A 144,179-nucleotide genomic window follows, 5' to 3' on the forward strand; every position below is an offset into this window, starting at 1 on the left:
ATGTTTGCAACTAAAGAGATATATTTGGAAGGCGTTTAAATATTCTATCGCATAAGTTATAGTTTTCTTTAACTCTAATGACTAAAAGTAATCCACTTCTAGTAGGTTTGAGGTGTTAAATGTTCATAACAAGTTCTTTGGGGTTTTTTGTCCTTTTTTTGCTGTCTCTTAAATATTATAAATTAATAATATTTAATGTAACACAGTTGTTATATAATTGTCACACAAAACAGTTGTAGTAGTTACCTGTTTAACAAATTATACACCTTCCAATTGACCATGCCATTGCTTTTCAGATATAACAGCATGTATAAGTAAGAATATGCTATTCCAAAAGTTAAAATCCTACATGATGTACAAAACTAACACATTATTCAGTGCCATTTGATACACTTAATTGTCAAGGGACATAACTCAGTCCTACTGAATTGAGATGCATGATAACTCAGTCCTCAGCCACTCTGAATAAAACAGGTCTTGATGTTACACGTCGACTAACTACTTTTTATTGTAATGTAATGAGACCAAACCTGAATCTTTGTTTTGTTATGATTTATAAATTAGGTCGTTAGTTTATCTCAATTGAATTGTGGCATGGCTACTCTATTGATACTCTTATTTGCATGTCTTTATGTTGCTAATATTTGAGGGTTTTTATCTGTTTTATTAATTTTCTTTCAGTCTTGGTATACTTTTCATAAGTCTATACATGTATGTGTACATGTCCATCATATCTGGCTAAAAGGTAAGTCTGTATGCGTACATGTTCATTGCATTGTATGGTTTAGATGTAAGTTGATACATGTATTCGTACGGGTCCTAAAAATTGTACAGATAATATATACCAAGTGACAACCAGTGCACAAAGTGTGCTCTTATTCACAGGAGGGTCTTACCTAAATGTTTTTATTTTACAGAAATATGCCATGAGCAGATTATACAGAATAACAGCTAGTTCATGGACATGTGTCACATTAAATGAAAGTCATTATGGAAACAAGTGTTATATTGTACCCGACGAAGGCCCTTTGAAGAAGACTGGTCTGTCATAGTCATAATTGGCAAAAAGATTGGACAACTACATATATCCACAAGAGACCTAATGACACATCATAGGTCGGCGCAAGGCCTTTACCAATGATATATACCTATACCACAGTCAGCTATTCAACGCCCTGAACTGACAAATGTTAAATAATTTAAACGAAAATAGTATGCAAGTCACAATATATAAACAGTAACAATTGTAGGTCAAAGTACGACCTTCAGCACGGAACCTGGACTCATATCGAACATTAAAGGCTATAAATCATCCCAAAGTTATAATTGTAATTCATTTCAACAGTGACATCAGTGACATAAATGACATCAATGAACAGACATTTATTGTCGAAATCCGGACCAATGACATCAATGACATCAATGAAGAGACATTTATTGTCGAAATCCGGAACTGGTGTACTAAAAAATATTGACACCGTATACTTGTGGCATAACATCGTGGCCACAAGTTAAAAGGTTTTTTTCTGTTTAGTGTTAAATTTATATTAAGATCCATTTTGTTACATCTTGTGATCATTTTTATTTGGCAATCGCCAATGGCAGTCAGCAGGGTTGAAGAACATTAGTTGTTCAACCTGTTAGTCAAATGTGTTTTGTTTCAATATACTTCTTCACTTTTTTGGTCTTTTGGAAAATGTTGTCGTGTACGAGTTGCAATTTTGTACAGGTTATAACATGTACAAAAATATTGTACATGTTATAACTTTTATAATGCAAAAATACAAGTTATAACATGTACAAAATTACCTCGTAAATGTTATAACATGTACAAAATAATGCTTAAAAATGGGTTTAACTTGTACAAAATCGAAAAATAAGGATATTTTTCTATTATCGCAACAGATGTTATTAACCTCAATAATATTTTCATAACGTTTTTATTATTCCTTCATGTTAGTATGTTTTGTCCTTTTTTGATACAGATAATGTCCAGGGGTCGATATTACGAAGCATTCCTAAGACCTGTCATACGATATTTCTTAAGGACATGTCTTATGATCCTCTTAACACAATCTATGGACATATTTTATTTGATGAATTATAATTGTGAGTGTCCAATTTGAAGGCAATAGTAAAATACCTTCATTCTAGACAATAAAAGACATAAGAGAATGGCCAAGATAGACGTTTCTACAAATACAATGGGGAATGGAAATGGGTTAAGTGTCTACAAGAAAACCCACCCATGGAGCTGACAACATCAAAAGGCCACAAATACATGCTTTTAGTGTAGAGGATATATATTTAAAACATCAAAATGAAATTCACCTCATGCAATGATCTTATAGGACCTTATAGTTTATAAAAAAAATGAGTTTTAAATTTACATACATGTGTAAGTCATGCATGCTGAAGGCCAAAAATATTGAAGAGTAGATCCAAAGATATTGATAATGAAGAAGCCTGGTCCGATGAAAACTATTTCAGCTCTCTCTTGCTTTTACAGAGTATAGGCATATAACACATCGTTTTAGTCTTTGCATGCTATAAAACGAGAGGGAGGAGTATTATACCCAAAATAATTAGTAGATATAGGAAGATGTGGTGTGAGTGCCAATTAGACAACTCTCCATCCAAATAACAATTTAAAAAGTAAACCATTATAGGTTAAAGTACGGCCTTCAACACGGAGCCTTGGCTCACACCGAACAACAAGCTATAAAGGGCCCCAACATTACTAGTGTAAAACCATTCAAACGGGAACACCAACGGTCTAATATATATAAACAAAACGAGAAACACGTATATATTACATAAACAAACGACAACTACTGTACATCAGATTCCTGACTTAGGACAGGTGCAAACATTTGCAGCGGGATTAAACGTTTTAATGGATCCAAACCTTCTCCCTTTTTCTGATCCAATAGCATAACATCACAACATAGAAAAACATACGATAACATATCAATTGGCAGACTTAACTCAATCAAAAAATGTATGAGTTACTTTTGTGCATGTTATAACTTGTATTTATGCATTATACAAGTTATAACATGTACAACATTTTTGTACATGTTATAACCTTTTGTTTTTGTTTTTGAATCCATGTCAAATTACTTTTTAACTGCGTTTGGACATATCATTGTCTTATAGAAAATCTAAACTAAATTTATGGGTGGGGTTCGTGTTGTTTATTCATTAGTTTTTCATGTTAATATAATGTATTGTGTACTATTGTCTGTCTGTTTGTCTTTTTCATTTTTAGCCATGGCGTTGTCAGTTTATTTTGAATTTATGAGTTTGACTGTCCTTTGGTATCTTTCGTCCCTCTTTTATTTTGTCTGATTGAAGATCTGATGTTCAGCGCATTGTTGATATAACAAAAAGGTCAAATGGACATGTCGAATACTGTAATTACAATGTATAGAGAAAAAAACCAAAGTTTTGAATAAGATTAATTCAATGATCTAATATGACGTTCTTTTTACGGTTTTTATACAAAGCCGTGTTCTAATGAGCACAAAATATATTTGACATATGCACACAAATTTATGTTTATATTAAAGTTATTTCCATTGTTATCCTATAAAATATATGCATTCAAGTAGCTTACATAAGCTTTTACAATATATGTTATATCGAACAACATATATATTACCCTGTTCTTTTTTTTTTTTTAAACTTAATCAAATATGAAATGTAATGTAATAGAATATAATGTACAGGCATTATATTTGACCACATTTTACACCTCGCTAACGCTCAGTGTAAAATACAGACAAATATAATGCCTATACCCATGTTAAAATGAGTATATATAGAGCATGATATGAAGGAATTATTTCTTAATCTTAAAAATTACAAAACATATATGTCCGTAAAATAATATAACCTTGTTTTGGTTGAATATATCCAAATAAAATACCATTACACTTCATTGTATTATTTTATTAGTGCACTAAACAAACGTCATACATTTCCGTCTACAAGCTTGACAATGATTTTCTTTTAAAAAGACATTTTATAACGTTTAAATCTTAATTTCAATCCAAGTTTTAGTGGAGTTCGTGTTGTTTCTTAATCATTATTTATAACGGTTGATGTAAATGTCCTTTGGTTTTCGTGAGTCTTTGACAAATTGTTCACTCCTTGGTTTTGATTGTTATTGTCGTCATTACAAATCCTTGGTCTGGTTTTTTTGACATTTTAATTATACAAAATTTGTGTCAAATTGGCCCTTTACCACCGTCCGATGTTTTCTTTTCTATTTTTTTTCTTTTAATTTTAAATTTAACTTAACTTCGTTTTATTTAATGATTGAACGATAATTATTTTCATGTATTTAAATGTCAAGAATGATTAATCTCGACAAGGACGAAGTAAACACAGACTGACAGATATTAAAATCTATACAACGCATATCCTTGATTGGTATACTTTTTTAAAGCTTAAGAAATCAAGTACGTAGAAAGAAAAATTAAATTGAAATGTTTATTCGTTTTAGAATAATACTGAGACTAATATGAATATAAGATAACAAAACCTCATTTAAAAAAAGTACAATAATCTTAAGTAACGGTATTTTTTTTTGTCTGTTTGTCTTTTTCATTTTTAGCCATGGCATTGTCAGTTTGTTTTAGATTTATGAGTTTGACTGTCCCTTTGGTATCTTTCGTCCCTCTTTTATAAGGTTTGCGTGTTGTAAATTTCCTCTAATTTTTATTAACTATCTACTAAGAGAAATTAAAGCCTTACAATACATAGATCAGGTTTCTGCGTATTTATTCCGCATCAAAAAGTTTTTTACGAGCAAACCTGTTATAGGATTTGTTAACTTTGGGTCAAACTTTTTTTTAAGTATGACCAAAGCAGAAGGACGGTATTGATATTAGTACTGGTAAAATGTGTCAAGAATGTGTCTAGCCAGAAAAAGCATGAGTGACGTTACAAAGCCTTGATATACAATAATGTTCTATTTAGATGGACTGTTATCTCTTTTCTACTCATAGACATATATTTCTCGCGCACTCTGGATGAAGATTGTATTAAAAAACTAATAAGAGCAGTGCGTTAATGTGGTGGGTATGTCCACAAGCTATTTGTTAGGGAATGTTGAATACGTTTGAAAGGTCGCATGTTCACCTTTGTCAGCAGTGATTTGTGACTTCGTCAATGATACATATATACCATTTCACCAACACAAATTATATAAAAATCATACAAGACTAACGAAGGCTAGAGGCTCTTGACATAGGATAGGCGGAAAATGTTACTTTGATTCCATTCGGATGTGTTCAAAAAGCTTGAAAACTTCTCGTGTAAAAAGTTCATCAGATGCACCAAATAAACTTGACAACGATGCTTTTAGTACATTTTTTTCAAGAATGAAAATATAGTACACAATTACCTTTTTGACGCACAAATCTTTTTTTGTAAATACATTCCAAAGTAGTAAAAAAAAGAGCTTGTACACTAAGACTATTTCAGATTAGTCGAGCAATAGTTCCAGCTATTTCAATGGCAGGGCTAAGGGTCAAGCACAAATCTATACAATCGAGTATGGTTTATACTGGGGTAATGTCGAGGAAAATTCAGACCATCTCAGGCCATTTCAGACTTTTACTGGTTTATTATGTTTTTAAATCATAGTCATTTTTCCTGGCTTCTGTTGTTGCTTGTTCTGACATCAGATTGTAAGTTCTTTTAAAAGGAATTGTACTGTGTTTATTGCTGTACGTTTCTCCTTTTTTAAATTGGCTTTGTGTATACAGTCGGGTTGAGATCTCACAAGACATGTTTTATCCACCTAATGTTTGCGTCTGTACTAAGCCAGGAGCACCTGGCCTTTGTTAGTCTTGTATGTTTTAAATTTTAGTTCATTAACATGTTTTGGAGTTTAGTAAGACGTCCCTATTCACTGAACCACTACTCATTTCTATATAGGGACAAGTTCAGGCCCGACTCCGGGTGCGTAATTTTCGCGCTGCAATGAGGACTCGTGTTTTGCCTTCGGCTGTTTTCTACTTTTTGAACGGGTTGATAAAATCGAGAAAGGAAATGGGGAATATATTTAAGCGACAACAACCCGACCATAGAGCAGACAACAGCTGTGGCCCCTAATGGATCTTCGAGAATTCCCGCACCCGTAGGTGTCCTTCATCTGGCCCCTCAAAATATGCATACTAGTAAAGTGGTATGAAACTTTATTAAAATATATTTATAAAAACTGTTGGAACAGGGTAGCACTTATAAGGTATTTAGAGCAAACACTCACTGCAATAGTGAGAGATGTGGAACGCAAAACCTTAGCACTATCCCTGTTTATACAACTTCTACGGAACCGAAACTATTTATATTTTCTCAACAGGTTTCAAACACTCCACTTTGTATGACTAATCCTGCTACTCGTCTTTAAATATAAACAGTCCAACCTTTTTGTAGTCTTCTTCTATCAACGTCTCCGATACGAATGACAATTTACACTGAATAGCTGCCCACTATTTATACTTCTAACGCGGACCTCGAAGAGAGCACCCTAGCAAAAACTGTACAGGTAAAGCATCTGATAGCAACCAAGGATAAAGGGATGATTTAAGATACAGTTTTCAACGATAAAAATTATTCATGTGTATCATTTATCATCCCCCAGTACATTTCATGTTGTTTGAGCTTGTCCATTATTAGCCTTATATTTTTGTCGACTGTTGTTGGTTTTTTTTTTCATTTTGAGTGTGAATATATGTTGATTTCTTTCGAACCTCTAAGTTCACCTGATTGTTGTATCTAAGATTCGATTGGCTTGAATGAAATATGAAACTTCGAACGCGTCAGGAATTTATTTACGAGCATCACTGAAGAGACAAGTATTGTCGAAATGCGGATCTGGTGCAAGAAAATGGGTACCGTTAATTTTATTACTTCTACTGGGTCGATGCCTCTGCTGGTCGACTATTAGTCCCCGAGGGTATCGCCAGCCCAGTAGCCAGTACTTCGGTACTGGCATGAAAATATAGATTTTTTGTGCTTTTAAAATTTGCCGTTAAAAAATGATAGAAATTATTATAAATTAAGGAATGTATCTCCCTCATTCAACATGTTCAAAGCTCTGATTCCTTTCACGGACTTGGCTATACTTTTTGAACCTTTTGAATAATAGCTCCTCGTCTTTTATATAAGCTTTGGATTTCAAATATTTTGGCCACTAGCATCACTGAAGAGACATGTATTGTCGAAATGCGCATCTAGTGCAAGAACATTGGTACCGTTAATTTTATCATAAACACCTTAGGTCATCCAAATTGTGCAAGGCATGTTCTAAATCGCTCACAGATACTTATAAATACAGGAAAACTGGTTATTATAGATATGCTATGAGATCAGACAACTTTAAAGTTTGTCGTATACCGGCAAAAAGTTTCCAATTATGCGAACATTTATGACAGCATTTGATAGATAGAGAGGATCGTCTATATCCCTGCACTTCTAACGTTCACGCAACGCCTTATCAATCCTCATTGTGTAGGATAAACCAAATCATTGTATTCCGTAGGTACTGAATCACAAGATGAAAGCAAGGATAGTTGTAAATCATGAGAATTCAATTTACCAAAATATTTCGTGAAATATAACATCAAATCTTTCCAACCACTTGCTCAACCACAAATTATTTTTTTTCTCCTACATGTATTATGTTCTGGTAAATTTGAACTTTTCAAAAAAGGTGTACAGAAACATCTTTGTTTTAAATGAAGAAACACTTGGCATGACTACAGTTTTATACTGTCCAGTACTTAAGGCTAAAATTCACAATTGTATTGCATATAAGAAAATAACCATCACGGGAAGTCAACTATTCAAAATTATAATCCCTGTTTGCCTGTGAAGTTAGAACTATGTAAAACACAAGATTGATATATGATGATGACTTATTGTTTTAACTGCTATGCAATGAAATGTAGGATTTATTTCCTACAACTATAAAATGCAAAGGAATATTGTTTTGTTAACCCCTTTTCGTATTCAGCCATATGTGAAGTACTATCATTTGGTGGAATTACACCTAAAGACAACTATGCAAATTCCCTTTAAAATAAAATGTTACTGCATACAATTTAAAATTAAAATAATCTAAACCGAATAATAAAGCATACATTGTAATTTAATGTTGCATTAAAAATGAAATATGATACATCTCTGCAAAACCGGAGCATTTAAATTTTTTTTAAATCGTATTGACAAATCATGTCCTTGATCTATTTTCCGAAATGCAACCTTATGTCAAATTGACTTGCAACTTTTATAATTAGACGTTTGCATATTTCGTGAGACACATTGTAATTTGATTTTTATTTTTTTGTTGAAGATCTGTTTTTATTGTTATGAAAAAACTTGCTACTATATCATTGTGTATATATAATGTTAACATTGAAAATAATAAAATATGGTCTTGTTATAAACTTGTAAAACCAATATATGTCAATTCATGCAATGCTGATTATTGATTATTTTCTGATCGTTACTGTATAGCCAAATTATGTAGATAGCATTTCAATTTAAAACAAGAACGAAGGTCTTTCTCTAAATGTACAATTTTCAAAAAATAATAATTACTGAGAACAATTTCAAGTTTAATCATGAAAATCCTGTACATTTAAATAGCACAATATGCAATAGAACGGAATGCAAAGTAAGCATTATTATAAATGCTTTGCGTCAGGGAAACTCTTCTTATATCTACTGATGATCTGGTAAGAGTAATGATTTAATTGAATATTTAAAAGTAAGACCTTTTTTTAGTTTGAATTTGAGACGGTCAAATATAAATAAACATAGAATGATTAAAGTTTTAATGGTTAGTGATAGAACAATGATCAAGTTTCACTGATAGCAAAACATGATACACTGTGAATAGTTCCTTAGTTAGTTGATCAGTTATAAGTACCGAATTTCCGTTTTTGTTTTTGCATATTTATACTCAATCATAATTGAAAAACTGACTATGATAATATAAAATGTACGATGATCAGTATGCCGTGTATACCGTCTATTTTTTGTGTGCTAAGAAAAAAAAAGGCTTGTTAGTTCACGATCAGAAACTGATAAAAATAAGTGATACGAATAGTGCATTGATTTCGCATGTCTGTCTAAGAAATGGGACGTTGGCTTACTTTTGAATGATCACATTTCTCCTTTTGATCTAGACCTTAAATGAAATGTGCCAATTTTGAAAATTCAGGTAGGAGACTTTTAATAAACATTTTGTAAGTTATTTGTTATGTAATATTCATAATATTTTTTATATAAAAACGCAATATTTATGTTTAAGTTGTATACTCTGCCAAATAAGTGAAGAAATTTTAGATCGTGTGGGAGATTACCAGATAAAGTAGTTACTATACTATATATAAAAATATTAATTTTCGCGAACCATTTAGGTCACGGAAATTCCAAAATATGGCATCAGTAAGGAGAGTTGTGCAAATAATGTGAATACACAGAACCCCCATCCAAATTATCTCTAGCCAAAAGTATTTATCTTTTTCTATTTTATATGTACTAACAATATTCAATTTTTCTATAATTTCGATTAAAATATTACAAAATCTGAGTAAAAATAGATCGAATGCCCCAAATAAACATTGTTTGATTGGTTGAAGTACTGTGGCGTCGATGCTTAGCATAATAAGCCTCGATGTAAAGCACACGCTTCACAGGAATAAGGAGAGTTTTACAAATAATGTGAATACACAGATCCTCCATCCTATTTATATTTTGCTGGAAATGTTGCAGTGTTCATCATTTCTGTTTTGATTCTGCTCACAACATTCCATTTTTTCTATAATTCCGATTTAAATATGTGGAACCCGCAATAAAAATAGATGGCCTCAATCACGTAGCCTCAATGGTTTAATAGCAACGCAAAAAAATCCATTAATCATGTTGTACTTTGTTACCAGTCGGAACTACTCGGCCTTTCTGTTTGTACGAAGTGAATAGCCGAGTAGTTCCGACTGACGATGTTACATAAGCCAAATCACACATACAGATCTTAGCGCTCAAATGTAATTCTTGGTGAGAAGTATACAGGTAACTTCGTTTACGAAAATTTATACACACTTTTTCATTAACATATTACCAGACTTTTGCATATATCAAAGATCTGTATATCCCATTTATCTCAATACTATCTCCGATGACAGAAATGTCAACTCGACCTATTCGTGTCGAAAGTGAAAATCGCATCTATTTGATGAAATAATTTCTTCTTCAACGGTTCATGCATTATTTTTGTATTATTTGATAACCAATCACATTCACGTTGCATGTTTCAGTTGCATGAAAATGGTTATGTATTAGTGAATTGTAAGGGCGATGCAACATGCGAGGTCAGTGCGCGATCACGTGACATTATTATTTGTAAACAAACATGCTCCCCGTGTAACACGTGTCTGAATTATCCTTTCAAAGTGTTATGAATCTTTCAATCACTATTTTATGATATATTTCTTTTTGTTTTTAGGTCTGCATATCAGTATAGTCCAAGTGAATTAGTAATAGTTCTGAGTTGTTTTTTTTTCTTCATAGAATTAGAAGGTAAGTCTACATAAGTTATATTTAACTCAAGTCTAAAAAGATAACTCCACTTTCCCTCTGTATTTAAAACCGCATACTAATTTAAACAGCATTTGCTCCCCTTGAACACTAATTTGCCCCTTCCCCGTCATTTCCCTTTAAATTTGCGCAAAAGTCATACTTTTAGTCCATTTACATTAATGGCCTATTTGTGATTTTACCATCTTAACTGCAATTTTCATATTGAACACATTTGACCATTCAGTATGAGTTCCCACGTTTTTTGTCTTATATGAAGGATGTTAACTTTTTAGGTCATGTTTTCCTAAACACCTTATTGCTATTTGGTTTGAGAACACAATTAATTTGTAGTGCATTTCTTTTAGAACATATATGAAAATTAAAAAAATCCCACCCGCGCTTCCTCAATGAAACTTTTACAGTGTGTTGTACTACTTTTGGGACAAATTATATCAAAATTTAAGAAAACTTCATTGTCTCTAACTCAAAATATGAACAATTTTCTCTTTAGGGCGTCTTGAAATCTTTTGACAGCTTCCAAAGTCCTATATTTCAACCTTTTTCACCTGGACTAAATCACTACTTTACTTTTAAATTCGGGACCCAAATTTCTTTACAGTGTAATTTCACCCCCCTACTTACAATTTGAGGCATTAAACATGGATAAATTAATTTGGAAGGGGTATTAAAATTAATGGCAAGTAACCCACTATTAACACTAGGGACTTTATTCGTGAACAACGAAAATCAAGGGACGACAATTGTGGTCTCGAACCATTTGTCTGTCTGGATTGTTAAAACCACAAAATCAGATAGTGATGAATATGCAAGTTTTCAACAATCCCGAAAAATACGAAAAATACACCTTATCGCTATTTAATCCAATCTGGGAAAGACATTCAAATGTACAACTCCCTGTTTGGGTCATGTGGCTAAAAATAGAGGTTTTTTAGTAGAGAGCTGAGGGAGTAAAAACTTAAGAAAGCGATCATCAAGAAACTTTAAGGGGGTGGCGGGTCTAAATCATTTATATAGGATTTCTCTATATTTATCTATAAATGAACTTTATATTATAGTTAATAGAAAAATAAAATAAAAAAAGTGGGGTCACCCTTCATTTGCGCTCATAATCAGTCTTCCAAAGAAGCATACATTTATGTAAAAGTGTTTTTTTTTTCTGTTGAAGTAATAGGAGAAATAAAGTTAATATCGAAATACATTGAAATAAAAAAAGAAATTTATTACAGAAATCGCTCAAATTTTCACAATAATTCAGTTTAAGTACAGCTTACATATGGAAATGATAACCAAACATGACATATAACCGACAAATCTGACAGGAAGTGCAAAAAAGCAGGAAACAGACATATATTTTTTTTGGCCTAAAAGTCATCTGGGGCCAACACAAATTTATTGTTTTGAATGATTTTTGTACCATATGATAAAGTAACAACTACAAAAGGTAACAAATAAAATTTGTAATGAAAAACAAATGTTTATTTTTTTTCTGAAAATTTTGTACCCTCGAGGCTCCTTAATATAGTATGATCCACTTTTTTCGAAATTAAAATTGAAGTTTAAAGTTTTTACGGTAAGGGACGACATCAAAAGATCAATGTAAGATAAAAAAAACTTAATTCAAATAGTTTGGGGGTTGAACTGCTGCAAAATTTGGTTATCTGACATTGATTTTTATACATATCCATATGGGTCAATCAGTTTTTCCCAAATTAAGTTAAGAAGGGGTAGGGGGGTCAGTGAAAAAACTATGTGAATTAAGTTTTTTATCCTTCATTGAACTTTTGGTGTCGTCCTTAAGTTAAAACAGGTCTCATAAAAAAGTATTGTGCATCAGTGTAAATTTCATGAATTCTTAAATCACATGTATATAAATCATGGACTATAATTCTTTATAGCAATATCTGTTAGCCATTTAGGGGTCTTTTGCATTTAAAGTTCAGATTAAGTGGGTTCATTTTGCGAAAAATGACCTCAATAAAAAGGACAATATATATATAGACAATATATAGACTCAAAAAATGGTATATCAAACAGAAGACAAAAAAGGAAAAATATAGTGAATTTTGGAGAATTTATATTATTAAATGTACATGCATTTGAAATATTTAAGATCCATGGTGACCTAGCTACCAGTTTAGAAAACAGTGATTTAAATGCTAGTCTATTAGAGGGATATTTCATTTTCATTAGAAGTAGATATAGAATCTTATTTTATCATGAAGTCCAATTTGAAATCCCGCTAACATGTTTAACCCCGCCACATTATTTATGTATGTGCCTGTCCCAGGTCAGAAGCCTGTCATTCAGTGGTTGTCGTTTGTTTATGTGTTACATATTTTTTTTTACATATATAAGGCTGTTAGTTTTCTAGCTTGAATTGTTTTACATTGTCTTATCGGGGCCTTTTATAGCTGACTATACATGTATATGTGGTATGGGTTTTGCTCATTGTTGAAGGCCGTAGGGTGACCTATAATTGTTAATGTTTGTGTCATTTTGGTCTTTTGTGGATAGTTGTCTCATTGGCAATCATACCACATCTTCTTTTTTATATTTGGGAATGAAGATGTAGTAAAGGCTGAATGCCAGTTTTAGTCTTATATATGTTCTTTAGTCTTACATGTATATAATTACATATATGTATGTGTACATATATCACTGATATACATGTAGTGGCAATGATAAATAGACACTGACAAGTCTTCAATGGTGGATCCAGAACTTTTCAGGGGGGGGGGGGGGGGGGGCAGTCATGCTTCAGTGATTGATTCCCTATATAATCAACCAAATTTTTCCCATAAAAAAGGGGGGGCCTGGATCCACCTATGGTCTTACAGTAGATAACATTTTATAGTTATGAATATTTTGTCAGTTGACTAAAACTAGATGGAGGTGTGTGTTCTTATTTCCAACAGAAGGACACTTAACCTATATCAATATGTGCATGAAGCAAATTGATAGTTGCTAGATACTGAATGATTATACCACAAGAAAGTTTTAACCTGTGCATATATATACTTAAAATACGATAAAAAAATCATGTCTTTTTCAGGACTTCTGAATCCAACCATGTAGTATGGAATGTTCTTGAGATATGGTTTTGGTCGATGGATGATCACGAAGGACCTGTAGTGCAAAGTATATCACTGGATTTAGCTCTTTGTCTAAGTGTATTATTAAATTACTTTGCTTTGAGCTCAGTTCATTGTTATGCAATTCTTTCTTTGTAAAATAAAGATTTGACAGACAACTCTAATGTACAAGGATTTGTCAAAGTGGTATCACCTCTTATGTACAATGTAAGTATTAGGGAGATAAAAGCATTCTATTTTAATTTGAACCAAACATATTATGTTTGTTCAATTATGTTAAAAAAATGATAAGCTCTATCTAGGCTTATCGATTTCTTAAACTATATTTCATTGTTCATGCTTGAAATTTTTATACAACCACAGAAATTTTGGCGGTCCTAAATAGGTATCCTGTCTTCGTCGTCTGAAGACAGATGGTTTCCATATAATAACTTAACTATAAGCAAAAAGAAATAAATAGAATTATAACACAATGTTTTTAACCACAAAAGGAAGCTTGGGATTGATTTTGGGGGTTATAGTCCATAAGGTTTAGGTTCCAAAGGTGCCCAAAACAAGCATTAATTTAGTGTCAGTACAAAAAGTTGTGTACAACATGTACAAGTATTTCAATTGCTCTGAAATTGTACCATAATGTTTAATACCATAAGTAGAAGGTTGGGATATATTTTAAGGGTTATTGGGGCAAACAGTCGAGGAATTGAGGGCCAAAAACAAGCATGTTTGTAGAGTCGAGACCACAAATTGTCCAGAATGGTTGTTGAATTACCTAAAACCAATGCTTTATGAAATCTATTTTGAAAATTTGAGTTGTCTTTCTCTGTCCAGAATAGTAGTTTAATCAACTTAAATTAATGCTTTATACAATATACAATCCAAAATTCACTTTACTACCAACTGATAAATTAAAGCAGTCTTTAATAACCATTCAGTGATTACAAGCACTTTGATTATCATTCTAGGGTTATGCCCTTTTACAAATGGATACATTGAAGAATTATTTAGTCTTAACTTAAGTTTGTTTTAACTAAATCTAGTGAACCATACCAATAGTAAGCAAATACATATGAAAAAGATGTGGTATGCTTTCCAATGAGACAGTTCTCCACAAGAGACCAAATGACACAGAAGTTAACAACTATAGGACATAAACAATAAGCAAAGCCAATACCGCATAATCAGCTATAAAAGGCACCGAAATGACAATATAAAACAATTCAAACGAGAAAACTAATGGACTTATTTATGTTAAAAAAAAAATAAACAAAAAACTTATATGTAACACATAAATAAACGACAATCACCGAGTTACAGGCTCCTTATATCATGTTTTCAAATCTAGATATCATCTCCCATATAGAAAAAAAACGTGTGAAAAAAATAATCTATTATGTGTTGCTCTCCTAGATACAAAATGTATCCAAAATCAAAGATGTAGAACATATTCTATCATAATCATTTGGTAACTAGTGTTATTACTGTCTCCTCTATGCCTGTCTTGAACATAAAAAAAAATATTAAATAAATAACAGTTCTTAGACTAATGCTCAGGTTGGTTGTCACCGTGCAACACAGTTAATAATATAAAAAAGATGGTGTGGTATGATTGCAAATGAGACAACTATCCACAAAAGACCAAAATGACACAAACATTAACAATTATAGGTCACCGTACGGCCTTCAACAATGAGCAAAGCCCATACCGCATATATAGTCAACTATAAAAGGCCCCGATAAGACAATGTAAAACAATTCAAGCGAGAAAACTAATGGCCTCATTTATGTAAAAAAAATGAACGAAAAACAAATATGTAACACATAAACAAACGACAACCACTGAATTACAGGCTCCTGACTTGGGACAGGCACATACAAAAATAATGTGGCAGGGTTAAACATGTTAGTGGGATCCCAATCCTCCCCCTAACCTGGGGCAGTGGTATAACAGTACAACATAAGAACAAACTATAAAAATCAGTTAAAAAAGGCTTAACTCATCAGATAGACAAAAAAAATAACACCATAAAGGAAAAACATAGTAGAACTCCTTTTGTCATAAGACACTGTCAAACATCCAAACATACTATCCACACTCATCTGTGTCCACACTTGTAATACAATGTAATTAGATTTTAAAAATCAGTTCACAGAACCGCGATGTCGCGGGTGTTTTCTAATTCAATAGAAGCAGCAAAAACTATGTTTTGTTGTTTTTATCACAAACGGTACAGAATTATAACGAATTCTTGAAACGAACGTACAGAAAACAAATTCAACGAACGTTACACAACGCAAAGTTCGGATTCAACCTTACATTGGTTATACCCGTGTATACTCAAGTAAGCATCTACGACTTGCTTTCATTTCAAATTGCTAATATGATCAATATTTAAGTCATTAAAAGACTGTTTCCAGTTGTTGCATGTCAAATTATCATGTAAAGCAACAATGACAATTCATCGAACATCCAAATATCTCACATCGGAAATGATCGCACTTATAGTTATAATTCATCGCATCTACAGTTAAAATGAATCGCATTCAGTAATCAATATTAAGGATTTTGCTGCTTTAATAACACGTTTTTTACTTTAATCATAATATCATACATTAAAAATGTACATTCTAATGAAATTGTGTTAAAAAATACTATTAGATCAAATACTTTGTATTTTCAAAATGTAAATAAAGTTGACGCATTTTCCTCCAGTCATCCTATATTTTGCAATAGACATTCTCGTAAACGACAGTGGAAATTAACTAACTGGATTCTCACTTTTTATACACATGTAATTAAAGTATTTTTTTTTTCGTCAATTGCAGATGTTATTGATTATGCCGTCTGTGTTTTTATTATTTGCACGTCGTTTCAGCACCGGTTGTAGAGTTTTTTCATTGGCAATCTTCATTTTTTGGTTATTGTTATAATGGAACTCGTTAGACAATTTCGGCTAAGATGTATCTACTCACAAAACATCAGCACAGATTTTGAACGTATGTAGTAAACGAACCGATTCGTTAAATATTAGAGCTTTCTTACAAATTGACGAAAGTATGCTTGACGAATCATACGTAAGACTCGTTTTAGGGATCCTTTATTTTGACATATTTAAATAATAGTCATGGAACTTTGGACCATTACCCTACATGCAACGACATTTATTAAATTAGATTGTTCGAGATCTAAGATCGGGACGTTCGATAGGTAAAAATATAAGACCGCCAGGTGGAAAGAGATAACTCTACAAATATCCTAAATACAGGGTAGTCGGTAGAAAAAATGCCACTAAAAACTAAAAAAAAGTGCTCCAACCCCCTCCCCCACTCTTCAAAATTACAATGTGGCATTGTTTCACCAAAGAAAATATCAAAGCAAATACATTGTCATTGTCTTCTTTCCTTACTTTCCTTACAGAAAATAAGGGGAAAAAAACAAAAAACAAATGCTTCCTCGATTCAATATTTGCAACGCCAAAAATAATAAAATGAAGAAAAAAGGATGATCTTCATACTATGTCATATGCTGGTGCTAGTTTACTAATTGTGAATTATCTGCCTGGGCAATATTCATCGAAGCCCCCAACCCCCTCTTAATGTGTCTTTGTGATACACCGGAGTTAGACTCTCCTATGGAACTGTTATTTTAGCGTATAATTGTGTTTTGCCTACTTTGCCTACAGTCCTGAATATTCATGAAATATAAGCCACTGGACGTAGAGTGACAACTTCACGTCTATCTTCCAATCATGCGTATTGTAAAATAGTCATTATAAAATCCACAATATATATGATGCAAAATTGTAGATTTATGTTCTTGATATTAATTTAAGTGTTTAAATGTGTATGTAAAATGAACAAAACAATCTACATGAATAACTTAACCCAATTAAATTGCGTAATATTTAATAACAATGACCGGTCCCCATTATAATAAGTAATAGGGGTAAACTGGGTAGGGAGAAAATGTTAGATATTCAAAATTTATTTTTTTGCAATAACGAATAAAAATTTGTCAACCAAAAGTTTTGCTATAATTTCATTAAACATATCGTTCTGTATTGGTACAGTTTGTTTTATCTTTCATTTATGTATTTAAGGCCATACAAAGTTTGGGCTTCAAAAGTCCACATAATTATTGACTTTATACAGAACATTTACCCTTTTAAAACATAAAATGTTTCCAAAACAATACGTTTCTACAAAGTAAAATCATTTCTCAAAACACTGCAAAAATTTTCATTTCGATTGGTACAGAAGTACTTTTTTGTCATAAAGTGCGTTGAAATAAACAGTGGTATAGCAAACATCGAATTCCCTCACAAAATATTGTTAGGCACTATAATGATATTTTACTGTTAATTTTAATATACAATATGTTTTATATATGTTATTCAATAATATTTCATGTTATACACAATGTTTTATATGTATATTGGAATGTATAATGTTATTCAAGTGGTGAGACTTTAATAAACTATTGAATCTGAATCTGTATGTAATTACTGCTGATCTATAATTAAAGCTCAATGGCAGATTATGAAGGGATTCGCACAAAACTACCCTTACTCTATAGACACATTTCTAGCCTCCAATTGTAGACATTTGTCTTAATCTATTATATACAATTAAGTCAGATAGAGAGAGAGACATGGTTTAATTTTCCAGAACACACCAAGTTTTTCGTGTTCGCTTTGAGTGTAAGGGAACAAGCAATTCACTTCAAGAGAGTTATGCTTTTTTTCCTTTAAAAGATATACTGATTCCAAATTTGGCAAAAAAAAAAGAGGATTGTGGTCAAGCAGATTACAAACAAAAATTCTGAATCAAAATTTTACCTTTATCTTATAGTGTTAACATTTTGAAAAAAAATATAATTGATTGATAACGCCGAAAAACTAATACCGCAGTCCCACTAGGCCACGATCGCGCTACGATCTGTTTAAAAAATGCAAATGTTGATGATCGTAGTACGATCGTATAGATCACAGTAAGGTCGTATCACGGTCGTGGCGAGTTCTTCAAGATCGTGATGAGCGTGGCCAACTTTGAACATATTCGGTGAGACTGCGCTACGATCTCACAGCGACGTTTTTACGACCTCACTACGACCATCACGTTCTCACTGCGACCCAACTACGCTTCTACTACGACTATACCACGCTGTTCACGACCATATTACGATTCTAGAGCGCCCTTGCCGTCACCACGCTTTTCTTACGACCTGACTACGACCATCAGTCTCATTGTCATTTTCACACAAAATAAATTAAATTTCTCCAGGTGTTGTTCGTTTGTATGTAATTAAGACTTCTTGTCCATTTTCTTTAACGGCTCAACCAAGCTTCTCGTTTATATATATATGGTTCGAATCCCGGCGAGGGAAGAACCAAAAATTTGCGAAAGCAAATTTACAGATCTAACATTGTTGGGTTGATGTTTAGACGAGTTGTATATACATTATGTACACAGCCATGTTTCACCATTTTTGATGGCGATCCGATGGATACCTCTGTTGTAGGGTTGTCACTGACTCAGACGTACTTATGAATATAATTATTTTCTGTGACTGTATCTTACATTAATTTGTAAGATCCTTTACTATAGATAATTTAGCTGATCTGTAAACAATAACATCTTCATGCCTTGTACTGTAGTACGCCGCTAGATTAAAACTGACGTGGAAAGGTAACACATGCCCACCAAAAGCTCTTTTATTTGAGAGCCCAGGTGGTCGTGTGGTCTAGCGGGACGGCTGCAGTGCAGGCGATTTGGTGTCACGATATCACAGTAGCATGGGTTCGAATCCCGGCGAGGGAAGAACCAAAAATTTGCGAAAGCAAATTTACAGATCTAACATTGTTTGGTTGATGTTTAGACGAGTTGTATATATATATACCGTTGGTTTTCCCGTTTGAATGGTTAAACCCTAATGATTGTTGGGGTCCTTTATAGCTTGCTCTTCAGTGTGAGCCAATGCTCCGTCTTGAAGGTCGTACCTTGGTCTATAAGGTTTACTTTTATAAATTGTTACTTGGGTGGAGAGTTGTCTCATTGGCACTCGTACCACATGTTCCTATATCTATTGACACATTTGTGTCATCTCTCAGTCTGGTATCGTTCACGGAAATATCGTCATTTGAGCTTCATGGACCAGCAATATGTTGTAATTTTGGTTGGATTGGTCGGTCTGACGTCTCTGCTTGATCAGGATTCGTTACTATCAGAGCTCCCTCTGCCTCTACAGCAACCCCTACCACCACGCAGTTAGAACGTGATGAGCGTATAAAGATATTGATAAGCGTAGTGTGGTCGCAGAATAAGCGCGGTGAGAACGTGATATAATCGTAGCGGGATCGTTGAAGAAGCGTAATGAGGACGTAGTAGCATCGTGAAAGCAACGAAAATTTACATTTTCATGTCACTCTTACTGCGACCGCACCACGATATGAATTTATTTTAGATCGTGGTGAGCGTGGTGCGATCGTGGTCTAGTGGAACTGGGGCTTAAGAAAAAGAAAAAAACAACAAAAAACCCTCCCATTTTGAAGTTCAATGGTTGCGCCCATAATGTGTTTGTATTTATATAGATTCCACAACTGCAACAAGTGTATTACGATATTTCTCCACTCAAGACAGTTAAATTTTAATATCTAAAGCGCGAGGCTTGTCGAGCTTTTTAAATAATTAAAATTTAACTGTTGAGAGTGGAGAAATGTCGTAATATAAGAGTTACAGTGGTGGAATCTGTTTCTTTTATGATTTTTATAGTTCCTTTACAAAGATTTGAGGAAAGTTGTGTACTTTTGATGTCACAATTAAATTTCAACCAATCATTTGCTGAGAAAAAAAAATTCACTAGAGATTAGAAATATTTTTCTCACACCGGTCAGGGAATGCTGTTTTTTCCGGATAAAACAAAGATCTCTAAATTGTAATTGCAGAAATGAAATACGTATTTCTTTACGTTCGTTCGTGCCTTTCGTTAATTTGTAAGGAAGCTCTAATAAAAAACAATATTTCTACAGCAAGGTTACATTTTGTTTCGAAAGAAACTTGAAATTTATACAAACTCCGATCGGGATCCCAACCCTCTCCCTTATGTGGCATAAGTGCCAATGAGAACTCTCCACAAAAGACCAGATGGCACAAACACTAACAACTATAGGTCATATACAGCTTTCAACAATGAGCAAAGTCAATACCGCATATAGTCAGCAATAAAAGGCACTGAAATGACATTGTAAAACAATATTCAAACGAGAAAATAAATTAACAAATTTATGTACAAAAAATGAACGAAAAACAAGTATGTAACACATAAAAAACGACATTCATTGAATTACAGGCTCCTGACTTACCGCAGGCACATACATACCGAATAAGGTGGGGTTGAACATGTAAGCGGGATCCCCCACCTCAACACAAAATCAAATTTGAAATTTTTAAGTGTCACTTTTACCGTTCAAGAGTTATCATGTCCCTTTAAAAACATAAGAAGTGCTGACTCTTTCGTTTCTTTTCTCTTAAATAAGTCTGACTTAATCAAATGTTAGGAACCTTATACGCAATTCGCATAACCCCATAACACAGATCTATTAAGTTTGATATTGGGTCCCGATGGCGTCACTGTTCATGAGATTTTAGATGTAAAAAGTTGTGGTACAAGTACCAATGATACAAATGTCAAGCCGGAGCCTTGAGATAGGAAAACTGCTAAATCTATTGTTTCCGTTCTTTAACTTTAATTTGCCTCAACCAAATGTTTTGAAACTTATTCACAATGCTTATGGTCACAAAACGGTCAACATTACGCGAATCCTGCATCTATATGTGGAATTTTACTCATTTTTTCACAGGCAGGGGCATCTGTGGTCAATAGACATATTCTACATTAATTTCAGTAATCCGCTTATTTACTTCCATTGAATTCTTCTTTAATTAAATAGACTTAAATTGCACATTTTTTGTCAGGATCTCGGTGCAGTTTGGTAACAGACAATGATATTTCAAGTTAAATGTGATCAACTTAACAAAGTGTTTCACTGGATTGAGCTCTCTGTCTAAGTGTACTTTAAAAGTTCTTAGCATTGAGTTCAGTTTATTGATATGCGTATACCTTCTGTGTGAATTTTTATGATGTAAAAGCAGACTATCCATACCTACATGTCTATGAAATGAAATCTAAGGTAAAATGATTGAAACATTTTGCATTATCTATCACATCTGGCAGCACACGGTGCTACTGAAGCAGTACATTTTCTTACTTGATATTCACGGAAATTAAAGGATTTAGTTTCATCTGAACCAAACATTCTTAAAAATTGAGAATGGAAATGTGGAATGTGTAAAAGAGACAGTAACCATGTCAAAAGAGCAGAAAGCAGTCAAAGGCTACTAATGGATCCTCATAGCTGACTATGCGGTATAGACTTTGCTCATTGTTGAAGGCCGTACGGTGACCTACAGTTGTTAATGTCTGTGTCATTTTGGTTTTTTGTGGATAGTTGTCTCATTGGCAATCATACCACATCTTCTTTTTTATATCTTTAACAAAGCGAGAAAATCCTACGCCCAGAGGCGGGCTTCAGATGGCCCTTAACAAAATGTGTACCAGTGTAAACTCCAAATCATAAAATAAACTTACAATTAAAAACATACAAGACTAACAAAAACCAGAGACTCCTGACTTGACGACAAGTTATCATACTAAGAGACACATCAAATATTCAAAGGTCAAGAGTCAAAAAGTCATAGTCTGGTCAAGAAATCATTGTAAAAAAAACACAAAGCGGATTTTGAGAAAAGGGTCATCGTGGTACACAAAACTAACAATATATCTATATATCTAATATAGATATAAGAAGATGTGGTACGAGTGCCAATCATACAGTTAATTCTCCATTTAATTCAAACAAAATATGATACAAGTTTTACAGAGGGCAAAGGAAGTTTTTCGTGCCAATAGACTCATCATCTTATGACAATACATCTACATGCCACATATTCAGAAGCAAGGTCAATTGAAAATTATATTTTGAGGTCAAGGTAATATACCGAGGAACACACTGCAACATGATGACACATCCTACGTGCATACATGTAGGTCAGGAGTCAAAAAGTCAAAGTCTGGTCAAATGTTCCATGTAAAAAATTACACACAGCAGTCTTGCACGAAAGCTCATCATGGTACACGTAACAATGTCTTATGTCATGATGCACTACACATGCAAAATATAGAAAACCTAGGGCAGAGACAGAAACACAAGACATATAACTAAACTCAATTGAATGGTACTTGTATTGTAGGTCACTACAATTGCCTTCAACAAAGAATATAAACACTCGCAACAATGCAAAGTTAAACCCGTCTTTCACTAAAGTTTGAGCAGGATTCTTTGTAACGATTATCTTACCACATATAATTGAGAATCGAGTCGTGCAGTTATATCAATAAATTAAAACGGTAAGATTAGACATTAAAACACTAAAAACTAGGGTTTACCATTGATTTTAAACCCAATCATATATGATAGTCCTATGGTAAACTTATGGAAACACATGATACAGTCATGAAATTGAATATTTGAAAAAGTACGACCAGAACAATACAAGACAGAGTTGTAAACAAAAGAAACTAATGATACATATCGAATTTTTAATCCCAATGCACAAATTAGGAACCGTAGTTTTCATTCAATTTATTTATCTAAAATGTACGCTTGGGTTAAACAATGGAAATTAACACTGTATATTTATATAAACGATCAATCTTGTAACAAAAGATTTAAATAACCAGTTCATTAAAATCATGAATTATAAATACACACATACACCTACAAAAAGTGACACAAGAGCTCAGTAGATATATTTTTTTAGTTACTAATGTAAACAATAACTGTCAATAATCGGAATATAATGGCAACACAGGAAAATGATTCAACAGATATCGAAGTCGTTCTTAAAGATCTCAAAAAGGTAAGATTTCGTAAAAAGACATATTGAATTTCTTTAAAATTAGATTTTAAGTTTATTCCTTGCTTTAAGTCTTTCGTACGGAAACAATCAATAAATCATCTTCAGTTACACTGACATCGTATCAAATGGTTAATTTTCTCGTTTGAATTGTTTGACATTTGTCATTTCGGGGCCTTTTATAGCTGACTATGCGGTAAAGGCTTTTCTTTCTTAAAGGCCGTATGTTGACCTAGAGCTGTGTAAATTTAAATTTCTGTGTCAGTTGGTCTCTTTTGGAAAGTTGTCGCGTTGACAATCATACTACATCTTCTTTTTATAGTTACTCTTAAATTTGATTGGGGGTATTAAAATAATGAAGTAAATTGATCGTGATTGAGATGGAACATCACTAAACATTTCCTCATATACAATTTTCTAATAAATTTACCAATTTTGCATTATAGATAGAAAAACACATTTGGGTGAAAATAAAAAAATATATCAGATAGAATTTTGAAATGATGTATTAAAAAAACACAACATATTTTAAACCTACCTCTTCTTAACTGTTAAGGCCAACTTCATACAGGAACTTCTTAGGAAGAAAGATAAGAAGTTAGCAATATCCAACTCTACTTTCCGTTATAAAGATGATGTTCTTTCACTAAATAATTCAAAATTTTGTGACTATGTATTTCTAATCTGTATTAGCTTCCTGCAATAAGAGCACCTCCATACGGGGTATTCAATATAGATTCAAAACATGATGACAATAAAGATATATTTTACACTGATCGCTAACTCACTTATTTGCTATATACTGATAAAATAAACAGTTGAAAATCTATATATAGAAAATAAAACACGAAATAGCTATCCATACGTATAATTTTAACTGCATTTAATTATTAGCAAGAAACAATGAATTTGGGTTTTTAAAAGGGGGCTCGCGGGTCTAAATCATTTTTTTTTAATTTAATATAGGAGTTCGCTATATTTTTCTATAAATAAACTCTATCTTATACTAAATAGAAAATCTGTGCTTGAAAATATTGAAATATTTACTACTTTGGATATAATTTGGATATTTATTTATTGTGAGAATGATTCCTATGGTATTTATCTACTAAATGTCGCATAATCTGGAGAACAAAGGTGAAAAAAGACCAAGATTATCAGACGGCGAAACTCCAAAACCAGAAGGTAAACTATACAAAATGTCTTCCGACGATGATGATATAAAAACTCAGTTCAAAACTATTATAGAATCTATGAATGATATAAAGAAAGGCCAATCGTCTATGCAAAAGATGTTTGAAAGTAAACTTGATAAAATGAAAACAGAACTTATGTCTAGTATAGATGATAAAGTCAAAGTTTTGAAATCTGATATTGATTTACAATGGGGACAACAAAAAACTAAGATTGAACAGTTGTCAAACAGTGTCGAAAGTGTTATGAATAGATTAACGGTAGTAGAAGGAGTTGTTGCCGAAGGCAGCAATTAGTGGTGCAACGAACGTGATCCAAACAAATCAGTCATACCAAAACAATCAAGTTAATCCGCTGAACAATGATGAAGTTACGGTTATTGCGTCTGGTGTTCCGTTTGAAGAAGGTGAAGATATCTTGATTAAGGCCAAGCAAATTGTTGCCGAAATTAACACTGAAATTTCCGAAAATTATATTATGGCAGCATTTAGATTGAAAAGTCGAAGACAAGACCGACCTGGATTTGTTAAAATTATTGCTACGAATGTTGATACAAAAAGACGTATTTTAAGGGAAAAACATAAACTCCGCAACTCGACAAATTTCAAAAACATCTATTTACGCAGCAGCAAATCTCATGTTGAACGTATGTTTGAAATTAATACAAGAACTCTGTTGAAGGAATTACCGCATGGTTCATCGTACCGATTGACTGCTAACGGAAGGATAATAAAGAAAACAACGGAAGCAGCTAGTGAGAATGAACAAACTGATGGTAACAAATAGGATTTAAACCGGTCTGTTGAACATTCATTAAAATTTTGTCAAATCAATGTTGGTGGTTGGACTGTAAATAACAATAATTTGAGAAGAGCCTTAATCTGTAATATAAATGCAGATATTGTTAGTGTTTGCGAAACTCATTTGTCGGGAACAAATGAACTAGATTTAGCAGCAGATGGATATAAATGGTATGGATCTAATAGAACTTTTATTCACAGAAATGCCCCGAAAGCTTCCGGGGGTGTAGGATTTCTTGTAAAGCATTCTATTTTGAAAAGTTTTGATGTACGTATTATAGATAAAAGTGTCGATGGTATCTTAGGGTTACTATTTAGAAACAAAGAAACAGATTTCACTTGTGTTGCATTTTCATGTTATCTTCCGCCGGAAAATTCACCTTGGGGGCGCGACGCCCAAACGTTCTATTCACATGTTCTTTCTCAAATTTAATTGAACTATGATGTTGATGCTATATTTCTATTAGGAGACTTTAACTCGAGATTAGGAAACCTTAAAGATGTCTCTTCCGAATTCGATAATGTCACTACGAGAGAAACTATTGACAAGACTCATAATCAACACGGACAGTCTTTTTCTGAATTTCTAAATGATAGTAAATTTTGTGTTCTAAATGGCCGATCCGGAGAACAGTCGAACAAATTCACATCAATATCATTAAAAGGAAAAGCAGTTGTTGACTACGTATGTGTTCTGCATGATATAGTTGAAAATTGTAAAAATTTCGAAATCATCACCAGCAATGAAATTATCGAATCCGAAAGAATCCAGCATCTTATTGGAACAAGAAGTAGAATTCCAGACCATGCGTTTTTAATATTTGATTATGTTGAAAACTTTATAATTAAATCTGAAAATGAGAAACATAACGTTTTGTCGACAAGGAAAAGATTCAGATTTAAAGAAATACCGTCAAACTTTATGTGCTCGGACATCACGAAAGATGCTATACATATGGTTATTCGTCAAATTGAACTATGCAGAGAACAGCAAGAAGACATTGATACGGTCTACGAAGAATTATGCAAACTTGTATTATAATAAAAAAATATCTAATATCTAACTCTATGGTGTAATTTTTTAATATCAATCAAAATTAAATTTTCTATGCATACTCTATTCAAAATCTGACATTTTCCCACTACCTAAAGCATAAAGATAGTCTAATAACGCATTGTTTTTTAATGTTTACAAAAAAAGCATGAAATAAACTTCAACTTGACAAATTGTAAAAAAATCTGTGGATTTTAATAAAACGCCTCACCAGCCTTAACTGTTTTCTTTTGATGAATAAGCACACTAATTTGACAAGAAAATCTCTTTATAAGATAATGGTTCATGAATATACAAAAAATATGTTGCATTTTAACTGATCAAGTAATAATATTTCAATGATCATTTGAAACATGTAAATATTTACGATTTTTTTCTAGACAAAACATCATTAATGCCAATTACCAAGTCATATTGGTAGTCATTCTGCATGCCCACCTTCCCATTTTATAGGTGTGCAATTTTACGTATCGGGTTAATCTACATTTTTCATTTTCAAATTAAGTTTTTGCGACACTTGAACAGTAACATTATATCGCGCCGTTGTACTGAAAACTAAACTGTGATAAAAAAAAATGCCAAAAGAATACACACTATCATTGAAACTCCATAAACCATGAACGAATTTTCTGAACGATCCCACATCAAAACGTTTATTAAAGCCGAATAGCAATTACCTATTTATGATTCATGATTCAATTCCTGATGAACATGAGCCTCCCTAAAAATAATTTGATATCATGAAATATTACATTTGATTGAACTATCACTTGTTTAACCATTGTCACGAATCACAAAGGTTACCATTGCTGGCATTACTATATGAGGAATAACAAAAACCAAAACACTTTGTTCTGGTATAATATGTTTGCCCAGTTATACTGATCCGACGTTGGAAAAGCAAACAACAATTAGTCATTGCTCTTCGATTTTGTATTTATTAAGCTTTTTTTGGTATTATTCATGCGTCACTGATGAGTCTTTTGTAGACGAACGCACGTTAGTTGCAAATACAAATTTTCCATCCGGGTATCAATGATGAGTTCATTCATAACTTTTAGTTTCTAAAACCCCAGCACTGATTCCTTGCTGTATATAACCTTAAGGAGGCTCGCGGGTATAAGATTTTTCAAAAAAATAAACTTTAATTTTCATTACATTTAATTGAGTGATATATGTTAATTTTGATATTTCATAGCTGACATCTTGACAAAAGCCGCTCTATTATTTTTCAATGTGGGTCCATAACTTATATAATTTGAAGCACCAAGATGATATACTACTTTGTCCAGTCTGTTTTTCTTTAATCCGGTCAACAATTTGGTAACAGATCTACCAGACTATCGGTTAAGAAGATTTCAGACATGTAAAATACTAGTTCAGACTGTTAAAATTGACAACGATAAGGTTTAAGTACAAATCAGTACATCCGAGTGTGGTAAAAATTAGGTTCACACGGCACGACAAAGGTCAATTACGAATCGGGAGACTGGTTTGGCTCGTTCCACAAGAATGATCGGGGTGGTAGATCTTGCTCTTCATCTCTCTGACTTTCTACCCGACCAAAAAAGAGCAAAATCTTCCACCCCGAACATTTTGTCGAAGGAGGTGTCAAAATATGTTGAGTAGGGCTTTGGAAGTCAAGCATTCAAGATGAGATCGGAATAAGTCGAGTCACGGATCCAATCATTTTAACATGTTTAAGGTCAATCGTATCATGTTTCATCTGTGATACACATTAATTAATCAATTTCCCGAAACAACATACTTTGAATTTTTCGAAAAAAGTAAGGATTGTCTTATCCCAGCAATAAATTACGTTGGCTATATTTGGCACAACTTGATGGAATTTGTGCTCTTCAACTTTGTACTTGTAGGCTTTAAAACTGTTTTGATCTGATGTAAACGAAACGCGCGTCTGGCGTAATAAACTATAATCCTTTTTTTCCCAACGTAACAATATCTTTATTGGATATTTGCTGTAACAATTTACTAAGTTTACAGCTTTAACTTAGTATCCCTCATGTTAGCATACCTAATAGTCAAGGGAAGCACTATTTGGCAAGGTATTATTTATTCATAATATTAGTATTCATAACATAAAATATTTCACAAAAAATATTCGATAAATTATTGTAATTATAATCCTGGTACATTTGATAACTATTTACACTAGCAATCAATGAAACCGTTCAAATCTTGCTGTTCAGTGTGAATAATGTGCCGTGTTCATGACCTTACTTTGACCTATTATGGTTTACATTTACAAATTGTGACATGGATGGTGAGTTGTCTCGTTGGCAATCACACCGCATAGTTTAATGTCTATGCAACTACAAGTAACTGTTGAACTACACTGATTGAGAACCTGCTGTTGAATTGAGCATAATATGAGCTTTCAGAGTCACCCCAAGGGATTTCATAGCATTCTTATAATGTCTATGATCAGCATCGTCCATCTGTCTATTTTAACGCCAATTATCAGTCTGTAGCAGATAGTGATAATCATCTTTGGCGATTGACTTGTTTGCGATAAAAGGATTTCAATTGGTGAGTACTAGAAAATATAATGGATCAATAATATTTTTAGATTGATTCAATCAGACTATCAGGCATTGAAACCGCAAATCCAGCATACTAAAAGTGCTTAAAACCATTTGCTGTATATGAGAAAGTCTGCAAAGATAAACATAAACAATGTGTAAGCACTTTCTCATCTAGATTTCTCTGCGTCGCTTTTTGTCCACGCCTTCTTATTATTTCTGTCATTGCTAGAGATAGTTCTCTGTAAGCTCTAACAAACTTGTTGACAAATGCAGCTGCTCTATCGCCATGCAGATTTTGTAAATGAATGGCTTCTATCGTCTACAGAATAATAGCCCAAATATATGGACAATTTGTCCGTCTATCAGAGATGGGTCCGATTACTTTCAATGTAATTGATTAAATTACAATTACTTTGTCATATGTACGATTAAATTAAATTAATGATTACATCATTTCAGAAAGTGTCTGATTAAATTAATGATTACATTGGCAAAATAATCTTGATTACATCTGATTACAATGAATAACAAAACAACATTTTGCATTATGTGAATGTATAAACCTTTAATATATAACTTTAGCGTTTTTTAGAAAGTATTGTGTTTGCCATATTATAAAATGATAACTTCAAACTTCATCTATTGAATAAACCTCAAAAGTTCACTTCATGCATACATGAACATTGTGTTACTGGTTATGTCGACCCATTGAACTTTATCATCATTAATTTCTGAACTTTTTTATTTCAATAAAATATAGCTTTTTAAAAAGCGTTTGCTGTTTGCCTTCTGACATATTCTATACTGTAATTTATATTTGTTTCAAGGTGCAGTTTATGGGAGTTAAAATATGGATGAAATAAAGTTACCAGTTTAATCAAATAGTAAACAATATACAAGTGCTTAACATCATTGCATTTAACATGTCCAGTCTAAATACATACAAAAATTTGCTTATTTAAACAAGTTATTTGTCCATCTTTTAATAAATCTTGTGCTGATTAGTATAATTATGATCACAAGTCTGATTTTTACAGTGTCTCATAAGTCAATTTGTTTGGCTGGGTGTTGATTATTTTAAATATTGTATATGTTATACTGTATATTGTTCAGATGTTAATCAATACGTGACACTTTAATAAAATATATTTTTTTTTTTTTTTTTTTTTATCTTTTACCATACAAATTGTCATACAGCTATACTCAGTTGGTAATTGCAATAAAAACAAACCTTAATTGATTTCCTACCTGTCAATGCAAAGTTGACAAAAATCACAACATTAAAAAAAGATTATAATTAAGGGTTAAAAGAAAAGTATTACTTGAATATAACAGTTATTATCAAATTTATTAATACATCTTTAAATTGTGAATATATGTACAATATCATTCAGGGTTTGACACTAACATTAGTGGTGATGTAGTCCACAGGACTACCAAGAATTTTTTTTGAGTAGTCCTGGTAGTCCACCTCTATCACTGGTGAGGGCCGAACTAGCTAGGGGGTTTGGAACATGCCCCCAAGATTTTTTTTTGAAATAAGATGCAATTTATTGCCATCTGAGCACCTCAAAAACACACAAATGTTCATTTGAGTTTTGAATTTTTTTTTTTTTTTTCAGATAAATTAAAGTTGACATTGATTGAATAAATTTTATTACTCCTGAACTTTTCCTATCAGAAAATGTAGAAAAATAAAATGCAAAATCTGCAATCTGAGACAATTTCTAAGGCCTTGTTAGGTAGAGTTATTTGACCTTTTATTCTAGACTCATTTAGAAAAAAAAGGATAAAAATAAGTCAATGTTTTAAGTTTTCATTGTTCTTCAAACAGTTTATAAGATTTTGTTGTAGTGATACAATGTCTTTATTTGTTAACTTCATCATCACTGTTGAAAGCACTTCAGTGGATATGTTGCTGAAACAAAATGCCTTTAATAATACCATTTTGAATGACATGCATATGTTTTTTTTCTAATAAGAAAGCCACCAAAAAATATTGTTGCCTTTTTTTCAAACTACCTCTTCCTGTTTCTTTTTTGGGGGGTAATAATTTTGTTATCCAAATTTGGGAAGTATTTTTTTAACTCATCTGCGTAATTATTGCTGACCTTTGCTGTCTATTCTGCAGTTTCTTCACATTTTGGTTATCATACATTTTCATTTTACATTGAAAATCCCATGTGTTACAAACGCTGTGATGATTCTGATCAGAAATCTGGATCTCAAAGGTGCTTTCATAATATTGATATATAAAAATACGTTTTTCCAAATGCAATCACTGATTTTGAAAGTAAATATTATTGGGAGGACTTTTATGCAAATTTTTATCATTGAAATAGCCAGACTATATACAAACAGAGACATAGACATATGATACAATATATAATTGTATTATATGTCTCTGATACAAATTAGATTTTAGGGGGGCACCGGACTACCGTTAGTGTCGAACCCTGTCTTTTACTAAGACCAGAAACATATAATTGTATTATATGTCTCTTTTTAGGCTATTGCTGACTTTTCAATACTGTAACAGTTTATGTTTTACTCAAGTATACAAATTTATCAACATGCTTTATAAAAAAAAAAGTAAACCAAACTATCTTTCACATGTTCAATATAAATTGAATAAGAATAACAAAAAGTTTCCTTAATTGAACATAAACACAGTTTAAGATTTTTTTCATTGTAATCAGAATGTAATCATAAAGTAATCAGGATTACAGGGTATTTTGAAAAGTAATTGATTAATTTACATTACATGTAATCAGATTTTTGGCTGATTAATGAGCACAATGATTACTTGAAAAATTGTAATCAAATACAGCTGATTAACGATTACAATTACAATTACCCCAACTCTGCCGTCTATGGGATACATTTATATCCCTGCTAGTACAAAATGTATATGTCGTTATAAAGGTGACGACACTCAGATTCAACCTTGATCTTAGCTTGGTGATATTAAGTGTTTAGGTCTCATTGCATCTTGTTATGGTCAACTTATTTGAGAGTACGGAATAATGTTTTCAGTTTGTCCACTTGTAAAGAAGCATAACTTTAGAACTGTAACAGTAACAGCGCCGCCCCCAATTTTTTAAACGTTCAGATGCACAAGGGTTAGAATCACTATCCTCTCGGTTGTGGATGTTACATACATATCAGACGTTTATACAATAAAATCGTTCATACCCAACCGATTATCCATTAGACCCCTATACGATCAGGTTGATCTGGTATCGTCAAGTCTGAGATGAGATAAGGTATACTTGAATTAGTCTAACTGGTCGAGTAAAAAATGTAAAAAAGATAGTGACATGGTCAGGATCGTCGAATATGCATTTTATATATGGTTAAGCTGAAGTGAAGAAATTGTTGGGAAGTCATAAATTGTCGTCTATAGTCTTATTGCGGTCTGATAGATGTCATAAATTTCTAATCGACGGTTTATGCTTATTCGTGAAAATTTAGGCAATCGGAATCAGCGACTTGATTTCACAGGCACTATGTTACCTGCTATAACATATATGGGTCGAGCAAAAGCAAGTATAATTGATACCAGCTATAAAACAATTTAGACTTTTCCGCTTTGTAGTGTATGAAAATGTATTTCAACTGCAATTGGAACGCTTCATATTTTTGAGAGGTTAAACAGAGTAGGGGCCTTTTATAGCTGACTATGCAGTATAGGCTTTGCTCATTGTTGAAGGCCGTACGGTGACCTATAGATGTTGATGTTTGTGTCATTTTGGTCTTTTGTGGATAGTTGTCTCATTGGCAATCATATCACATCTTCTTTTTTATATATGGTGTAATGGTTCTGGTCTGGCGTGAGTACAACATAATTATGATACTTATGTCCAACTATGACAATGCTAATACTAGCAGTTTTATTTTAAAAGAAATTGCATATACAATTCATATTCTTAGTTCATTTTCTGAATGTTTACTGTATAGAACCCGTGTCAAAATGCGTTTTAACCGTTTTAAACTGAAGTTGGTAACGTTTCTGTTAAAGGTTGTTTAACAGATCAACGCTAATATAACAGATAAAATAAACATGTGTACTGTATATTCAATGTAACGTTGACACAAATAAATATGATCCATCTGAATAAGATCATCAAGTTCATCAATTAAATTATAAAACACACATTTAAAAATCTATAAACAATATATATTTGGTTTTGACAGTTGTCCAATCTTACTAACAATGCATATCATTGCTCTAGTTTTTAAATTGTTTCTGTAGGGCAAACATTATGTAGACAGCATTTAAATTATAAACCAAACTGTTCATTTTATTTAGTTATAAGTATTAATATCTTACAACAATTTAGCCATGCATGCTCAGTAATATAAATGCACTGCTGAAGGAAATTTATGCTTTTTACATAATATTTGGTAAGAAAATACCTTGGTATTAACGAGTAGAACGTTTATTCACTTTGAATGTGTTGACGGTAAAATATGAATACGCATAATCTACCAATTAACACACAAGGAAATGTTTCAGGATCATGACATTTAATTGCTGTTAGTTAATAAAATTGAGAAAAGAAATGGTGAATGTGTCAAAGCGACAACAACCCGACCACAGAGCAGACAACAGCCGAAGGCCACAAATGGGTCTTCAATGAAGCGAAAATTCCGGCACCCTTAGGTGTCCTTCAGCAGTCCCCTAAAACATATGTGTACTAGTACAGTGATAATCGACGTCATACTAAACTCCGAAGAATATACAGGAAAATGAAATTAAAAATCAAACTAGACTAACAAAGGCCAGAGGCTCCTGATTTGGGACAGGCGCAAAATAGCGGCGGGGTTCAACATGTTTATGAGATCTTAACCCTCCTCCTAAACTTCTAGCCAATGTAGAAAAGTAAACGCATAACAATACGCACATTAAAATTCATTTTAAGAGAAGTCCGAGTCCGATGTCAAAAGATGTAACAAAAGAATATAAATAAAAATGACTATAAAACATAGTTAATAACAGACTACTAGCAGTTAACTGACATGCCAGCTTCAGACCTCAATTAAACTGATTGAAATATTATGTATTCATCGTATCAATATCAGACACAATCTCTGTCGTCATGGATTAAGTCTCATACTATCATAAAATATATGAGAAGAGCAGAACCTGTGTCATGCCAACAACTGTTAAAAAAATGTGTTTAGTTCCGATGCAAATATCATATTAGTGAATTAATATTAAATTCAAAATATGCAATCTTAAATGACCTGACAACAGTATTGTACAATGTAACTATATACCTTCTTAATAAGTGTGTTTAAATGTTTTGTAAGCTTTTGAGGTGAATACTGACATTTTTGTGCTTTGTAAAGAATATTACCATAAACAAATTGGGTGTGAAATACCTGAACGTATAAGATGTCTGCATGTCTTAAATAGGTTTAGAATTTGCCATTTGAGATGTTTGATAAGGGACGTTTTAATTTGAATTATCCTTGGAAAAAAGAGAACAACAAAATGTTTTGGACATAAATTGTTCTGGTTTAATCGATTGAGGTTTAAGATTGACAACAGAAACAACAGTATAAATTTTTTTTCTGTTGCCTTGTGTGCAAAATATTTACCCATGTTGAGTAGACAAGTACCTATTATTATGTTTTTGTACATTTTTTGTGCATAATTGTTTGAAGCTTTTTTAAAAAAAAGTATATGATAAAAACCTAATAATCGGTATACTAGTAAACCTGGAGTAGTTCTTGTAAACTTTTGGTCATACCTATCCACGTATGCTCAGCTTTTTGGAAATCAGTGATAAAAGCATAGGTCAAAATCTTTAACCCAGGCAGGGTATTTTTTAATGATTATACATTCCCCACACAACGATATCTTTCTCGTTCACCATTCAAATTAAAAAAAATCGTAATGACTTTTGACCTAAAAAGATTGAAAGATCGGACATATTTTTATTTTATTACGTATTTGAAAAAGTCAATACGATATTCAAATGAGACTTACAAATTGTGTTATGTTTGGTGAAGATAAAAAATAATTTTACCTGGAGAAGCCACGAGTAAAATGTATTTTGGCATTGCACTTTGAAAATGACTTAATCAATGGAATAAAACATCTTAAACATTTACTTTCTCTATTTTTCTCCACAATAGGTTATAAAAAAAATTTATCTTCTGTGTATCAGGAAAATTGTGTGCAAATATAACAAGTGGCAATGCCAACCTTTCAGACCTTTAGTTTCATTGATGAATAATAATATGGACTCGTACAGTGTCCAATGTGAAGTTCAATCAAGTTAATGTATCAATTTATACACGGTCTTATCAAATCAATATACCCGAATGAATAGCATTGGTAGTCTAGAAATAAAGTTATAGTAACTTAATCCAATCAAATTGCGTAAGGTTCCATTACAATGCAAGGTCCACATCATAATGCGTAATGGGGGTAAATTTTGGTAGGAAGAAAATTACAATTAATATTCATGTAATAACGATTAGAAATGTGTCAAACAAAAAGTTAACTTTAGTTTCAAAAACTTGTCGTTCTGTAATTGTATAGTTTGCAGATATATCAATTGTGTATTACGACGATGAAAACTTACATTATTATTGCCTTCTACAAAAACATCCTATTCAAGCATGCAATATTTAACAAATAATACGAGATACCGAGTAAAATCATTTCTAATAACGCTGCATTTAAATTTATTCTGATGCATACAGTGGTATTGTCATGAAGTGCGTTGAAAAGAACAATGGTATAGGAAACATCTAATTACCTCACAAAATGTTATCGCGCACTAAAGGCTCGTTATAAAACATATAGTTATAAAGAACAGTGAAGAGTTTAGCAAACATAGGAAACACAAACACTAATTTACTAATGATATGGAAATTACGGTGTAGCAGTATAATAAAGAATTTCATTTAAAAAGAAATATGGTTGTCGTTCATTTCAGTCTTGTAAAAGTCTAGACGATGCTCTTCTTGAACACTCATTAAGAAACATTTTCAATTTGAACAGTTGTTAACTATATTTGAATTAATACAGCTTATAATCCGTGTCAAATTACTTATTTTACTGCAACACAATATTTCCTTATTGAAAGCTAAGGTATAATGTCTACGTAAAGGTCTATGTTACAGTGCAACATTAACAAATATATATGCTATATGATATACTCATATCTTTAATGGGATATACTAATGTATATTGTGTACATCGTGTTACTCCACAGAAATATTATGACAATAACTATTATTATTTAAAACAAGGCTGAACGCGTTATAAAAAGTAGGACAATTCATATGTTTGACTATATATCTGGCAAGAGAAACTATTTAGTATTTGAGAGTAAAATAATTTTGAAAATGTTCAAGGACAAATGAATTATTAATTTATTTTACTTTAGTAAGGACGAAAAAGAGTTTACAACGACATTTATAGGAATCGAAAACTAGTATATTTCAATCGATGTAAATGTTAGCTTGATAGCACATATACCTATCTATATTTTCTGTAGTTGAATAGTTTCTTTTATATTTCAAACCATGTTTACTGGAAATAATGTCAGGGTTTTCTGCATATATGTATACTGCATCATGCAATGAAGTTTTTTTTTTTTTATCTAAACATAGTTTTATCTTGTATGTTTCAAGCAAAGCAGGGAAAGGACGTCTTACCTTTGAATCGAATTCACAAACGCACGGTCATGCATACAAATGTCAACGATATAAATTCAGGTCAAATTTATAAACATGTTTGACGTTACAGAGTCTTGATAAGCAAACTAATGACTATTGCCTGATATTTGTAAGCAAATTCACATTTTTTATTTTGTTTTATGCTTATTTGATTCCTTTTTTTAAAGTGTACAGCAAGCTTGAAAATGTCTTAAATGGTTAAAGTGTCTGACATAATTCATAAAATTGAGAATGGAAATGGGAAATGTGTCAAAGAGACAACAAACCGACCAAATACAATAACAACAGCAGAAGGTCACCAACAGATTATCAATGTAGCGAGAAATTCCCGCACCCGTAGGCGTCCTTCAGCTGGCCCCTAAAAATATATATACTAGTGCAGTGATGTAAACATGAGCACGAAAAAGTATAAATATCAATATATAAAATGATAATGCTTACAATAAAGAAATTTGGAAATAGGTCTTATAACTCAGTAGAAATAGATATCTGTCGAATTGAACCATTTTTTTTTAATTTCAACATAAATAACAATAGGAATAAAATCACTAAAATATTGTTCGTTATCATAACGACGAAAAATAAGAGCAAATGATTTAATGATTCCTACTCGCTATGAAACCTATACAAATGAAGAAATTACTAGAAAGGAAAATCACAAAAATGCTGGTTGGTAATGAAAATTCAAAACAGAAAATCCCTAATCTAATAGCATACCAAAGCACAAACGAAAGGACTGTCATATTCTGGACATGGTACATGCATGTTCTAAAGTAGAAAATGGTGGTTAAAACCTGGTTTTATAGCTAGTTAAACCTGTCACTTTTATTACAGTCAATACAACTTCAATAAATTGACAACGATTTCAGTAGAATGTAACAGACACAGGACATATCACATTTACCTGCACGTGTTATCGACATAGTTAACTGAATGTTTGTTTTCCAGATAATACATGCATTTCACTTAGAAAACTTTAATAATTCACCGTTGGAGGTTTCACATTTTATGGTTAAACGATATCTACATAAATCATTCTAAAAACGACAAATAGTATATATAACTGCTTTCATTTGATATAGTAGTATTGTCAATATAAAAAGAAGATGTGGTATGATTGACAATAAAACAACTCTTCACAAGAGACCAAAATTGGACAGGTATTAACAACTATACGGCCTTCAACAATGAGCAAAGCCTATACCGCATAGTCAAGTTGTAAAGTTCAGTCGAAACGGTTTTTCGGATAATCTTTGATCGATTCCTCGGTTTACCAGTAAAGTAGCTGATGTTCAAATGTCTTTTCTACATAACTCTATAAACTCATCTATAAGGAGTTTATTCTAGGATTAATAACAACAACAAAAAGCACAAGACAAAATGTAATACATGTATTCAAGTTTAAAAATGTTCGATTGTCAAAATATCAAAATATGTCCATACTGATTTATAACAATTCTATTTGATATTTAGATTATGAATTCGGACTGTAGTGTACTAAAGACTCTCTTGCTCATTTTATCAGGTAAGATTTTAGATTGATATGTCATCAACAAAAGCAACAATATTTTTATCTCCGGAAACTATGTTGCTCTTTAGACAACCCACTTTGGCCAACAAATCTGAACGAGTTTATTGGACAAATAATACACCATATACAGAACTTTTTTTTTTTTATCAAAACGAAGAACGAACCAGGTGTAGAACAAATTTAGGATAAGTTTACATACAGATGAACGTTTTTTTCCCTATCACTGGATAATAATATGCCGTGAAGTTTATGGGGGTTCGTGTTGCTTATTCTTTAGTTTTCTATGGTGTGTCATATGTTCTATTGATTGTCTGTTTGTCTTCCTCATTTCGCGCCATGGCGTTATCATTTTTTTTTTTTATGATTTTGACTGTCCCTTTGGGATTTTCCGTTCTTCTTTCAGAACAACAATTAGCTTTAGTTTTTCAGAGATTGTAGAAATCGAAGACTGCGGTCATGCGTATTTGCTTATATTCAGAATATCATGATAAACGTACGTCAGTAAACAGTGTAGTGATAGTTCAAGGTCAATGTAAGAATTGTAAAACGTCTCAGGATAGTATAATCCTTATGGCCCATAAAATGCTGTCGTTCCACCTTTAACATACACTATGTTTTAACCTGTAATCCTTAAAATACCGTATTGAGCTATAACGGACATGACCAAATGCAAAACACTTCATCAAGACAATGCATAGCAAACTAGTTAGACAGACATTAACCGATGAACACCATTAAGTAACAGGTTACTTACTAACTGTGGACAGGTACATTCAGATTATGTTTTAATAACTAGTGTTTGTGAACACTTCATACGCTGTATCAACCGGCACAGTGGTATTCTGTAATGCCCATTTCGTCGATAATAATTGGTTATCAAAGAAAGGTTGATTAAGATTTAATCGTCATGCTGTTATGCCTCGCGTTATTCTTTTAACTAGAAAACACCCGCGAAATCGCGGGCATATACAGCTTGTGAACTGTTGTAGGATGATTTTTTGTAAAAGATATCATGTATTGAAAATAACATAAACGGTATCTCCCTTTTTCCTAGGTCCGATATTTGTTTCCTTTCTGTTAAATTCAATTATATTCGTGTTTCTGGTTTACGACCATAATTATTCTTCTCTTTTGCTACAATGCTTCTTTTGATAAAGTCAAATCAAATTAAAAATTTGCACCGTTTCAAACATGAAACAAATATCACTGCTTATATATAGACCATTATTAGTCTAAAAAATATGCTTCAATGACAATCCATCAGTGCTTTTTTTAAGAGCCTTATTAATATGCCAATGGTAGGATCTGAATCATGTATATGTTCCGGACCATATGAGTATTTGGACCATACGCGTATGGTCATGACCATATGCGTATACTCATATGGTCCGACCATACGCGTATGGTCGGACCATATGAGTATAATACTCGTTTGGTTATTAACGGGCCGGACCATATGAGTATTTGGACCATATAGGTATATATATTTTTTTCAAATTACATTATAAACGTTTCAATAATACAAAAACTTTATCTAAAAAAACAGTGATGGTTTAAAACATGACATTTTTTTTAATTTTATAATAAAAAAACTACGTAAAAATTTAATATTGATGCCATAGTTAGTTTTCATCGCTAGTTACATTCCTGCATTTAGGTTTGGATGACATTCACTTCCACACGGTATCATAGCTTTTTTGCATTTGCAAGAAATTTGTGCACGATCTTTTTCATTTACACATTTTGTTTGCGAGTGAAAAACAAGCCTTTTTTGCAGCTGCGTTCAGTGATACCGAGGTCTTTGGCAATTCTGATGTCTACGGTGTTTTTAAGAAGCTCTATATCTCAAATATCGTAAAACGACTGCAATACACCATCTTCACAACACAACTTAAATAAATTAATAATATGCTACTTTCCAGTGACTTCTTATGTAACAGTTCATTAAGAAATTTTTGGAATTTAAATTTTTAGTCGACATATTGCCATTACTCGTAATAACAAATCGGTAATGACCATCGGTATAAAATGTGTTTACTTTAAATTTGACAACTAAGTAAAATTAAGTAACTATGTGAAACTTCTTATTATTATTTAGCTTATCTTTTTATTATAATATATGATAAAATTACCTATATGATAGCGTATTTTGAATGAACGGTCATACCATATGAAGTTTAGAAGTATGAAAAGTAAACTGTAACAGAGTGTTAATTACCCCGACCATACGCGTATGGTCGGACCATATGAGTATATACCCATATGGTCATGACCATACGCGTATGGTCCAAATACTCATATGGTCCGGAACATATACATGACTAATACCGACTTAGGCTAATTTGAAGGGTTGTCGATCGAAGGGGTCCTGATCCCGAAATCCCGGGCTTAAAACAATGAATTCTCGAGATGCAGAACTTAAAGAAATTCATATCCCGAAATCGAAAAATATATTTCTGGATTCCGTAAGGATCAATTCCCAAATCCCGAGCTTAAACACACCCGATCCTGACGCCCCGAAAAAGGTCCTGCCTCCCTCTTATCTCTACCTTACTTTATTTTTTGCCAAATCACTATTTTCCCTTTTAACAATAAATTATACATAGAAATTTCCTGACAGAATACAGAGAGTCTCTATATATTAAAGTAGTATTATCGTAAACGCTAAAAATATTTGTCCTCTCTAAAGGATATAATAGTTATGATTTTTGCGATCTAAACACCGTGATATGGAGAATGTTCTACGATTGGTTGTACTTGTGTCACATGTTTTACTTATTTTAATATAAATGCAACTGGTATGACCCCCCTGAATAGTAAACATTTAAAAAAAAACAGTAGACAGAATACAGAGATTCTCTATATATCAAAGAAGTGTAATCGTAGTTTACATGTAGATAAACGCGAACAATAATTGTCCTATCTAAGGAGGTATTACAGTTGTGGTTCTTGCAATGGTAATGTGATGATTTTGTATCTAAGGTTAGATTGTATACATTGGTTACAGTTCGGCAGAAGCCTCGTTTTATATATTTGTATAATACTTAAATAAACATAGAAAAGAGTAAGATGTTTCGCGGGTAAACTTTGGGTCAGGTTCAATATAAAGGGGTGTTCCTTAGGAAACTCAGATACGAGTAACAAAACACTTTGGTAGAACACCCCTCCTTCAATAATGGTACGGCTACCATTGGGGTATATAAGCTGGAGAGAATCCTAGCTCAGGGTCGATTGTTGGAAGTTTTTGGAGACAAAAGACCACGGTACGTTGATATTCGAGATCGCTCGCTCGTATATATATTGTGTTATTATTACTAAGTGTAATAAAGAACAGGTCGGTGCCTGTTATAAATACGGACTTGTATATTTACAAGTGGAACCGTATTGTACCGTATAGGACAAGTGTGAGTCTGTGTGACCACCTTGTAAAGTACATAAGTGTTCCAACGGAACAAAGACAAGTGCGTAAACTTGAAGGGTACATTATTGTACCAGGAGGACAAGTTTGTTCCTGACCCAAGGACAAATTTGTAAGAGTACAAATTTGTACCAGTTGTATATATTTGAAGTAGAATAGTTTAAGATAGTTTGTTAAAGATTGCAAAGAGCAGTTGTACATATTTTGGTTCATTGACGTATATATATTTGAATAAAGATTATTTGTTAGATATTTTGTACATAGAACAATTTTGGATCCGGTATCAAACTGGTAACGTACTCATTCTAAATAGAAACAGACACGCTTACCCTGTGTACACGTTACATAATTTGGTGGCTAGCGGTGGGATCCAAATTGTTCATTTTTAAATCCATAGTGAAAGATTATGTCAAAATTTGATCATCTTATAAACTTATATCCAAACTGTCTTGTGAGAATTTACTGTTCACTTTTGCACAGATCATATTTGTTCAAACTGTTCACTTTTGCACAGATCAAAATTGTCCTGTTAACGTTTTAAATTTCCCATGGTTAAATTACGATTATTATTTACATTAGGGATAAATGATCGATAGTGGTACAGGCAATATTTTGATTGACATTTATTACGTTGTACATTTATGACATTGTGTTGATATTGTAATATTGTGAATGCATAGTTATATCGCAAATTAAAGTACAAAAATGTCTTTTGACGACGAATTGACAAAATAAATTGAAGGTATGGAAGAGACAAGGTATAGAAACAGTTTTGTTTCGTCTACACCTAAAGATCAGGGTGTTCGTCCGAAAGATACTTTTATAAAAAGAAATGATTCGGGTCTGGAATCAAGAGAGTCCTTATTGTCAAGAAAAGGAGATAATGTAAAAGTTGATTTACCAACATTCAACAACCCGAATACGCACAAAACTGTTAAATTTTCCCAAATTGATTTAAAGGAAGGGGACACTTTGCCTTTACCCATAGATAATAGTTACAATAGGGAAAAAGACAAAACTGACAAATTAAAGTACCGACATACTGGTTACACAGATAATTCTGGTGTGAAAATTAAACCATGTCAATATAACGGTAGCACATCATGGACGGACTATTTGTCCCATTTTGAAATGTGTGCACTTGTAAATAATTGGTCGGAAAACCAAAAAGGGTTATATTTGGCGGTATCGTTAATGGGACAGGCACAGGCTGTACTTGGAGATTTACCAAGTGAAAAAAAACAAAACTTTTCCGATCTAGTCAGCGCACTTGAAGAGCGATTCGCGCCTTCTAGTCAAACTGAGTTATATAGAGTTCAGTTTAAAGAAAGACGTCAAAAAGCCAGCGAATCTCTTCCCGAATTAGGCCAATCAATTCGGAGATTGTCCAATTTGGCATATCCTACTGCCCCATTGGACGTACGTGAAACTCTCGGGAAAGAGCAGTTTATTGACGCGCTCGTTGATTCGGAAATGCGACTGAGAATAAAACAATCGCGACCGAAAGGCTGTGAGACTTGCCGTTGAACTAGAGGCTTACAATAAAGCCAAAAATAACGTGAGAGAGGGACGAGGTTATTTACGGCAAACTAATAACGACGACGAATTAAGTAGGGGAGAAAAGATTACAAATAGTGACTCGCCAAACAAAGACATCTTACCCAAAGTAAGAGGACAAATAAGGGTTGTTACAATTGTGGCAAATTTGGTCATTTAGCAAGGGACTGTCGCCTACCCCGAAGAAATCAGAACAAATATAATGGAAATAAGGGGGATGGGTCTGTCAAAACAGTAGTGAAAACTAGGAAACAAAATAACCGTAAGACAAATGAAGGTGCGGTAACAACAGCATTGGAAGCTGCTGGTATGTATGTCAAACTAAATGTAGGAGACATTGAAGCCAAGTTTGTGGTTGATACAGGAGCGACTTTGACATTGGTATCTTCCAAGTTATATGATAGGTTGACTCCATTAGATAAATCATATCTATGTGAAGTTAAGACAAGTGTTAGGTCAGTATGTGGCACTAAGCTAGAGCTTCGTGGAAAAGGCAGGTTTAATCTGCATTTCGGTCCAAATATGTTGCAATCCGAAGCTGTAGTGACTGATCTGCAAGTTGATGGTATACTTGGTTTGGACTTCATGAAACGACATAATTGTTTAATTGATGTTAAGAATGGGCACTTTTTTATTGGTGATTTTAGGGTAGATTTATGTTTTCAGGGATCAATAGGCTGTTACCGAGTGGTTGCTTCAGAAGCAGTTGTTATACCGCCAAGGTCAGAAATTGTCATTTATGGCACGGTTTGTTTAGCAGAAGGTCAGAAATTACCTGCTGACAATGCTTTGTTAGAGGCAAATGAGCATGCAGGGAAAGACTACATTTTGACTGCTAGAACGTTGGTAAGGTCAGGCGAAAAAGTCCCTGTTAGATTAATGAACACAGAACTAGATCCTAAGACCATCTATCCTGGTACAACTATAGCCCAAATGTCTGGTGTTGAACAAGTACTAGATGGTAATATTGGTTCAAATGAACAGACACATAACGGACTTAGACCAGATTTACAAGATTTGTTAGACAGGACATCAGATGAATTGACTTCGAAAGACAAACAAAAAGTAAAATCTTTGTTGATAGAAAATCAGAACTTGTTTGCTTCATCTGATGTTGACTTGGGAAGGACCAATCTTGTAAAACATGAAATCAATACGGGAAACGCAAGGCCTTTTAAAGAACCGCCTCGTCGTACACCGTATCATTTGAACAAGGTAGTTAATGACAACCTTGACAAAATGTTACAAAAAGGGATTATTGAACCCTCCCATTGTCCCTGGGCGGCAGGGATAGTCTTAGTTAAGAAAAAGGACGACACTTATCGCTTTTGAGTAGATTATAGACGCTTAAACAGTGTTACTCTAAATAAAGACGCGTATCCTTTACCGAGGATTGACGATTCGTTGGATCATTTAGCAGGAAATAAATGGTACAGTACTCTGGACTGTTGTTCAGGATATTGGCAGGTGGAGCTGGCCGAAAATGACAAACATAAAACCGCTTTTGCAACGCGAAGGGGTTTATTTCAATTTCGGGTCATGCCTTTTGGGTTGTGTTGCGCTGCACAGACATTTGAGCGATTGATGGAAACCATACTAGCTGGTTTGCAGTGGGAAACATGTCTGGTTTATAATGACGATATAATCGTTTTTGGAAAAACACTAGATAGTATGCTTGATAATTTAAGAGACGTTTTTGCTAGGCTTAAATCGGCTGGTTTAAAGCTGAAGGCAGAGAATTGCACCTTGTGTACCACCAATGTTCGTTTCTTAGGACATATTATCTCTGAGGAAGGAATATCAACCGACCCAGACAAGATTAAGGCTGTTAAAGAATGGCCCACTCCTACACATATAACTGAAGTTCGTTCCTTTTTAGGTCTTTGTGGGTACTATAGGAAATTTATTAAAAACTTTGCCCACATTACTAAACCACTTCACAAAATTACAGAGAAAGAAACTAAGTTTGTTTGGACTTCAGAATGTCAAGAATCTTTTGACCAATTGAAAGGTAAATTAATAAACACACCAGTTCTTGCATATCCAGATTTTAATAAAGAATTCATTCTGGATACTGATGCAAGCAATTTGGCAGTCGGAGCTGTCCTGACACAAAAATCTGATGAAGGACTTGAACATGTTGTGGCTTATGCTAGTCGTACACTTTCAAAATCAGAACGAAGGTACTGCGTGACACGCAAAGAGTTGCTTGCTGTGGTTTGTTTTGTTAAACATTTCAAACCATACCTTTATGGTAGAAAATTCACAGTACGAACTGATCACGGATCATTAAAGTGGTTACTTAACTTTAAGAACCCAGAAGGACAGATAGCTAGGTGGATAGAGACACTAGGTTCATTTGAGATGCAAATTCAGCATCGACCAGGAGTGCAACATAGGAATGCAGACGCTCTTAGTCGTATTCCTTGCAAACAATGTGGCTATCATTCTGGTTTAGAAAATGAAATTGCTTTGACTGAGACTGAAAACCAACATGACAATTTTAATGCTACCACCCGGTTTGATAGTAGTAATGACAGAGATGATGACAGTAAATATCATGATCTGTCTTTAAAGGAAATTCAAAATAATGATCATGACTTGAAAATAGTGACAAAATGGGTAGAAACAGACGAACGTCCAGATTACAAAGATATTTTTGATAAGGGATTTTTCTTGAGATCACTTTGGAATCAATGGAACAACTTAGAGTTAAGAGACGGACTTATTTACAGACGATTTGAAGACCCTGCAACCAAAATTGTAAAAATGCAGGCTATCATTCCCTTATTAGAACGCAAAAAGGTACTACAGTTTTCACATGATGATAAATGTTCTGCTCATTTGGGTATCCATAAAACTTTGGCAAAAATTAGACAATCTTATTATTGGCCTGGATTACAAAACGACGTCAGGACTTACGTAAACGGATGTGACAAATGTGCAAAGCGAAAAAGTCCACAAAAGTCCAAAAGAGCTCCAATGGCTTTAGTTGAAGCTAAAGGGCCAATGGAAAGGATAGCTACAGATATCCTTGGTGAGTTGCCAGAAACAGAGAGTGGTAACAAATATATCTTGGTAGTTTCTGACTACTATACAAAGTGGACGGAATCTTTTGCTATGCCAAATTTGGAAGCTAAATACTGTGGCTAAGATTATAGTTGAAGAAGTCATTGTAAGATTTGGTGTTCCTCATTGGATACATTCAGATCAAGGCAGGCAATTTGAAAGCTTGTTGTTTCAAGAGATGTGTTGTATTCTAAACATTAAGAAAACACGTACCACCCCATATCATCCGAAATCTGATGGTATGGTGGAAAGATTTAATAAGACTCTTGCAACAATGTTAATTTCATTTGTGGAACAGAACCAGAGAGACTGGGATGAATACATTCCTTTTGTTATGATGGCATATAGGGCATCCGAGCACGAAACTACTGGGCAAACGCCAAATAGTCTCATGTTAGGTAGGGAACTATCAACCCCTTTAGACATCATGTATGAAATGCCACCATCCGTTAAAGATATCCCTTCACATAAATGGGCTTGGGAACTAAAAGAGAAGTTAGAACACTCCCACAGCATTGTCAGAGGTAAAATCAAAGGACAGATGCGAAGACAGAAACACTATCACGACCTCAAACTGTCATGTCAAAATTTCAGAAAAGTATGGTGACCTTACATACAAAGTTGACTGTGGATATCGAGGAAAATCACAAGTTATACATGTCGACAGACTAAAGAAAAAGAAGAAACAGACATTAAGGACAGAACCGGATAACAACACTTTTGTCCCATTGGACACTGAAAATGATATAGTTGAAAACGACCCTATAGAAACTCTTTATTCACAAGACATAGCTGTTCACGAGTCAATGTTGCCTGAGGAAGAAACGCAAGAAAGTAGTTATGAAGGGTGTCGTGCAAGGCGAAAACCAGCTTGGATGGCAGATTATATTGTCAAATAGATTTTGTTGGATGGTTATATTGTTGTTGAATAGTTTTTGTACATTTATCTGAAGTATGTGTATATAGCATTTCTATGTTTTATCCGTTTGAAACATGATAATTTTAGACATGCGGGACGCATGTGTTTTTGAGGCGTGGGTTATGTGATGATTTTGAATCTAAGGTTAGATTGTATACATTGGTTACAGTTCGGCAGAAGCCTCGTTTTATATATTTGTATAATACTTTAATAAACATAGAAAAGAGTAAGATGTTTCGCGGGTAAACTTTGGGTCAGGTTCAATATAAATGGGTGTTCCTTAGGAAACTCAGATACGAGTAACAAGACACTTTGGTAGAACAACCCTCCTTCAATAATGGTACGGCTACAATTGGGGTATATAAGCTGGAGAGAATCCTAGCTCAGGGTCGATTGTTGGAAGTTTTTGGAGACATAAGACCACGGTACGTTGATATTGTGTTATTATTACTAAGTGTAATAAAGAACAGGTCGGTGCCTGTTATAAATACGGACTTGTATATTTACAAGTGGAACCGTATTGTACCGTATAGGACAAGTGTGAGTCTGTGTGACCACCTTGTAAAGTACATAATTGTACCAACGTAACAAAGACAAGTGCGTAAACTTGTAGGGTACATTATTGTACCAGGAGGACAAGTTTGTTCCTGACCCATGGACAACTTTGTAAGAGTACAAATTTGTACCAGTTGTATATATTTGAAGTAGAATAGTTTAAGATAGTTTGTTAAAGATTGCAAAGAGCAGTTGTACATATTTTGGTTCATTGACGTATATATATTTGAATAAAGATTATTTGTTAGATATTTTGTACATAGAACAATTTTGGATCCAGTATCAAACTGGTAAAGTACTCATTCTAAATAGAAACAGACACGCTTACCCTGTGTACACGTTACAGTAACACCATGAAATAGAGAACGGTCTGATTGGCTTATCTATTTTTCTTTTTTGTTATCTATCATACGATTGGTTGTATTTGCGCATGTTTCAAACAGGAAGTCTTATCTCTGACTAAAAGTCAGTTTGATGACGGAATCATTCCCGGACTCATTTTTTGTCGCTTTTCTCCCAAAATAACTCAATCTGAATAATCATAAGAATGAATGACAAATGCAACTATGCATGTTACCCATAGGACACAGAGGCATGATGATTGATTTATTGTGGAAGGAAGAGAAGCGACACCAAAAATGAGGTCTTCTCGTTTAATAGTATAGATTTAGATATTTGATTGTTTCCGTATTAAAGATTCATTCAAATTTATTGCAAACCAAGAGCTTTGAAAACTTAAGAACATTTGTCTTTGATCAATTTTGCCTATCTTTGTTGACATACTGTCTCACTAACGTATTCCTCACATATACATGCATTTTACTATTTATATTCAATTAATTTTAATTTTAAACCATTTGTTTCAGTTTTTTTCCATGTAGAAGTTGTAGTGACTGCATCGGGTAAGTATTCCCTCGATACTAATGAAATAGTTACGCAGCGATATTATAAAGGGCGTTTCAATAAATTTCCCAATTTTATACACAAGTAACATCAAATTGAACTCTGAGTTATTTTTCTCTGTTTAAAAATCAAAATACACTTCAAAGGAGTAAACGGAGGGAAAAGGGCCTATTCTTATCTACATTCCAAACTTTTATTTATAGAAAAATATAAATACACTGCTGTCACGTGACTTCAAACTGAAAGTAACGACATTTTCCAAAAAGGAGAGCCATCAGTCAGCGTACAGGCATCAGCATACCCGCTCACTAGTATACCCTAGTATACCGGAAAGACACCACTCTACCGAAAATCATTATCTTTAGTGAAACCAGAAATATTTTTAACAGTGATCTGATCTATATCTAACTTGTAAACAAATAAATAAGAAACCGTTACTGCTTTCATTGTATTATTAATAAAAATTTATTCAGTTTATATTTTACGTCTACATTATTATGTCGCAACTTCTTCTTCTATATGTTTATCCTTCCAGTTATGGAATACCTCCTCAACGGAACCGTCATTTTCTTAACCTTTTTATATTGTTAACACTGTGCTGGTTGTACTTTTATTTTCTATGACATTTTGTCTTAATCATATTGAGTCAAGTGTAATCATTAGTATGCAATTAATGATGATTGCTCTGCTCCTTGTGGGCTCTGTGATTAGCAATACAATGTTTGTTTGTAAAACTATGTTTGTTTGTTACATAGTACATGTACGCACTATATAGTCCTTTATCAAAGTTTATTTAAATCATATGTATATATCATCAATTATAATGGTCTTAATGATCCTTAATGGGCGTCTGCATTTACATATTAAACTATACTTACATGTACTAGTAATATATTGTAAATCAGGGTCGGATCCAGTCATCTTAAAAAAGGCGGGTCCAACTATATGCTCCTATCCAAATGCATTGATCGTCCGAAAAAAGGGGGGTTCCAGCCCCTGGATCCGCCAATGCCAATGGTGATGAAGTTATATATTATAATAATTATTAAAATGGGCCTGTCATTTTTTCCTTCAACAATTGCAGTTGAGGATCCAGAAATTGTCATAAGGAGACGTCAGAGACAGATTAAGGGGGGGCAGGCCCCTTTTTGTCGAAAAATTTGTTTGCTCATATAGGGAATCACTGAAGCGTGATTGGAGCGGCCCCCCTCTTAGAATGTCAGTTAGCCCCAAATTATGAACATTTTTGGATCCGCCACTAGATGCCCACAGACATAAGAGGAGGCATCGCTCCATTCCTGTTTCATTTATTCACTAATTACTTAACCAATTTTTTCCTACAAAATGGGGGGTGGGGTTCCCTGCATGGAACCTTCCTAAATCTGCCTCTGAAATGAATAGTAGGGATACATATGGAAAGCATGCATATATATATATATATACGAGTCTAAATTGAAAACTACGTTCAAACCTATGACTGCGTTGGATAAAAACCGCAATTTTTATACGTGTGCATGTCAAACAAATTTCGTTGTAGAAGGGTCTAAAAACAGCACAAACAACATTTTCCAAAAGACCAAAAGCGTGAAAAAGTATATTTAAACAAAACGCATTTGACTAACAGGTCGAACAACTGATGTTCTTTAACCCTGCTGACTGCCATTGGCGATTGCCAAATAAAATTGATCACAAGATGTAACAAAATGGATCTTAATATAAATTTAATACGTCACAAAAAAAAAAGTTTGTTAACTTGTGGACAGGATGTTGTGCCACAAACATTCGGTGTCAATATTTCTTTAGTACACCATATCCGGATTTCGACAATAAATGTCTCTTCAGTGATGTTAGGGATCGAAACGGTATTTGGAAGGCCATATAAAAAGTACCCTCATTTTTTAGAGAAAGTACCCTCATTTTTAGATTAACTCTTGAATTTTAAGAGTCAATATATAGGATGAATTGATCATATAAACCGGAGGGAAAATATGATACATGCCCAAACAAAAAATATAAACGAGTCTAAATTGAAAACTACGTTCAAACCTATGACTGCGTTGGATAAAAACCGCAATTTTTATACGTGTGCATGTCAAACAAATTTCGTTGTAGAAGGGTCTAAAAACAGCACAAACAACATTTTCCAAAAGACCAAAAGCGTGAAAAAGTATATTTAAACAAAACGCATTTGACTAACAGGTCGAACAACTGATGTTCTTTAACCCTGCTGACTGCCATTGGCGATTGCCAAATAAAATTGATCACAAGATGTAACAAAATGGATCTTAATATTAATTTAATACGTCACAGAAAAAATTTTTTGTTAACTTGTGGACAGGATGTTGTGCCACAAACATTCGGTGTCAATATTTCTTTAGTACACCATATCCGGATTTCGTATACACAACTCGTCTAAACATCAACCCAACAATGTTAGATCTGTAAATTTGCTTTCGCAAATTTTTGGTTCTTCCCACGCTGGGATTCGAACCCATGCTACTGTGATATCGTGACACCAAATGTGTCACTGGCATGTTAGACAAATGTAAAATTATTCTGAATATTAATAAGTAAAACAAAACATAAGTTATTCGACTTTTACAGATCCAAGTCGATGTATTTACGTATTCTTGACACAGAATTTTGTGTTGTTTGAAGGTCAGACGGTACGCCAATATTTTTTCAATGATTCAAAACGAATAATAAAATAAATGAAATAGTAATTAAGGATGCATATCTCTAACAAATAACTATTGTATAACGTTGCTGTAATGAATACAAGCGACCGACAAAAAAGAGGTTGGAGATGTAGCTAGAGCTTTATAAATCTCACTGACTTGAAGCAGTTGGTACTAGAGGTTTTTCTTATCGATTCCTTACATAAAGTTTATCCCATTGTTTTAGGGGACTCGGAGTTCTATTTTCATAATGTCTATTGTTAACCTTATTTGTAAGATATAGGTAATTAATGCATTTGTATTTAGATGTTGATGTTAATTATTTGTATTCTAAATTCTTCTGTCTATATTAAATGTTTTCCTAAAGCACATGTCATGCGTAAATGAGATTTTATATTACCCAGCTTTACCAGATTGTTCATATGAAAGTACGGATTAAGATCAGTCCATGTAGACCAGAAACCTGATATTTAGAGGGCATATTCAGATAGGGACTTTAACAGGTATTAAATTATTGTTCTCTATCCAATTTAACGTGCTCTTTTCGACTGCTAATTATTTACATATATTGCTTATCAAATCTCACCCGTTATTTAGAGAAGTTAATGATGATTAGATATCTGGCATAACTGATAGTGTATTCCAAACTTTTATTGATGTACATGTATATTCAAGTCATTCAAAATATATACTAGTATTGGAAGGGGATGAACAGAGGTCTCCTTTATTTTTCTTTCTATTGTTTGACAAACGTCCACTAGAAAGTCGGAAGGACTTTGTGATGATGTCACCATGGTTTGTTTTTATAAGTAATTTGTTTGCTGTCTCATTAACATCATTCCAACAGGTACTGGTATTCTCTAAGAACTCTTAAAGATTATGTAAATATATTTTATTAAAAAATTCTCTATATATAACAACGAGAAATAAAACGACAAATACAAATGACCTCGGATATAAAAAGTCTATTAAACAGGCATACATTGTATGTTACACCCATAACCAAACATTCAAGGCCAAAACTCACACAATCATACCATATTACGCGTGAAATAAAAATGATTAAGCAGTTATTGCATCCGACATCTATGGTAAATAAATGCTAATACAGTGCAAGAATATAATCTACATCCAGCACGCCATATCTCTGGTATTTAAAGACTCGTACACGTTCAGACTCTACTTTCACCACCATACCCGTATTATAAAAAAGACTAATACAGATTGTTATTTTCGGGGTCGTTTTAGTCTCTTGTTGTTGTCCAACTGACAATTATACCAAATCCTCGTTTTAATATCTCTGATTTACATCAACCACCATACCCATAAAATAAAAAGGCAAATACAGATCTATAACGTATATTCCCCCATACCCGTGGAGTATATAGCCTGATACATATCTATAATATACATCCACCACCATAACCGTGGTATATAAACACTAATACCAGTCTATAACCTACATCCACCACCATACCCGTGGTTGTATATAAAGACTAATACCAGTCTATAATCTACATCCACCACCATACCCGTGGTTTATTAAAACGTATACCGGTCTATAATCTACATCCACCACTATACCCGTGGTTTATAAAGACAAACACCGGTCTATTATCTACATCCACCACCATACCAGTGGTATATAAAGACTAGTAATACCGGTCTATAATCTACATCCACCACCATACCCGTGGTATATAAAGACTAATACCGGTCTATAATCTGCATCCACCACCATACCCGTGGTTTATGAAGACTAATACCGGTCTATAATCTACATCTACCACCATACCCGTGGTATATAAAGACTAATACCAGTCTATAATCTACATCCATCACCATACCCGTGGTATAAAAAGACTAATACCGGTCTATAATCTACATCTACCACCATACCCGTGGTATATAAAGACTAATTCCGGTCTATAATCTACATCCACCACCATACCCGTGGTATAAAAAGATTAATACCGGTCTATAATCTACATCCATCACCATTCCCGTGGTATATAAAGACTAATACCGGTCTATAATCTACATCCACCACCATACCCGTGGTATATACAGACTAATACCGGTCTATAATCTACATCCACCACCATACCCGTGGTATATAATGACTAATACCGATCTATTATGTACATCCACCACCATACCCGTGGTATAAAAAGACTAATACCGGTCTATAATCTACATCCATCACCATACCCGTGGTATATAAAGACTAATACCGGTCTATAACCTACATCCACCACCATACCCGTGGTTTATAAAGACAAATACCGGTCTATAATCTACATCCATCACCATACCCGTGGTATAAAAAGACTAATACAAGTCTATAATCTACATCCACCACCATACCCGTGGTATATAAAGACTAATACCGTTCTATAATCTACATCCATCACCATACCCGTGGTATATAAAGACTAATACCGGTCTATAATCTACATCCACCACCATACCAGTGGTATATAAAGACTAATACCGGTCTATAATCTACATCCACCACCATACCAGTGGTATATAAAGACTAATACCGGTCTATAATCTACATCCACCACCATACCCGTGGTATATAAAGACTAATACCGGTCTATAATCTACATCCATCACCATACCCGTGGTATATAAAGACTAATACCGGTCTATAATCTACATCCACCACCATACCAGTGGTATATAAAGACTAATACCGGTCTATAATCTACATCCACCACCATACCCATGGAATATAAAGACTAATACAAGTCTATAATCTGCATCCACCACCATACCAGTGGTTTATAAAGACAAATACCGGTCTATAATCTACATCTACCACCATACCCGTGGTATATAAAGACTAATACCAGTCTATAATCTACATCCATCACCATACCCGTGGTATAAAAAGACTAATACCGGTCTATAATCCTCATCCACCACCATACCCGTGGTATATACAGACAAATTCCGGTCTATAATCTACATCAATCACCATACCCGTGGTATATAATGACTAATACCGGTCTATAATCTACATCCACCACCATACTCGTGGTATATAAAGACTAATACCGGTCTATAATTTACATTCACCACCATACCCGTGGTTTATAAAGACTAATATCGGTCTATAATGTACATTCACCACCATACCCGTTGATTATAAAGACTAATACTGGTCTATAATCTACATTCACCACCATATCCGTGGTTTATAAAGACTAGTGTTGGAAATCACGCATAGAATAGAACGTTTACGTTACGTGGCATTATTCAATGTATATCCAACGTTGTGTACTTATGACGTTAATTTGTACTTTAGTCATCAATACAAATTCATACAGTTTAGACGTCTTTGTTATTGCATGCAGTTTTTAGTAAAATGATATTGGTACCGTGACCAGATGAAGATGACTACAAAGCTTAAATCTATTCGAGCGGGACACAGAAGCGCAGTTTCTAGGATGTTAAGAAGATTTGAGAAGAGAAGTGTAAAAGAAGAAAAACCGGAAGAGGACGAGCTGGAAACAATTTTGGATACATTAAAGGAAAAGCAAGATATTCTAAAGGATTTGGATAAGAACATTTTGGATAGTGTACAAGAGGAGGATATAGAGCAAGAGATACTTGACACAGATGAGTATAAATTTAATTTAGAGACGAAAATACGCAAAATTCGTAAACTTATTCACGTTAAAACATCAAATTTAAATGCAGCCGCTAGAAGTTTTTCGCCGCACAATGAGACACTACAACTCATTCAAAATGTTGACCCCGTATATAACAGAAGAGATGACTCACAAAATACTGGCCACAATTTCACGTCTTTACGTTTAAATTCTAGCGTCAATAGCAGCAATTTTCATAAACTACCGAAATTGAATTTACCTACGTTTGATGGAAACGTACTTGAATGGCAATCCTTTTGGGATTCTTTTGATTCCGCAATTCACACCAACAACACACTAACCGAAGTTCAAAAGTTCAACTACCTAAAATCTTTACTAGAAGGAGAAGCGACATATACCATAGACAGATTTGCTCTTACGCACACAAAGTACAACAAAGCTATTGAACTCATACATGAAAGATTCGGACAAAAGCATAAGATAATTCAATCGTACATGCAAGCACTACTAGACATACCCGCACCAAAGAATACGCCTTCACAACTTAGAAGTTACTATGACAGAACAGAGAAATACATAAGAGAGCTTGCATCTCTTGGACAAGCCCAAGACTCGTACGGCTCGTTATTAGTACCAGTCATACTCAACAAAATGCCCAGTGAAATACGCAAAAACTTAAAACACGTGAGCAGGGTTCAACAGATTGGTATGTTGGTGATCTTAGGAGATCAATCTTTAAGGAGCTGGCCATTTTAGAGTCTGGTACAGAAACATTTGAAAGTCCTAGTACTACAGCTACCTTCTACACAAACACAAAATCTCGCGAAAACTGGCCAAAAACCAATTCACCACAGAAATCTTATCAAATTAGCTGCGCATACTGCAAGGAACCCCACTTTTCGTCAGAATGTACTAAATATAAAGACCAGAATGACCGCATGAAAATTGTTAAAGAAGATAGATTGTGCTTCAATTGCTTAGGGCGACACCGCGTAGTAGATTGCAAATCTATATCAAACTGCAAGAAATCTATATCAAACTGCAAGAAATATGATAGACGTCAACACACAAGCCTATGCAACAACGACCATGATAAAGAAACTACAAGTACAAGTAGTACAAGTACAATACACAAACACAACGCGGAGGAATCTGAGACTTCTGTTTTATATTCATCTTTAAATTGTGATCGCCCAAATGTTTTATTAAAGACAGCAATAGCACCAATAAGCTACAAAGACCAAACGATTGATGCAAAGATCCTTTTTGACGAAGGCGCCACAAGGTCATTTATTACAAGACATTTAGCGGAGAAATTGGAGTTAAAAACCACAGGAAGTAAAGCAATCACGCTATCTAGATTTGGAGACGATAATGAGAGCAACTCTTTTGAACAGCTAAACAAAGCTACAGTGAAGATAAAAACTATATATGGCCAAGAAATACCAGTCGATGGTTTGATTGTACCTAAAATCGCCGCACCATTTAAGACAAACATTGAAACTGCAAAACAGTTATCATGTTTGCAAAACGTAAGCTTAGTTCACGCCGTTACGGTGGATACATCATTTGAAATTTGACTGCTTGTTGGAGCTGAACAATACTGGGATATTTTCGAGGATGATATCATTAGGGGCGAGGGACCAACAGCAGTAAAGTCCAACTAGGAAACTTACTCTCGGGACACCTCAAAAGAACCAGTTCAAACAACGAAACACACTTTAGCACTACCAATGTAGGAGAAACGGAAGAGACACACACTACCGAGGATACAACAGAGAGGAATACTATAAACATTGAACAAATTTCTACAATTATGGACACTTCAAGGACAAAACATAGAACCAAGTAAATGAAACAGACAAACCAGCTTTAATGTGGACAAGAGACAGTAACAAAAACAAACGCTTTTACGAGGATTAACAAGGAATGGGAAAATCAAAATCTCAGTTCAAAAAGCTTAACTTATAGCAGGAATTGGATTACAGGGAGAAACTTACAAGAAAAAAAAAGTATAATCTGACACTTCACTATAACAAACTGTGGTTAAAAGTTTTAATTTTAATGATGGACTTTAAAGTTTATTACATTTTATTATTCTAACGGAAAAACTTTAATTATTTTACAAGTTTTAAATTTTCACTTTTCGTGGGCCGGAGAATGTTGGAAATCACGCACAGAGGAGAACGTTAACGTAACGCGGCATTGTTGTATATCCAACGTTGTGTACTTATGACGCTATCTTGTACTTTAGTCATCAATACAAATTCATACAGTTTATAAGTCTTTGTTATTACATGCAGTTTTTAGTAAAACAACTTTACAATAACTAGTAATACCGGTCTATAATCTACATCCACCACCATACCCGTAATATGTAAAGACTAATACCGGTATATAATCTACATCCACCACGTGCCATACCCGTGGATATAAAGACTAATACCTTCTTCACCTGCATATGGAATATACATTTCCCAACTTATTAGGTATCAAGAGCTTGCAGCTCCTATTCGGACTTTGTAAAACGTCACCACTGTCTGAGCAGAAAGTTGATGAACCAGGGGTATGTCAAAGAACGTCTCATCCTTCTTCTAAAAAAAGTTCACCGGACGATACCCAGAACTTGTTGATAAATATTCCGTATCAACTTTACAAATAATACAAGATGGTCTTGAAGTATAGATTTTGCGTACTGACGTCGGGTTATCATCTTAATAACGTGTTATAGTATTCTTTTATTTGTCTTTATTAATATTACTTGTACTGTTAAGTCAGTTTTTTTTATATATATTCTTTTGGAGTGCCCCTGTGGTTTTGTAAAACATCATACTTTGAACGACAAAATTATTTCATTTACTATTATTACTTTTACGTATTATCTTGAATACTATGAATGACAAAACTATTTTATTCATAAATCCTACATTTTTTGTAAAGTCTGTTTTTTATGATATACATTTGACGTGAAACTGTACTTATGTATGTTTAATTTCATGTTGTTTCTAAATATGTATTTTAATTTATGTTTTGTCTATTATCCATTTTGTTTGTAATTCATATGCCTATAAGGGCCCTTTGATTAGGAAAAAAACATATTTGATTTTGATTATAAAGACTAATACCGGTCTATTATCTACATCCACCACCATACCCGTGGTATATAAAGAGGAATACCGGTCTATAATCTACATCCACCACCATACCCGTGGTTTATAAAGACTAATACCGGTCTATTATCTACATCTTCCACCATACCCGTGGTATATAAAGACTAATACCGGTCTATAATCTAAATCCACCCACATACCCGTGGTTTATAAAGACTAATACCGGTCTATAATCTACATCCACCGCCATACCCGTGGTTTATAAAGACTAATACCGGTCTATAATCTAAATCCACCCACATACCCGTGGTTTATAAAGACTAATACCGGTCTATAATCTACATCCACCACCATACCCGTGGTTTATAAAGACTAATACCGGTCTATTATCTACATCAACCACCATACCCGTGGTTTATAAAGACTAATACCGGTCTATAATCTAAATCCACCACCATACCCGTGGTTTATAAAGACTAATACCGGTCTATAATCTACAGCCGCCACCATACCCGTGGTATATAAAGAATTATTCCGGTCTATAATCTACATCCACCACCATACCCGTGGTATATAAAGGATAATACCGGTCTATAATCTACATCTACCACCATACCCGTGGTTTATGAAGACTAATACCGGTCTATAATCTACATCCACCACCATAACCGTGGTTTATAAAGACTTATTCCGGTCTATAATCTACATCCACCACCATACCCGTAATATGTAAAGACTAATACCGGTATATAATCTACATCCACCACGTGCCATACCCGTGGATATAAAGACTAATACCTTCTTCACCTGCATATGGAATATACATTTCCCAACTTATTAGGTATTCAAGAGCATGCAGCTCCTATTCAGACTTTGTAAAACGTCACCACTGTCTGAGCAGAAAGTTGATGAACCAGGGGTATGTCAAAGAACGTCTCATCCTTTTTCTAAAAAAAGTTCACCGGACGATACCCAGAACTTGTTGATAAATATTCCGTATCAACTTTACAAATAATACAAGATGGTCTTGAAGTATAGATTTTGCGTACTGACGTCGGGTTATCATATTAATAACGTGTTATAGTATTCTTTTATTTGTCTTTATTAATATTACTTGTACTGTTAAGTCAGTTTTTCATATATATTCTTTTTGGAGTGCCTCTGTGGTTGTGTAAAACATCATACTTTGAACGACAAAATTATTTCATTTACTATTATTACTTTTACGTATTATCTTGAATACTATGAATGACAAAACTATTTTATTCATCAATCCTACATTTTCTGTTAAGTCTGTTTTTTATGATATACATTCGACGTGAAACTGTACTTATGTATCCCGTCATACTTTGAACCAAACAACTATTTTATTTATTATTATTACTTTTACTGTAAAATCTGTTTTGTTATATCTACTTTAAGTGACTATACATGTACGTAGACGTCATACTTTGAACGACAAAATTACTTTTATGTCTATTTATGATATTTATCTATGATATTTATTTACACCTGTACAGCACAGCAGACGCACCTGTTTTTCGCACGGAGATAATATTTTAGATATTATTGTTTAGTTCCACAAAGTTTTAGAAAACTTTTAGTATTGAGTTTTAATACACTGCACTCACATTTCCCTGTCATTTATTGCATTTTTCAAAGTCAAGTGATAAGTTAGATTCGACATTTTTTTTTTTTTTTTTTTTCCACACCTTGCCCGGGAAAAAATGGCCGCCATTATGTTTTAGAATTTTTTTATCCCTTTGCCTCTGCCTTACACATTTGTTCACTAGTAGAGCTAATAAAGCTTTTCTGGAATATAAATAGATAATTCTAGGAAAATATAAATCAGCAAAACAAAGAATAACATTGGCTTTTCAAACCGAAGTTAAATCCGTTACCCAACTGAGCCTTCCAACGGTGGGAATATCCACGACGCGTTGGCTCTTTGGGTTTTAACTTACTGATTATAATTTTATTCATTTGCTTATCAACATTGGCATTTTACTTGTAAACGAAATACTCATTCACTGCTTGAACTTTGCTTGAACTCTGCAAACTTGCTTCGCATTATCATCATCATATATTATTGGCACATTCTCATAAAAACAACGATATAAAGATAACAACATTGCTTTTGGATCACCGTAGACTTGCTTTGCATCCTCATTAAATTTTATCACATTCGTCAATTCAATAGTAGTAAACTTCACATCATAGTTTCTCCAGATATTCATGTCGGAAGGCAAATTAAAGAAATATCTAAAAAGACCACTACCTCCTATTATTGGTAATAAAAAACTTACACCTGTTATCCTAACTGACAGCAAAGGATTCGGCCTATGGGATCAAGTGTCCACACAAACAGAGTTAGAAATCAGGTGGTGGTGTAAGTCTTCCCGTACATCACAGAAGGCTTTCACGTGGCTACAACAAAACATAGCACAAAATATCGAACGTATAGGAAATATACATTTATACGTCTGGTTAGGCACCTGTGATCTTACAACATATGATAGTAAATTTATATCTATCACAAGTGAGCAAAACATCATTCAGCAAATCACTGATATTTATCAAGAAATAGTTGAGTTTCTAAAATCATATCCAGGCTGCAAAATTACTTTTCTCGAAATTCCGCCATATTCTATCATCGATTTCAACAGCTATAAAAAACACGATAATCCATCAAGCTTCAAAAATCAGGAGGAACAATTAATCAAAAACGTGCAGGAATTAAATAACAACATCCGTTATATCAACTCTACTTAAGACATTTTATCACCTAATTTTGCCATTGATATCAACCATCACCACCAAGAAAAAACGTCAAAGTCTAAAAAGCTAACCCTCAGAGACAACTATATGTTCAAACTATATACAGGGACGGAATCCATCCTAAACCAGCATTGTCGAAAGTTTGGCTAAAGAAACTGGCAACGCAGATACAAAGACAGTGCTGGGGTTAATATCATAGACAACGGTGGGAATATCCACGACGTGCTCCCTGGTTCAACCTCTGCATCTGCAAGTTTTCTCAATCTCAGCTTAATCCGACAACCCATTGAGCCTTCCAACGGTGGGAATATCCACGACGCGTTGGCTCCTTGGGCATTAGGTTATATGTGTACACTTATTTTCATCTCATATTCATTTATGTTATACCAACCTATTCCATAACTTGAACCCTTGCGTCTCATCTTCCTGCTTTATATAATCTCATATATATCTGCCTCCAGCATATAATCTTCGCTTAACTACATATATTACTTGGCTACAACATTCTGCTTTACCGCATCATACTTGCTTATATAACATAGAATTTTACATCAACAAATACTGGTACATTAAAATCATCTTTGTCATACAATCATTAGAGTGGCAACATTCTATTGCACACCACCTCACCTTTGTAGTCGGATCACACTATCATTCAATTATGGCCGCACCAAGTGTTCCAACAAGACGGATAACTCGCATGAACTCTGGCAACAATCGCAAACCCATTATACAAAGACTACATACATGTACTAGACAAAAACAAAGCCATTCACAGGAAAAATGATGCATGCTCAAAATCGCACATCGAATCCACCATGAAGCCTGGCAACAATTTGGTATTAGAATTTAGTACAGCAGCATATGAGCTTGCCAGACTTGGTCTAAACAAAATGATAGACAATTCCACACAATAGTTTGGCCTAATTAGACACAGTGAGGAAAATCTGGACGCCAATGTTGACTCATGTATCAGTCTATAACCGAAAAAATGACAATACCCAGGGCAAAACTCTAAAATTTGTTATAAATCTTTATCATACCAGCTCAAGAATGGTCATTAATGGCTCAAGAGTAGATCTTTACATGGCTGAAATTCATGATAAATTATGCGACGAGCTTGCTATAAATGGTCACATGCTGTCAATTCTTAACGACAACATCGCTTCAACTATTTCAACGTCAAATGGAGTGGGCGCAGATCAAAACCTTCCGGCAGCTAACATAATCTGTCGAGACAATATTGCTGATTTAGCCATTGAATTTAGGGATGATGAATGTCAAGATTCTAAACATGATGATATAGACATTTGTCCAATTTGCAACACAACCTCACTTCTAGACACTATTGAATGCACTGAGTGCTCTTTATGGATTCATTATCATTGTGCTGGATTATCGCAATCGTCTGTTGATGCCTTAAATGCACTACCATTCATATGCTCTCTGTGTACTGACAATATGTTGTATCAGGTTGACTCGTCAGCTTGTGACAGATTTCAAACTCAACAAATGGTACCATGTTCTTCTGTCTTGGTCAATGACAATAACGTAGAGGCCTCTCCGCCAATCTATGAAGCGAGTGACAATGAAGAGACAATTGTAAAAGAAATATTTATCCCACATGCTACACATGATCAGAGATCAAAGATCAACTCCACTGTGAACTCGTCATCTAAAGGAAATGAAAATAGTCCTCAAACTCCTCCCACTTCTGAACAACCATCAACAGAGAATTTACAGAGAAAGGCAAAACGTCAACCTCCTAAAGCAGCAAAATCAAAAAACATAAACATTGAAGACAAAGCATATATTATCAAGCTAGAAAATGAGATAAATAAGCTAAAATCAACTATAGAACTTCAGAATACCCTCAAAAGCTTGCAAGAACAGCAACAATCATCATCTTTCAGTGCAAACAATATTCAACAATCCTCTCTGCCAAATCCGCAAACGTCAAATATTGGTAGCTCAAACATAGACGACCAGAGAATAAGAATGCTTGAGTTTCAAATAATGCAAAACATGTCAATGAACAACATGCTTGCTAACCAACAAATGCAAATGATGATGCAACAACAACAGCTAATGCAGCAATCTTTTCTTCATTCCACTACTGGTTTCTCTACTTATCCTCACATGGCAACTCCAAGGCATATTCCACCTCCTCCTGGGTATGTGCCAATTGTAATACCAAATTCAGTTCCAAATGGTAGATATGCTACTCCTGGGGTCTCGTATCATCACCCCCAATATTATCGACATTTCCAGCCTCCTCCATATCCACAGTTTAATGCTCCGCAAAATCAACAACATCAGAATGTATATCAATCTTACAATAGCCAGCATATTCAAAGGGACTCGAGAGTAAACTTGCCACAACCTAATCCGACAGCGTCTCAGACAGACAGGCGCCATAGGCCACAGCAAAGTAAGAATCAGAACAAAAGTCAAATTCCTCCTAGGCATCATAATAGCAATAGACATCAAATTCCCAAAGAAGTAATAACAAAACATAGGCATCAGGGAAAATGAGAACCTGACACATATACATCAAATGCAGAGTAAAGAGGGTTCTCCACTATTTAACTCGCCGAGCGATATCCCATGTGATTTCTCTGCAGTCTTATCTCCTCATGTTGGCTAACGTCCTATGCAAACCATATCGTCCTCAAACTACGTATACCCTCTTCAACCAGATGTAACAACAGTTGTAACCGACAGGGTCTGTTTCTGAACCTGTAACATCTAACAACTCTTGTTTAGGGATCATCCAAAACGACATACCACCCGATCTAGGACTAAGCGAAGACCGGCAAAATCACCATCTCTAAAACCAACTTCTCATATTAATGCTGAAGAACATCTTAGATTAACAACAATTAATATGAAAGGGAAGGGAAATGCATTATTTATAAACTCACTAGAATCATCTTCTGACATTATTTGTATCCAAGAACATTGGTTATATGAATTTCAAAAACAATCATTATGTAATGTTCTACTAAATATGGACTAGATGTAGTGATACAAATGAGGAAATTTCGAATTTTAACCGGCCAAGAGGCAAAGGTGGTGTTGCAATAGCTTGGAAAAGATTCTTGACTCCATCCATTTGTGAAATACCATCGGGAAACAACAGGATAATTGCAATTGAGCTGAAACCACCAATGAAGATCTGCATCATTTGTGTATACATGCCTACAAATAATTCTGGGGACTCATATTTAGAATACACAGAGTGTTTTGATGTTATTAGCTCTCTTCGAAAAATGTACTCAGTATCGCATAGAATCGTCATTATTGGAGACTGCAATGGAACATTAAAACAGCCTAGAAACTACAACAAACATGATGGGATAAGGAAACTTAATATAAGTCATTGTCAACTCAGAAATAATGCTAGCAACCTTAAATCTCATTTATTTAATCAGTTCTTATCTGAGAACACTTTTTGCACAAACTGTAACCATCCTGTTGAGGATAACAAACATTTCTTTTTTATTTGCCCTAAGTATAATGATGTAAGACAGATCCTTCTTGATTCCATTTACTCCATTGTTGATAATGTTGACATAAATATTGAATTACTACTTTTTGGAAACAGATTATTATCATATGATATGAATATTGCTATTTTTAAATCTGTTCAGAAATATATCAGTGACACTCAACGTTTTGTTTGAAACTTACTTAATTTTTGTTTCATCTAGTCTTATTTTTTATTTTTTTATTTTTTTTCCTACACTCCAACGTTAATTCATTTATTCCACTAAGCAAGCTTATTGTCTCCTTCAAGCCATATATATATTTCTAATGACTTATAAAGGATATTTGCATGTTTCAAGGTAATTTAAATAACTGATGATTAATTGCCTATATATTTAGGTCTTTCCACTTTTCTGTGGAAAGACCTATTGTTTTTCTTCTGATTATTTTTTTTTTTTTTTTTTTTCTTCCGCCTAATTTTGTTCTTGCGATAAACATTTGTTTCGCAATATGTCGCTTAGATATTTTGTATATGATATCGAACAGTTTATGCGCTTTTGAAATTTACCCTGTGTAAATGAATACTTTTCTTTGTAGGAGTTATCTCCCCAAACACTGTTTTCCTTGTTAGCGCATCTCCTTCGCAACCGTAAAAGATTATGACAAATTTATTTTACAAAATTGCTCGTTATATCCTTCGCATGATTTGTCCTATTTTGACCGAAGCGATATGACCGCTCCATATGAGAGTTATTTCCCCTTATGCATCTGATATAAGTGATATGAATTTCTATCTTATAAATCATAAGTGATAGAGACCTAGGATCTTTTGATTTGAGGTCCTTGGTCCCAAAAAATGAAAATTAGGTCAAGGTCAAAGGTCAAGGTCATATTCTAATATTTGAATTTGGCTTATTTTCACTTATATCCAAAGACTGTATAAGATATCAATAAATTATTTTTACTAAATTGTTAGTTGCGACATGTCGTAAGATGTAAATTTTGATTGCAAGCGTACGTTGAATGTAAAAGGGAGTTTTCTCGACTCTTGTATTTAAAAATACGCGTTATGTGATATAACTCATTAACTAAATATAATTGAGACCTATGGTCTTTGGTTTGAGGTCCTTGGTTTATGACCTTGAAATTGATCTCAAGGTCATAGCTTAATTTGACGTTCTAGATTTTGACCTTTGCTTTTATTCTATATGTATACATGATAAAGATATACAACTTTTAGAAAAAGGAATCAAACCATTTAACCTTGAAAAAAACAACCGGAAGTGAACTTTTGTAAACCGGAAGTAGCTATTTTTTTGTACTTTATTAATATAAAAGTATATAGAACCAGATATTTTTGGAACCAGGGTCAAGTAAATATTCAAATATAATCGGAAGTAACATTTTTCAAACCGGAAGTAACAAATTATCTCCCTTATTTAAAAAAAATGTATGAAAACAATATATTTTTGGAATCAGCTTACTAGGAGCTATCATTTGACGATTGGAATGACATTTTAAACTTAGTTTCACAACTTTTCATATCAAAATACATTGTTTTGATGGAAAGACCTTCAATTGTTCTCTGAACAATTGGTTTTTAATTATTTATACTTTGCATTTATTAAGTAACACTGCTAACATATTTTGCTCGTGTGTGCTCACAAGTAGCATGCATGTTCCACTAAATTGCATTATTTTAAATACAGTTGTTGTAATTGAATCATACCTTGTACATGTATTATGGAGAGAGCTTATATAGGCTGTGCCTGTTGCTCAATCCTTTTCATATCTTAATGAAAATATGTTTAAAATTAAATCAAAAACAAACATGATTTACTTCTGCAAGCCTTTGTTCATGAAATGAATTTTCAATCTTATCGATCAGAGAAATCAACTTTTTTTCATCATTCTGGATTGTCAACCTCTCAAATTAATTATATCTTGCACAATGCCACAAATGCTTTTCTTTAGGACTATAAGATCCATGACCAATGTCATTTCAATACATCAAGCCACATTGCCGTGAGTGCAAAAATGAATGTCAAATCAAAACCACTGAATAAAGCAATCAAATCAGGCTATATCAGTAAATTCAAACTGCAGTGGAAAGATATAGATAATGAAACATATCATAATCATATCAGTAATGAACTCTCTCAGCATAATATTGAAAATCACTCAATAGAAGAAATCATGAACTTTCTATGCAACTGTCTCAAAAAAGCTGCTACAGCTGCTGTACCATCAAAGATCATCAAATTAAAAGGTCCACATTTCAAAGCATCTCCAACCACTCTTATGCTGCTCAAAACTAGTAAAGAAAAATATCAACTCTGGAAATCTCATGGCAAGAAAAATGATCATCTTAAAACAGACAAAATTCTGGCTCAACGAAATCTTCGCAAACAATTCCGAAAGGAACAGTATATGTATAGAACCCAATTCTACAATGAACTAATAGACAATCCTAGCAATGATATGTTTCATTATCTCATTCGTCGCAACAGAGGCTCCAAAAATAAAGATGCGATCTGTATAATAGAAAATGGTGAGCACCACTACTCTGCAAAGGACCAAACAAATAGCTTCTCTAGATACTTTGAGGACTTAGCTGTTCCGAAAGACAACGGTTATGATCCAGAATTTTTAGATCTCTGCAATATCCGGCATAACATATTTGATGAACTCTGCAAACAAAACAGCGACGAACCACAATTTAGTGCTCAAAATATCTGTGATGCAATCAAACAGCTACATTCTGGCAAGGCAACAGATGAACTAGGTCTTGCTGCTGAGCATTTTAAAAACTCACCAACAACAGTTACTCATTTTCTTACTAACTGTTTCAATAACATTTTCATCAATCATCATATACCTGATATCTTTAAATCTGGTATCGTAACACATGTGCTCAAAAAAGGGAAAAATCCATTATTAATGGACAACTATAGAGGAATTGCCGTTACACCTGTCATCTCAAAACTCTTCGAATGTACCATACTACCTCGCTTAACCTTGAATTTTGATCAGTCATCTCTACAGTTCGGCTTCACAAAAGGGTTGTCGATGGTTATGGCCAGTCGCATTATCACTGAAGCTAGGGCAGAAGTAAAATTAGTCACAATGGAACCTTTATTTCTTATTACTGTGGACAGCCAAAAGGCCTTCGACGTCGCAGATCACATCATATTATTATATGTGTTATATGACCATACTCAGAATCATTCTCTCTGGTCAATAGTGAAAATGTTTTACTCAGGGCTAGTTTCAAGAGTCAAATGGAAGAGAAATGTTAGTAACAGCTTTAATATTCATCAGGGAGTCCGACAAGGAGGCATTCTTTCACCTTTTCTATATAAAGTCTATGTAAACAATCTGCTTGAGGATCTTAAATCGCACAGTCTTGGTCTTAAAATTGGCACAAATTATGTTGGCTGCCCAACTTGTGCGGACGACATATCCTTCTTGAGCAATAATCATCAGGAATTACAATGCATGCTCTCTGTTGCAACTCATCATGCCAGACAGTCAAGAGTAACAATAAATCCTACAAAAACTAAAGCTGTCATCCTCAACAAACCGAAAAAGATAAGCAAGTCCGATTTAAACTGGACCCTAGGCAACACCCTTGTTTATCCATCGGAAGACACAACACATCTTGGCTTAATAAGAGCAGAATTGAAGGAAAACAATCTAAATATTGATGCACGCATCAGCATTGCCAGACGTACTCTTTACTCTCTAATGAATACTGGTTTACATGGAACAAATGGACTAAACCCACAGACATCTTACAAGATATATCAGAGCTATGTTATTCCCCGATTGCTATATGGAATGGAAATACTCCCTCTTAACCAATGCCAACTTGGTATTTTGGCACGCTTTCACACAAAAACATTGCGAAATATTCACTCTCTACCTACACGAACAGCCACTGGATTAGTATTTATGCTGTTGGGAGCGCTAACAATTGAGGCAGAAATACATAAAAGGCAACTATCATTTCTATACAGTGTTCTCTCATGTAACAATTCAACAATCCAAGGTTTAGTTGACAGACAAGTCATTATGAATATTGATAACAATCTCAGCTTCTTCTGTAAGGTCACAGGTGTACTAACTGTATACGATCTGCCAAGTATATCTACACTTAGTCAAAATTTACCGTCAAAATTAAAATGGAAAGCAACAGTTAAAATAGCAATTCAGGATTATTGGACTAAAACTCTCATTAAAGAAATAGAAACAAAGTCCTCATTAACATACTTGGACAAAACCATGTTAAGAATTGGGCATACACATCCGGTTTGGACAAGTCTTTCCTCAACTGTATCAGATGTTAAAAAGGGAGCGATAAAAGTTCGTCTATTAACTGGGACTTATATTCTTGAATCTCACAGATCTAAATTTAGTGGTGGCAAGGAATCGGCATTATGTAAATGCTGTGGAACATCAGATGAAGATATAATTCATTTCCTTCTATTGTGTCCGGCTCTACACAAGCAGAGAAAAGAAACATTTAGCAAACTCAAGTCTTATGTGATCTCAGTCATTGGCACGAAATATTGGTCTGAGAATTTTAAAGGACATTTGGATCTGATAAAACTTATTGTTGACAGCTCTTTTCTGCTGCCAATGCTTAGAAATTGGACTGAACTGGACAAAATTCATCGATTGGCTACGGACATGTGTTATAGACTCCATGCTCAGCGTATATGGAAATTACAAGGAAAATAATATCTCTATACTCAAAGATAAATATGTATAGGCAATACATTCAGTGCAATAAGGAAAGATATGAAATGAACATTATGTACATATGTGTATAGGTAGAGGCAGGGTGTCCTGCTTTCCATTGTATAAAGCACCCTATATTTTTAGATTTTAGTTGTGTACAGTAAATCTTAGTAAATATTGATAGGGCTTGGATATTTTTACCTTTTATTGCTTTTTACAGTGATATTAAGATGATAGCACATTATTGACTGTTGTACCCCTATTTTTGACATTTTTACTCTTCGAGTATGTTTGTTTTGTTCATTCATCGTTGACAATGTAATGGAATATGATGCGACTGTCATAAAAGTGAGAGGTTTAGCTAGCTATAAAACCAGGTTCAATCCACCATTTTCTACATTAGAAAATGCTTGTACGAAGTCAGGAATATGACAGTTGTTATCCATTCGTTTTATGTGTTTGGACTTTTGATTTTGCCTTTTGATTTTGCCTTTTGATTTTTGATTTTCCTTTTTGAAAGTTTAGTATTTTTGTGTTTTTACTTTTTCTATAATCTACATCCACCACCATACCAGTGGCTTATAAAGACTAATACCGGTCTATAATCTACATCCACCACCATACCCGTGGCTTATAAAGACTAATACCGGTCTATAATCTACGTCCACCACCAAACCCGTGGTTTAGAAATACTAATACCGGTCTATTATCTACATCCACCACCATACCCGTGGATTATTAAGTTTAATACCGGTCTATAATCTACGTCCGTCATCATACCCGTGGCTTATAAAGACTAATACCGGTCTATAATCTACATCCACCACCATACCCGTGGTTTATAAAGACTAATACCGGTATATAATCTACATCCACCACCATACCCTTGGTTTATAAAGACTAATACCGGTCTATTATCTACATCCACCACCATACCCGTGGCTTATAATGACTACTACCGGTCTATAATCTACGTCCACCACCATACCCGTGGTTTATAAAGACTAATACCGGTCTATAATCTACATCCACCACCATATCCATGGCTTATAAAGACTAATACCGGTATATAATCTACATCCACCACCATGCCCGTGGTATTTAAGGACTAATACCGGTCTATTATCTACATCCACCACCATACCCGTTGTTTATTAAGACTAATACCGGTCTATTATCTACATCCACCACCATACCCGTGGTATATAAAGACTAATACCGGTCTATAATCTACATCCATCACCATACCCGTGGTGTATAAAGACAAATACCGGCCTTTTATCTACATCCACCACCATACCCATGGTATATAAAGACATCGGGTTGGTTGTGAAATTTCTTTTACACGAACGATTTATAACTAGTAGCAGCACTTTTTGAAAAATATGAAATGTGGCCTTTCTATCAATACCAGTATGTAGTGGGTTGGTATAGCTCTTGCACCTGCATTTTTTAATTACTTTAATGTGTAGATGTACATTGTAATACAACTATTGATTTTCCCCTTCAAGTCTTTGTTAAATTTGCACTTTTCAAAAAATTGTGCAGAATTGTCTTTGTTTCAAAAGTAAGAAGTACTTGACATGAGTAAAGTTTTATCCTGTCCAGTTCTATAGAAAAATGTTCTCATAACATTTCATTGCATATAAGAAAAAAAACATCATTGGAAGTAAACCAATCAAAATTCTCCCCTTATTCTATCTGTGCACAAGGTTTAATCACCATGTAACCTCAAGATTACAAAATTTTCTATAGAAATCACAAATAAAAATACTGGTGTTTTGAAATACCCAAGACATATGATTATGATACAGAAATAGTTTTACTGCAATAAAATGTAGGATTAATTACCTACAACGGTAAAATGCAAGGGAATATATTTTTCGAATTACTTTTGTAAACAACAGGATGTGACATACTATGATTTGGTGGTATTACACCTAAAGAAGACCTTTTTGTTCAATAAACTGAATGAGATTTTTTTCCTTTGTTATACTGGTTATTTCAAGCATTTATGTCAAGTTTTGTCATAATCAGTTCAATAGTTTGAGAAAAATCTAGTATATTGAAAGGCGACATCTACAGCGATTCCAGCAAAATTTCTTCGACAAATCCAAACCAAGCCGCATCAAGATAGAATGTAGTGTGAAACAATAAATGATCAAATATCTATCTTTCTGCCTACACACAGTTGAATATGATACACACGATTATTTGAGGAAGATAAATACCACTAATGAACCTCTTTGTCTTCTTTATAAGGTCTCTTTGGGTCAATTTATACCTCTTATTTCCTCAAAATTTCAACTTTTCAGGCAAATAAATAAAAATAATGGGGTAACTTTCACTCATTTATGGTAAAAATGTTTACAGTCTCCAAGGAGGTTTCAATAAGTCCTTACGTAAAAATTAAATTTACGCTGCGTTCAAAAGAGGGACATAAAAGGCTTCTCTTTTAAAGAATAACTTGTCGTTACAACATTAGGAATAATTTCATCTGCTTATAACCATATATTTATTTAAGTATATTACCTAGGAAAATGTTATATCATTGCAAAATATAAGAAATAACCATCCCCTCCAAAAAAAATGTATATGCACTTAGTATGGCTTGTTCTGTCAACTGAATATTCATGGTACAGGCCTATTTCAAGACAATTTTCTCATAAAATGTGTTTTGGAGACTCAATCAACTCAGAGTATTTCATTTTTTGTATTATTTCACTTAAATAGCAAAAACATTTTAACACATGAGAATACTCATAAGGCCATAGGTGCATGTACAGCTTCCCATAAAGAAGACCTTTTTGTTCAATAAACTTAATGAGACTTTTGTCCTTTGTTATACTGGTTATTTCAAGCATTTCTGCATGTCAAGTTTTGTCATAATCAGTTCTATAGTTTGAGAAAAATCTAGTATATTAAAAGGCGACATCTACAGCAATTCTAGCAAATTTTTCGACAAATCCAAACCAAGCCGCATCAAGATATAATGGAGTGTGAACCAATAAATGATCAAATATCTATCTTATCTGCCTACAAACAGTTGAATATGAAACACAAGATGATTTTAGGAAGATAAAATGTACCCGGTTTGATGAGAAACATAAGTGTAAAATAAAATACATGTGTCGCTTTTATAAGGATGAATATATGAACCACTTTTAACTTCTTTCATACTGACGATAGTATATAATCCTAACAATGTCGTAGTCATTTATAATTAAAGTATCTCATAATAGAACCATTACAATGCTATAAAACATACACACAGTAGCTTTAAGTGTGCCATAAACGTCGGAAATTGTCCCCCAAAGATAGAAACACAATGACTTTAATCGTATCATTTGTGCACCTGAATGAATTCAGTGAAGGCATGTTGTTGTAATAAATTGAAATGTTACATCGGCAAAGATTATTTCTTTTGTATGTTTGGAACTAAATAACAAATTATTACTTGTGAGAAATGTCGTAGATTATAGCTCTCCGTTTTTTATATAAGGTTTGGTTTTTACATATTTTGGCCACGAGCATTACTGAAGAGACATGAATTGTCGAAATGCGCATCTGGTGCAGAAAAATTGTTACAGTTAATGTTATTACTACCACGGGTCGATGCCTCTGGTGGACTTTTAAATTTGCTGTTACAAAATGTTACACATTATTATAAATTAAATAATGTATCTCCCTCATGCAAAGCTCTGATTCCTTTCACAGATTTGGCTATCCTTTTTGAACCTTTTGGATTATAGCTCTTCATCATTTGTATAAGCTTTGGTTTTTACATCTTTTGGCCACGAGCTCGAGCATCACTGAAGAGACATGGATTGTCGAAATGCGCATCTGGTGCAGAAAAATTGTTACAGTTAATGTTATTATAAGGATTGTTTTACAGTATGCGGTACAGGCTTTACTAATTGTCGAAAGCCGTACGGTGACTTATAGTTGTTAATTTCTGTGTCATTTTGGTTTCTCGTGGAGAGTTGTCTTAATTGCAATCATACTACATCTTCTTTTTAAAATATAAATGTACTGTTTTCGATTTTAAATGGACGACTATTTATCTTTTAATTTTATACTTTAGGAAAAGAGCTGCATAACATTGTTGAGCTATCGTATATGTAGTATGTATTCGTATTTATAATGAAATACAAAACAAAACGTGTATGATAAACGGATAAACAAAATATCGAGAAATTAAGGATGAATAAATGCAAGTACAAGAAGAAACTCACCTTTTTATCAATACATTTAAATAATTTAATGAATAAACACTTGTTTTTAAAACGGTTTGTTTCTATTTACATAGATATAGGAAGATGTGGTGTGAGTGCCAATGATACAACTCTCCATCCAAATAACAATTTGTAAGAGTAAACCATTATAAGTCAAGCTAGGGCCTTCATCACGGATCCTTGGCTCACACTGAACAACAAGCTATAAAGGGCCCCAAAATTACTAGTGCAAAACCATTCAAACGGGTCAACCAACGGTCTTATATTTCCAATATGGAATTTACGTTCGTTTTTCTACCGAGAATAGCAAAACCTCATGAAATATATCGTTGGAGTTTATAAACTAAATTTAATCCTCACCTGTGCCATGATTGGCCATTTCCGGTTTTTTTTCTAAAAAAAAAGAAGCGTGGTTGGTTACATGTTATGAATTTACTTACAATTCGGGATTTTTCTTCTTCAAGTAAACGGAATCAGAAAAAAAATCACTATTCTATGTCGAATACCTTAAACTTGGCAAAGGATATAAAAGTTTTGCAGTAAAGTACGGTTTCATTTTTCAAGTACAACGTTATTTTAAAGAGTCCATTGAGTAAAAGGTAAGGCAGGATAAGAAAATTGGGGGATTCAATGAAAAAAATAATTGTGAATTGATTTTTTTTTATCCTACATTGAACTTTTGATGTCGTCCTTTGATCTAGAGAAGACATTTAAATTGAATATTTAGATATTAAAAATGTTAAGATTTTTAACTTTAAACTTTACTACCAATTGCATAAAATTATAAAACCAATGAATTTCAAATGCACAATTTATAAAAGCTAGAATTGTTATTGGAATCATTTATGCGAATTCACAATGGTAGCTTGAAACGACCTTGACCAGCTACGTGAATATTAATCAGTCCATTCAACGTTATAGTACGTGTGTTCTATTTTCTATTTTCTAGCCGGAAGTCAAAGTTGGTTACTAGCCCTCGGGGTAAATATCGATATAAGCCCTCAAAATCCATACCTAGCCCTCAAATTTGGCTTCCGGTAATCTGTTTTTGGCTTTGTACACCCGTCCACAGTGGGAGTTGTCAGCGGGTGGGCAACATTTCTAGCGTGTCCACTCTGCCCACCCATAGGAGTGGGCATGTTATTTCTTTTGTATAATCAAAAGACTTGCAAGTACAAACAATTGAAAAAAGCTGATAAGCAACTAAAGCAATATTTTTACAAAATAAGAGATTATAGCTAAAGTGGGTACGGGTGGGCCGTCTTTTCTATTGAACAAACATTGAATCGATTTTGAATATGAGAAAATAAAATGCATCAATATTTAAAATCAATAGTACGAAGTAGTAGTATATTTTTATCGCATATTACAGATGTTCCAAATGTTACTATACCAAATGCGGAATATAGCATATGGAGTGGTTCGGCTATGACTCTAGAATGCATTATTGATTCTATTCCAAATCACACCGATGTATACTGGCAAAAAGAATCTCATGGTACAGTTATGAATATAACATCGTCTAGTACTAATGTATATGGTGCAACGGTCACTAAACCATCGTTGACCATCACCCACGTAACTACAGATGACGAAGGGCAGTATATATGCTTGGCTGTTAATATTGTTGGAACTGGAAAAAGCAACCCCACTTCTGTGAAAGTATTAGGTAAGATGTTTTATATTTTTTACAGTGACGAAGCATATTGAACATGTTGAAGCAATTTATTTAATGTTTATGTACCTATATTATGTTAACAGTGATAATACAAAAGTGATAATACAAAAGTGATAATACAAAATACAACTAAAAGACAACATAGCACAAAACAGATAATAAGACAAGTAAGACTAAGGCACTAGTTTTTGAATTTCTGGCGAAAGATTTTTTTTTTAGTAAAGACTATTAGATATAACTCTGAATCGATTTATTATTTTTGAACAACGATATGCGACTGTTGCCGTTTATTTTGTCTAAAATATTTTGTTGATTGTAGAGCTATGGTTATACCAGTACAATTACAATTATCTAATTGATACAAAATTGTGAAATTGATAAATGTTCACCACAATAACATCCCTGTAAAAATGAAACACACTAGTTATGTTAATGAAGGTATTTGAATATATGTGGTTAAGAAATCCTCAACTTATTAATACAAATTTCCTGCAATGCAAAGATGAAAATAATAATCATAAAAAAAGAAATGTAAAAGATATCCCTTTAGACACAGGCAAGCAGCACAAGTGACAAGGACGAAAGTCATGATCAGAAGAATGCACATATCAGTCGAAATTCAACTGATGGATGCTGAACTCCTTATGTTTATACTCGTATGAAGCAGAGCTCGCATGAAATCAAAGAAAACATAGACATAATGACGACAACCTGTCTCTACGGAAAACACAATACTACAGCAGATAATCATCCCCTCCCCCCATTTACAATTTTACTTCTGATACTTTTTTTCTCTGTAAGTTATGGTTATTACACCAAGTCTTTGGCATTGACGATTGTCAACCACACAAGTGCTTTAAAGGCACCTTTTTTCAAAGTGAAATGTAAACCTCCCGATTGCTCGTTCACATTTTCACCACACAATAATATTTCATCTTTGTCATGTTATGAGAGGCGATCTAGGTAACCGAGAAAAAACGAAGAGAATTATTAAACAAATGACCACAATATAGAATTAATCAGCTCATCAACTATTGACTGATTGATGCAGTCGAGGACTATGCTAATTAAAACACGAACAAATAGAACCAAAACATGACAGTTTGACTGAATGGATCAAAAATGTTCGATCAGTCACAAAGAAGCGCATTTAAAAATGTCTTATGATATGAGCAAAATTGTTTTCAACCAATTACTAGTATTACTCGGAGAATGTTTATCCTTTGCACGAGAAATATGTCTTTGTTCCAGCAGATAAATGATTCAACGATATTGTCTTCGTAAAAAGCCATGTGTTCAATGTATAGCAAACGAATTTGGAAAACACAACACATCTGGTCATCTCACATAGCTTTTAACATCATTTACAATGGATGACACTTTACAAAATCAAACATGTGTCCTTATTTCTTTTGATGTCAACATAAAAAAGTAAATCTACCGTCCTTATACTGGCTACAAATACTTTATGAAACTCCATTTGAAGACTATTGCAAAGATAAAATATTTGTGCCTGAATTTATTTTCTGAAGTGCTGACTACTATTGCAGAAAAAAACATGGCCATCAACATTATTGTGATGAAATGTTTCAACGAGTGCGGTCAATCTAATGGGGATTCTGAAAAAACTTCTTAAGATCTTCCGCTTCACCTTACAATCTCTACAATTGTCAACAGCATTGATACTTTTGATTTTACTTCGCGTTACAATACTATTCCCCATGATCTATTAAAACATAGGCTCCACCATCTCATCAAACAGTGCGTGCTCCTTCTGTTAATATAGTAATCGTGAATACAAATCTCGTTTTTTGTATATAATTATTCTTATCACACATTTTTCACATATATGCACCTTTATGTGTGGCCAGTAATAGCCGGAAGTCAAAGTTGGTTACTAGCCCTCGGGGTCAGTATCGATATAAAACCTCGAAATCCATATCTAGTCCTCGAATATGGCTTCCGGTAATCTGTTTTTTGCTTTGTCCACCCGTCCACAGTGGGTGTTGTCAGCGGTGGGCAACATTTCTAGCCTGTCCACTCTGCCCACCCATAGGAGCGGGCATGCACTTTCGTTTGTTTAATCAACAGACTTGCAAGTACAAACAATCGAAAAAAGCTGAAAAGCAACTATAATCAATATTTTTACAAAATAAGAGATTAAAGCTAGAGTGGGCACGGGTGGGCTTTCCACGGTGGCCGATGGAAAAAGCAAAATCCACCCGAGCAGTTGTGTATGCAGTACGTTGTTTGGTAAGATGTTTATCTTTACATAACATAATTCACACTACAATTAACAATGTTTTGATTTACATGTTTTACATGATATGGTTTAATATTAACTTGATATATATTTGTTCTTTCTTTCTATTATTTCAATATGTAAGATTAAAACATTAGTTGATGTATCTGTGGGTTGACATAAAGCATGTATTTCATTAAATGACAAAAACCTTACAACTTTATCATGTTTATCATTTGGCAGTATTGGAATTAGGCAAGAGCCAACAATATGAATCTATAAATAAAGTCACACAATTATCTGATTTAAAAAAAATGCCCAAATACATTACTTATGTCAAACATTTACAACGAAACAATGCTTAATCAAATGTAACCGGAACTCTTTGGTTCAATAAATCAAAGCAAAGCAAAGAGGACGTTCTTAAAACAAAAGAGAATTGAAAAACAGTATACCTGAGGGCACCCCTAGATAGAAAACTTCCAAATCATTTCGAAAGAAAGAATGTATTTTTGATATTGATTACAAAATATAAAAAAGCACCTCACCTGAAAATAACCGATGAATTTACATGTACAATAAGTTATATTTAGATTTTAAGGGGTAATGTTCAGATGAAATTATATAAACAAATATATGTTTTGTTCATTGACAGGCGAGTTAGTAGTCAACTGTAGCATAACAAACTACACAGAGGTATATGGTTCACAGGTAACACTTCGGTGCAGTGTCACATACGAAACGAAGTTTGGACCTGTACGTGTATATTGGAATAAATATAACAGCATTGGCGAAGGCAGCATGGGCATTTATGTTCATCCTGCTTTGTATGAATTTGAACATTTTACCATGAACAGACTGTCTGTTGCAATTCCTGAAAAGAACGGGTTTGTTATGGATCACCATTATTTGACAATACAACGACTTACATTTAAAGATGATGCTTGGTACTATTGTATGGCGCACACTAATTTCTCGGTGGGAAGTAGCCCACCAATTGACCTAACAATCATTGCAAGTAAGTAATTATTGACATTGCTCCAAGCGTATATAACTAGTTCACATATGAGGAATAAATCAATTCACAGATCGATAACAAAAGTCGAGGTTTCTTACTTGTCTTGAAACGATGACCACCATCGATAAATCTGACTTTCATTTTGGGGTCAATTAAAATCACATACTATTAGATTCTCTGGTTTTAAAGTCTTTATTTGGCTTACAAATGGATGGTTTTAAAGATTCTAGTAAACATTAATCAAGAAAAGTAGTTCTGATGCATCAAATTTGTAAAGTTTTATTTTCATTATGTTTTGCTAATTAGATAATGATGAAGTGGTCTTCTAACTCCCCTGTAGAATATCATGAACTTATAAACAAAAGAATATTAAACAGAAGATGTAATATGTTTGATAATTATCCGACCTTTCCCAACACCCTACGAAAACATAGATTTCTACATAATTAAAGATGGAAAAAATGTATAGATTTACAAAATTGATCACTTGCACTAATACAAAATAATACCAATTTCAGTGGACAAACAATTCAAAACTGTGTTTTTGTTTCTTTGTTAGTTGTTTAATCATTTTTCTTTTGATATTATGGTATTGGATTTGAAGAGCGAACCCGTTGCTTAAGATTTCGAATTGTTTGTCAGCTGAAAGTTACAAAAATGCAAACAAACAAAAATACAACACGTTAAATTCATCTGATAAACACACTTAATCTACGCTTCTGACAATTTCTAAATATTAAAAATAGGACATATTCGTTACATTTTATTAGTCAGCGCACCAGTCTGTTTTGTCTCAATATCAGATCAAGCATAACGTTATCACTAAGATATGTAAACACTGTACGAAACAAAACAGAGTATGTTACTGCTGAGCATTAGCAAAGTTATATTGCAACATAAAATACTCGGCATTTTGTTTCGATATCGAGATAACTACTTTCCAATTAATAATTTCACCAAGATATATTGATTGAATAAATATATATATATATGAGTGTAAAATGAAAATAAAAATTGTTCTTTTCCTTTCTTGTCGTCTTTGGTATGCATTTTGCATCATAGCATGATTATAACATGAGTACAAATAAAAACAAAATGATGCTACATGAATGTGCGATTTGTACTTTTTGGAATATCGACAGTCTGTTGAAAAATCAAATCACAAAAATAATCATAAACTTTTTATTGGGGACATAATCGTCCATCATATGGTGTTTTTGTCGTTATTAAGAAAAGAATTTCGAATGCTTGGAGAGCGTTATATCATGTGATCATTGGTAGTTTACCCTATAACATTGTTGTGCAAAATCCAACATTTCGAGATTAAACAACCTCAATAACTAAAGATTAAGAATAGTAGCGCCAAATACTTAATAAAAGAATTAGTAAGCACAATTCACAGATTGCTGAAAATATAGTGTGTATTACATAAGATGATGTCGATTTTTTTTAAACTTAGTTTTATGAATTGTAGTCATAAAATTTACAAGTATCTTCTGTTTTGATACAGCCCTTGAATGGTGTAAACTTCCCCAAAAAACGTGTATGGTGTAATGGTGTATGGCATATGATGCTATGGTGTAAGGTGTATGGTGCTATGGTGTATGGTGTAAGGGGAATGGTGTAATGGTGTTTGATGAATGGTGTGATTGTGTAATGTGCGATATGGAATGGTGTGAATGATGAATATATACGACACTTCATTGGTTTAAAACGAAGTTCTTTTTATTTATTTTTTTCGTATTGTGAACATAAACAATTATATTAATCATAATATTTGAAATTTAATTGCATTATTGGTAATTTCGGATCGTGTAGATAGTATGGGGAATGGTGTATAGTGTAATGTGTCAGGTGTATGAAGCAAAGGTGTAACGTGTATGGTGTAATGCATGGTACAATGTGTATGGTGTTATGGTGTATTGTGTTAGTGGGAAGTTTTCACCATCCAAGGACTGTAGTTAGTTAAGGTCAAGGGTGTCACACAGAAAGAATAAGAATCTAATGCAGTCATTTCCTCAAAATTGTCAAATCAATGCATCAGTAATTGCTACGATCTCGATACAGAATCCTATCCTAAAAACTAAAATGATTTATATAATATACGTAAGTTTCCATTATAGATCCAAAATATCCTGTTGTAAACATTGAATCAAACCGGTATGTGGTGACATATGGCAGTTCACTCACCATCAACTGTTCAGTTCGTTCATCTGAACAGGATCCCGTAAATGAGATATATTGGAAGTACAATAATAAGGGAATCATAACAAAGATTTCCGAAAAGACGGACGGGATATCAGGAAGTTCCATTAGAACGCCATCACTCACCATTTTGAAAATGACATCGTCTGAATCTGGAATCTACACCTGTTATGCTAGAAATGATATTGGAACAGGAGAAAGTCGACCAATAAATGTAATTGTTACTGGAGGTAAAACAAGGGTATACTTATTTGGCGCTTAACGTTATGACCTAGCATGTTATTTTTGTACTTTTCTGTTGTTTACTATCGTTTCGTTTTGTTGCTGTTCTATGTACAGTTTATAGGTTTGTTATGTACTCCTATAAGTTCAGTTGTGGTTTTTTGAATATTGTTTTTCTTTATGTTTTCAATATCAAAACATTCATTCATTTATTTTAACACTATCATATCTCATTCGGATGTTAAAATCGTACCAGTTGTCATACATTTTAGTAAGGATTGGTCCGACTGGGGAAATATTGACGCCCAGGTCTTGTTTGTATTATCCTCAATTTCAAGTGCACCAGGATATATGAGATGTACTTAATGACGTAAATATGGGTTATTTAGTGATAGGACATCATCAATATATATAAAAGTGAAATGAAGAATTTTGCAAGGTGCTTTTAAGAAGATTCTATATAAATCCTGCTTCATACGATTACAATGAAGAAATAAGGGATGCACAATGAGACACAATTAAACCGAAATTTTGAATGAATTATCAATCCTACAAACTCAACAAATATATATTGTCTTTTCAAAAAGTCAGATATTTTGATAATATCATCTCCAGTGTTTTTTTCTGATTTAATCAATCTGATTTCTTTTCATAAACACGAATGATTATACCTCCTCCCCCCCCCCCCCCCAAAAAAGTCGACCAATTGAACATGGGGAAATAGCAGTGTATTGTGTATTGAAATCAAATATTAGTATTTATTGTATCTATTTATTTATCACATTGGTGATAATGTTTATTTTTAAGAAAAACGTACCACACTCTTCAAATAATAGAGAAAAACTGATTTAAAAGAAAAAAAGAGTTCATTTTGTTGCATGCGTTGCTCTCTTTAATTTCTGCCCATGTGTTTATTTGGTTTAACATGTAATATTCCACAATTGAATTGCAGATGTACCAACTGTTTATGTTAAAGGTATTCAATTAAGTACGGGGAAAACGTAACAATTGCCTGCAATATAACTTCTAACCCACCTATCACAAATGTTTACTGGGAGAGAGAATTTAATGGTACGAAAAATGTGATTAATAGTTGGACAGCTGGCGTGCAAGGAGTTTCATTAGATGCACCATCGCTGACTATAGTAAAAACCACTACATCAAATAACGGATCTTACATATGTATAGCTTCCAATGATGTCGGAATAGGATACAGTGAAACTACAAATTTAGAAGTCATCGGTGGTAAGGTTTTATAAAAAAATAATTATGATATGTTGAGATGTCTGATTTTACAATAACAATATTTTTTTACTTATGGTTATTCAATGTTCTGTCTATAATTTTGGCCGTACAAAGTATTCAGAAATTATAAATGTGCTAAATTATTGAAAAACATTTATGAACTGTCAACCGTCTAGACACTTTTCTCTGGTTTTCAGAGCTGCCATATATTAGTATTACAACGGATTTCCTACAAATGAAGTATGGTGAAAAAGTACACATATCATGTGTTGTGAATGCAATACCACCTGCAACCGAAATTTACTGGGAGAAAGAATTAAATGGTATCAAATATGTAATAAATACTGGGACTACTGGAACTGAAGGAATAACTGTTACAAATCCATCACTTATATTAATCCACGCAACAGATTCGGATGCAGGACTTTACAAATGCTTTGCAGTCAATGAGTTTGGAATGGGCTATAGTTCAGCAATTAAACTCAATGTTATAGGAGGTAATATTTTTTTAAACTTGTATCAACAAGACTTCTGCATTTAACGTCAAGTTTATAGGTTTGATTTATTTTAACCAGTACTGCAATGTAATTTATTAGTTATGCATGAAACAATGCATGTAAGATAATGTTTCAACAGTAGTCATTTCAGTCTTCCATAATAATAGACGAACTTTGAAATATGTCCTGACATACCATCAGAAAATCAATCTAGTAAAGCTAATGGTTAGTTTTACCGGCTTTGGATATTTGCCATAGAGAAAAAGATGTTCATGTTTATAGCACATGAGCAAAATGTATCGGTATTTTTTTTTTAATAAAGATTAAGGACTTATTCAATTTTGATTAAATGTTATACACACTGAAAACGAACATCATTGTAATACTCTTCATTGTCGCAGGTATTCCTGATGTTGATGTTCCATCTATGACGCACCTAACAGGCATTGGTTACACAATAACTCTCACTTGTTCTATCAAAAATGCCTTTCCTGCCATTTCAAGGGTGTACTGGGAGAGATATATACATGGCTCAATAACAAGACTTTCATCTGCTTCGATTGGAATCATGGGAGTCACCGTTGACAATCCATCGCTTATCATTCCAATGGCAATGGAATCGATGACTGGTGAATATACATGTTTGGCTGTTAACTCTGTCGGTACCGGTAGAAGCTTCCCAGCAAAATTGACAGGTGGGACTATTATATGTCTTTTAATTGCCAATATTCTCTCTTTCGTGGCGTCTTTGTCACAACATGCTTAAGATACGCATATATAGGAAAACCGTCAGGGTGATATGTATTGATGTGCATTGTTTGTGATTGACTGTACAATATTTGAATCAAAGACCAGGTTGTAAAATTCTGAACAATTTTTATATGGTGTGTAACACAACAAGTAGCGTTAAACCAACATTTTTTTCTGAAAATGTCCTGTAACGAATATGAACTAAATTGTTTCCGACCAATCAGGTGTTATTTTAGCAAATAGAAGAAATGTTTAGACTTTTTGATTACCACAGAGCATTAATATGGTTTTTTTTTAGTTTTTCTCAGAAAAATGTACTGAGGAGAGGTCAAATGAGATTTTAACAATTTTAAAAACCAAAATTGAAAATATACAGTTAAGGCGAACCTCCTATAGAAAATGGTATAAGTGAGTTCTGCTTGATTTGACTCATGAACATGACTATTTGTTAAGTCATATAACTAGAAGAATCTATGTCTAAAACAATAAAAGCAAATAAGGTGACAATATTTATAAAAGTTAAAATTTCAAAATTTTATTTAAAAAGGGACACAGAACATGAACAGCTACACAAACACAACGTTAGGGAATCACATTTACTCTAAACGGAGTGAAACCGGTACAACTACAGTTTACGTATGTACTTTTATGCATGCATATATCCATATGTATAAACTGTAATTTTCTTTTACTCTTTAACATATCACATGTATCAGTAAACAGCTCATCACTAGATACATATTGCATTGGTCCCCATGTTAATAAGATGTACGTTTTCTGATATTATGAGATTAAATATATGACATTTGTATCTTTTTATAACATAATGCCAGATTGGTCTCAGTAAACGTTTTCCACGAAGAACCAATTGGTATTATTTGAAGAGCCTATTCCTTTCTTTATCTAAATTAGTATCTGATATGATTTACCAAATTTGATAATTTTTCTAAACATTTTCATCTCCTTTTAGTTAAAGCAGGAGTTACACCAAACACTAACTCTGATGATTCGGATGATGACACAGACTACAGTATGTATTTTATCAGAAGATATTATTTGTATACTGAGTGTTTGTGTTAAATTTATCTATTTATTCATAAATGTCATCATTTATAAGTTTGAAACACTCAGTCCTGTTTCTTCAATTTGCTGAGTTCATATCATATGTCGAATTAATAAAAATAAATGTGCACGGTCAAAAAAATATTTTTTGTTTCAATGTTGTCCTCTTGTTTCGTATTGTCTATATCTTTAGAATGTAATGTTGAGTAAAAGGTGTACACTTTACCATCATCAGTCTATTCATTTTTATTTCATTCTTGACAATGTCATCTATACGTCTATTACTAGCATATACATTTTTATAACTTTTTTATAATGTTCAATTTGAAACCGATAGTTGATAGTTTTATATCGATGTAATTATTTCTTTCACAGCGGATACAGTAGTTAATGGAATAATAGGTGCGGTGAGTGCTGTAGCAGCGGTTGGATCACTAGTCATTGCTTACTGGGCTTACAAGCGCTCTAAGAAGCAGGGTCAGTGTACAATTAATTTTATTTTATACAGTGTCGTTTTAATTGCTTTTGATTAAATAAAATATGATAAAATCATTCTTATTAAGAAAAAAAGGATATCGAGTATACATCCATGACGCAAAATAACAACACTTACAGCAAAACACACAACAACCAAAAAACATCGCTAATGTTCTAATTTGAATAATAATTTTGACACGAATAATACTTTTTTCCTCGCAGATTTAACCCAAAACATTATCGTATTTCAATGTTTTTATTTTCTTTTTGAAACAGTTTGATGGAGATATATTTTGTCGAATTTCAAAGCACCATTTTACACTAAAAATCTACAGTATTAGTTTACTTCTTCTAAACTCTTCTTCTGAGCTAGGATCTGTCGAAAAACAAATGAGCACATAGTTATAGAGTCCACATTGCTGTTGTGTTCCTCGCCTTGTTGACTTCTACTATACTAATTTGAATGTGTATAGGTGCTTCACGAAAAATATTGCTCTTAGGGTTCTTAATGCCTCGCATAATAAGTCATCATTTCAATAATGACTGCTCTGGTAAATGATGTTAGTAACAGCTAAACGTTTTGATTTATCATGTACTGTAGCTTTACAGATTCTTACACTATGTTTGATCTGCATCTCATCTAGAATGTCTAATTAAAGAAATATTCAGGCATGTTTTTTATTCAGCCAATTTTAAGATTGATCCTCTGCGGTCAATTCAGTACTGTTCAGACAATTATCTTCAGTCAATGAAGTATTATTCGGTAGGTTTGAAGTCAATTGTGAATGCTGTGGATGAATACACGTAAAATAATAATGAATAGATGAAAAAAAAAACATATCTTTATTTACCACAAACAACTTGTCAAAACAAATGTTAATTTTCTATAATTGATAAATCTGAATATTGAAGAAAGAATGAAAATGATATTAAAATGTTTATAGTTGGAATGAATGACATTGAGACAATTCTCCACAAGATAATAGTTCATAGATTGACAAATATTGCTCACTGTACGGCCGGTACTGGATAGTAATACGCGTGATACAAAGCCCAAAAATGACAAATGACAGTTCAAACGAGGAAACTAACGGCCTAATTTATATAGTAAATAATGAACGAAAAAAAATATTTAACACAGCAAAATTACAAAACCACTAGATAACACTCCTGACATGAGACTGGCATATATATATTCAGAATGTGGCGGGTAAACAAATTAACGGGATCCCTACTATCCCTTTTGTCTTTTAAGATATTGTTTAATGAAAATTGACTGTTAATACAAATAATGAGATGGTGTGATGAGCAACGAGATAACTATCCACCGAGGTGAAGATAAAGTGGATAATAGCAATTATAATCAACCATATGGCTTCCAACAATGAGATGAACCTATACCGTATAATTGATGTAAGCCTAAACATGGAAATTATGACACAACCGATTATGAATACAAACCTCAATATGTATAACAAGACAAATTACGGAAAGCAAATATGACCATATGACGGAACACTTATATTCATCTTGTTTTGTTTTGCTTAACAGAAGATCAAAAGGAAAACAAATACAGAACTTCGTCAAATGACAGCAGAAACACAAGGTATGTACAAGTTTCTTCGTAGATTCAAATCAAATATGTCAAGCCTTGCACGTCATTTATAATAAAATATGTTTTCTTTACTACTAATTCTACGCAAAGTTGGTTTCTCAAGTATGATATTTTACTTTGTTCATGATTATAACCAAACATGACAAAATGAGCATTTTTTCTGTTGAAATACGTATAACTTTCTGTTATTAGCGTGGCATTTAAAGATTCAAATAAGTGTTTTCATCAGTCAGTGTTTATCATGTTAAACATTTAAAACAAAATTGTTTCTGATTTTTAAAATACAACAGCGTGTTTTTCTGAAACGTTTTCTTTTTAACTTCAACTGAACCTCTTCGAGCATTGTCACGATTATGGTTTATGTTGTAAGTATATATAACATTTGTACGTTTTGGAAAAAATATTAACTAGTAAAAATGCGACTTGTCTTGACAAAATATTTGCTACTTCAAATGACAATATTTAAACTCTAATTTGTCTAGATTACACTGATAGTATCATCAATAATATTTTACGAATAGAAACTACATAGTAACAGAATAATGAGATCATAATACATTAAAGGACACCAATTGCTTCTGTCAAACATGTCAAACACGAATAAAACTCCGCGTCTATCTTCATAAGATATCGCACTTCACATTCAAATCAGCTTAAATAATTGGTATTCATATATATAAACAGAGGGCTTTTAAGTAGGTAGGGAATTTTGAAACTATTAAAGCGAATACGAAAAAGATTATGATAAGTGAAATTTGGTTTTAAACAGTAATTGTATGCTTAACTTCATGCTAAAAGCCTGAAAACGGAAAATGTGAAATCTTATTATGAGCGTAAGTTATTATTCTTATTTTTGTTTGTTTGGAACTCAATACACATTGATATAGGTCAATCATTATGCCTGCTGTCAAAACAAATATGTTAAGTAAATTTGTATACGACGTGCAATTCAGTCTCATGTTAATGTGTATAGGAAAACAAATAATACAAAAACTGAACAAATGTTATTTGTATTCAACATAAATGGGTGAATTAGTTTTCTGTTGAGTAACAAGAACACTACTAGAACTGGGAATGGTATGGACACTTATGCATAGAAATGTTCTGATAGAGGAAAATCATATACATAAGTTTGGGCACATTTATTCCGAGTACTAAGAACGGTTTTATGATTGTTTCTTGTACTTTCTGCGGCAAGCATTACCATGCAGTGATGTGACGATAAATATGGAATCGTATATATATATATATATATATTTAAATTTATATTAGGATCCATTTTGTTACATCTTGTGATTAATTTTATTTGGCAATCGCCAATGGCAGTCAGCAGGGTTAAAGAAAATCAGTTGTTCGACCTGTTAGTCAAATGCGTTTTGTTTAAATATACTTTTTCACTCTTTTGGTCTTTTGGAAAATGTTGTTTGTGCTGTTTTTAGACCCTTCTACAACGAAATTTGTTTGACATGCACACGTATAAAAACTGCGGTTTTTATCCAACGCAGTCATAGGTTTGAACGTAGTTTTCAATTTAGACTCGTTTATATTTTTTGTTTGGGCATGTATCATATTTTCCCTCCGGTTTATATGATCCGTTCATCCTATATATTGACTTTTAAAATTCAAGAGTTAATCTAAAAATGAGGGCACTTTCTCTAAAAATGAGGGTACTTTTTATATGGCCTTCCAAATACCGTTTCGATCCCTAACATCACTGAAGAGACATTTATTGTCGAAATCCGGATATGGTGTACTAAAGAAATATTGACACCGAATGTTTGTGGCACAACATCCTGTCCACAAGTTAACAATTTTTTTTTCTGTGACGTATTAAATTTATATTAGGATCCATTTTGTTACATCTTGTGATCAATTTTATTTGGCAATCGCCAATGGCAGTCAGCAGGGTTAAAGAACATCAGTTGTTCGACCTGTTAGTCAAATGCGTTTTGTTTAAATATACTTTTTCACTCTTTTGGTCTTTTGGAAAATGTTTTTTTGTGCTGTTTTTATACCCTTCTACAACGAAATTTGTTTGACATGCACACGTATAAAAACTGCGGTTTTTATCCAACGCAGTCAAAGGTTTGAACGTAGTTTTCAATTTAGACTCGTATATATATATTTATATATATTGATCTTAATTTCATCCATCTTTATTATGTTCTGACGAGCGGAACTTCAGTCAAAGATGTTTGAGACTGTGCAAGATCCAATTTTAACTTTTAATACAGTTCTAACGTCAATTGCTGACAGAACTATTCCTAAGACCTCGGCAAATCCAAAACATCCCAGTAAACCATGGTTTGATGACGCATGTGATCAAGCCATAGGTGACCGTAAAAAATCTGAAAACGGTTCAATCAACAACCAACGACGGAAAACTTGAGTAATTTCCGTATTTTTCGCGCTAAGGCACGGCGGACTTGTAGGCAAGCCCGACGAACATCCTGGAAAAAAATTGTCTCGGGTATTACATCTCGCACTCCGATGACAAAAGTTTGGAATATGGTAAATAAAATAAAAGGTAAAAATTCTAAAGACACTGTAAAACATTTGAAAGACGGCAATAATTTATTAACATCTGAAAAGGATATTGCCAACAAACTTGGTGAAACTTTTGCAAAGTCTTCTTCTTGTAACAACTACAGGGAAGACTTTAAAAAAGTTAAAAAAAAAACAAAAAGAAAAAATTAAATTAAACTTTAAATAAAAAAATGGTGAAAATTATAATAAACTATTTTCTCTTGAAGAACTTAAAACATCTCTGTCAAAAGCCCATGATACAGCTTGTGGGCCTGATAATATTCACTACCAACTCTTAAAAAACTTGCCAGATTCCTCGCTAGAAGCTCTCTTGCAGCTCATGAATAACATCTGGGAATCTGGTGATTTACCATCAATCTGGAAGCTTGCAACCGTCGTGCCTATTCCAAAACCAAGTAAAGATCATACGGATCCTATTAATTATCGACCAATTGCTCTTACCAGTTGTGTCTGTAAAACACTCGAACGGATGGTCAATGATCGCCTTGTTTGGTTCATGGAATCCAATGGGCTATTAGCCAATATCCAGTGTGGATTCCGACAGGGTCGCAGTACTCTTGATCATCTTGTTCGATTCGAATCATTTGTCCGTAATGGTTTTGCGAAAAATGAGCATGTGGTGTCGGTCTTTTTCGACCTTGAGAAGGCCTATGATACTGCATGGAAATATGGTATTTTAAAAGATCTATTTGATATGGGGTTGAAAGGCAATATGCCTAATTTTATTTCTAATTTTCTCTCTAACAGACAATTTAATGTTAGAGTTAATTCAACCATGTCTGATCTTTATGATCTTTATAAGCTTGGACTTCAATATGCTGTCAAACTAAAAGCGCATTCAGATAATCCTGCCTACAGCTGTGTTTTTAATCCGATTTATGAAGATATTTTTGCAAAACATGAAAATAAAATTCCTCCGTTAGGTTTACGTTTAAAACCACATTTAGCTTCTTTTGATTTAAAATCTGTTGCTCAAGTTCAAACTTGCAAATTTCCTCCATGGGAACTTCCCAAACCAAAAATGATATTTGATCTCCGTGAACACAATAAAAATAAAACAAATCCTCTTTTAATTCAGCAACACTATGCTGAAATTAAAGCCGATTATCTCGATTTTTCAACTGTCTATACTGATGGATCAAAAGATGGTGATAGAGTTGCATCTGCTGCTGTCTTCAGGGACAGAGCTGCAACCCTCCGTTTGCCATCTGATGCATCCATCTTTACTGCTGAAGCAGAAGCAATAATTTTGGCTTTGAAATTTATTGCTTCTTCAGATAAATCCAAATTTATTATATGTTCGGATTCACTTTCATGCTTACAAGCTATACGAAATACTAAAATTAAAAACCCAACAATCCTGAAAATTTTATATGTAATGAGGAATTTAAAAATTCTTCTGAAAGAAATAATATTTCTATGGGTTCCGAGTCATGTTGGAATCCTTCGAAACACAGCTGTAGACCTTGAGGCAAAGAATGCCCTTGGTGACCCTCTATCTAACTGTGATATACCATATACTGATTTTAAATCTAATATTAGAGAATATGTTTTTAATATATTGAAAAATAAATGGAGTAAAAAAGACGATAATAAATTGCATGAAATTAAACCTAATTTAGGCAAACCTTTTGATAATATTATGTGCAGAAAAGATCAGTGTGTTATTACTAGATGTCGTATTGGTCATACTAGAATAACACACGAGTATCTTTTAAAAAATGAAGATGAACCACAATGTGTTCCTTGCAACTGCAAGTATACTATTAAACATGTTTTAATTAATTGTATTGACTTTGCTGATATTCGTAAGAAGCATTTCAAGGTCAATAATATGTATGATTTATTTAATAATGTTCCATTTACAAATATTGTTGCTTTTTTAAAAGAAATTGGAATTTATTATGAAATATAAAAATGTTATTATATTTAAATCGGTTTTAATTTTTATCACGTTATTTTACTGTTGATTTTTATTTGTATATAATCAATTTGCTTTAGTCAAGAATTTTAGTGTATTGAAGGACCTTTTGTCTTATTTTAAAAATATGCTTTAAATTGTAAAAATATTCGAATTAGCTCTCGCCGCTATATAGCCTTTTTGTGCTAATGCGGCGTAAAGCAACCAACAATCAATCAATCCATCTTCATTATGTTCGCTATATCACTTATTGGATTGATTAATGCAGACGTTGTATCGTTTCAATTTAAAAATTAAAAATAACATATCACAAGAATACACGCTTATAATCAATCGAAATTATGGTATTATAATTCTAATATGATTTGTATATTAGAGAATACATTGATATGATTAGTCGAGAGTACTTCCGCTAGTTGATCTTAACGGTGTTTTTTTATAGAGTTGACCGAACCTGTTTTCGTAAACAATGTAAACAAGATGTCGGCAATAATAACACCGACGTTTACATCATTTATTTTCACTGCACGTTAATCGTAAATCAATCAATAAACACAAAAACATTCATTTAAATGAAAATAAGAGTTTTTGTAGTGTTTTTTTTATTAGATGGCAAATTAGATATATTTTCGTTAACAAACAAATATATGCACTAGGCATATTTAGATTACCTTAGCCGTATTTGGCACAACTTTTTAGAATTTTGGGTCCTCAATGCTCTTCAACTTTGTATTTGTTTGGGTTTTTAACTGTTTTGGTCTGAGCGTCACTGATGAGTCTTGTGTAGACGAAACGCGCGTCTGGCGTATTACATTATAATCCTGGTACCTTTGATAACTATTAATGACACAAATATACAGTTGATGTGTGATAGAGGTTAGGATTGTGGAAAAGTATATTCCTTAGCTCCAATGTTAAAGAATTAGGGTTAAACGCCATTTTAGAGAATTCATATGTGTATAAACTTGACAAAGTCATCACAAGCATATCATAAAAGTCCATATAATATAATTTATGTATCTTCTACTGGGTACTTTCAATAATTACACTTCTATATTTTACATTTTCTTTTCCAGGAACCACAAAGAAAACGAGTAGTTGTTAGCAAGATACGTGCAACCAAAAAAGTCAATATAGGCTGACAATGTATTATCTTTGTTTGTGTTTAGTTTTGTAAACGATGCATGCATCATTGTTGGTTGGTTTTATTATACTGATTTCACAGTCAGTTATTTTATATCTAACAGACTAGAATGGAACAACATATCATTTATAATCCTTATACATAAAATGCAAAAGTTTTAGCGATTTCTCTTATTTTTACATGTACAATGTATCTCTTATTTTAGCGATTTTATTAATCATCAAACATGTTTTGCCTTATTGTATGTATTTTTATTAATAATTGCAGTTTATATTAGTAGTTCATGAGAAGGTAGTAAAACAAACTAAATTTTCTTTGTTTTCTTTAAAACGTACATTTTTATTGCAATGTTTATCTTACAACAATGTTAGGGAAATGAACCTTGTTAGTCTTTGATTTCTTTTAGTACTCACTCTTTGAAAATTAACTCTTCATAGATACCAGAACAAAATTTAGTATATAGTGTTTAATAAGTATTTCAAACTGAACGATTTGTTTTAGTTGATTAACCTTGTTTCCTTATCCATTCTTAATAAAGACAAGTAAATACAAAGGAACATGCGCCTATACTCAACAGGAAATCCGTATTTGCTATTATCGTTCTATGAACACTACCCAATTACAGTATTCTGAACGTCTTTTTTGTTTAACATCTTTCTCAGTTGTTGATTCACATTTGACATATTTATGTCTGTATATAGAGGAGCTTGAGCATTTTTGTTCCGTATAGGACGTTCTACGTTTGTTTTTTCTTCCGCTCGAAAGCCATCGAGCAGTAGAAAAGTCAGACACTGTGCACAGCAGACATATTTGAAATCTGTGTATAATTTAATAGTTGAAAACTGTAAGACTCTGGAAGCAAACCTATCTTTATATGGTAATCATTTGAAGTAAAAAATTTGTCTGTGATTGGTTCGAACTTTAATTTCAAGTGTATTTTTTTTATCAATTTTGTATTTATATTGTTTCAAAAATCAAATAGTATTCGTTAAGTGTATGTTTATCCGAGTTACTACTATTGTTTCAGAAGTCTGACAGTTCTCAGTAAGATTGATGTGTTTGAGTTTTAACATTTGAAAAGGAACTTTCAGTTTTAAATTTTCCTCGGAGTTCAATATGTTAGTGATTTTACTTTTTTGCTGCAGTTTGCGAGCTGTTGCGATGATCCCGTTTAGAACCATCATATTTTGAAGTCAGTTTATTAACAAATAGTGCTATCTTTTATATAATCCGGAAACGGTACAATAAATGTATTGTTATATTATTTTTTTGAAAATACGTTGAACGACAAAATTAAAATTTTACTTGAGTAGTGGTATTTATATGTGGGTTTATAAAAAAAAACTAAATGAACTGCTGGACAATTTTAAATCTCGTTTCTTTGTGCAATTAGTTCAAAACTTATGTAAGTCAACCCATTATACCCCCATTCCCCATGTGAAATTAAATTTTTGGAGATACTTTGAACGACAATATTAGACATATAATTTTATTTTCCCATTGCATTGTAGGGTTCTGCTTGTTCTACATTAAATGTAACCTCTTGAACCTCGAATTGATCTCCAAATGCTACTTGGAAAATTTCCTTTGAATGCTCATCACTAAAAGAGGCCGAGAACTTGTTTATACCTGCGGATTGAAAATAGCCTATGAGGGCCAATATATATAGATTTATCTCGCTATTAATGTAGTGTAGCATTTCTGTCGATGTGATTTTTGGTGTTTCATAATCAGATTGTATTATCAGGGTACAGGGCCTTGGATCATTTTCCCTATTTTTGTCCTTTCTTCGCCATCTGAGACGGCTCTCGAGTATATCACATTCATATTTTTTAATTCTAATTTAAATCTAGTTTATCTTATGTCTATTATTTAATCTTATAATTTTCTTGTTATCTGTTTCTTTGCCTCTGGCTTGCTTGTTTTCTACTTCATTTTACTATCACTAAGATTTTTTTCTTTTTTCAATTCTTCGTCTTTCTATTCCCCCTCTCTTTTTTTCTTTGTGTTTGGGCTTTTGTTTGTTTGGTTTGACTCATACCATTTCCTTGAGCCACGGAGGTTCCAGATTTGGCATTCGACTCCTTATTTTTTATTTGTTGTTCTTCTTTTTCATTGTTTTCTGGATCTGACTCAGAGATTGTACCCAAAATCTCTGTTAAATCCTCCATAAGGTCATTGTAATAAGTTTGGTTTGGCTATTTTTTTTTTGCCATTTTGTTTTTCATTTATTTTTTCAGTCTCTGACTGTGGTTTATCAAATTTTACTTCAAGAGCTTGTGTAATTATGATCTAATGATCAATTGAATCATTGCTGCTCTTTGATTCGTTTAGAGTTTCTCCTATGTGGATGGAATCGGAAGTGCTAGTTTGGGTTACTTCTATTGTTTCCTTATTTTGGTATATTTCTACCTCTATTTCAAATGAACTTACTATTGTAGTTTTTTGTGTAACTTGGGATTCTTGTGAGTTTTGTATAGAAAGGGGCTCATTACTATTTGTTCTTGTTCTAGTTTGGTGAGTTATCGCTGAACTTCAGGCTTTACGAGGTGGCTCTGGACGATCTTTTGAGATGTGTTCATATGCTTGGCAATTAAAACACTTTTTGCCTAGTGGCTGGCCTTCGTATCCAGTTGAAATCTGTTGCCCTTTTATATATATATTTTTTTGGTATGTCTTCCTTGATACTGTTGACCATAACATTAACAACCCCACTAGATATGTCAGGGAAATCTTTGTAGTAGTTATATTTTATTTCCCCTATGTCTACATAATTTTTGCATTTTATTTCTGATATACTCAGGTTTTAGCTCATAGGGTATACCGAAAAAAGTTATGTCAATGGTTCTTTTTTTATTTTCCCATTGCATTGTAGGGGTTCTGCTTGATCTACATTAAATGTAACCTCTTGAACCTCGAATTGATCTCCAAATGCATCTTGGAAAATTTCCTTTGAATGCAAAGAGGCCGAGAACTTGTTTATACCTGTGGATTGGAAAAAGCCTATGAGGGTCAATATATCTAGATGTATCTCGCTATTAATGTAGTGTAGCATTTCTGCCGATGTGATTTTTGGTGTTTCATAATCAGATTGTATTATCAGGGTACAGGGCCTTGGGATCATTTTCCCTATTTTTATCCTTTCTTCGCCATCTGAGACGGCTCTCGAGTATATCACATTCATATTTTTTTATATGTTTTATATTGTTATAATGTACAAAATGTTAAACATATATGGATAATAGGAATGGTGTGGTAGGGAAAGTAGAAAGTAGTGCTGGTGCAAGATGGTTGCTTATACTTAAGTCAGTAATTGCTTTGTTTCTCTTTCCCGCCTTCTTTCTTTGTGAAGGTCAAATTTCTTTGACCACACTAACAGTTTATATACACATATGAAGAACATCAACACAGACGTAACAAACATATATACAGTTATTCACATTAGTCAATACATTCTCTGATTCGACATTTTGATTTCTAATCCACACTGACATGTTTAACTAAATGTGGTGATTAGTCAAATAAAAATAGAAAAGAAACAATTCTGTATTGTAGCGCTCATATAATTTTATTTAGTACTATATTTGAGCGGAAATTTCTAAGTAAAAACTGATTGTCGTATAAATGAAATATTTCATCTAGGTGCTCTCGTTGAAGTTTGCGTTACATATTAAAACGAATGTCATTGGTCGGAAGGTTTGCAAACTTTCTATCTATGTGTTCTCATCGAAGTCCGCGTTCATATTTTAATTCAATACACAATATGAAGATAGTTAAATTAATTTCATTGGACGGAACGTTTGCAAACTTTCAATCTATGTGTTCTCATCGAAGTCCGCGTTCATGTTTTAATTCAGTACACAATATCAAGGATTTGTTATAAACTTCCATTTGTTGTGGATTTGGCAAGTTACTATAAGTTAACTATACAACTCCCTGACAATATGAAGTCCAGTTCGGTAAAAAAAAATCATACTTGGACTATTCAATGTCCGATTAAACAAAGATAATTTAGAAAAATAACACGTTTACGATTCTTCCAACACATTTCAAGTATCGATGTTTTCGCCGATGAAAATTATGACTATTTATATTAGAACTGAGGCTATACTATAACATGAGTTATAGTCGTCTCAGATTAAAACCCGGAAAAATGCGGATGCGTGAAATTTATAAAGAGTCGTTTTGTGATGGAATCCAGATGTAGGGTTGTAAATGATTTTTTGTATATGTGCAATGCTTCCGGCCTCCTGACTTCAGTGCAAATCTGCAGTTGTTTCGTGTATTTTGTATGCAAATTATCACAAAACTGAAAGGATAAGATGGATAAATTAATAGCTGATCGTTTAACGTCCAGTGGCATATATTATAGAGTCATCATTAGGGGAGAACCATAGTTATGATTTATTTATGAACATTGGCATTCATACCACATCTTCTTTTTTGTAAGGATGTACATCTGTATATTTTGGTCTTTTACTTTAAACGACATAATCCCAGAAGTCAAAGCCGAAATTAAACTTTAAATTTCTGAAACTGATATTTTATTATTTAATCAATGTAAAGCAAAACAAATAATACCGTTTTGAGCTGTAAGACAAAGGCAATAATTATACTAGTCAAAAGTTGCTGGTAGGGTGGTCCATTAAAGTTAAAAAAAAGTTGGCTTTGTCACTTCACTAAATGGAGCTGAAACCTGAATTGTGGTTACGATTCTGTAAAGGGTTTATTGTGCTGTCATGCACCTTGACGTACAAAAATGCATGCAACAAATAAACATGTATTCTGTTTATTTGATATAACTTTTGGTCTGCGATAACGATGGGTAGGTTAAAGTTAATAAACTATCTTGACTGGCTCTTAGTTGGCATTCTCTTACGTCTTTTAATGCATTTCAAAAAAAAATATATTTACGTTTGGGGCATTTAATATAAGTCTACCTGTAAAATTGAAATGAACATAAACTTTGTTAATAAAACAACAACAATGGGAAAAAAAATAAGTATGTATTATTGCTGAGGTGCTCTCGTTGAAGTTCGCGTTACATATTAAAATGAATTTCATTGGTCGAAACGTTTGCAAACTTTCAATCCAGGTGTTCTCATCGAGGTCCGCGTTCATGTTTCAATTCAATACACAATATGAAGTTCAGTTCGGCAAATAAATAAATTAGACTCTACGATGTCCGATTAAACAAATAGAATTTAGAAAAATAAACTTTTAGAATTCTTCGAACCACAACACAAATATCTATCTTTTTCTCCGATGAAGATTATTACTATTTATATTAGAACAAGTCAAAATTAAAGTTGCCGGAGCTTGATTTATGATGCATACGAAACTTTAATGAATAATTATCTTTTGTATTTTTCAAAAATAAACTATTATATCCGATAAAAATCGAAAATATTTTGCCCATGTAATTATAGACTTTCCGAATTGATTTTCCTTTGAGTTCAGTATTTTTTGTGATTTTACTTTTTATTAAACCTGGTTTTGAAGCTAGCTAGACCTATAATGTCTTATTGTCATGCATACACTCTGTCATTGTTTTATATAAAACCAGTACTAGTGAATAGAAATATGTATTATTTCATCAGGATATCTAAATAGTCATTTGTCCATAAAATCCTAGATAAATGCTTCGATTGATTCAATGAAAATAAAAACAAATCATCAAATTCCCAGTATTCATAATAATTTATGAAAACTTCATTCTTTAAAAATAAAAGAAATAAAATAAATTTTGTGATCATTTTATCTAGAGCTAAAAATATATAAAGTTAAAGCAAATGTGTTCTCCTTCGTACAATATCATTTTTCTATTGATCAAACATCTTCAAACAGAGAAAGCCCAAACAGACATAATAAAGCAGCCAAGATTCCATAGCAACACTGATCTCCTCTGGATAGAACCATTTCTGGATGCCCTTTTTGTTGTATATGCTTCTTCAGTGACTTTCCCTATCAAATGGAAATACGATACTTAAAAATAAGAAGCAATTACATCATTGTTAAACATTACAATCATAAGCAAACATCAAATGTTATACACTGAAAATGATCTTCTTCTTGATCACTATTTTTCGTTACCTTGAGGCTTATATGTCCGTTTTTGCATGGCTAATGATATATTGCTATTAACTGGCTGCTTCTGTATTGGTCCTGTGATAGATTCGAGGTTAGCTGTATTGGACCCGAGACTCGAAAAGTATTGGCCCTGGTTTTCTTTCTCGTATTGGCCATGTTCGAAAAGCAATATTAACTCTTTATATCGACAGTAGAACGTTATTACACATCCTGATTTATCCGTATATGGGCCCTTGTATCTGACTTCGATCCATATTAAGCCATCCGGGTTGATACTGGAGTCTACGACTGATGTCATATGGAAAATGTCATGAAATAATCTATAATACATGTACGAGGTTCGAACATCAATAAACATTAGTCGCTTAAATCTATTCTAATTTTGCCTAAAATGACATCAGGGCACATAGTGGCAAACTTTTTCTTATTATTAAGGCGACATTAGTTTACAAAAAAAACACTTTACAAAATAAGGTTTAAGAATCATATACACTAGAACACACCCGTGATATCGCGGGACCGTGACTGAATTAAAGTATATAACTATGCGCAAGACTTATTTTTGTATTAGTATTGTCATTTGATAAAGTCATGCCGATTATAAGATAGTTATAACAGTTTTCTCTGCTTTCAAATCTTCTGTTTGAACCCGTCTAACTGGAACTTATCAATTATTGATAATATTAATTATTTGGAAAACAAAAGGTCCTGGGATGGAGTATTTTTTTAATCAACAGCATCGTCCTATATTAGTTATAAATAAAGTTGAATTCTTTGATTCGCTATTTTACGTCATGCCCGCTAACAAAGTGAAAACTGTACCTATACGCCTTATTTTTAGTATTCGTATTGTTATCTTATAAAGTCTTACTGATTAAAATACTACAATAGGTAACAATTTGACAATTTAGTAGTGTCAACCCTGTGATTATGACCCGTGTATATAGCATATCCTGAATACACCGTATGGTGGTGCGCCTTTCAATGCAGAATGTACAGATACGGTAATAGGTAACAGATGAATATACTATTGGTATCGGTATCGGACTCGACCCGGAACTTCTTAATTAATGGCAATATGAATTACGTGGAAAACAAAAGGGCCTGGAGTGCTGTAATTTTTAATCTACACCTTTGTACTATATTAGTTATATATTAAAATTGAATTCTTTGATTCGTCGTTTTAACGTGATGACGGCTGACAAATTGGACCTCGTAATTTAAGTATTTTAGATTTTAAGGCAATATCAATTTTCTTTATTGGTTATAGCATTGAAGCAATGTACTGTGTATGAAAATCCAAAGATATTTCTTTAATCCAGATTTAATTCACTTTTTTCTACATTTGAAAAAATCTGTACCAAGTCAGGAATATGACAGTTCTTGTCCATTCGTTTTTTGATGTTTTTTGGTCATTTAATTTTGCAATGTGATTATGGCTTAGATATTCCTCTGATTTCAGTATTTTTGTGATTTTACTTTTTAGAATACATTCAATCAATTTCTCTTTGTGCCACATTTGAAGTGTACTCACTATATTTCTACTTGAATGTTCTCAAAATGTTTGATATATCTTTTATTTCTAGAAAAATATTCATATAATATATTATTCATTACCTGTAGTTGTCGACATCGTGTTCATTGTCCGAATATTTTTCGAAGAGGGTGAAAACAATAACGGCTCAAGTGTTGCTTCACGTTTTCCTGGTACATTCACTGCAATAAAAAATATTAATAAAGTATGCAAAATTGAAAGAAACCGTATGCTCACATTTTAGAGAAAAAAACTGATAGATATATAAATGGCAACTACTGGATTTGAAACTTCTAACAAACTACCATCATTTTGATGGTGTCGAGTGGTTAAACGTATTTTTGAGTGCCAGTACTTCCCTTAATCTAAAATAGTGGTTACACTGTAAAAATGAGGAAAAGATTCTGACAATTAAATTTGAATACGAAATGTTATCAAATATATTAACAATGTTTTCCGGACTGTTAACCATGTTTGTCCGGTGCTTGTACAAGTGTTAAACGATTTGTGTGTGTGTGTGTGGAGGTCAAACTATTTACAATATTGTTCCTTATCGTGTAGTGTTTCTACTTTAATATCCCTGATGGTGTCTGTATTTGGTTTTATCATGGTATATCAATATGATAAGCATAATAATGCATATATCGTGTGTATACTATAGCCACTGTTAACAGTGTTTCGCTTTGTTATAGGTTGTTGCGATCGCAATATTTTCTCGATTTGATCTATGTTTTTTGTTATTTTGCGTAACTGCGCTCATATACTGTCGTCTTTCTGTGTGTGTTTCAAACAGCCCAAGGTAACCGGTCTTTTTATTTGTTATGCCATTATATTTTGTATTTCGAACTGCATCTGTATACTTCGTATTTTTTAATAAAACCCGTCCTGTGTCCGCACTTTCTTTTACAATGAATCTTCACTTCATGATTTCGTCAGCAATCAAACTAGAGCTTCAGAGATATTGTAAAACTAAAATTGCAAGGTCGGCGTGAATCAAATGTGAATATATAAACAAAATCTAATACACATGTATAATAATCCTTCTACTTGATGTTATACAAATGTTTAAAAAAATATCAAATCATATCATATAATCACTACCTGTAGTTGACGACATCGTATTCATTGTCACAGTGTCTGCAATAAAGGACGAAAAGAATAAGGACTCATTTGTGTCCTCATAATTTCTTTGTGCACCAACTGCAAAACGTTAATAATTCTACTCCGTGTTACAGTAGAATTTTTTTTTTAAATAAAGATAAAACGAGGTTTATCTAAGAGATATGTACCAAATACCAAAGTTTCATGAAAATAGTGCAAATCATCTTAAATAAATATAAAACCCCATATAAAACTCAGAAACTTAAAGTCGGAAATATAACATATTTTGAAACGGAGCCGACATGAATATAAATAAACAATTCACCAGAATTTCATCATAACTGCTGAAATCATTTTTGTATTTTGTCTGATAAACATAAAAATCCCTTCTTTAAGGTAGCACAATACACAGATTTTTCATCCACAATCAGACATCGTTAAACTGATGTAATTCCACTCATCTTTCTTTGAGATAAGATGAGATACCAAAAGAAAGAAAAAGGATTAATCTTTCAAATTGTCATAATTTCATTATGGCATAACTATTCCATAATTAATTGTTCTGTAATTAGTTGCCATATTGTGATGTCCACACTTGAATGAGTTTAGCTTTTTTGTTATTCATAGCATTCAAAAAAAAATATAGATTCTTACACAACACAGTTTGACCTCCAAAACTGTGTCTCAGATTTTTCCTATTGTATTTAATTCTCTCATAAATCTTCAATGACGTTTGCAACATCAATTCATAAGAGACCACTAAATTCAATTGGGTATAAAATTTGTTCTATTGATTTTTTTGGAAATCTGAGACACAGTCTTGGAGGTCAAGCTGTGTTGTACAAGAATCCATAAAATATTTTGGGATTCTATGAAGAACAAGGACGCTAAATTCATTCAAGTGTGGACATCACAATATACCAACTAATAACATGATAATATATGCTTTGGATTCAAATATTTTGGCCATGAGCATCACTGAAGAGACATATATTGTCGAAATGCGCATCTGGTGCAACAAAATTGGTACCGTTGATTTTATTACTACCACTGGGTCGATAACTCTGCTGGTGGACTATTAGTCCCCGAGGGTATCACCAGCCCAGTAGCCAGTACTTCGGTACTGGCATGAAAATACGGATTTTTTATGTGATTAAAATTTGCTGTTACAAAATATTAGAAATTATTATAAATTAAGGAATGTTTCTCCCTCGTGCAAAGCTCTGATTCCTTTCACGAATTTGGCTATACTTTTTGGACCTTTTGGATTATAGCTCTTCATCTTTTATATATGCTTTAGATTTCAAATATTTTGGCCATGAGCATCACTAAAGAGACATGTATTGTCAAAATGCGCATCTGGTGCAACAAAATTGGTACCGTTGATTTTATTACTTGACCGAATGTGGATTTAAAATTTATGCAAACAATAAATACATAGCAAAAGAGGGGCTTACTCTATTGACGCATCCACTCTAACTACGTTTTGAGCCCATGTTATTACCTCAGTTCTTGTCCGTTACCTTGAGGTTATCATTTTTTAACACACATTATGTACTTATATGCCCGTTTTTGCATGGCTAATAATATAGAGGTATTAACTGGCTGTTTCTGTATTGGTCCTGTTATAGATTCGCGGTTAGCTGTATTGAACCCGAGACTCGAAGAGTATTAGCCCTGGCTTTTTTTCTCGTATTGGCCATGTTCGAAAAGCAATATTAACTCTTGATTTATATCTACAGTATAAGGTTTTCAACATTGCACATGCTGATTTATCTGTATGTGGGCCCTGGTATCAACCTTCGAGTCATATCAAGCCCTCTTGGGTGATACTGGAGTATACAGCTGATACCAGGGCTTAGAATACATGCAATATGAAAAATGTCATGCAATAATCTGATATAATTACATGGCATTTTCCATATTAGCCCTGATATAAGCCGTAGACTTCCATATCAAGCCGATGGCTTTAGCCCGAGGGCTTGATATGGGTCGTTGGCTGATACCACGGACCATATGAAAAATGACATGTAATAATCTATTTATAACATATTATGAAGCAAGAGAAAAAAGATAGCATATACCAATTAATGTTTTATATTTTCAACAAAAAATTCAAAAAAACATTAAAAGAAAAAACCTTTAAAAATGTCGTATCACAGTGAATATTCAAAGTTTGTGAAAGGTTTAGCATCATATCAAATCATATCATATTATTAATAACTGTAGTTGACGACATAGTATTCATTGTCACAGTGTCTTCAAAAAAGGATGAAAAGGATAAGGACTCATTTGTGTCCTCATTTTTTGCTTGTGCACCAACTACAAAACGTTAATAATTCTACTCCGTGTTACAGTAGAAATTGAAAAAAAATAAAGATAAAACGAGGTTTATCTAAAAGATATGTAACAAATACCAGAGTTTCATGAAAACAGTGCACAGAAACTGAAAGTCTGACATATAAAATATTTGGAAAAAGAGCCGACATGAATATATATAAACAATTTACTAGAATTTCATCATAACTGCTGAAATCATTTTTGTATTTTGTCTGATAAACATGAAGTCGTATATTTTTGAAAAATCAAAAGGAAGCGCACGTGCATGCAAGTTGATTAAAACGTTATTGAGTTAAAGTTAAACATGTTAACGACAAACGGACAAGCTCAAAGGAATGCGGACGAACGACGCTATTCAATGGTACGTCCAGTAAACGGACGTATAGAAATTAAACGAAATTTAACATAACAATATCAAAATCAAATAACAGTTCATATACGAATATAACCTGATAATTCTTCACCTTCGCTGCTGGAAAACTCGGTAGGTTCGTGGTTCACTACAAATATATTATAATAGATTATGATTACATCGGTTGCAACGAATTTTCATTTTTCGTAGTTAAAAAAACGATGATTGAATATGTGAAATGAATGAAAGCAAAAGTAATATACCGGTGTTCAAAGGTCATATATCGAATTAGAGAAAACAAATCCGGATACCTATAAACAAGAAGTATTAAATAACATCTTTGTTAAACATTACAGTTTAACATCAAATGTTATATACTTTACATGATCGTCTTTTTGGTCACAAGTAGAACCTTTTTTATAATTAACTTCTCGACTATGTTTATTTTTTTTACTTGCTTTTTTAAAAGTGTGTAATACATTATATCGATGTACGTTTGTATTATGGTGTTCTATTTCCGATTATGACATCTTGACCGAATGTGGATTCAAAATTTATGCAAACAATAAATGCATAGCAAAAGAGGGGCTTACTCTATTGACGCATCCACTCTAACTACGTTTTGAGCCCATGTTATTATCTCAGTTCTTGTCCGTTACCTTGAGGTTATCATTTTTTAACACACATTATGTACTTATATGCCCGTTTTTGCATGGCTAATAATATAGAGGTATTAACTGTCTGTTTCTGTATTGGTCCTGTTATATATTCGAGGTTAGCTGAATTGGACCCGAGGCTCGAAGAGTATTGGCCCTGGTTTTTTTTGTTCTCGTATTGGCCATGTTCGAAAAGCAATATTAACTCTTGATTTATATCTACAGTATAAGGTTTTCAACATTGCACATGCTGATTTATCTGTATGTGGGCCCTGGTATCAACCTTCGAGTCATATCAAGCCCTCTGGGGTGATACTGGAGTATACAGCTGATACCAGGGCTTAGAATACATGCAATATGAAAAATGTCATGCAATAATCTGATATAATTACATGGCATTTTCCATATTAGCCCTGATATAAGCCCTAGACTTCCATATCAAGCCGATGGCTTTAGCCCGAGGGCTTGATATGGGTCGTTGGCTGATACCACGGACCATATGAAAAATGACATGTAATAATCTATTTATCACATATTATGAAGCAAGAGAAAAAAGATAGCATAATTATACCAATTAATGTTTAATATATTCAACAAAAAATTCAAAAAACTTTAAAAATGTATCATAGGTGAGTTAACAAAATTCGTATCACAGTGAATATTCAAAGTTTGTGAAAGGTTTAGCAAATAATTAACAATAACTAAATTAATTTTCAGAATTGTAAATATTAAACGACGTTTAGTGTTGCATTTTTAATTAATTCTGAGGAAGACTACACCATATCGCTACTATGATTTTGAAATATATTCCGCTTGAACTTTCGATGTCATACACCAATCACTTTTCCATTGTGGCGTCATGTATTTTCTAAAGTCTGTATGACGTCGGAAACTTTGTGATTTTCACTGTTGATTTTTAAATTTCTTTCTACTACAGCAGATTCTTTTCATTGTGTTCTCATTTTTCATGTTTTGTATGAATTTACATGCATCGTCATTTGCTAGTTAAGAAATCTCTCCTTATCGTCTAGCTGCTTCGGACAACTTTTTTACAAATATTTTTTGATTGACAGGTTACCGGATGTAAAGCTCGGGTGTTCGATATGGAATTTGAGGGCTGATAACCAACCTTGACTTCTGCCTCTCATTAGCCATTCAAAAACGTACATATCGGTACAAAATATATGATAATTTATAATAAATTTACGAGATTCGACCATCGATAAACAACGGTTGCTCAAATCTATACTAAATTTGTTCTTATAAAATGAGACCTGTGCGCAGTGTTGCAAACGTATTCTTAGAATTAAGGCGCGAGTAGTTTACAAAAACCACTTTACAAAACAAGGTTTGAAAAATCATATTCATGTTAAGACATTATTAATTTCCTTTATTGGTTATATCATTGAAGCGATATAGTGTGTAAGCAAAATTCAGAGATCTTTCTTTAAAACCAGGTTTAATCCACCATTTTCTACATTTAAATACCTGTACAAAATCACGAATATGACAGCTCATTCGTTTTTGATGTGTTTTGTTACTTGATTTTGGCATGTGATTATGAACTTTTCGATTAGATATTCCTCTGATTTCAGTATTTTTGTGATTTATCTTTTTAGAATACATGCAATCAATGTCTCTTTATGCCACATTTGAAGTGTACTCACTATATCTCTACTTGGCTGTTCTCCAAATGTTTGATATATCTTTTATTTCCAGAAAAATATTCATATAATATATTATTCATTACCTGCAGTTGTCGACATCGTGTTCATTGTCAGAATATTCTCTGTAGAGGACGAAAATGATAATGGCTCAAGTGTTCCTTCACGTTTTCCTGGTACATTCACTGCAATAAGTAAATATTAATAAAGTATGTAAAATTGAAAGAAATTGTATGCTCAAATTTGAGAGAAAACAATCTGATAGTTAGCAATAAATGGCAACTACTGGATTTGAAACTTCTGACAAGCTACCATCATTTTGATGATGTTGCGTGGTTTAACGTATTTTTGAGTACCACGACTTCCCTTAATCTAAAATAGTGTGAAACTGTAAAAAAGAGGAAAAGATTCTGACAACTAAAATTTGAATTCGAAATGTTATCAAATATATTAACAATGTTTTTCCGGACTGTTAACCATGTTTGTCCGGTGCTTGTACAAGTGTTAAACGATTTGTGTGTGTGTGGAGGTCACACTATTTACAATATTGTTCCTTATCGTGTAGTGTTTGTACTTTAATATCCCTGATGGTGTCTGTATTTTGTTTGATCATGGTGTATCAATATGATAAGCATAATAATGCATATATCGTGTGTATACTATAGCCACCGTTAACAGTGTTTCACTTTGTCAAATGTTGTTTGGACCGCAAGGTTTTCTCAATTTGATCTGTGTTATTTTGCGAAACTGCACGCATATAATGATGTATTTTCTGTGTGTTTCAAACAGCCCGCGGTAACTGTTCTGTTTATCTTATATGCCACTATATTTTGTATTTCGAACTGCATCTGTATACTTCGTATTTTTGAATAATACCCGGCTTGTGTCCGCACTTTTACAATGACTCTTCACTTCATGATTTCTGCAGCAATCAAAGTAGAGCTTCAGAGATATTGTAAAACTAATATTGCAGGGTCGGCGTGAATCAAATGTGAATATATAAACAAAATCTATATACACATGTATATTTGTCCTCATACTTGATGTAATGCAAATGTTTCAAAAAATATCAAATCATATCAAATAATCCCTACCTGTAGTTGACGACATCGTATTCATTGTCACAGTGTCTTCAATAAAGGATGAAAAGGATAAGGACTCATTTGTGTCCTCATATTTTCCTTGTGCACCAACTACAAAACGTTAATAATTCTACTCCGTGTTACAGTAGAAATTCAAACAAATAAGATAAAGCGAAGTTAAGCTTATAGATATGTACCAATCACCAAAACTTTATCTTAAATAAATATAAAACCCCATATTAAACATCAGAAACTTAAAGTCTGATATATATAATAATATTTTGAAAAGGGAGCCGACATGAATATATATAAACAATTTACTAGAATTCCATCATAACTGCTGAAATCATTTTTGTATTCTTTCCGATAAACCTGAAAATCCCCTCTCTAATAACAAACATTCCAAAAGTCGTATTTTTTTTTTTAATTCCAAAGAAAGCGCACGTGCATGCAAGTTGATTAAAACGTTATTGAGTAATAGTTAAACATGTTAACGACAGACGAACAGACGCACAGGAATTCTGACGAACGACGCTATTCAATGATACGTCCAGTAAACGGGCGTATAGAAATTAAACGAAATTTAACATAACAATACCAAAATCAAATAACAGTTCATATACGAATATAACCTGACAATTCCTCACCTTCGCTGCTAGAAAACTCTGTAGGTTCGCGGTTCACTACAAATATATTATCATAGGTACTGATTTCATTGGTTGCAAATAATTTCTATTTTTCGTAGTTAAAAGACGATGATTGAATATGTGAAATGAATGAAAGCAACAGTAGTTTACCTGTGTTTAAAGATCATATATCGAAGTAGAGAAAACAAATCCGGATAACAAACTAAAATAAGAGTTGTCGTGAAGCAACAAATTGCATTGCATTTTCTTCTTTATTTCCAGTAACAGCATTTTGTCAATGTTAAAAAAAGTCGTGACCAACCATACCTGGTTACTAACTCAGGCGCATATGCATGTCTCAAGTCAAGAGCCTGTACGTGTTGCTCGGTGGTAATTGGGTTTGTTTTATATCAGATTTGTTTTTGTTTATTGTGTTGAGTTGGTACCAGACCGTTAGCTGATAATACATGTACATTACTATTTTTATGGTCTTTTATAGCCGACTATGAAAAATGGATTTTGCTAATTATTCGAAGCTGCTTTGTCCATTGGTGAAGTGTTTCTTATTGGCTATCGTACCACGCATTGTTACTTTTATAGTCATTGCACCTGAGTTCTCTCCCTCAAGGATATATAAATGTGGTTATTAAAAAGTACTATAAGCAGATTATAGTAAATGGTAGCAAGCTTGCAAAAAGTGATATATACAGAGAATTCATGTATCCCATTTTAACCATTAACTCGAACTTTATTGTTAAAATATTTAGACGTTAAGGCACTTAAACAAACTCATCTTTTGAGTTTTGCTTATAAATGTAAAATGGCAAGAACGACACTTTTATTTTAAGTTTAAAACACGTAAAATTTAAAAAAAAACACAATGATTTTGAGAGGTCAGTGCAAAGTTGTAAACATAGCAAGGAATTTGAGGTTAGTGTTAGTGGGATAAGTATGTATTGATGACTATTATAACTGTATCAACACGCTAGGTTTGGGTGCTTTATGCGCCGAAATAATTTCCGTAAATTTAAATACTAGAACTAGTATATATTTGTTTAGGGGCCAGCTGAAGGTCGCCTCCGGGTGCGGGAATTTCTCGCTACATTGAAGACCTGTTGGTGACCTTTTGCTGTTGTTTTTTTATCTATGGTCGGGTTGTTGTCTCTTTGACACATTCCCCATTTCCATTCTCAATTTTAGAATCCTACGTGACGATCTGTATCACAAAAAGTTGTATACTTTTATATGTCAGAGGCGGATTTAGAGGGGCCCGCACAATTTGGCTGATTATATAGGGAATCACTGAAGCATGACCGGAGCGGGCTCCCTCTTAGGCAGTCAGTTTGCCCCCTCTAATAAAAATGTCTTGATATTCAATCTGAAGTTGAAATATTGGTTAACAAAGCCATATCGCAGCTGCTTCTTAAAGCATGAATGGAATAAGGTCGCTTGGTAACCTTACATATGACCTCCATCTGCGCCTTTAATATAATTTTTAATTTTGGAGGTCAATAGTGTAATACCCATTGCTAAAACAGGGAAAAATTACAATATTCATGACCATAATACAAATGACGAATTTTACGATTTGTGCACAGAGATTCTAGAAAGCCCAATAACTGAATATATTTACCGTTGAGGTTAATTCAACATATCAACACAAACAATACAATTTATTCAAAGTACAATGAAACAGCATGTCTGATCACCGAAGACTGTTGAGTACACAATTAGAACATCAAAACATCAAAATAATCATAGAAACCCCTCAAAACACATCTAAATAAAAGTAAACGATAACGACCTACTTAAGAAAGGGGTGTACTTAGAATTTAATTTTTATAACTGAAAATTTCAAAAAGAATATAATACCATACTAGTACAAAATACACTGAGATTGTGACTAATGTTCATCGACTTAGATATGCATGAGTCAGTATCATGAAGTTATTTCTAATCATATTCACTTTACTCGAACTATCTTTGGTGGATAGTTATCTCATTTGTAACCGTACCAAATCTCTTTTTTTATAGATAAAGGTAAATAACTTTGAATGTGTGCCGTATTAGGCACAACTTTTTGGAACTTTTGGTCCTCTATGCTCTTTATTTTTGTACCTTTTTTTTTTGGGAGGGGGGCGGGGGGGGGGGGGGGGGCTTTCATTAGAGCGTCACTGGACAATCTCGTGTGGACGAAACGCGCGTCTGGCGTCTTAAATCTAAAACCTGGTACCTTTTGTTAGCTATTATTCATGTGTTTCTCTGTCCTATATGTTCTCCCATTTATTTGTATTGTAGTCCTATCATGATGTTGTAATTTTAATGTTATGTTTAACATTACCATAAAAGTGCGAGGTTTGGCATGCCACAAAACCAGGTTCAACATGTTCAACCAACCATCTTTTTTATCACAATGTCCTGTACAAAGTCAGGTAAATGGCCGTTGTTATATTATAGTTCGTTTCTGTGTTTTAACATTTTAATGTTGTGTTTCTTGTGTGTCGTAGTTCTCCTCTTATATTTGATGTGTTTACCTCAGTTTTAGTTTGTAACCAGGATTTTTTTTTTCTCAATCGATTTATTAATTGCGAACACCGGTTTACTACTGTTGCCTTTATTTGAGACATTAAATACTTCCCGAACAAAATTCATATCATATTACTACTACCTGCAGATTGCGACATCGTGTTGATTGTCACACTGTCTTCAACATTGGGAGAAAACAATGACAAAGACTTGATCTGTGTTGCATGATTTCCAATTTCTATATCAAGTGAAAAAAAATGTTCTTTATTGGTAATAGCATTGAAGAAAAATACTGTGTATGCAGAATCCAAAGATCTTTCTATAAAACCAGGATTAATCCACCATTTTCTACATTTGAAAAAATCTGTAATAAGTCAGGAATATGATAGTTCTTGTCCATTCGCTTTTGATGTTTTTTTGTTATTTGATTTTGCAATGTGATTACGGACTTTCCGATTAGATATTACTCTGATTTCAGTATTTTTTGTGATTTTACTTTTTAGAATACATGCGATCAATGTCTCTTTATGCCACATCTGTAGTGTACTCACTATATTTCTACTAGAATGTTCTCCAAATGTTTGATAAATCTTTTTTTGTCCAGAAAAAAATCATGACATATATTATTTATTACATTTTATACCTGTAGTTGTCGACATCCTGTTCATTGTCAGAATATTCTTCGTAGAGGGTGCAAAGGATGAGGGTTTATTTGTTCCTTCACGTTTTCCTTGTACATTCACTGCAAATAGTAAAAGTTCATAAAATATGTGAAATTGAAAGTAACCGTATGCTCAAATTTAAAAAACAATTATGACAGTCAGCAATAAATTGCAACCACTGGATTAGAAACTTCTGACAAGCTACAGGAATGTTGATGATGTTGCGTGGTTTAACGTATTTTTGAGTGCCAATACTTCTACTAATCTAAGACAGTGGTTAAACTGAAAAAAAGACGAACAGATTCTGACAGCTAAAATTTGAAATCAAAATGTTATCAAATATATTTTCTATGTTTTCCGGACTGTTAACCATGTTTGTCCGGCGCTTGTGCAAGTTTTAAACGATTTGTGTGGGTGTGGAGGTCACACTATTTACAATATTGTTTCTGGTCGTGTAGTGTTTGTACTTTTGCGTTTACAATATATCCCTGATGGTGTCTGTGTTTTATTAGGTCGTGGTGTTACAATATATTAAGCAAAATAATACATATACGGTGTGTATACTATAGCCACCATTAACATTGTTTCACTTTGTTAAATGATGTTGCGACCGCAAGGTTTTCTCAATTTGATCTGTGCTATTTTGCGTAACTGCGCGCATATAATGATGTATTTTTGTGTGTGTTTCAAACAGCCCGAGGTAACCATTCTGTTGATCTTATTTGCCTTTATATTTTGTTTTTCGAACTGCATCTGTATACTTCGTTCTTTTGAATAATACCAGTCTTGTGTCCGCACGTTTTGTTACAATGACTCTTCATTTTAAGTATTTCGTCAGCAATCAAATAAGAGCTTCAGAGATATTGTAAAACTAAAATTGCAGGGTCGGCGTGAATCAAATGTGGATATATAAAAAAAATCTAGATACACATGTATATTTATACTTCTACCTGATGTTATGCAAATGTTTAATAAATCAAATGTTAAAAAAAATCAAATCATATCAAATTATTATTACCTGTAGTTGGCAATATCGTATTCATTGTCACAGTGTCTGCAATAAAGGATGAAAAGGATAAGGACTCATTTGTGTCTTCATTTTTTCCTTGTGCACCAACTGCAATAAGTTAATAATTCTACTCCGTGTAACAGTAGAAATTTAAAAAAGTTAAGATAAAGCGAGGTTATTTTAATAGATATGTATCAATTACCAAAGTTTCATGAAAATAGTGCAAATCATCTTTTAAAAATAAATATAAAACCTCATATTATATTCAGAAACTTAAAGTCGGAAATATAACATATTTTGAAAAGGGAGCCGACATGAATATATATAAACAATTAACTAGAATTCCATCATAACTGCTGAAATCATTTTGTATTCTTTCCGATAAACCTGAAAATCCCCTCTCTGATAACAAACATTCCAAAAGTCGTATTTTTTTTTAAATTCCAAAGAAAGCGCACGTGCATGCAAGTTGATTAAAACGTTATTGAGTAATAGTTAACATGTTAACGACAGACGGACAGACTCACAGGAATTCTGACGAACGACGCTATTCAATGATACGTCCAGAAAACGGGCGTATAGAAATTAAACGAAATTTAACATAACAATACCAAAATCAAATAACAGTTCATATACGAATATAACCTGACAATTCTTCGCCTTCGCTGCTGGAAAACTCTGTAGGTTCGCGGTTCACTACAAATATATTATCATAGGTACTGATGTCATTGGTTGCAAATAATTTCTATTTTTCGTAGTTAAAAAAACGATGATTGAATATGTGAAATGAATGAAAGCAACAGTAGTTTACCTGTGCTTAAAGATCATATATCGAATAAGAGAAAACAAATCTGGATAACAAACTAAAATCTTTCACTCCTATGATGTCATACAGCAATACGAGTTGTCATGAAGCAACAATTTTCATTGCATTTTCTTCTTTATTTCCAATAAACAGCATTTCGTCAATGTTATAAAAAGTCGTGACCAACCATACCTGGTTACTAACTCAGGCGCATATACATGGCTCAAGTCAAGAGCCTGTACGTGTTATTCGGTGGTTATTGGGTTTGTTTTATATCAGATTTGGTTTTGTTTATTGTGTTGAGTTGGTACCAGACCGTTAGCTGATAATACATGTACATTACTATTTTTATGGTCTTTTATAGCCGACTATGAAAAATGGAATTTGCTCATTATTGGAAGCTGGTGTAAACTGCTTTGTCAATTGGTGAAGTGTTCATTATTGGCTATCGTACCACATATTGTTACTTTTATAGTCATTGCACCTGAGTTCTCTCCCTCAAGGATATATAAATGTGGTTATTAAAAAGTACTATAATCAGATTATAGTACATGATAGCAAGCTTGCAAAAAGTGATATATACAGAGAATTCATGTATCCCATTTAAACCGTTAACTGCAACCTTAATTGGTAACAAATTTAGACTTGAAGGCACTTAAAAAAACCTAATCTTTCCAGTTATGCTTAGACCTAATACCAAATTAAATTTAGATAGCAAAAATGACAAGAACGACACTTTTATTTTAAATTTAAAACACGTCAAATTAAAAAAAAACAAACACACAATGATTTTGAGAGGTCAGTGCAAAGTTTTTAATATAGCAAGGAATGTTAGGTTAGTGTGATAAGTATGCATTAAGGTGGCTGGGGCGTCTTAATTAAAAATGACAGAATTTTTTGATAACTTGTCAAGATAAAGCTTTTATCATGCTATTTTCAAAACTGTATTAAAAAGTATGGGTCACCGGACTTTTTTCACGCTACAGGTTGCGCAAAATTGTCAGATTTTGTATAGATTATTCATGGAAAATTAAATTTTGTGTGATAAAACGAAAATATACTATAAGAACTTTAAGATAAAATGTGAGAATATTGCTCTTATAACATGCTTTCAAATAAACAAAGAAAAAATGGGGTCACCGAACTTGTTTTCTTGCTAAATATCAAAATAGGTAAATTCATATCACTTTCTATTGTAAAATTTACTTTATCGGAGTTATCTCCCCTTATTTGGCAAAGTTTGAAAAAATCTAATCAAACACAAACAAGGCGTTTTTACAAAATTACAACTGAAGTTATGCTAAAACACACAATTTTCTATATTTATATCAAAAGTCTTTTACATAATTTACATACAACTCTCAAAATTTGCACATTTCATCAAATATATAGACCAAAGATATCTGCTTATTTAAAATCCAAGATGGAGGAAGACACCCGAGCCACCTTAATGACCATTATAACTGTATCAACACGCTGGGTTTGGGTGTTTTATGCGCCGAATTGATTTCGTAAATTTAAATACTAGAATCTTATGTGACGACCTGTATCACAAAAAGTTGTATACTTTTATATGTCTGTGTCGGATTTAGAGGGACCCAAACAGTTTGGTTGATTATATAGGGAATCACTGAAGCATGACCGGAGCGGGTATCCTCTAAGGCAGTCAGTGTGCACCCTCTAATGAAAATTTCCGGATATTCAATCTGAACTTGAAACATTGGTTAAAAAGGCGTTACGTAACTGTTTCTGGATGGAATAAGGTCGCGTGGTAACCTTTAATTTGAATCCATCTGCGTCTTCAAGTATGAATTTAATTGTGGAGGTCAAAAGTGTAATACCCATTGCTAAAACAGGGGAAAATACATTATTCATGAATATAACACAAATGACGGAAAGATTTGTGCACAGAGGTTTTAAAAAACCCAATCACTGAATAAATTTACCGTTGAGGTTAGTTCAACATATAAACACGAGCAATACATTTCTCCATAGTACAGTGAAACAGCATGCCTGATCACTGAAGACTGTTGAGTACACAATTAAAACATCAAAATAGTCATAGAAACCCCTCAAAACACATCTAAATAAAAGTATAAAAAAACGACCTACTAAAGAAAGGGATGTACTTAGAACTTAACTTATTTTATAGCTAAAACTTTCAAAAAGAATATAATACCATACAAGAACAAAAAAACACTGAGATTGTGACTAATTTTCCTCGACTTAGATATGCATTAGTCAGTACTGTGAAGTTATTTCTAATCATCATAACTTTACTCGAAATTTCTTTGGTGGATAGCTATCTCAATTGTATCCGTACCTCATCTCTTTTTATATGATTCAAGGGAAATGTTGAAAGTATGATACATTAAATACTTTCCCGAACAAAATTCATAACATATTACTACTACCTGCAGATGACGACATCGTGTTGATTGTCACACTGTCAACATTGGGAGAAAACAATGACAAAGACCTGACCTGTGTTCCATGATTTCCTTTTTGTATATCCACTGAAAAAAACAAACTTAACTAAAGTGGATGCTAAATTGATAATTGATAACTTGATTAAACCAGGTTAAATCTATCACTTTCTTCATAAGAAAATGCCTATACCAAGTCAGGAATATGACATGTGTTGTCCATTCGTTTGATGTGCTTGTGCTTTTGATTTTTCTCATTTGATTAGGGACTTTCCGTTTTGAATTTTCTTCGGAGTTCAGTTTATTGAGATTTTTTTATATACTAATATATAAATACAACTATGGTTATCGCCGTCAGCAACAACAACTGGATTACAGACTTTTGACTTGTGAAAGGTTCATGCAGGATATGACGTGGTTAACATATTTTTGATCGCTTATTTTTGTTCGTTACCGATAAAAGCTAAAAAGATCACGGGTGCTGATCCACATGATGCACTTTTTGTGTTGCTCATGTATGTAAAAACTCGGTAATAAGTATAGTCTGGTAGGTCACATTCGAGGATAAATAAAGGCAACAGTAGTATACCGCTGTTCAAAACTCATAAATCCATGGACAAAAAACAAAATCGGGGTAACAAACTAGAAATAGGGTTGTGGTTTTAATTTCTAGAACACATCCATTGCCATTTACAGATATTTCAAAACAGTCAACCAATCATGATGGTGTCTAATTTTTTCCAAGAAATGATTTCATTTTCATCACTTTTATCAGTCAGGGGCATTACTTAAACAAGTAACAATTAAAATTACCTATACAAGTAATGTTTAAAACGAGGCTAATTTAAATATAACTTATATAAGTTATTTTTCTGAATATTATTTTTATAGGTGTTCAAGAATACAGATTTTACTAGCTTTAAATAATTTTTACAGTTATCTGGTTATTTTTCCCTTGATATATAAAAACTAATTCTCCAGAAACACTAATTAACTTTCCGACGCACTTATCTTTTATACCGACGCTTCTGGGTCAAAGATTGGTCTCTTGGGACTATTAAATTATAATTTTCCTCTAAAATCTTGAAGGTAGACTGATATGAATAGATAGATACTTGTGAATTAATTGAGTCCTGAACTTATTTATAACTTGTAACCTAAATCAATTACATATGTGCCTTAGATAAGTGTTATTGCTATTTTTTTCAAAAATGTTTAAAATAACTTATTCAAGTCATATTTTTGTCATTATTTTCAAAGTAACCGTTTATCTCTATACTCCTCTCAAATCTGATAAATTCTTTATTTTATGATATAAAATGTTGTTTAAAATCATGAAAACTACATTTAGTCTATGTTTCTATTGAAAATTAAAATAACTCTATTAAGTAATTTTACTATTTTTAAAATAAAAAATTACTTATATAAGTAATTAAAAAATAAAATTGTTTAAGTAATGCCCCTGACTGTTTATCTTTAATTTGGAAATGTGAGCCCTCGAGTATCGAGTAACTAAACTGCTGTATTGATGACTTAATTCTAAAAATCAATTGAAAATTGTTTGACTCGTCAAACCGTTACTAAGCAAGGAAAATTGCAAACAGTTTACGGCAACATAAGAGAACACATTACAAAAACTGAAACAAGTTCAAGTTTAAACAATTTTTCAACTTACACATTTATCAGACTAACTACCATTTTGATTTAATGATTATAAATTATGTGTTGATGCGGCGGAAATACCATATTTTATCTGTTTATAATTTTATGAGTTTTTAGTTGTTTTTTTACTACTTTTAAATCATTCGTCAAAAACCCAGTGCTGCGGTTGGTGGAATATTTAATATTTTTTTGTTTATATATTACTAGTTCGCAAATTTTATGCTTGGTTGACCCCAGCTGGATTTTGCTGTTCGCTTTCTGTTTTTGTCTATTAAACATTTCTACAATTTTAGACTTAAGTAATTATAGTAATCGATGGAATTGATATTATAATGTTTTGATGTTTGAAAGTAGTGTTTATGCTAATTACACCTAAGTTGTTTTTTTTCAGTTTAGAATGATTTGTGATCTCACCTGTATTTTGTGATTTCTTGTTCACTGCCCCAGTAACGTCAACAGACATAGGATTATTTTCTCTTACTTGGTTTTCAACTTCATCTGAGGAAATAAAATGAATAAAATGAATAAAATGTTGAACACTTCGTTTTATTTTATAAAGAATGCAAGAAAAATCTGATAAAGGTTTTCATAAATGTAATTTATTGGACGAAGAGCAACATTCAGAGGATATTGTGGCATTCAATATGAATGGAAAAAAACAGATTTGTTTTGAATAAAATGTTATGACACATATATTCATACCATAAATATATGGAACCGACCATAGTGTATAACATTATAAACGATCCTTGTGACAGTGTGCCAGTCATCCTACGGATAGATACAATGTCAGTCTTATTGGTGATATACATACATACTCAAAATATGTCTTGAAGAAAGGTACAACAAAATTTCAAAGCAGAATACGTTATACCGCCTTGAATTGACCGTCGTCCACGTAGTGACGGCCTTACTTTACTTGTACTATGCATGAATTAGTCCAAGCATGTATTTAGTGAAATTAATTCTTTACTTTAAGAGTACTAATATTTTTAAAAAGTGCACATTTTTTTTTATATATTTTAAGATCAAGCGATGTAAAAATATAAAGTCAATGACGGTGTTTGTAGGTTGAGACAGCTGCTTTAGCGACTCTACTAAGGAATGCTGTCCCAGTTTTTATGATCCGTGGAAGCATGAAAGTTAATGTTTTTGTGTTCAGGAACATGCGATTCGGTATGAGGGTGTGTGCATGGTCCGGGACTGTTTGAGCAGTTGATATGATGTCTTTGTCTTGGCAAGAGACTGTTAAAGATGAAAATGTCTCCCTTATATCTTTTCCAATTCACAAATTAAAAAAAAAAAGTGATGACAAACACCAAATATATTGGTTGTTAGGTCGTATTAATTTGAAAAAAAGGGGTTGATGATACAAAAGGCAGAATCAAAACTAATAAGTTGAACAAACACCGAAGATATCATGTCAAACAACAATGTTTAATCAAATAAATGGTACAAATAATCACGTTTCTGATTAGGTGTTGGCTGTTATGTCGTGTGGATGTGATGAATACTTATCGACTAACGTCTAAAAGGTGCAATGTTGTTGATTAACATATCGTGATTAACTGGGAACATATCATGCAGTGGTTGTTTCTTTGCTAGAAAGCAGAATTGAAATAAAATATACCAAACTAGTGTCTATAAAAACACCTTTCCAATAGATTTGTCACTTACACCTAAAGGTTGCAACTGTTTTTTAAATCTCGAGACAGTAGTTGTCATCATATAAACAGAGAGGAATTTCAATGAAATAATTGGTGAACAATTGGCTGAATTCATACACACTTATAGAGTGATAAAATGGATTGCAATGTTGATTGATTATGTTAAAATGGAAATTGCACAAAGTCGCGTATATCTATATATATATATATTCGTTTGTTGTCGAAATAGATTTTTTGAAAAGTTATGGGGCGAATAAAAAAGAAATAAAGTTTTACATATTTGTTTTTTGTTCATTTATTATAAAAATAAGGCCGTTAGTTTTCTCGTTTGGATTGTTTTTCATTGTCATTTCGGGGCCTTTTATAGCTGATTATGCGGTATGGGCTTTGCTCATTGTTTAATGCTGTTGGGTGACCTATAGTTGTTAATTTCTGTGTCATATTGGTCTCTTGTGGAGAGTTGTTTAATTTGCAATCATACCACATCTTTTTTTATATATATAATAAGCGTTTTGAGGTTTTTTCAGTTACTTAAAAAATATTCATTTCGTAATCTTTTCTGAAATCTTACTTTTCCTAAGACAAGTCTAACCGTGTATGAGAATCCACTAGACCACTTATAACCAACAAAAACATACTTATCAAAGTGACCTTGTTTTCATTAGCAAACAAGAATGTTTGATTGTCAGGACGAGGGTATAATACCTTTGTTTTTGTTTTCCTTCATTTGTAATAGTTTGACCATTATTTAAAAGTATTTATTCAGTTGTAATCTCGTATGTTATATACCTATATGGAGTTATTTTCTTTCAGAACGTCAGGTCATTCTTTTTCAGAATCAACCCGGACGATACTATGTTTCAATGGTATATGCTCCAAGGCATAAAATAATGACCTGTGTAAGGTCATTATTTTCCTTGATTAACATGCAGTCTATGATTTACTTCAAAATTTTATTCGTCTAATAGTTTTTTGGTGCCGATTTGGATATTTATTTTCTAAAAAGTTCAACCGATGATAGATGTAAAAGAAACCGTCATTGTAGACCCGCAATTTAATTTTAGAAACAAATAACGTGAAGTTTTGTTGATTTATCGCTTAATAATTATAAAGAAACGTTGTCATATAGGTCAGATGAATTTTAATGTAGACTTACATAAAATAAATTCAGATTTAACATATTCGTGTATAAGATTTTGAAAATCTTATTGAGTCAAACTGAATAGGTTGATTGCTTAACGTCCAGTGGCAAATATTTCATGCATGTTCAGAACGATACACACTGAATAGGAAATCATACTGTGACCTACATGTATTTATATTCGTCTTCGTGTCAGTTCGCAACTTTTTTAAATTTATGTATACCTTTTACTCTATCAAATGATCAACTATTAAAATAATCTTATTTTCTATTGAATAACACGAAAAGGTCGGTGCGGAGGGTATATCATTTTATCCTGATTATCTTTTAATAAAATGTATTGCTGTTCGAAAGACAATCTTTCTGAATTTTTCATTTGATTCAAGTAAAATGGTTAAATAAATAACACCTTTTCCGCGATAAAAATAACATAACAAAACGAATAGAAAACCACATACCTCTCCCCCTTTTCCATAAGCTAAGTGATACAATAAATCACTTACAATGTGTTTTGTATTTGTCATACACTGTTATCGGATGGTAACAATACATTTGTGTCTTACTTCATGCAGTTACAGTAATATTTTTATTGTGTATGGATAACAATTTTTAAAAGGTTTATATCTAAATTATAATATATTTTTATTTCACATTTTAAATGAGCCGCAGGGCGTATTAAACCTGAACGCATTAGAAAGGAATATCCCACTTTAGTGTTGTCGGTAAAAAATGATACTTAATTTTACAAATCTTTATAGAATTAATATTTTTTGACGGTATATAAGTCAGATAATGCATATTTTAAGGTTTTTCTTGTCGTAGAACACACCTCGGGGTGTCAGGATTTTTCAAAGAAAGACTTCCCTCTGGTCGGTCTTTCATTTGATCAATCCTGTCACCCCTCGGTGTGTTCTACGACAAGAAAAACCTTAAAATATGCATTATCTATAACATAATCTGTCTTATTCATGAAAATATAAAACAAAAAGGTCTTTCCCATAGTTAAAAATACAATAATTACAATAATTGGAACTAAAAATTCTGCATACTTCTAAAAAGCCTTAATATACAAGTGAACACATTTTAAGGCGTATGTTGTGCTGTTAAATCGCTAATAGATAAATCAAAGGCGTGTGCTCTTGCAACACCACTGTATTATGTGTACGCCTGTGTAAGTCAGGAATATATAGTGCATTGATTGTTGTCGTGGCTGTGTATTATTTTATAGTTTGTTCAATATTGTTCTGAACATAACCTCTTGTAGCATTCGTCTCTCCTTAAGAGGTCTCGAATCAATTGTTTTACGTCTATTGCTTACTATACAGAATGGATTTTGATATGTTTTTAAAACCGCACGATGACCTTCAACTGTATAAATTTACGCCAATTATTTATAAATATCTCAATGACAGTCGGTGTAACTGTCTTTTATTGGTATAAATATTTCCCGAAAATTTTACTATATGACGCAAACAATAGGAACATTTTTTAATTCTGTTTTTGTAAAACTGGTCAACGATTAAAGTTTGTTAGTAAGTTAGTAAGCTTGATACTTAAGACGTTAACATTAGACTCTTTGTGTCTCATGAATTACTTGAAAGTACGAATAAATAAGTATTATTGCACAAAATCAATTCAGAATAAAACTGAAGCAAACTTTGCCTGAATATATATCTGGAAAATTATTCGAAGTTGTAGTCGTGACCACAGTAGTTAAAGGCGTATGGTTTCCATTTCCCACAGATGGAATGGCATTATAATATGGAGCTGGTACTGAAATTATATCAATCAAAACGAATGCTATAAATATTGATGATGTATTCTGGTATGTCAGATGACCTGATATACGTGGCTCTGTACCTAAAAAATCCGTCATTGTGTTATTGTGCTATGGTTAATTTTTGTATTCTTGTCTTTAATTTTTGCTAATGTACTTTGCATAATGCCTTTTTGTGCATTTTTTTTTATACATATTTGTTTGCTTTTATAGTGATTAAGATTATAAAACAGTATTGATTTCTGTTCCCCTATTTATGACATTTTTACCTATTATGTCTGTTTATTTTGTTCACACATTGTTGACACTTTATTGGACTTGTATGCGACTGTTATACAAATGAGAGGTTCAGAAAGCTATAAAAACAGAATTAATCAACCATTTTCCACATAAGCTATGTACCAAAAGAAAATCGGAATGCAACATGGTGGCTTTTTTAGTTACAGACTGAAAGAATGTAGGATCTAACCCTTCAATATATTTGTCAACCTCTGTTCAAAATGATCGTTACAAGTAAATTGAATTTGAATGAACCATTTGCATTTTATTCCATTGTATATTTTGCATCCTGTTCGTTAGCAGTAATGTTTCAGATTTCAATACACGTTATACGAAAACAATTGCCAACATGGATTGTGATATCTAAAATTGTATATGTTATATATGAGATCACCCCTAGTTTTAGTGGGATTCGTGTTGTTTATTCTTTAGTTTTCTATGTTGTGTTATGGGTACTATTGTTTGTCTGTTTGTCTTTTTCAGTTTTAGCCATGGCATTGTCAGTTTATTTTCGATTTATTAGTTTGACTGTCCCTCTGGTATCTTTCACCCCTCTTTTATATAAAATAATAGCATTTTCGTTTTTGTTACTGACTTAATTAGCAAGAATTTCAAGCGAGTACGACAGTGCGGACTGATTAAGTCAATACATATATACCAAAACGTTCCCATATTCTTTAAATCGGAAATTTGTGTTAACTGCATGTAATGTTTGGTTGGGATTATGAAGTAAAATGGGAATTTGTGTGTAGTAAAGGAATCCAGTCCATGATCTGAAATATATAAGCAATCGAGATCACAGTGAAAATTAGAAATGTGCAAAATACAAATATACTGGTTTATTGTAAAATAAGACTTCATACAGTTACAGAATTTTCCAAAAGGTTGCTTTGAGTATCTGCAAACAGTGCCTGGTACATTGTAAGGTTAAATTGTCTCTTCGTAAATTTGACGGAAGCCATTACGAGTGTTTTGACCTTTATCTTATATAAGTTTCACAGGTAACAACAAATACGTTCTGGTTGTCTTAAAGAAATACCACCCTCTTTTCCCTGAATATTACCTACTGAACAAGTTAACAACCGGATCAAATGAGCAACATGACTGGTGAAACTTGTGGATCAGAATCTGCATACCCTTCTTATGCACCTTTAATTAGCCTCGATCTTAAGTGTTCTGCAGGTCGTTGAGTCTTTGATATTCATAGCTATTTGATTATGGACTTTCCAAATTGATTTTCCTCTGAGTTCAGTATGTTTGTGATTCTACTTTTAAGGTACCTACATAATATTTTATTGTTATTGTCCCAGCCACTATATACACCAGCACCTTCCAGCTTTCCTATTGGTTCTGCTTCTAAAATCAGTAGACAAATGTAGATATAAATACCTTTAAAAATCAAATAAACCTCAAGTACAATTATACACGTGTAAAGATATTTCAAACAATGATCTCAGCCCCACCAAAAATAAAAATATAAAAATTACATATGAACACAAACATCATTAAAATCCAAACAATTTGTGTTAAACATTTGTTTTTCGTTCATTTTTTTATATAAATAAGGCCGTTAGTTTTCTCGTTTGAATTGTTTTACATTGTCTTATCGGGGCCTTTTATGGCTGACTATGCGGTATGGGCTTTGCTCATTGTTGAAGGCCGTACGGTTACCTATAGTTGTTAATGTCTTTGTCATTTTGGTCTTTTGTGGATAGTTGTCTCATTGGCAATCATACCACATCTTCTTTTTTATAATAATATTCTTTGGCTTATGTTATGATGTTATAGTGATATCTATGTAATGGAGACGGTTGCAAATCAGTACATTCGATATGTGCCAATCAAGGGCCTGCAGTTTAGTGGTTGTCGTTCATTTTCTTTTTTTTTTTTTTGCTTTTCGTTCATTATTCTGTAAATAAACCAAACCACATCTTTAATTGATGTATGTATTTAAATATTAAATGAAACCAACCACCGCTGACGACGGACTTTCCGCTTGTATTCGTTGAGGTCACAGAAGTTGAAGACATAAACCGGAGTGCATAATTAATTGCTCTTGGTACTGAAATCATTATAAAAAAGATAGATTAGTGTGCAAAGTAGGTTATAAATACAGGCGAAATAGTTTGTTGTGTTAGATAACCTGGTATAAAAAATTGATGATAAAGGTCATGCAATAATAAAATATCCAAATTTAAAAATGTGCCATCTGTTGAGTACTACAATCGATTCTTATATAATACAATATATACAAGTTTATGTTTACAGCATGTCTAACTGGTTAAAAAAAGAAAAAGTTAACACCTGGAGATTTGAAAAAAATATCAAACACCGCAAAATGAAATGAATATCAACGATATCTGTCAGTTTTTTTAATATTTATTTGGCATATGGTGTTGATGGAAGACATTTGGATCTATAAAAAGTTCTTTGTTTCCGCATTTTCAATCATTCATTACTCCTCTATGCTCTAGTATATCGAAGGCTTGGCCTATTTTATTATCATTTGACCTTTTGTATAGTCCGTTAAGGTGTAACACCACTAATTCGGGCTCGGCCATATAGCACATACCAGAAAATAGTATATATATATAACACAAGATAGTTCCTACGCATGAGTGTAACTTTCAAAATATGTAAAATATTTAGGTATTGTTGGCATCAAATATAAGCTGAAGGACTGGTGATCATTGTAAACACTTTCTGGATATAAAAAAAAAAATACATATCATTTAAGAAACAGGGTACACTTTGATTCAAAATACCTGTTTTGGTACATCCGAAGTTTCGGGAACAAGTTCTTTCTTATATGCCATTAAAGGTATGCTGATTTTGTCAGTACAAAACACCATAAAGTGTTGGTTTGACATGCAATGATTGTCATTTTATTTGAATTTAAAACAAAAGAGGTGTGTCTGTTTAAAATGAAATTCAACATAGAAAGTAATTAGTGGTGTACTTCCTTAAGTACACATTGCGATAACTATTTTCTTCAGTGTGAAGTTTCTATATATTGTGTCAAATAAATTCAAGATTTTTGTAGAACATCCACAGCCTTTCCCCGTTTACTCTCATATTTGACAATAAACTCATCATAGATACCAGGACTAAATTTTGTATATACGCCAGACGCTCGTTTCGTCTATACAAGACTCATCAGTGACGCTCGAATCCAAAGACGTTAAAGAGGCCAAATAAAGTACGAAGTTGAAGAGCATTGAGGACCAAAATTCCTAAAAGTTGTGCCAAATACAGTGTTTGATAAATAGAGAATTATTGGATGTAGTGCTAGCAACGATTTTCTTAAAGCAAGTTTATAAATGTAGATATTGGTTGAAACAAATATAAAAATGGACCAATTTAAGTTCACCTTCTAGGGTGCGCTCGACTCTAGTGACTCAGCACAATTTTTTGTGGAATTTAAAGGATTTTTTGTAAAAAATAAACTCTAACAATCATAGAAAAACAAGTGAGTAATCTATGTTTAAAAGTTTATAACTAAACTTTCTGTATGAAAGTCTGTTGATTTTTTACAAAAATCTTGGTTTTATTTGCCACAAAATCTTGGTTTTATTTGCCACAAAATCTTCTTTTTTTATAAAATGCAATTAATCAATAAAAGTTAAAGCTTTGCACGAAGTTTCCCCTTGATATATGTTTACAATGGCCTATTTTTTATTCATTATCTTTGCTCTTTTGATACTATTGCAGTGTCAAAATTTCGTAATTCACTAGGCTACAGAAGGGTTTATTAACCTTAACTATATTGCCCTTTCTTATTCGAGCGTCTCAGACTGTCTTTTGTTAAGTGCGTCCGGCGTTTATCATTATAAGCTTGATATTTAAGATGATTTGAACTGGTCAAGGATACTAGTTATCCAATAAGTAAGCAAGATGATAATGTTATTAACCTTAGACAAATCAGTTGGAAGTATAAACTAATTAATAGTATTGCATATTATATATATTTTAAAATACAACTGAAATAAACTTTACTTGTAGATATTTCTGGAGAGTACACCATGTTTGTAGTCGTTGTGGTCAAAGTAGTTGGAAACTGATGATTTCTTTTAGACAACGAGAGTGGTGCATAATACATTGGTGTTGGTACTGAAATCATATAAAAAGATAGATAAATGAAACAATAGGATATAAATACAGGCGACGTATTCTGTTTTGTTAGATAACCTGTTATACATAACGAAATTATAAAGGTCATATAAAAATACAATATCCTAATGTTGACAAGAATAATGTACCACATTTGGTAGAACTTGTATAATGGGTTTACATACTGTTATTTTTTTTAACTAGTGTGATCTATCTTTAAATCTAATACTTTTCTCATTTGATTAGTACTACAATTGATTTTCATATAAAACAATTTGGAGGTCATTTTTAACTTCATTTTGATTTCCCCCTTACGGTCTTCTGATTTGAGTGTCACTGATATTTGGAAAAAAACGTGCGTCCGGCGTTTACTATTATATTCTTTGTATTTAAGATGATTTGAAGTGATCAAGGATACTATTTCATTAGTAGGACAGCAAGATGATCGTGTCAATTACATAAGACTCACCAGTGTCTTTGAATAGTTATCAAAGGTACCAGGATTATCATTTAGTACGCCAGACGCGCGTTTCGTCTACATAAGACTCATCAGTGACACTCATATGATAAAATTTATAAAGCCAAACAAGAAATCAGTTGGAAGTATATACCGATTAATAGTATTGCATATATACATTGTGAAATAAAACTGAAATAAACTTTACCTGAATACATTTCTTGAGAGTACGCCATGCTTTTAGTAGTTGGAGTTACAGTAGTTGTAAACTGATGATTTCTTTTGATACTCAACGGTGCATAATAAAGTGGTTTTGGCACTGAAATCATTTTCACAAAGATAGATAAATGTAAAAAATATGATGTGAATACAGGCGACGTATTCTATTGTGTTAGATACTTTAATATAAATATCATAATGATAGAGGTCATATAATATTTTTTATATAAAATGATTTGAAGTAATCGAGGATACTAGTTCATCAGTTAGACAACAAGATGATCATGTTTATTACATAAGACTCTTCAGTGTCTTAGAAATAAGAAATCAGTATAAACCGATCAATAGTATCCAATGTATACATTTTGAAATACAAATAAAGTAAACTTCATTTGTAGATATTGCTGGGGAGAACGTTTAACTTTAAAATCGTTGGGGTCACAGTAGTTGAAGACTGATTGATTCCTTCATACTTGAACGGGATTGGATTATAGATTGGTTTTGGTACCGAAATCATATCCCCCCTAACAAAAGAGAAAAATGTAAAAGAAAAAAATATATTAATTCAGGCGACGTATTCTGATGTGTTTGATATGAAGATTTTACTACAAAAAGAAAACAAATAGCTATTTACACAATAAACATGATATCATAAATTATGAGATAAATACACAATGAAAAATAAACCACATATACTGGTATTCACAATTAAAAAATAAACCTGTTTTTAGCTACTACATGTTTAAATATTTCATACATGGGGTAAAGATGATTTGCTATGTAATTCTAGAACAAACTGTAGGATAGGTTGAGATCGTATACCGTATCAGTAACAGCTACTTATAGTTCGTCAAGAAGGTCATCGTCGTCTTAAATGAAAATATACGCGGACTTTTGAATAGGAAGTTCATCCACAATTTTATGGTACATACTATTTCTTTCTGTTAATGAAACGTAATACTCAATTATAAGATGTGTACTTGTTACCGTATTTTTAATTCTTCGGAAATCTTCTAGAAGCTGAGAAATGTATAATATCAAAGACGCATATCAAAATAATAAGAAGTTCTGAATATACAATTTACTATGCATTGGCCCGACAATATGTATCAGCAGATCATGTGTTTTAGTCTAGATGACATCTAACGATGTGACATCATAGACTGTAGGCGATCATATAACACGGTATGAATATAACTTTAGATAAAATACAGCGAAGACGTGCAATTAGATGCTTCTTGGTTTGTTTGATTTCATATTATAGTTTAAACAATATGTTAATATGTGTGTAATACATTTTAATGTTGTGTCGGTGTTCTCCTCTTGTATTTAATGCGTTTCTCTCTGTTTTAGTTTGTTACCTCGATTTTGTTTTTACGAGTATTTTACGAGTTTTGAACAGCGGTATACTACTGTTGCCTTTATTAATCATAATTTCTACCTGAATAATAATGAGTTTTTGTATATCGAATTAGACAACCAGACTAGTTTACTTTTGTTCCGTTTTCAATGTCGATAAACAAAAGAACTATGTCAATTTGACCACTTTAAATGTATGTTTCTTACGGAACAACATATATTTCTAATTCTATTGAATACTTGCATATTCTATTTCTTTTGCCTCTGCCTTCACCACCATTTACTCCATTACCTTCGTACTTGCTCATGATGTATGCTGGAGCCACTAGTTTAAAAATCAGTAGATCAATGTAAGTTTTTAGTTCATATAAATATAGCTTGTTGTTCGGTGTGAGCCAAGGCTCCGTGTTGAAGGCCGTACTTTAACCTATGATGGTTTAATTTTTAAATTGTTATTTGGATGGAGAGTTGTCTCATTGGCACTCACACCACATCTTCCTATATCTATATACGGGTCAACTTCCAGTCAATAAGAAACAAACAAGGTGAACTTATTAATCTTATTGAAAGCACAAAGCCAGACATTATTTTTGGATTTGAGACCTGGCTAGATGCATCAATAAAAGATACACAATATTTTCCAGAAGATATTATATATACAGGAATGACAGGAACTTAAGTGGAGGGAGGGGGAGTACTCATAGCCGTGAATGACGCATACATCACATCATCTATCAGTACCAGAACTGCAAACTGATTGTGAAAGTGTTTTGTGCAAGATGGAGATTATTGGGCATAAAACCGTTTATCTCTCCAGTTATTACAACCCTAAAACATCAAACGAAAAGGAATATACTGGATATGGAATAAGCAATGAAAGAACTAGCAAAATAAGAAATGATTTATCATCTCAGTTGGTGACTTCAACCTACCAGACTGGGACTGGTCTAGCAAAGAAATAAAGTTGCACACTCAATGCGTTGCAAATCACGAAAAGGTTGCTGACATATTGGATGATGATGACATAGTACAACTTGTAAACACGCCTACTAGAGGACCGAATACACTAGACCTTGTTGTAACAAATCATCCAGATAGCCACATGAGAGTTGAAACCTTACCCGGACTTTCTGACCATGATATAATTTTTGCAGAAGTCAATCTTCATCCCCGGAAATCTATCCAAAAACCGAGGTTTATTATACCTTTATACAGGAAGGCAAATTGGGAAAATATGAAAGTTGACCTAAATAACCTACATAAAGATATCTGTAGCGCCGACAGTTTATTAAGTTTACCAATTTCAAAGCAACGAATGAAAAACTTGTGTAAAATATATTCCGTTTATTATAACAAAAATAAATGTATTGCAATTTACAATAAATAGTATTTAAATACTATCAACGTATTCAATTACCTATAAAATAACTAATCTGTGAAGTTTCTGAAGTTCGTTCTAAACAGCTGATCCTTGGCAATCCAAATGTGAAACTGACTATATTTGACCTGGTTTACAAAGTGTATACACAAAAATAGATATTCCCTACTTCCGGTTAACGGTTACAATGTAAACGTGAACGCTGTGTAGCAAAAGGCTACAATTATGAAAGATTATCGTTATAAATGAATGTGTAAAAGGTAATTCCATACAACTTTAACATATATAAATGATTTGTCATGCAGTTCCTATGAAAATTACTCCGCATAACATCTGAGTCGCGAATGACAATCTGAAATGTGCTACGAACTCCCGGTAAAATCATTACCAAAATATTGCGGGAATTATGAAATATAAAAATGAACTGCACAAACTATGTGCATTAAACAAAGTAATAACTTCTATCACGAAAGTAAATTTAGTTAAATAGCTTTGACACAACACTATCACCTCAATGAATGAACAGAAAGAGGGAGTAAATGCACTGTGGACACACTTTCAAACTAAATTGAAAGAAAGCATAGGTAAAAATGTACCAAAAAAGACCACTAGAAAGAAGCATGGTAGTCCCTGGATTACAACTGATATCACACGTCTAATAAGAAAGAGGAATAGATGGTATAAGAGAATGAAAAATTCTGGAAATGGAGGCAAAAAACAAATTCAAAGAACTAAAACGTCGCACACAGAGAGAAACCAGGCAAGCTTACTGGAATAACATCGACAGTATAGTCTCACCAGCAAATCTGAATAAACCGCAAGAAAAACCAAACCGCATGAAGAAATTCTGGAACTTTATAAAACACAAGAGGTCAGATTGGAGTACAATACCCCCCTAAAATCTAATGAAACTCTACACTCAGAACCAACAGAAAAAGCAGATATACTCAACGGACAATTTCAGAACGACTTTTCAGACAAAACAAACCAAGAATTCCAAAAGCAGTGTAATATGTCTGGTAAATTTCAAAACATCTCCGATATCAATATAACAGAAAATGGTGTGAACAAACTTCTGAAACACCCCAAATCCAAACAAAGCAGCATGACCAGACTACATAACACCTCGAGTTCTGAAAAACGTGCATCAAACATAGCTTCAATACTGAAAATTATATTCCGCCGCTCATATCTTACAGGGGATGTGCACAGTATTTGGAAATCAACTAACATCTGTCCAGGGTATAAGAAAGGGAAGAAATATGATCCAATTAATTAAAGACCCGTTTCACTCACCTGTATATCATGCAAACTAATGGAGCATATTGTAACTAGTCATATTATGTCTCATGCTGATGCACAAAACATCATGTAGAAATGTATCCACTACAACATGGTTTCCAGAGGAGACTATCGTGTGAGTCAAAACTAATTGAATTCATCGATGACATAACTGGCTAACAGGTAAAACAAATGAGTGGATAAGGAACTTCCTCAGTAATAGAACACAATCAGTAGTGGTGGAGGGAGAAACATCAACCTCAATACCTGTGGAGTCCGGCGTACCCAAATGATCTGTCCTGGGACCAAGTCTTTCCCGATTCTATATAAATGACATGCCCCATGGGATCCAATCAACTGTACGACTGTTTGCCGATGAATCAATTGCGTATGTTACAATTTCATCCGATGCAGATTCAGCAAACATTCAAAAGGACCTTGACAAACTAGCTGAATGGGAAACGAAATGGCTATAACCTTGAACATGTCACAGCAGCAAAATACCTGGGATGTACCATTGCATCAGATCTAAAATCAGGTAAACACATTAGCAACATCTGCTCCAAAGCAAACAATACCATCAGTTTTTTTTAAAAGGAACTTTAACATCTCCAACAGGTCTATAAAAGAAAAGGCATATGTGTCCCTCGTCAGACCAACATTGGAATATACTAGTTCAGTATGGGACCCGTACCAACAAAATTATATTTATAGATTGGAAATGGTCCAAAGAAGGGCAGCAAGGTATGTTACTAACAGATGCCACAACACTTCATCTGTTGGTGACATGCTTGAAAAACTAGAATGGACTACACTACAAGAACGAAGAAAACAGAGCATACTAATAATGATGTATAAGCGTAATAACAACTATGTAAAGATTGATACATCAAATAAAGTGATACCAAATGATCATCCTTCCAGGAATAACAACAAAAAAGCATTCAGAATTCCATCATGCGAACCAACAGTTCGGAAAGAGTCGTTCTATCTTAGAACAATAAGAGGATGGAACACCTTGCCCAACTGTAAGGTCTCTGCAACGAGTCCTGAATCTTTCAAGGCTCAGCTCCGTCAGTAAATTAAATTGACATGTTTTTATTTGCACTTGTATATAAATTTCACCTTGTTTTGTTTTTGTTAGATTAAAATTTTTATTCATGCGCGCACTCCATAAATGTGGCAGAAAAGTCAACCAGTTGTCGGTGGCCGCTTAGAAGAACCTATTTGAATAACGTATACAGGATGTACAATGATATATTAAAATCTGTATAGAAGTTGACTCTTTAAACATGATGTTGCTTATACATATGCATTGTACACAAAGATACTGTTAAGGGGGCTCGCGGGTCTAAATCATTTTTTTTATTTAATATAAGATTTCGCTAATTTTTTCCATAAATGAACTTTATCTTATACCTAATAGAAAAATGAAATAAAAAAGAGGGGTCACCGATCATTTACGCTCACAATCTGCCTTCGAAAGAAACATACATTTTTGTAAATGTCCTTTTTTTCTGTTGAACTGATAGGAGAAAAAGAGGTAAAATCGAAATAAAAAAAGAACCTAATTACAGAAATCGCTTAAATTTTACAATTATTTAGTTTATGTATAGCTTATTTGAAAACAACAATAAAAAATATAGGTCACCGATGAGTAAAAAAAATATTTCAATTTAAATGCCAAAAAATAGCATTTTTGCACCAAAGGGAAATAATTTCGAGCTTTTTCAACGATTTCTATATTTAAAAAGTCAACTGGGGCCAAAACGAATTGATTTTTTGGAATGATTTTTTTACCATATGATAAAGTAACAACTACTTAAAGTAATTTATAAAATTTGTAATGGAAATGAAATGTTTAATTTTTTTTTGAAAACCTTATACCCGCGAGCCTCCTTAAATGAAATTGGATATTCTGCATTTTTCATGCCTTTCAATTATATATGGTCAAATCGCAGAAAGACCCCTTCTCCGTAATTATGTAATAGATAATGCATATTTTAAGGTTTTTCTTGTCGTAGAATACACCGAGGGGTGTCTGGATTGAACAAATGAAAGACCGACCGTTGGGAGGTTTTTTTGGGGGGAAATCCTGACACCCCGAGGTGTGTTCTACGACAAGAAAATCTTTAAAATATGCATTATCTGACTTAAATACTGTCGGAAAATATTCTGTTTTTTCAGTTTTTCAGAAATTTTTATCCTATCTTACCGATCATTAAAATGAGAGGTTCTGCTCAAATTAGTTTGGTTATAACCACGCCTAACATTTAAATTATAATGTAAATTAGGTGAAAATAATTCACAGAAATAAAACTCACTAATTAAGATATGAAAGTGTGTTATCATTGTCCAGGTTTATTGAAAAAAAATCCGCATTACGACCATGGATGATATAGATTTGTTAGAGTCGGACCCGATATTTTTGACGCAAAGTTCGTATTCTCAAGTAAGTGAAGAAAAATAAAGTGATATTCTTAGTTATTTTTATTTAAAACCAATGATAATGATTGGGAAATTACCCGTTATCAAATAAGACACGGTCAACCAGAGATTGTAAAATCCCTTCAAAACAAAATAGAGGAATCGGTGCCGAAAAATTCAGTCAAAACATATAAATGGGAGGGATTGTGCCTGATATTCATATGATGAAGATATAATCTGTCAGTAACTGCTAGTAGTCTGTTGTTATCTATGTACTATTGTCACCGATCCTGCCATCGGACTCGGACTTCTCTTGAACTGCATTTTACTGTGCGTATTGTTATGAGTTTACTTTTCTACATTGGCTAGAGGTATAGGGGGAGGGTTGAGATCTCAAAAAAACATGTTTAATCCCGCCACATTTTTGCACCTGTCTTAAATCAGGAGCCCGTGGCACTTCTTAGTCTTGTATGAAGTTTAATTTTAGTTTCTTGTGTATAATTCGGAGTTTTGTATGACGTCCATTATCACTGAACTAGTAAAGACATCTGTTTAGAAGCCAGGTGAAGGACGCCTCCGGATGCGGTAGTTTCTCGCTAATTCGCACTAACGCTCGGGCAAAAAAAATTACGAATATAATGCCTACCAATGTTAAAACTACAATAAAGTATAGCTTGCATCAATTATTTCTTAAATCCGCAGGATGATATCGTTTAAATATCTAAGTGAGTAAAGCGTGGTGTATATGTTTTGTAACATCATTAAGAAGTGGCCTGTTGATTTTTTAACCAATGAAAAAACAGTGGGATTGTCGTTCTAGCCCGCTGCTTAGCGCGCACGATAAAAGCCGATACAGTTGGGAATACGGCACATCAGATATGACAAAAAAATAATTCTGAATTGAGCGACTCGGGTTCCTCTGAGTCACATAGCATTTGAATTTTTTGGTGCCTGTATTTTTAGAACAAAATATTCCGCTCTGTTTTGTCAAAACAATTCTTAAAAAAAAACGCAACAAAATTGTTTTGCAACAAAGTTTTATTGCATTTATAAAATAGAAATACTCCGGCTCAACTATAAACAACACCCCCCCCCCCCCCCCCGAAAATTAAATGAGTTGTTCTAAAAACTGAAATAGATATAGGAAGATGTGGTGTGAGTGCCAATGAGAGCATGGACCAGATGCCTTCTCTGTTTTTCATGAAAAACTGGCCGAGTCGTGAGAGGTGTGTCTGAAAATTTCGTTGAAATTGATGAAGTCAGTGACGGAATTCCCAAAAAGTAGAAATCCTTTTTGTAAAAAAAACGAAATCCTTGTCCTTGTGCATTCACTAAACTGTCACTCACATGGAGACGTAACAAAGAGGCGGAGTTTAAATCCTGGTTTAACATAAAAAATATATAAAATTAAATCCGCCTACCTACAGTTGGGTGCAGACCAAGCATTACATAAAGTAAACGCAAGTTAACGCCGCGTGCACATATTTCGTTAGTTAACTTCAAATTTCCCGTTTACTAGTAAACGCCCGTTTACTATAATTACGTTAACGCGGTCAAAATGGAAATTTCTAATGTCTACCCGAGTAAACGGGCGTTTACTTTGTGTCCGTTTAGTCAGTAGTAAACGGGCGTTTACTTCATTTTCACGTGCACTTAAAAAGTAAACGGGCGTTTACTACAGATTTTAAAAGTGTATTTTTACGTGCACTTGAAAGTAAACGCGCGTTACTTTTCGCGTTAACTGATTGGCTAAATTTAGAAATAAACTTCAAGTTCATTTGTTTATTTATTTTTTATAAAAACGAACTTTAGTCTTTGTATTTTACGTATATGTGTTTTAAACCAGAACAATTAAAAAAACTCTTTTAATTCGAATATTAATTTTATTCAATCACACACAATCAGTTCCATTAAGTCCATTATTTTTACTTATTAGCAGATTTTCTATATTTTCTTTTCAAAAGTTACATGTACAAATATCGATACGGAAAGAAAGGTTATCCGAGACATCGGAAACATATTTTCATATGATGGGATATACACATCATGGTTTACGTTGTTTCTTTCCCCATTTTTAATTGTCTCTTCGAATTCCTAACTAAAACTCGGTGCATTTAATACGTAATTTTTAATCGAAATTCCCCTCGTTTGTCTTGGATTAACATGATTTAAGCTTCAGTTTTGACAAATAATCAAACGTAAATTGTACAGGGGTAATAATAAAGTGTAACATAAGTATGTACGTCATTCGTACCAATCTGTCAATTTAAATGTTCAAATATTGCGATCCTTTGCATGGATTTATAACTGATTTACTATTCAGCTATATAGAGTGCTAATATGGTCTGTGTTGGTTGTTCCCGACAAATAATTTTATAATACGAGTCAGTCGTGTGAAAACTACTGAAATTTGTTTCAATTCAATAGTTTGAATCCAAAAAGGACATGCTGGAACTCTAAATTGACATGATTGATACCAACAATTTTTTTAGTCATAGCTAATGAAAAATTGCTACCTTTCAGTTTTATATAATACAATCAATCATTAAATTAAAATATAACTCATTTACTATGCAGGCAGCTATATAGATTTACATAAAAAAGTGCTAATATGGTCAGTTATGGTTATTGGGGACAAATAATTTTATTATATGAATCAGTCTGAGGTATGAAAAATACTGAATTTTGTTTACAATTCAATATTTTGAATAAAAAAAATACATTGTAGCACTCTAAATTGATGCGAACCCATTTTTTTATTCATACTGTTCCAACATTGCTACCGTTTAATTTATACAATCAATCTTTACATGAAAATACAACGTCTTTACTATGCCACTATATAGATTTACATTATAAAGTGCTTATATGGTCAGTTTTGGTTGATGCGGACAACTAATTTTATAATACGAGTCAGTCTGAGGTATGAAAACTACTTAAATTGGTTTACGATTCAATAATTTGTATAAAAAAGTACATGCTGGCACTCTAAATTGATGCGAATTAAATTTTTTTAATTTGTATTCAAATATTGCTACCTTTTATATAATACAATCAATCCTTACATGAAAATATAACTCATTTACTATGTGGCTTTATAGATTTACATAATAAAATGCTAATACGGTCAGTTTTTGTTGTTGCGAAACAAATGGATTTATAATACGAGTCAGTATTAGGTATGAAAACTACTTAAATTGGTTTACATTTCAATAATTTGTATAAAAAAGTACATCTAAATTGATGAGAACCAAATTTTTTATAGTCATAATATTCAAATATTGCTACTTTTTATATAATACAATCAATCCTTACATGAAAATATAACTCATTTACCATATGGCTACATAGACTTATATAATAAAGTGCTTATATGGTAAATTTTGGTTGTTGCGAACAAATAATTTATTTTATGAGTCTGTCTGAGGTATGAAAACTACTGAATTTTGTTTACAATTCAATATTTTGAATAAAAAAGGACATGCTGGAACTCTAAATTGATGAGAACAAAACTTTTTAGTTATAATATCTAAAAATTGCTATCTTTTGTATTATACAATCAATTCTTATAACTCAATTACTATGTGACTATATAGATTTACATAATAAAATGCTAATATGGTCAGTTTTGATTGTTGCTAAACAAATAATTTTATAATGAGAGTCAGTCTGAGGTATGAAAACTACTTAAATTGGTTAACGATTCAATAATTTGTATAAAAAAGTACATGCTGGCACTCTAAATTGATGCAAACACATTTGTTTTAGTCATAATATTCAAATTTTGCTACCTTTTATATAATACAATCAATCCTAACATGAAAATATAACTCATTTACTATGTGACTATATAGATTTACATAATAAAATGCTTATATGGTCCATTTTGGTTGTTGCAACAAATAATTTTATTATATGAGTCAGTCTGAGGTATGAAAACTACTTAAATTGGTTTATGATTCAATAATTTGTATAAAAAAGTACATGCTGTCACTCTAAATTGATTCAAACCAATTTTTTTTAGTCATAATAATCACATATTGCTACCTTTTATATAATACAATCAATTATTACATGAAAATATAACTCATTTACCATATGGCTATATAGACTTATATAATAAAGTGCGTATATGGAAAGTTTTGGTTGTTGCGGACAAATAATTCTATTATATGAGTCAGTCTGAGGTATGAAAACTACACAAATTGGTTTACGATTCAATAATTTGTATAAAAAAGTACATGCTGGCACTATTAATTGATGGGAACCAATTTTTTGTAGTCATAATATTCAAATTTTGCTACCTTTTATATAATACAATCAATCCTTACATAAAAATATAACTCATTTACCATATGGCTATAAAGATTTACATGATAGAATGTTGTTTATATGGTCAGTTTTGGTTGTTGCTGACAAATAATTTTATATATATGAGTCAGTCTGAGGTATGAAAACTACTGAATTTTGTTTACGATGCAATATTTTGAATAAAAAAGGGACATGCTGGCACTCTAAATTGATGCGAACAAATTTTTTTAGTCATAATATTCAAATATTGCTACCTATTTTATTATACAATCAATCCTTACATGAAAATATAACTCATTTCTATGCGGCTATATAGATTTACATAATAAAATGCTTATATGGTCCATTTTGGTTGTTGCGACAAATAATTTTATTATATGAGTCAGTCTGAAGTGTGAAAACTACTGAATTTTGTTCACGATTCAATATTTTGAATAAAAAAAGGACATGCTGGCACTCTAAATTGATGCGAACAAATTTTTTTAGTCATAATATTCAAATATTGCTACCTATTTTATTATACAATCAATCCTTACATGAAAATATAACTCATTTACTATGCGGCTATATAGATTTACATAATAAAATGCTTATATGGTCCATTTTGGTTGTTGCAACAAATAATTTTATTATATGAATCAGTCTGAGGTATGAAAACTAGTGAATTTTGTTTACGATGCAATATTTTGAATAAAAAGGGACATGCTGGCACTCTAAATTGATGCGAACAAAATTTTTTAGTCATAATATTCAAATATTGCTACCTATTTTATTATACAATCAATCCTTACATGAAAATATAACTCATTTACTATGCGGCTATATAGATTTACATAATAAAATGCTTATATGGTCCATTTTGGTTGTTGCGACAAATAATTTTATTATATGAGTCAGTCTGAGATATGAAAACTATTGAATTTTGTTAACGATTCAATATTTTGAATAAAAAAATGATATGCGGGCACTCTTAGTTGATGCGAACACAATTTTTTAGTCATACCATTTAAATATTGCTACCTTTTTTATTATACGATCAATTGTTATATCAAAATATAACTCATTTACTATGCCGGCTATATAGATTTGCATAATAAATTACTTATATGGTCAGTTTTTGTTGTTGCGAACAAATAATTATATATAACGAGTTAGTATGATGTTTGAAAACTACTGAATTTTGTTTACTATTCAATATTTTAAATAAAAAGAGGTTATGGCCTTCAGACTGGTACAAAAATTGCTGTCAATTGTATTATATGGTCAACTATGGCATAAAAATATAACTGAATTACTTCTATATAGAATAAGATAACTTGTTAAAGGGTAAATATTGTCAGTTTTTGTTAATGATATCAAATAATTTTGTTTTTCGAGTCAGTCTGTTTAAGATGAGAAAACTGTTTGATTTTGGTGAGGATTAAATTACATGTGTTTGAAGAAACATACTTAAACTATTATTAGCGAAGAACAAGAAATTTAATATAATTATTGTTCAATTAAATACAAATGTGCGACATTTTTAAATAACCGTAATCGTCAATATGTCAAGCGGAAATGACTAGTTGGTATGGCACGCGGGAACCACATAAATGAGATAATCACAATTTATCGGGGATAATGATAGATTATCGGTCGACCATTATAGATGTACGGCGTAAAGTATACTTTACGGTGGTAAATGCATTTACGAAATTATCGTCGACAATCTATCATTATCGATCATAAATGCATTAACAGTCGACAATCTATAATAAAGGAACGCGGGAACCACATTATTGGATAATAAAAGTTTAACGGGCGATTCGTAAATGCATTTACGCCCTGCTTTAGATAGCAATTCATATATACCTTATCACAATAGGTTATCGACAATGCTAATTAATTTCGTCCAATCATATCCATGGACTCAAATGACAACACATTTAAGTCAAATTGATCGTCTAGCTAGATCTCAACAACCGGGAATTAATAATATCCTGCAGTCATAGTAGTAACTTGATGAATGTCTTGCAGTCATAGCAGTTACTAGATGTATATCTTATTCACATGGCAGTTACTTGTTGAATATCCTATATTCAAACAAGGGAATTGATAAATATCCTATAGTCAAAGCAGGGACTTGGTGAATATCCGATAGTCATATTAGTACATTGGTGAATATCCTATTGTCATAGCAGCTACTTGTTGAATATCCTGCAGTAAAAGCAGTTACTTGATGAATATCGTATAGTCATAGCAGCTACTTGTTGGATATCCTACATTTAAATTAGAGAATTTATGAATATCCTATAGTCAAAGCAGGTACTTTTTGAATATCCTAATTTCAAAAAAGAGCATGGATGACTATCCTATAATCATAGCAGTTAATTGATAAATATCATATTGTCATATCAGGTATTTGATGAATATGCTATACTAGTAGTCATATCAGTTACTTGATGAATATCATATCGTCATAGCAGTTACTTGATGGATATCCAATAGTCATAGTAGTACCTTGATGAATATCCTATTGTCATAGCAGGTACTTGATGACTATCCTATAGTGATAGCAGTTACTTGATGGGTATCCTATTGCCAAAACATGTACTTGATGAATATTATATTGTAAAAGCAGTTATTTGATGAATATCATACTGCCATAGCAGTTTAATGAAGAATATTCTATAGTCAAAGCAGGTACTTGTTGATTAACCTATAGTCATAGCAAGTATTGGATGGATATCCTATAGTCATAGCAACTACTTGTTGGATATCCTACGTTCAAATAAGAGAATTGATGAATATCGTATATTCGAAGAAGGGACATGATGAATATCCTATAGTCATAGCAGTTACTTGAAGATATCATATTCTCATCGCAGATACTAGATGTTTAATCTGCAGTCATAGCAGTTACTTGACGAACATCTTGCAATCATAGCAGTAACTTGATGAAAATCCTATTGTGATAGCAGTTACTTGAGAAATATCATATTGTCATAGCAGGTTCTTTATGAATATCCTATAGTCAAAGAAGGTACTTAATGAATGCCATACTGTTATAGCAGTATGATAACAAGAAAATGCTATAGTCAAAGCAGGTACTTGTTCAACATCATGTTGTCATAGCAGAAACTTGATGAATATCTTATAGTCAAAGCAGTTACTTGTTGATTATCATATAGGCATAGCAGGTTCTTTTTGTATGTTCTATCGTCATAGCAGTAACTTGATGAATATCCTATAGTCATAGCAGGTACTGGATGGATATCTATATTCTTAGCAGTTACTTGATGGATATCCTATTGTCATAGCATGTACTTGATGGATATCCTATTGTCATAGCAGTTACTTGTTAAATATCATATATTTAAATTAAAAAATTGATAAAATATCCTATAGTTAAAGCAGGGACTTAGTGAATATCCGAATGTCATATTAGTTAATTGATGAATATTATATTGTCATAGCAGGTACTTGATGGATATCCTATTGCCGAAGTATGTACTTGATGAATATCCTATAGTCATAGCAGTTACTTGATGGATATCCTATTGTCATAGCATGTACTTAATGAATATCCTATTGTCATAGCAGTTACTTGTTGGATATCTTTTATTTTTAATAAGGGAATTGATGAATGTCCTATAGTTTAAGCAGGGGCTTGGTGAATATCCGATAGTCATAGTAGTTCCTTCATGAATATCATATTGCCATAGCAGGTACTTGATGACTATCCTATAGTCATAGCAGTTACTTGGTGGATATCCTATTACTAAAACGTGTACTTGATGAATATTATATTGTCAAAGCAGTTACTTGATGAATATCCTATTGTCAAAGCAATTCATGATGAATATCCTATTGCTTTATCAGGTACTTGATAAATATCATATACTTACGCAAAGCAGGTACTTGTTGAATATCTTATTGTCATAGCAATCACTTGATGACTATTCTGTAGTCATAGCACTCTGTGCTTTTTTGTTTGTTAGATGTATTTTTGTTTGTACCCAACTGATGGTATATTAAGTATTTTTTTCCACTAAACTTAATAGTTTATTCTTATGTTAAACCCACCACTGTTATTTGTGCCTGTCCCAAGTCAGGACCCATTAAGTGGTTGTCGTTTGTTGCTGTAAAACATATTTGTTTTCCGGTCATGATTCCGTGCATAAATTGTTTTTACATTTGTCATTTTGGGGCCTTTCATAGCTATGCGGTATGGACTTTGCTCATTATTGAAGGCCATATGGTAACATACAGTTGTTAATTTCTGTGTCATTTGGTCTATTTTGGAGTTGAATCATTAGCGATCATACAACATTTTCTTAATTTTTATTATAAAGTCTGGTTCTTCTTTTTAGTTATTGAAGAGTCATGTCGATTGCACAAACAATGGGAATATTGGGAAACAACCTTTAATACTAGTACTTATTTTTTGAAAGGCTGATCTGGTATGTATCTAGACAACAGCTTCGTGATCAATAAAGGAATTTGTTGGGTTCGGGTGAATCTGACGTTGGGTGTTAGCAGTTTCCAATATTGCAGAGAATGTTGAATTAAAGTCCTCTGACTTCCCTAGTAAAATTTTAGGGACTAGTGGAAAAATCTCGCCATGAACAAGTTTGCTTTGAGTGTAGAATGTAAATGATTTACCTTTTTTCTAAATTGCATTAATTATGTCCAAATCGATTTAAAAAGTTAATGAGAATAAAGTAATCAAATTTACGGTATATAGCTCGTAGGCAGTAACCATTTCATTTTCGGGGGGGGGGGGGGGGGGGGGGGGGGGGTCTGGATAAACTTTTTGTTTTGCCTACGGCGAAAACAATCTATTTCTTTCAATTTTAGAATTACATATAGTGGCAGCTGTGAGTGAAACAAACACTTTTTTCTCAGGTTCAAAAACAATTTTTTTTTTCTTAAAAAAAAATGGAAATAAACTTGTTTTCCAAATAAATCCATAGCCCCCCCCCCCCCCCCCCCCCCCCCCCCCCGAAAATCAAATTGTTGCTTCCTTATAACATACTTTCAGATAAGAAAAAGAAAATATGGTTACCGAACTTTTTTTGCTACAGGTAAATTCACATCACTTTCTATAATTGTAAAAATACTTTATCTGAGTTATCTCCACTTAAGCTGATAAAAATTTACAGTCGTAAATATGATAAAACACATAATTTTCTGTATAAACATTAAAAGGCTTACACATTTGAATTACATCATACTTCTCTCAAAATTTGCACTTTACATTAAAGATCAAGATCAATTGTTATCTAGATCTGCTACATAAATAGAGGAAACACCCGAATTTTAAGCCTAATTATAGGCTAGTGTATAACCCTTCAAACTGAAAACTCAACGGTCTAATCTATACGAGAAACGAGAAACAAGAAGCACTTATGAATGAACTAATACACCAACAAAGACAACAACTGAACAACAAAGGGCAGTTGCAAACTACTTCTCGTCTAGAATATGCATGAAATGTTTGCCACTGGACGTTAAGCCACCAATAATCGATCAAATGTTGCTTTAAAAATGAAATGAAATAAACAATAAAAGCCACAATTGTATCCAACACTTGCTGTCTGGTGTCTGTTTGTATTGTAAACATTTACTGAATGTTTGTTCACCGAGAATATATTCCTAAGACGAGTTCAAGTATGTCAATTAATACATAGGGTATCATGTGGTAGTTGAAATCATCCAGTGCAACCATTTTGTGTCCAACGGTGTCTTTAAAACATATAAAATATTGTATCCACTGTCTGCTGTTCCGTAGTCGGTTAGGTCACGTTTTTTTTTTAACTTTAGCCTCCCATGGCCACTTCGGCTATACCAAATCATAGAGGGGGAAGGGGCGGTTACTCGGGACAAACTTTTTTTTTGTCAATTCATAAAAATATCGTTAAAAGTAACAACTTTCTGTATTCTCAGATCTACAGTGACATCACAACACTGAATTCGCCAAGGTATACTTAAGCTTTTATCTATAGCTATAGATGTCTTATTGAAAATAATAATTATGGAATATCAAAGTATTTTCTATGGTAAACATATATAATGTCTGAGATATTTTCTTATGCAAATAATTTTAAAATTTTCATTTTTTTTTAAGATAAAAGAGTAATCAGATATGTAATTTCACCCATGTCTTGCAGTTCATCAATTTTCGGTAAAATCAAAGAAAAATCGGCACGTTTAACATTGTTAAATACTTTCATTTACTTTTTATTCTGTTTAATCAGTTAAGAAATTTTATTAGAATTTATTTTATTATTTTGAGTTTAAATATCAATCTCTAACATATTACCATGATTTTTTTTACATGTAACAGTACTCCTTCGTGTCAAGAGTGTCATAATAGTATTATAATTCCTTCGTGCACTTAGGAGTCCTAATCAGTGTTAAGACACACTAACTTCATAAAATATTATATGAAAATATAATATAGATTTCTGTACATAAGAAAAACCCAAATAATTACAAAAAAAAGAACCATAGAACATAAATATTTAAAGATTTCTTGTTTATGGATGTTTAAAATTTGTTTCTTACTGTTAAACAGTCGCGAATTAATTTATTGATTATAACATTCTTCAAAAAAACCTTTTATTTCTTTTCCCCTGTTATGTCAACGTTTATTGAGGCCAGTTATTATAGAAATTTAACTTCTGACACCTTTTAGCAATATAACAGGTAAACCTGAGATACTCTAGCCACCTGTAATATGCATTTACCTGTAAAAATCAAACCTTTTAGAGAAAAAATACAAATATACATGTATAATTATGATAGTAAAAGGTTTTTTACTTTGTAAACGATAGAGAAACCAAAACTTATTTATGTGTGGAACTTTTTAATTTTACAATTTATTCTTCAAGAAGCTTCAATATTCGTGGATTGAAAATTGGAAAATATGTTCCTCTTGTGTCCATTCTGTTGCATGAATAGTCCGATACATTTTACCATCATAGTTAATACAAAGAAAAATAGTTGACCGCCAATCAAAATCGATTTTACAATTGGCTAGCATT

General features: G+C 32.8%; 4 protein-coding genes across 4 annotated transcripts; 3 read left to right on the forward strand and 1 right to left on the reverse strand.

The window, feature by feature from the left end:
• The first annotated feature begins 23,434 nt into the window (after nucleotides 1–23,434).
• Nucleotides 23,435–75,297, forward strand: LOC134688172 (triple functional domain protein-like). The gene is made up of 4 exons (XM_063548644.1): nucleotides 23,435–23,687; nucleotides 38,453–38,504; nucleotides 48,895–48,930; nucleotides 74,960–75,297. Exons 1-4 carry the CDS (start codon nucleotides 23,628–23,630, stop codon nucleotides 75,295–75,297), a joined length of 486 nt encoding a protein of 161 aa, XP_063404714.1. The 5' UTR covers nucleotides 23,435–23,627.
• Nucleotides 75,298–78,205: 2,908 nt separating this feature from the next.
• LOC134688569 (Fc receptor-like protein 5) lies at nucleotides 78,206–82,118 on the forward strand. Its single transcript, XM_063549375.1, has 3 exons — nucleotides 78,206–78,525; nucleotides 80,649–80,960; nucleotides 81,905–82,118. Exons 1-3 carry the CDS (start codon nucleotides 78,309–78,311, stop codon nucleotides 81,955–81,957), a joined length of 582 nt encoding a protein of 193 aa, XP_063405445.1. The 5' UTR covers nucleotides 78,206–78,308; the 3' UTR covers nucleotides 81,958–82,118.
• Nucleotides 81,933–92,749, forward strand: LOC134688570 (muscle M-line assembly protein unc-89-like). Its single transcript, XM_063549376.1, has 7 exons — nucleotides 81,933–82,197; nucleotides 82,395–82,694; nucleotides 83,096–83,389; nucleotides 84,415–84,474; nucleotides 84,882–84,983; nucleotides 86,535–86,589; nucleotides 92,143–92,749. The coding sequence occupies exons 2-7, from the start codon at nucleotides 82,433–82,435 to the stop codon at nucleotides 92,162–92,164; spliced, it is 795 nt and encodes a 264-aa protein (XP_063405446.1). The 5' UTR covers nucleotides 81,933–82,197; nucleotides 82,395–82,432; the 3' UTR covers nucleotides 92,165–92,749.
• Nucleotides 92,750–97,950: 5,201 nt separating this feature from the next.
• On the reverse strand, nucleotides 97,951–107,140 carry LOC134686636 (uncharacterized). The gene is made up of 6 exons (XM_063546311.1): nucleotides 107,042–107,140; nucleotides 106,034–106,132; nucleotides 103,740–103,775; nucleotides 100,936–100,971; nucleotides 99,918–100,016; nucleotides 97,951–98,174 (listed from the first exon to the last, which is right to left on the reverse strand). Exons 1-6 carry the CDS (start codon nucleotides 107,064–107,066, stop codon nucleotides 98,050–98,052), a joined length of 420 nt encoding a protein of 139 aa, XP_063402381.1. The 5' UTR covers nucleotides 107,067–107,140; the 3' UTR covers nucleotides 97,951–98,049.
• Between the last annotated feature and the right edge of the window lie 37,039 nt (nucleotides 107,141–144,179).

Source organism: Mytilus trossulus, chromosome 10 (genome assembly GCF_036588685.1).
Source record: "Mytilus trossulus isolate FHL-02 chromosome 10, PNRI_Mtr1.1.1.hap1, whole genome shotgun sequence".
Classification (NCBI taxonomy): Eukaryota; Metazoa; Mollusca; class Bivalvia; order Mytilida; family Mytilidae; genus Mytilus; species Mytilus trossulus.

Coding starts and splice junctions, on each gene's coding strand:
- LOC134688172 (XM_063548644.1), top strand. CDS start 23,628: ATGGCAACACAGGAAAATGATTCAACAGATATCGAAGTCGTTCTTAAA. Junction 38,505..48,894: donor TCTCTTGCTCATTTTATCAG/GTAAGATTTTAG, acceptor CATTTGTTTCAG/TTTTTTTCCATGTAGAAGTT. Junction 48,931..74,959: donor AGTTGTAGTGACTGCATCGG/GTAAGTATTCCC, acceptor CGCATATTACAG/ATGTTCCAAATGTTACTATA.
- LOC134688570 (XM_063549376.1), top strand. CDS start 82,433: ATGAAGTATGGTGAAAAAGTACACATATCATGTGTTGTGAATGCAATA. Junction 82,695..83,095: donor TAAACTCAATGTTATAGGAG/GTAATATTTTTT, acceptor TCATTGTCGCAG/GTATTCCTGATGTTGATGTT. Junction 83,390..84,414: donor CTTCCCAGCAAAATTGACAG/GTGGGACTATTA, acceptor ATCTCCTTTTAG/TTAAAGCAGGAGTTACACCA.
- LOC134688569 (XM_063549375.1), top strand. CDS start 78,309: ATGGGCATTTATGTTCATCCTGCTTTGTATGAATTTGAACATTTTACC. Junction 78,526..80,648: donor TGACCTAACAATCATTGCAA/GTAAGTAATTAT, acceptor TTTCCATTATAG/ATCCAAAATATCCTGTTGTA. Junction 80,961..81,904: donor AAATGTAATTGTTACTGGAG/GTAAAACAAGGG, acceptor ATTGAATTGCAG/ATGTACCAACTGTTTATGTT.
- LOC134686636 (XM_063546311.1), bottom strand. CDS start 107,066: ATGAATACGATGTCGTCAACTACAG. Junction 103,776..106,033: donor CACGATGTCGACAACTGCAG/GTAATGAATAAT, acceptor ATATATTTGTAG/TGAACCACGAACCTACCGAG. Junction 100,972..103,739: donor CGAGTTTTCCAGCAGCGAAG/GTGAAGAATTAT, acceptor CCTTTATTGCAG/ACACTGTGACAATGAATACG.